We start from the raw sequence: 144,179 nt of genomic DNA on the forward strand, positions 1-144,179 counted from the left end.
CAGTTAAAGGAGGACAAGGCATAATGACAAATGAGGGAAGGCAGATAAGGAAAGAATGCATAAAAATTGACTACTTATTCCTTTCAATGCTGAGAAAGTTTGAAACTTCAACATTGTATTCTCATTATTGTTTAAACAGTGCTGTGAACTATACTAGGATGTGAATGCTTAATCCATTTAAATGACAATGTGTTACTCACTATATCTTCTGGGCTTATATATTTCCTTTGAAACAAATGAGTAGCTGATGGCACTAGAACTAATGTTGAGACTTGTGGAGAGGAGAGAAAGGATGAAATTGCACTGAAGAGAAAAAAGTGGAACGATTATTGATGAGGTTACAACTTCATCCATCATCTCTTTTTTCATCTGTTCCAATTATTCTTACAAATAATCCAATGCGAGTTTGCACAAAATATGCACAGTAAGATGATGAATTTTGTGCCTTCTATCTCTTAACTGTGCTACATTAATTAGATGGGAAACCAAAAGGGCTGTGAAACTTATCTTTAATACCAGCTGTCCGTAGAAACTGACTAATGTCAGTCTAAACAATAACCAAATTCATGTCTACTTACTCACAAGCATCTTTCTGCTTAGACAGAGGCTCATACATTTTAAAACTTCAATGCATTTTTTGGTTGAAATTCATCTGACAGTAAGACCATTCCCCAGGGTGATACTTGATAGTAAATCAATTTGACGCAGCTGCCATGTTCACATTTCTCTGTTTCTGGAAGAAAGGATCGGGAAAGGAAGTTGCCTCAGACACAACACAGAGGATATGTTCTTGTTTACCAACACTTTCAGTAATTCACTATATCCAAGATAGCAAGTTGCATTTTATTTAAAATGTATAATATTTGATCTCATTTAATTAAGAGCTGGGTAGCAAGCATTTTGTATAATGTTTTGGACCTCATCTCGAGGAAATGTGCTGAAAATGTGTTGCTGGAAAAGCGCAGCAGGTCAGGCAGCATCCAAGGAACAGGAGATATGCCCGAAATGTCGAATCTCCTGTCCCTTGGATGCTGCCTGACCTGCTGAGCTTTTCCAGCAACACATTTTCAGCTCTGATCTCCAGCATCTGCAGACTTCTCTTTCTCCTCTAGGAAATGTGGCAGAATTGTTTGAGAAGTTGGGTAAGACCTACCTTGACATCATGAGCAACTTGATACATCTTTTACGTAAGTTCTGGATGTTGAGGTGAGATTCTCACTAGAGAGTGAGTTGCCTATTAACAGGGATTATTGCTTGCTAACAAATGTATTAGCTGCACATTTCCCCTCATTATTATGTACCTTCCCATAATACCATCTGCCATGAGCAAACTCAATGGCAAGACATCTTGGCATGGAAGGCAGAGCAAATTCCTGGTGACTTCAGCTTATCACTGGCTGATCATCACCAAACAACATCTCAGAGCCCAAGCTATGGGCACCAGCTGTGTGCAACCACCACGAGCACTGGTATCTGATGTTTGCTAATCCCTCATAATCCTCATGGTACCTCCACTTGTGGGGCAGTTGGGTGGCAGGGAGCTACATTGAAGGGCTCACTGGCAACAAACATTGACAGGCTGTTGCAAAGACAGTTTGTATGCATGGGCAGACACTCAGCTCCTGGATTGAACACCTTTAGGCTGTTCACTTGCTCTTCGCACACACTCACTTAGCGTCTACCTTTATGCTCGCAGCTGTGCTGTGCCATACTTTAACATGTTGGTTTTTCAGCCTGAGCTTAAAGGCCATCAATACTGACAGACTGATAAACTGTGTGGCCTGCTGGATAAACAGTGACTTGGTAAAAGAACGCAGTTCTATGTCAGAGGGAGTGTTAACTATACTGTGCTGTGAGCTGTATGGCTTTGTGACAGCTGCTCCATTGCGTGGCTGGTGAGGAGGAATGCCAGTTTGCCAACAATTGGCCAGTTGCAGTGGCCATTTAAAGATACCAAGGTGGGGTGGTGGGGGGATGGTGTTCCATACAGGCAGGTTTAGAAGTTAATGAAGCAAGTTTGGTAAAATATGGTCAGAGATCTCACTCGTCCTTGTGTTGAGAAACTCAAGAAGCTCGACCAAACTGATAAAAAGCCAACACGTAAAAATTAACTGTATACGTGCATTACTTAAAGGGCAAACCTCTCATTACTTCCCACGGTAATGTGTTTTAATGGAAATGTGCAGGTATACATAGAACAATGTCAAACAGGAAAAGGCCAACTGGTGTGTTCAGTCCGTCTCATAAATTACTTATTTATACATCACAGCTGAGAAATCCTAATGCATTAAATTGAAACATAAGGAGGTTTAAACACTTAGCTGGCTAATTTACCCTTGCACATTCTGGATAAGAAACATATTACTAATCTATGATGTCAACATAATTCTTAATGTAATATTTTGCCAGCATCTATTAAAAGAAATATGAACAAATTCAAAGTTTGAATAAGTGATTAACCTTTTATTAAACAACTTCTTTATTCCAAATTTTAAAACATAACATTTAATAAAAAAATTAAATTTAGATATATTTATTCAGTATTGCAAATAATTAATAAAAATGTTAGTCATGCACTAAAAGTAACTCACAAGTCAGTTCTGCATAGAAATAAAATAAAAAAAACAGACTTCTAAATCACATGCAAACAAATTAAAGAGTTTTTTTGGTCTTTGTTAGAAGTCAAATCCACTCAACATTTAATTTTTGTATTTTTCAGCATTTAAAATTCATCCACGTTGCTCGTTAAAAGTACCACCCAAATCCATATTTATTTCACTTGCTGTGACTCACTTCAATAATAATACTGACATCACAGTGTGCTGGAGTTGCTTACTAACGTGTTTGTCTGAAATTCCTCGGTAACTTGCAAAGACATTAACCCCATTTTCATAAATAACCGATTGCCTCCATTAAAATAGCAGAGTTGAGTTTCAGCTGAATATGTTAAACATTCAAATTAAATTATCTGACAAAAATAATTTCAAAGCCCAAACCTTAGCCTCTCAATACACTGCCAGTGTAAATCACAGTGGTGGGAGAAACATTATAAAATAACCAAAGGCAGCAACATTCTTTAATATATTGGGAAGTGACACTAATCTAGGACATTATTGTCCATTGAGTTTGCTTTACAGACGTTGCATCTTAAGGAAACTACTTTGGTGTTAAAATCCTTAATCTAAGTGCTGAAGATACAGGACTATCCAAATTTTCTGGCATAGGGATGCTGAAGAAACTTTGGGTTGTCATTTTGTTGGATAAATATGCAGTTGATTATTAAGAAATTAGGCTATTATCATTGAAATGAGTGTATACCTTTGGCCAAGAAACCAGAAAATACTGGAAAGGTCGGGCAGCATCCATGGAAACAGAGTCATAACTTGGCAAAAGCTCCACAATTTGAAATTTTGAGCAGGATATTGGCCTGCATATGAGGGTGCATAGGGAAACAGGGTGGCCTAGGGGAAGCATGGAGTACACAAAGGTTCACAGCATCAGTCAGCTTTCTGGCCCCATCAGGCCCCGAGCCACGTTGTTTAAGGTGTTATTTTAGGTCAGCCTAATCAAAAGGTCACTAGGCCAGTTAACAGAGGCTCACTGAAACCCCTGAGGAGTTGCAGACTAGGTCATCTACCTGGACGTGGCCTCCTAGCTGATAAACTGAGAGGGTCCGTGCATTAGGCAGACTTTGAGGACCACTTTGTCGACAACTGCGTTTAAAGAACCTCCCAAAGCTAGAAGGGCTTTCTCCTCCTTGCTGAAGACTTAGGCTGCTGGACCCATTTTCTATTTGAAATATTTTAAAAGTTGCAGAGAGTATGTCTCTGGACAGTAGTGTCCTCTTTTTCTCATGTGAAAGGCAGGCTACTTTCCCTTCTGAGCTGGAGGACTTCATATTGGTCCTCCAGCCTGAAAAGACTTCCCAGCATTCTTGATGGGGCAGTGGGTCCACGAATTAGCCATTTCAGGGAGAATCACTGTTAGTGTCTGTTTGTCGCATAGAGCCAACATCCAGTTGACCTAGTTCCAGCGTCCTCACCCAAGAGTCAAAATCCTGCCCATTAGCTCAGTTTCTCATTCCACAAGTGTTGCCTGCTTTTTTTTATATTTGATTATCGAGTCAGCCAAAGAGATTTGGCTTGCTTCCCAGCTCCTATTGCCAGGCATGTCATTTCATCCACTTACAATGAAAGGATCAGTTGGAAGGTCTGACTTCACAGTGTTCACCATTTGACGTTTACTTAAAAGTTTTGGTAGCAGAGGACAGCAGCAACCTATTATCCACTGATTAAAAGATCTAACTGTCATGTAGGAGAAAAGTGTACTGGAACAAGAAGCTGTTAAAGTGCACTAATGTACTTGACTGTGGAATTGCAAAAATCTCCACCCAAAGTGATTTTAAGAGAACACTTTCCATTGTTTTAACCAAAAGCTGCCTGGAACAGAACATACAACATAGAACATTACAGTGCAGTACAGGCCCTTCGGCCCTTGATTTGCCTGTGAAAATAACCTGATGCTCACCATTCTATTATTATCCATATGGATGTCCAATGCTCATTTGAATGCCCTCAATGTCAGCAAGTCTACTATGTTGCAGGCAGGCCATTCCAAGCCCTGCTACTCTCTGAGTGAAGAAACTACCCTAATATCTGTCCTAAATCTATCACCCCTCAATTTGAAGCTATGTCCTCTTGTGTTAGCCCTCACCATCTGAGGAGAAAGGCTCTCACTGTCCTTCCTATCTAACCTTCTGATTATCTTTTCTGTCTCGATTAAGTCTCCTCTCAACTTCTTCTCTCCAATGAAAACAGTCTCAGTGCCCTCAGCCTTTCCTTGTAAAACTCCCTTCCATACCAGGCAACATCCTAGTAAATCTCCTCTGAACCTTTTCCAAAGTTTCCACATCCATCCTATAATGCGGTGACCAGAATTACACGCAATACTTTAGGTGCAGCCTTACCAGGGTCTTGTACAGCTGAAGCATGACCTTGTGGCTCCGAAACTCAATCACCCCACCAATAAATACCAACACACCGTATGCCTTCTTAACAATCCTAACAACCTGGGTGGCAACCTTTGGGGAATAATGCACCTGGACACCGAGATTTACACTGCCAAGAATTTTACCATTAGCCCAGTACTCTGCATTCCTGTTATTTCTTCCGAAGTGAACTACCTCATACCTTTCTGCATTAAACTCCATTGCCACTTCTCAGCCCAGCTTTGCATCTTATTGAAGTGTCTCTGTAACCCACAACATCCTTCAGCACTATCCACAAGTCTACCTACCTTAGTGTCATCTGCAGATTTACTAACCCATCTTTCTATGCCCACATCCAGATCATTTATAAAAATGACAAACAGCAGTGGCCCCAAAACAGATCCTTGAGGCACACACTGGTAACTGAGCTCCAGGATGAACATTTCCCATCAACCAACACCCTCTGTCATCTTTCAGCTAGCCAATTTCTGATCCAAACCGCTAAACCAACTTCAATCCCAAACCTCTGTGTTTTGTGCAATAGCCTACCATGTGGAACCTTATCAACTTACTGAAGTCCAAATACATCACATCAACCACAGAACTTGGAAAAAAGCTGATGTTTAATTCTACAATCAAGCCCACCTCATAAAGACCAACAAAAAGATTTCTATTGCTTTAAAAATATAACTTTACATATTTGAAAATTACATTTGTTTAAGCATTTTATTACCCATTAGTTAGCAACATTTAATAAAACTAATACATCTGCCCTTTATTTATTCAGGAAAGTAATAATGAGGAGCCCTTTCAACATATTGTTCATTTTAGGATATACCATCTAGCAGCAACTTGCATAGTAAAAGTCCATGTCATTTTCAAATGCTGTCTGTTTATATGACTTGGAATCCATTACTTGTTGACATATGGCCACTTTTCTGACAACTATGAATCATTTTTATTGAAGTCCTACTCAACCTCTGCCTGAAGTCTTTATGTTTTTAACATACTGCAATCAATGAGACCATTAAAGTCATTATTGGTGCATAAAGTGCAATTTAGGAAATGCAATTGAAATGGAATACTTGAAAGTTGTTTCTCCTTTCAAAATCGTATTGATAATTGAAAATATCTTAATGGGCACAAATGTGTGAGAAAAGGCTTCTCCCAATGAAGACAGTTCCTTTTTCTATTCAATGTGTTTATGGGTCAAATTGTTTTTGATGAAAAGCAAAACAGACTGCTAAATTAAACAAAATATTCTTTTTAGAAAATCCTAAAATCAACCATCAAATGATATGAAATAAATTTGAGTGGCAGTGATTCTCTCAAATGAAATGTAAAGTCTTCTAAGATTTGGCTTGATGTTCTAGTTTTCATGAAGTCTGACATGATGCAGCCTGGGAACAATGTAAACTTGTTGGCAGGGTAATTCTGATATACTTTTCTGCACATGAATATTTACTTCCAGTCCATATGCCAAAGATGTGACCTTATCTGCTGCACATACCGCTCTTTAAATTACTTCAGTTCTCACTGTTCAGTGGGATTTGGCTGGACTGTGAAAACAGCCTGAATTCTAAATTTAGCACTAATTCAACCAAACACAGTTCACTACACACAAACACAGACCAGGAAACAATGTAGGTTATAGATACTATTACAACATAACAACATTTCTGTTAAGTTGAACTTTGGATGTGCATAAGCAATATAGATATTTGTTGATTAATATTTTAGATAGGAATTACAAAAGGGGACAATAGCTTTTTTTTTACATTTTCAGCGATCTATAAATATAAATTTAAATTCACACTTCATGGATTACACGATTGTGAAATGCCTCACTCACAGACAGAATATTTTCTGTAAGGGATCACTATTACCTGAACATTTGTTGGATTTAACTAACCATTGACATTGTAAATCATATATCACACTTATGTACAACTTTAACATAATTTGATATGATACAGTTGTTCAGTTCAATACACATTAACGAGGACATACAAGATACATAATCAAAGACATTCAAAACTGATGTTCATAGCCCTGGCTGGGATGAAGAAACATTGGTGCTATGGTTAAAGTCACATTTTCTACACAAATGTAAACATGAAACATTTTATCAAATAAAACATACACTTCTCCAAAGTGTATTTTGTATCTACTAATGCAGAGAAAGAAATATATTGCATGAAAACACTTTGGTGCAATATGGTTCTTACATTAGCCTTTCTCTGTTACGTTACCTGTAATGTGATATTCCCTATTCAATATTTAGAGTGGCTTAGCAGATTAAGTAAGCCCACTGTAGATGCCATTGGAGTTACAGAACACATCCTTAGGTGATGGATGTCACTGACTCTTCCAGTTAATGCACGGGAAGAATGAACAAATTATAGGGTACTATCCCTAAATCTGAAGTGTCTTTTTTTTACAAAATATGTACATGATTTTTTTAAATATCTAAAGCTTCTAACAAATTAGTAAGAAAAAGAAATGATAAATACTTCAAAGTATTATAGCTACAAGTGCCTTTAGTAGATGTGTTTGCTTCTTTCAGTTTACTGTGCTATTATTGCACACAGTGCAGATGCTATTGCTGAAATCAATAAAACACCTTTAAGGTAAGTTATCAATCTAACAGTTCACCTTTAATTTCTGACTACTAACCGTGTCCCTTAGTAATTCTATCTGTGATTTCAGTACATTACAGCAAACCTTGAGGTCTACTGGCCAGCACAAATAGGGGGGCATTACCCTTGTAATGGCATGGAAGAACTTATGTGTCTATATGTAAATGATTTGGATGTGAATATAGGTGTTATGGTTCATACGTTTGCAGCTGACACTAAAATTGGTGGTGTAATGGACAGTGAAGAAAGTTATCTTAGAGTACAATGGAACAGTGATCAGATGAGCTAATGGGCTGAGGAATGTGAGTTGGATAAATATGAATTGTTGCATTTTGGTAAGGCAAATTAGGCCAGAACTTATGCAGTTCACAGGAGTGCTTTTTTAGATTGCCTACAGTGTGGAAACAGGCCCTTTGGACCAACCAGTCCACACCAACCCTCCGAAGAGTAACACACCCGGACTCATTTCCGTCTGACTAATGCAGCTAACACTATGGGCAATTTAGCATGGCCAATTCACCTGACCTGCACATCTTTGGACTGCGGGAGGAAACTGGAGCACCCGGAGGAAACCCACACAGACACGAGGAGAATGTGCAAACTCCACACAGATAGTTGTCCGAGACTGGAATCAAACCTGGAACTCTGGTGCTGTGAGGCAGCAGTACTAACCACTGTGCCACCATGCCACCCCGATTGTCAAACAAAGGTCTAGGTGTGTAGTTCCTTGATAATCGAATTGCAAGTAGACAGGGTGGTGAAGAAGGCTTTTGACATACTTGCTTTCGTTGGTCAGTGCACTGAGTATAGGAGTTGGGATGTCCTGTTGCAGCTGTACAGGACATTGGTTAGGCCCCTTTTAGAATATTGTGTTTAGTTCTGGTCTCCCTGCTTTAGGAAAGATGTTGTTAAACTTGATAGGGTTCAGAAAAGATTACAAAAATGTTGCCCAGATAGAGAGTTTCAACTACAGGGAGAGGCTGAATAAGTTGGGGCTATTTTCCCTACAGCTTCAGAGGTAACCTTATGGAGGTTTATAAAACCATGAGCGGCATGGATAGGGAAAATAGACAAGGTCTTTTTCCCAGGGTAGGGGAGGCCAAATTAGAGGGCAGAAATTTATGGTGAAAGGAGAAAGATTTATGAGGGACCCTCAGGGGCAACCTTTTCATGCAGAGGGTGGGACATGTAAGAAAGGAACTCCCAGAGGAAGTGGTGGAGGTGGGTACAACTAAAACATTTAAAAGACATCTGGATGGGTAATTGAACAGGAAGGTTTAGAGGCAAATGGGCCAAATGCTGGCAAATGATCTGTTTAAGATGTCTGGTCAGCATGGATGAGTTGGATCAAATGGTCTGTTTCTGTGTTGTGCAACTCTATGACTATTACCGTCACTGTGGTAATTTCCATTTTTCTGGGATCTTCTGAATAAGTAATCCGGATCACTAACTATGGAAGATAGTTAATCAAAGTACTGTATGTAAGTCAGGGGCCTTACAATGCCAATAGTAGATAATTAATCTTCATTTTAGGTGACTAGGAGGAACATCACAGGCTGAACAGCTTTGGGTGCTGCCAGTCGCCTCTAGTCCACTCTCTGAGGGAAATCAGTCCCATCCTCTTAAAAAACATGAAGTCTGAATGACTGCTCACAATATAACTTGTAAAGCAATCGCTTCTCTCAAGTTTACCTTGTTTGTGGTGGAGACTGACAAAGATGACTTTGGAACAAGTTATTCTAGCTGTGTAACATTGGTGCTTGAACATCACAGGGAGCCTCATTTCAGAGATTTTGAATTTACACTTTGGAATATTAATGTGTCTGTTTGAGCTTTCTCTCTGTTCTATTTTAGCAGGGGAATTCATTTCTTCAAAATAATGCATTAATGCTCCCACCAAAATAGCAGAGGAAGAAATCACATATGAATATGTATTATACAATCCATTTTCTGCTCATAACTCTAAAATTCTGAGTTTTTGACAGTTTGAAATGCACTTCCTTTAATACACATTATCCAATAGATGGTATCAAACAAACATTGAGCAGGTCAATTAATTGCCAAGGATGTAATAACTCACAACATTACGCAACAGCTAGGTCATTGAGATAAAAAGTGGGATAAACTAAAGTGAAATATTTGAGTTTCAGACATTTTCAATATTATCTCAAATTTTGCTTTTAGTGGAATATAAAATTATTAGCTTTTTAATTGTTACAATAAATCATTTTTCCTCTCAGTGCTAATTAATGTATTAAATTGGGGCTTTAAAAATCTAGCCCTTTGTTCTTTGACATTTTGCTAAAAGATAAATGTGCTCTAAAAATGTTGACTTGAAGGTAGGGGCATGGAAACTGTATTCTGACAAATTGAAAATGATTCCAAATCTCTAACATTGCCATTAATTTCCTCCTGAAATGTGATGACAGAGAGAAGGCTTTGTTTCAGATAAAAAAAGGGTCGCCTTACTTATTTTTGGAAAATGAAGCACAAAGTTTGATCAGGAAAAGGTCAATGTTCTTTCCTCTATCATATCAGGTACTAAGATAAATTGTTTCCTTTTAAGTGCATTGTTTGCCCTCATGTTTGGTTTTAGTAGATGCGATATAAAGTTGCCATAGTCTCCTAGACCACAGAACTGTTCTCTCTTATTAAACAGATGACTGGTTGGTGGTTTAACCATGCCCCAGACAATGGGAGAGTTTGAGCAGGAGAGTCCTTCATGGTAAGCTCAGCTAGTGTTGTAATGGAACCCATCTGTTGGCATCACTCTCTGTCAGAGACTGGCTGTGCAGCCAATGGAGCTAACCAATCCCCTTGCACAAATACCACTCTGACCAAAACTGTATTGTTTTTTCAATGTATGTTTGCAACTATTGTTTAGAGAAGTGGTTATTGGCAATTCTACTACACCAAATCATTAACAGTGCTCGATCTTCACACTTTAACCTAAACCATTAACATTAACTATCATGTGACCTGAGTTGTTTGCTACAGTGTAATGTGCTATTTTATTAGCCTTTGTATGCCTCCAAATGTTTTATGAAATATGAAGATTCTCAGGACTATAATAAATAGATGAAAATATTGATAATAGAATCGAAGTGTTTATATTTTGCTTTCAGATGTATCAAATAAACATTTGATGTCTTGTTGAGATAAAATAAAGTATTATTTTATAAATATATATAAATTTTCTGACAATTCTTAAACTTTTTGTTACCCTGCCATTTCTGTAATTTCTACCCATTTGAGTGACTTTGGATTATTTATGTTTGATTGTTTTTCTGGAAGAAAAAGGTTGCTATCTCACACTTAACCCAGGTCTCTTTATTATATCACACAACACCGCTGGCTGTCAACCATCTTCCAATGCAGATTATATTTTCTTATTAAGTGTATTAATTTTAATAATTAGAAGTATTCACTCTTCTTAGAAGTCGTTAGGACCCTGAAACCTTTAACAATTTGGCTTGGTTTCCTCATGTTCGCATAGCAAACACCATCAACAGCGGCAACAAAATCCAATGCGGGAATTATTGCCCTGTACCTCATAAACGTGTTTCACTTTCTTCCATAAATGAATAAAAGTTACTATAGTTAACTGTGCAAAAATATATCTGTGCAATTTTAATAAAACAACAAGCTAGTTTTCCTCGTAACATATTTTGCTAAAAAAGTAAAAGTGCTTTAAAATTGTTGACTTAAGGGTAAGGGGCATGGAAACTGCATTCTGACAAATTGAGAATGATTCCAAACCTCTAGCATTATCATTAATTTCCTTCTTAAATGTGATGACAGAGTGAAAGCTGGGTTTCAGGTAAAGCAAGTTGTCTTACTTATTATTGGAAAAGGAAGCACAAAAGCTTGATCGAGAAAGGTCAATGTTTTTCTCTATCAAGCCATGCGGACAATCTTATATTTGCGCCCCTTACCATTTTAGGAAGTTACATCTGTAATATTGCTGTCAAAAAAAACCATTGTACTAACGTTGAAATCTACTTGTTGATGGGACAGACATTTTCTTTACATTTGCTGACATATAGTTATGTGAGTAAATACAGGATAATTACAAAGCAGTACATTGATATTATTTAAAACTCAAATCTATACAAGTTTAATTGATTTGTGATAATTTCTACTACAACTGTCCATGATATCCGACAATAGAAATTAAATTTTTAAATGGTATTTGTGCAATGCTGAAATATTAACCATGTACTTTGTGTGTTTGTATGTAGTATCAAAATGAAATATTTTAAGTTGTGTAACGTAAATTAAAACGTGGAACTTCACTTCTTAACTAAAAAAAGTGACTTAAACTTTCTTGTTGACAAACAGCCATGGAATTGGAAGTGTTGTATTTGTTTGAGGTCCATTGAAACTTCAGATTCTGACATAAAATGAAAAATCAGCTGGTTTTATGACTGTTTTCTAAGGTGGAGATGTGAATACATATTCAGAACCCTTTCACTCACCAGTCTTTTTTTTTTGCCTCTTTACACCAATGCATTTGGATTCACCATCTGCCAAAATAGGAATTGCTCCAGTCTTCACATAGGCTCATGCCTATTCAATAGTATCGTGCGTACTGCACATTTAAATTGCCAGTAGTGCACTTCATGATATCCTTATGGATGCTGTTCATCAACACTGCAGACATTTCACAAAATAAATGTTATCACCGTGCATTTGAAAATCCATGCATCATCATGCATCTAATTTCTTGTAGTTCTGTAAAGGCTGGATGTTCCTTCAGGGATTCCCAAATCAATAAGATTACCATGCAATCGGGCTGCTGTCTATCAGTTTTTCAGAATTGTCCAGGTGTAGGCTGATTTGAAGCATTGCTCTTATTTCATCCCACTTCTCAGCACCTGATTTGCTGCTATGAGCATTACACTGATGATGAAAGCGATAGCGAACGCACAGATGAGACTCTTCCTGACACAGGTCTGTTTGATTTGCTGTGTTGAACATGCTGCAGATGGAATCAAAATATATTTATTCTCTGAATTCATTTGAAACCACCACCATGTCTTGTTGCATTGGACTGTAAACAGTGTCCGAGATAAGAAGGGATGAAAACTGCCCGGTGAGAACAAATAAGGACATGTGCAGTTGTTTTTTCTTTGATTAGGACTCAAGTGTGGTTTAAATATCTCTGGCAAACAAGAGATAACTATGCTTATTTGTTAACTCATATGTAGGGTATATATTGATTAGCAATACATAAAAAAAGTTTAAAAGTAGTAATTGAAAGGTAAAGCATCTTATTATAGGGTCAATATTTATCAGCAGAGGAACTATCACTTGTTCTGGAAACAATAAATATGTAATCCTTACAACAAATCCACAAGGAGATAAATAGTTGTGTAATTTAAAAATATCAAAATACTTTTGGATGTAGGTTTGTTTGCTGAGCTGGAAGGTTTATTTCCAAATGTTTCATTACCCTACTAGGTAATATCTTCAGTGGGCCTCAGGTGAAGCAATGCTGAAAATCCCTGATTTCTATTTATATGTTTGGGTTTCTTTGGGTTGATGTTGTCATTTCCTGTGGTGAAGTCACTTTCTGTTCCTTTTCTCGGGGGGTTGTTGATAGCATTCTGGTTAAAATGCCGCGCTTCTAGGAGTTCACAAGGCCCACTGAAGATGCTACCTAGTAATGTAACAAAACGTATGGAAATGAACCTTGCAGCTCAGCGAGCAAACCTACATCCAAAACCTGAACCTGAGCGACAAATCTTCTCAAAACTTCTCAAAACTCGTTAACATCAAAATACCCATGTAAACATGTATTACAGATAATGTCTTAGAAAGTGAGGTTTGATCTTACAGAATAACATTAAAGGCTTTGCAGATATCATTTTCAATTCTGATTTTGGTACTGTCCTAATTCTTCCCTCATTACAGTGAGCCAATTATTTTGATGAAAGGTATATTTAAGTATGATACTTAAGTTTGGAATCATTTCAGAAATATCCAAAATTAACAAGCCATGCAGTACTATTGGATTGAATATTTAAGTGACAGCAGAATGTAACCACAATCTTTCATTAAACCTTTACTTTTCTTTGTCCTGAAGGAAATGTTGAACATTCTGTTAATTTTATTCACATTGTTCTTGGGGATTCAAAAGAATTTTTTTACTGTCTGCTTAGCATAAATAGAAATGTAGAAAGGTTTTCTACCAACTTCCATTTTTGAGTAAGAATTTCCATAGTGATTTCTTCTAGTGTTGTTGTTAGGGTATAGTAACAATAGAATTTTCTTGAAATGACATTTGATCTTAAGACCATAAGACATAAGAGTGGAAGCAAGGCCATTCGACCCATTGAGTCCACTCCGTCATTTAATCATGGCTGATGGGTATTTCAATTCCACTTACCCGCACTCGCCCCATAGCCCTTAATTCCTTGCAAGATCAAGAACTTATCAATCTCTGCCTTGAAGATACCCAACGTCCCAGCCTCCATGTGCTCTGTGGCAATGATTTCCACAGGCCCACCACTCTCTGGCTGAAGAAATGTCTCCTCATTTCCATTCTAAATTGACCCCCTCTAATTCTAAGGCAATGCCCACAGGTCCTAGCCTCCCCGCCTAACGAAAACAACTTCCCAGAGTCCACCCATCTAAGTCATGCATTATCTTGTAAGTTTCTATTAGATCTCTTCTCAACTTTCTAAACTCTAATGAATATGATCCCAGGATCCTCAGCTGATCATCATATGTTAGGCTAACATAGATCTTAAAGCATACTGTTTCATTGTGGTAAAATTGCAATATTTCAATATTGTCAAAACTATGCTACAGACAGGTAAAGACTGGGTGTACCCATATAATTGTCACATAGTCTCAAATTCTATCTGAGGTTCAAGTGACTAATAGAATGAGGTTATCCATATTGAGGGGATGACAAATTAGATTGGGAACTATTTTCATTTACTCCTGCACGGTTCATAGCTCGGATACAGTGGGAGCAGAGGCCCAGGAAGTCGGTACTCTCCTTATGCCATATGGACTAAAAGAATCAAATTAACACAATTTAAAAATGGGCCAAGGGAAGTGTTTCTGTTTGGTACTGTCTATTATTTATAATGTACATAGTCTTAACGGTTTAGATGAGACTTGAAATCATATTGGAAAATATTCAAAAGGAAAATATTGCAGATCCTGGAAAGCTGAAATAAAAGCAGAAAATGCTGGCAATGTTCAGCATTACTGGTAGAATCTGGATAGAGAAACAGAGGTATTGGTTCAGGTTGCTGACCTTTTGTCAAACTAGAAACTTTCAGTCAGGCTGGCTTCTGGGCAGAGAACCTTTTGGCAGTCTCACAAATCAACTGGGAAGTTAGAATTCCACAGTGTGTGGGGAACAGCAACTTCTGGTTTCCCCATTTGTCTTGCAGAACCGTCACATCTGGCAGGTCAAGTGTTAAAATTCAGCCTGCTAACTCTGTTTCATTCTTTACAGATATTGCCAGACCTGATGAGCGTTTTCAGCATTTTGTCTTCTTACTGAAAAGTGTTCATCCATTTTTCAAGTCTTATCAAAGAATGTGACATTCATTCAGACATACTTGGTGGATTTATGATGGGTGTAGAGATTTACTGGAAGCCAGAGACAGATTGGACAGTATTATACAAGACTTACTGTCAATGTCAACAGGACATTCTTCTGGGTTTACAACATGGCCTGCTTCTTCTGTCATGATTATATTTTCGATGTCCTTCATTGACAAATGTTCACAGAATGCCTCATAAAGGAGTCTCTTCAACTCTTCTACTGTCATTCTTTGCATATCGCACTGCAGGACAAATCAAATCCATCAAATTTGACCACCTGAGATTATAACATTGGTCTATAATGATATTGATTATACTGATAGCAACAACAATTATAATTTCTCTCTTCCAGTGACACTCTGCGGTTAGCTGATATGTTACTTTACTGTAACTTGAATTGGAATCTTAGTTGAGTTTCTTGCCTTTGTCCACTCATCTAAACATTTTGACCACTGGATTGTATAAATGAATACATTCTGGCTGATAAACTGAATTCATATTATAATTTAATTTTTAGCAAGAGATTTATTAGAAAGAGGTTTACTATCATTTGAAACCAAGACATGTTTTATGGTTTTAATCTAAATAAAAACAGTAACAATGGTTGGATTAATGAACATGATATCACTGTGTTATTTCCATATAAAAGTACTATTAAAGCACTATAAACAATTATTGTGTTTAAATACAACAATAGAATGTGATTGTATTCTATGAATGGTTATACGATGGCCACCCGATCTCAGTTGAATGGGTAGATAAAGAATGATGATCAAAACCAAATAAGTTTTCCCATCCCAGGGTATAAAGTAAGGCTAAAGGGTAATTCTGCTATGTGCTTTCAGATACTTGTCAACAAATGGAATTACATTCTGTGCAGGAAGGACATTGGCCAACCTTCTTATCCTGACAATCATCTCTTTGAGTTCTAATCAGCAGTGAGAAAATCTCATGAATTTGTTCTATTCCCAGTCAACTTGAGCCTCACCTACAGATGTCCTGGTAACACAGAAGTAAGTGACCCTTCAGTCGTGTAACCATAGCCAGCTCACTACAGAGTATCTCTTTGGGGGTGCAGTCATCATGCACTCAACTCATGACCCTGCCACAGAAATGTTGCTGACTCAGTGGTGAACAATCTGGCAATCTCTGCATTCTACTATACCTCTATATTCTGTTTCGCCAGGAGATACCTAGTATTCATCTGAGACAGCTACCTTTCTTGGCTAAGGTCAACCATGCTTTACTGCTGTAAAGCAGGGTGCTAAATCTAGATTAGAGTGGTGCTGGAAAAGCACAGCAGGTTAGGCAGCATTCAAGGAACAGGAAAATTGGTGTTTCGGGCAAAAGCTCCTCATCAGGAAAAGAGGCAGGGTGCCTGCAGAGTGGAGAGATAAATGGGAGGGGGGGGGGGGGGGGAGGTGAAGTGGGGAGAAAGTAGCATAGAGTACAATAGGTGAGTGGGGGTGAGGATGGAGGTGATAGGTTCAGGACATGGTTGAAGAGCTTCAGGGCAGAGGAGCTGACTTGGGGTTGCAGTGTGAGAGAGAGAGACTCACTGAGATTCTTGTAGAGAGAGGAGGAAAACTTCTTCAAGGTAGGCATCAGTTTTCCTCCTCTCTCTAAAAGAATCTCAGTGAGTCTCTCTCTCTCACTGCAACCCCCAGGTCATCTCCTCTGCCCTGAAGCTCTTCAACCATGTCCTGAACCTATCACCTCCATCCCCATCCCCATTCACCTATTTGCTCTATGCTACTTTCTCCCCACCCCCACCCCCCTCTCATATATCTCTCCACTCTGCAGGCACCCTGCCTCTATTCCTGATGAAGGGCTTTTTCCTGAAACATCAATTTTCCTGCTCCTAGGATGCTGCCTGCCCTGCTGTGCTTTTCCAGCCCCACTCTAATTTAGTCTCTGGTTTCCAGCATCTGCAGTCCTTGTTTTTACCTTTTTGCTAAGAAAGTAAGCTTACATGGAGGTTTGTATTTTCAAGTAGTTTGCTGTTGGCCCTTATTCAACCTCTCAATGTTACTTGCAGCCCTGTAAATGAACGCAACTCTCCTAAAAACAAGCTGCCTGTTGACATCACCAGACTATCCAGGATATTAAGGCTCGGCCTGGGATTCAATTACAGGTTGGCCTCAGGCTCCTTGATTCAGATGTACACTGCTTATGCAATGCTATTGATGTTATTGTATTATCTTAAATGTATTACTCAAGAAATTTTAGTTCATTATTCATTGTGCAATTTCATTGATGATTGTCAAAAGAGGCTTATTCATTCATTCATTCATTCATTCATTCACTGATCCTTTGGCTGATTAAAGGGTGATTGGCTGTGTAAAAGTTAAAATAATGTAGACTGGATAATGGAAGATCATTCAGATATTTAATAATCTGCCAACTGTGAATGATGAAAGTAGCTCAGTGGTTAGCACTGCTGCCTCACAGCATCAGGGAACCGGGTTCAATTCCAGTCCAAACTTTGTGGAGTTTACACATTCTGCCTGTGTCTGTGTAGGTTTTCTCCGGGTGCTCCAGTTTCCTCCCACAGTCCAAAGGTGTGCAGGTTAGGTGGGTTGGCCATGAGGAAATGCAGTCTTGTGGGGTTGGGGTATGTCTGGATGGGATGCTTGTTTGGAGGCCAAATAGCCTCTATCTGCATTTAGCGATTCTATAACTCTCTGATAAGAAAGCAGGGTGAAGGGATTAATGACTTATCTGAATGTAGCAGCTTAGGTAATATCTCTTGTCAAGTTGATGGCTTTACAGATGACAAGATTCTTCCTCTTAAATTTATCACAGAATCTTTGGAGAGCTATGATCAACTATCCATAATCATAATGTTCTCATGATGTACTGTCAAATGTAGATGCACTCTCGCATCCAAAACAGACCTGTTTCCAAATGAATCCAAAATCTGCACTTGTTCTAACATAGTTCTTCTTTCCTCCAGTGGCTTCATTAATGTTTGTTTCACTTGTGTAAATTGTAAAGAATCCTGAAATCCTCTACCTCTTGATTCATTGAGAATATTCATTCTCAAGGGACACATTGACTAGAGATCTCTAGATTGAAATGTTGCTGCAATCTGACTGGCATTTTGCTATTTCTTGTCCTAGTTAAGTATTTCAATTTATCCCTATGTGCTTATTTCTTTCAATTGCTTTGCTGGTGGTTACTCAAACTTTCAGATTCAATTTAAGTTCTTGTAAAAGCCTCTTTCTAACATCATTGGCCCAATTACTCGGATGTGAGAAAGCTGGCAAAGGGTAGTTGGCGGTTGGATAGTGGAGGGAGGTGGAATGAGTTTGTGGTGGGAAAAGGAGGCTTTGTCTCCCCAATGAACACCCGGTGATCACTCCTATTAATACTGTCAGAGGTGAATTGGTGAGGTCAAGGTCAAATAAGTTGTTGCATCTTATTGATTCCCTCACCAGCGGTCTCAGACCCAGTCTAGCAGCTCTGTCCTGTATGACTCCGTCAATAGTGATGCAACTGAATTACTCTTGCTGATGGACTTTGAAGTCCCCCAACTAGAGGACATTCTGTGCTCTTGCCACTATCAGTGCTCTGCTTTTTCTGAGTGATGTTTAATATGGTGAAGTACTGATACATCATACAGGGTTGGTGGGGGAGGGGCAATCTAAGTGGTGATTAGTAGGGGCTTTTCTTGTCCACGTTTGGCCTAATGACAAGAGACCTCATTTGGTTTGGAGTCAACATTGAGGGCTCCCAAGGTAACTCTCTCCCAGCTATTCCACTGTGCCATCACCTCCGGTGGATCGTTTCTGCTGGTGGGACAGGAGTAGTGATGGTCATGTCTGGGACAGAATCAATTGTCAGTAAGGTATGATTCCACAACTGTGCCAAACTATTGATTGACCAGTCTCTTCAGAGCAGCTTTTCAATTTTGCCACAATGCCTCAAAGTTGGTAAGGAGGATTTTGCAGGGTCAACAGGGCTAGGTTTGCCATTGCTGCTTCTGGTGCCTTGGTCAATGCTGGGTGATCCATCTGATTTTACTCCTTGCTTTAGACTTTTGGACGTTTTTGATACGGCAGTTCAGAGTCAACCTATATGGCCCTGACTACATAGGCCCCAATTAGGGTAGGAACAGTAGATTTCCTCCCTAAAGTGATTTTGCAACAACCCACAATGGATACGTTAAACTGTCTTTTTAATTTCAGATTTTTATTTGTTGAGTATAAACTTTACCATCTGCTGTGGTGGGATTTGAATCCACATCACTAAACCATTAACTCGGCTTTGTCCGGAGGCTCACTGAAGATGTTACCTAGTATGGTGACGAAACATCTAAAAATGAATCTTCTAGCTCAGTGAGTGAACCTACATCCACATTAACTTGGATGCTAATCCAATAACAATACCGTTTCACTACCACCTCCCATCGATGCACATCCTGCCGAAATTAACCACAGGAATCTTTTCAATGTTTTCAGTAGGTTGATGGGTGGTAAAAGCAGCTGGGGAGTGGATGCTAAATAACAGCAGGGCAGGCGATGGTGGTGAAATTTGAGATTGAGGGATGGCTGAGATCATGGAGAATGGATTCTGAGATCCTGGTAGGGTACAGAAGTGAGTAGTTTTCTGATAGCAGAATTAGCAAAAAGACTGATATAATGGAGAGAGAACTTGCCCTAATTTTCTGGTCCACAAACGATGCCAGTATTATAGGAGAAACTAAGGACTGCAGATGCTGGAGATCAGAGCTGAAAATGTGTTGCTGGAAAAGCGCAGCAGGTCAGGCAGCATCCAAGGAGCAGGAAAATCGATGTTTCAGGCATGAGCCCTTCATTCCTGAAGAACGGCTCATGCTCAAAACAGTCGATTCTCCTGCTCCCTGGATGCTGCCTGACCTGCTGTGCTTTTCCAGCAACACAATGTCAGTATTATACCTATCTCATGGATAGGATGTATCTCAACTCCGTTTAATTTAATGAATTACCGAACCCTGGGAAACAAGACCCAACTGTGCTTGAAAATTGATATTTTGGCTAAATGTCATCTTGCAACCTCACTATAAACAAAATGGGCAGGATGGGGTTGAATACATTTATTCATTCATAAGAAGGACAGAAGAATCAGATCAAGTGTAGACAATTCAGTTTCTCAAACCTGGTGCACCATTTGAACAATTATGTCTGACCCCAGCTTGTCCTCAACTCCACCTGCCTACTTGCTCATTATAATGGTTAACCCATTACTGATTAAAACTCTGTCTATCTCCTCCTTAAGTCTATTCTGTGTCCTTGTGTCCATTGCACTCGGGGATAGTGAATTCCACAGATTCATGACTCTTTGAGATAAATAATTCCTCATTATCTCTGTTTTAAATTTGCAATCCCTTAGTCTTAAATTATGACTTTTCATTTTAGATTGCTCCACAAGGGAAAACACCTGCTCTGTGTCTATTTTCTCAATTCTCATTACTACCTTACATATGCTGCATGTCCTTTCATCTCATCCCATTAAACTCCAGCAATCATTGGCCTAAACTGCTCAGTCCCTCCTCGTAACTCAAGCCTGTCATCTCTGGAATTAATGTGATGAACCTTCTAGAAAACTGCCTGCAATTACATCCTGCCTCAATTAAGGGGTCCAAAACTGTACGCAGCACTCCAGATGCAGTCTCACCAATTCCTTGTACAATTGCAACAATATAACCCTGCTTTTATACTCAATTCTTTATGAATAAATGCCAAAATTCCATTTGCCCTCCTTATTACCTGCTGTATCTGCATACTAGCTTTTTGCGACTCATGTACAAGGGCACCCAGACCCTATGCTCTTAGTCATTTTGAAGTTTCTACATTTAGATAAATGATGCTTTTTAGTTTTCTGACCAAAGTTGATGATCTCACACTAATCCATTTTAAACTCCATTTGCCAAATTTTGTCCCGTTCACCTAATCTGTCCATAACCATTTGTAAATTTCTTAATTCATCATTGCAACTTACTTTCTCACCTATTTTAGCCTCATCTCCAAATTTGGCTATCGTACATTCTACTCCTGCATCCAAGACGTTAATGTAGATTGTAAGTAGTTGGGGCCCGAGGACTGAACTCTGTCGCAATCCATTAGTTGCCTCTTGTCCACCAGAAAAAGATGAGTTTATCCTGACTGCTCTCTGTTGATTATCCACTCTAATCCTGTATGATCTTACCATGTGTATTAACCTTTTGCGTGGCAAATGCCTTCGGGAATTCCAGATATATGACATCCATCTGCAGAACTTCCATTAGCTACTTTGCTTGTTACATCTTCAAATAACTTTAGCAAATTAGTCAAACACGATTTACCATTCATAAAACACGGGTGAATTCTGATTCCTTTTTTCTTGTTGGTTAATATTATTCTATAAGCCAAGAATCATTTTGACTCTGATCAGAATTTCCTCTAGAGGCCTACAGCTGCTTTTTATTGATAAAGTGTGAAAATTCAATTTATACTTGTCATGATTACAGACAAGAATCCCAAAGTACTTACAGAACATTAAACGTTCAATTCCAACATATATTTGTTCAAAGGGGACTTCTACAGGTAAAACATGACAGAGGAAGTAAATTCAGTGATTATCTGGCAGAGTGCTTTACAAATCCTGGGACTGCTACAGGAAAACCAAGGAGGAGATAATGGGAAGCTAACGATCCACCCCTTCAGCACCAAGCCATTTTCGGAAATGATGTATCTGTTTCACCCTTCCAGATTTGTAGGAAAATGAGAGGATAAGTCCCAACTGCACCCTTCCTCTGAATGTGTTAGTGGCCTGATGTACTCATGTGTTAATTAATGTCTTGTGAAAGACTACAACTTGAGAACACCGTTAAACACCACTTCTACATTGCAGGCACAAGAAGAAAACAGTCTCACTCCAAGCTGCCAGTCAACCACTGTTGAAAATAACCAGGACAAAAGAATTACAATTAACTTGCAAAGCCAAGAATTTTTAAAATTAACTGCTTGGGGGGATCCAAGATGGTGGCAATCTAAGAAGATCACATTGCAGAGTTCCGCACTGCAGCACAAGCGGGACAAAGTTTTAACCTGCCCTCTGCAGACCACCGTGATATCCTGGGACACTAAAGAGGTTGTGGAGACCCAGAAAACTGTTAAAAATCAACTTATCTGCATTTTCACCATCCAGAGATACCTAAGAAGGGAGGAGGAATGTCTGAGGCTGGGCCTGCGGCTGTTCAGACTCAATTTCTTACAGGCCCTTGTGAAGGAATTCGCAAAATCTAACGAGATGTTGGGTGAGCAGATAGAGAGAAGCTGGCCCCGATCTCTATCAGCTGCAGAAGCTGGGAGTCCAGAAGAAAAGGACGGATGAGGTAGAACACAGAGTAACAGTGGAAGCTGATACCGGTCCCTCCAAGGATAGGATCCAAGCTCTGGAGATAAAGGTCCGTAATTTGCTTGACCATGTTGATGATCACGAGAACAGGAGCAGGAGAAAAAGTATTCGGATCGTTGGTCTGCCGGAGGGTAACAAAGGTGAGCGGCCGGCAGAATGTATTGAGGACTGGTTGCCAAAATTCCTTAACTTGGAGTCTGGAATGAGATGCTTGAAGTTTGAGAGGGTTCACTGGGTCACGGCGCGGAGGTCAGGTCTGGATCAATGTCCTCGTCCTATCTTGGTGCGGTTTCATTATTATAGAGATAAGAAGAGAATCGTGGAAGCTTCCAAAATCCAGGGGAAGGATCCAATGGCCCTAGTTTACGAGGGCTCGAAGATCATGTTCTTCCAGGGCTTCTTAGCGGCAGGGATCCAGAAAAGCAAATCCTATGACGGTGTAAAGAGAAGACTGAGGGAGCTCGGGATCCTCTCTAGGTATCCGGCGGTGCTTCAGATCACCTTAGATGGATCTGTCCCTCTCTTTGGCACGTCAGAGAAGGCAAGAGACTTTGCGGACAAATTAACATAATCTGAACAATTTAGTATGTACAATTGGTAGTGTTAGATTAGATTAGATTCCCTACAGTGTGGAAACAGGTCCTTTGGCCCAACAAGTCCACACTGACCCTCCGAAGAGTAACACACCCAGACCCATTTCCCTCTGATTAATGCACCTAACACTATGGGCAATTTAGCACGGCCAATTCACCTGACTTGCACATCTTTGGACTGTGGGAGGAAACCCATGCAGACACAGGGAGAATGTACAAGGCTTTTAAAAAAAAGAGGAAGTCAGGTAGGAGTTTTCTTTTCCTATCTTTTTTATTAGCAATAATCTGGTCTAAACTTTGTTTGGCAGAGGTTGAGATGCATACTTTCAATTTCTAAGTTAAGTTATACCTAAGGATGGGTGGGGTACCTACCCTTTTTTTTCAAACTTTCTTTATTCATATTGCTATTCCATGGTGTATTTTCTTTCATTTCTGCTTGTGTTTGTGGTGTGACACTAGTTAGGAGGAAGGAAAATGGTTGTGATGGTCAGATGCCTACTTACAGGCAGTTTATGCCCGGTTTAGGTATTTAAATACCTGGGCTGTAGTACTGGCAGTAGTATGGGAAATTGGGTTTTGGGATGTGTAGATGCCCCCTTTGGGGAGGGGGTGAGTTCCCTATTCAGCACTGTTGGCGCTTTATATGTTGGTTTGTTTTTGTTGTATATTGGCTTTGTTGTACATTGTATAGTTTTGTAGGTTTGTTACTGTAGAGGTTTTAATGTTTGTAGTTGTTATGTTCGATGGATCTTGCAACACTAAGGCTGCGGTGATTTGTGGTTTGAGTTCCTCCTGTCTGGAATTTTAATGTTACTGCAGAAGGTTATGGCTAATGAATTGATTAAATGGTACACCTGAAACATCAAGGGGAGTCACTCAAAAGTTAAGAGGAATAAGGTACTTTTGAGTCTTAGAAAGGAAAAGGTGGATATTACTTTGTTACAGGAGATACACTTGGATGAAAGGGGACATTTGAGACTCCAGCGGAATGACTTTGATCTGGTTTATTTTTCATCTTTTAATACCAGAAGTAGGGGAGTGGCTATGTTGGTCAGGAGGAATCTCCCAAATAAATTAAAGACACACCTGGGAAGTTTGTAATTCTCAAAGCCCTGATAAACAGGGAAGAATAAATGTTTATTGACCTCCGGCCAATCCCTCAAATTTCTGGTAGATGTTTTCTCTGAAATGATCAGTCCTGAGTCCAGGCACATCATTATAGAGAAAGATTTTAATTGTCTTATGAATCCTATGGTAGACAGGTTACCCAAAGGCGACCCCCCCACCCCCCCGCCCAACCCCACCATGGATACCCTCTGTGTAAACTAAACAATTAGTGGATCTGTGTGTTGACTTAGGGTTGGTGGACGTCTGGAGGTGTCTCCACCCTACAGGCAGGGATTTTACATTTTTTCCAATCTACACAGATGTCACGTCAGGATTGATTTTTTTCTGACCCCTGCAGCAACCTTGGACTTGGTGATCAGTAATATTACGATTGGTAATATTACTATATCCAATCACGCTCCAGTGTACCTGTTGGTTAAGTTAAGGACGTTACAGTGGCCAAGGTACTGGCGAATACATTCCTTTCCCTCAAGGATAATAAGTTTGTGGAGTACTTCTCTAGGGAATTTTGGGTGTTTCTAGACATCAACTCAGGCTCGGCTAGTAGCCAGTCCGTCCTTTGGGAAACCGCCAAAACCTATGCCAGGGGGTTAGTTGTCTCCTATTCTGCCAGTCAGAAGCGGCAGAAGGCCGAGCAGCAACGTCTCTTTGAAGCACAGTTGAAGGCAGCCGAGATGGCTTACTTTGACAGGCCCTCGTTGGTCAAGCTACAGAGGATTACGGCACTAGTGTCTGCATTGAATTCCATGCTCACGCAGACAGCAAAGAAGGATTTTACTTTCACAAAGCAAAGGTTATATGAGCATGGTGACAAGCCAGGCAAGTACCTAGCATAGCTCACCAGGAAAAGGAGTGCCCCTCAAGCCATTACATCGATTACGGAAGGGCCTGGGAACCCTAGTATATGATTTCAAAAAGATTAAAGTGGCATTCCAGAGATTTTACTCTGAGTTATACCAATCTGAGGGTTGTGAGGAAGGGTCGGTCAAGATGGAGTCCTTTTCCAAGGATCTGGATCTCCCAGGCGTGGCCCCCAACAAGAGTCTTTTCTCAATGCCCCCTTATCAGAGCAAGAGGTACAGGAGGCTGTGAAGCAGCTTCAGAGTGGAAAGGTGCAAACCTGATGGACTTCCCAAGGAATTCTAAAAGAAATTTATAAACATGCTGTCAGGCCCGATGCTCAACATGTCCAATGGCTCATACAGTCATGATCGTCTCCCCCCCCATCTCTGAGAGAAGCTAATATTTTGCTTATTCTTAAAAAAAAGGAAGGTCCCAGAGGACTGTGCTTCATACAGGCCCATCTCACTCTTAAATGTGAGAGTCTCAAAGACTCTTGCGTTAAGGCTGGACACTGTGTTGTTACCTTGTATTGTTAAAGGTTTCAGACAGGCTTCATAAAGGGCCACTAATCCTTCAATAATGTTAGGAGGCTGCTTAATGTAATTCAACAGTCAATACAAGGATTGGTGATTTCTCTAAGTGGAAAGAAGGCATTTGACTGAGTTGAGTGGCCATACCTTTTTTTATACTCTGGGGGTGGTTTGGCTTGGATGAAGCCTTTAACAGGTGGGTAAAGGTTCTTTCCAGTGACTCTCTCACTGCAATTGTCACTAATGGGGTACAATCAAGCAATTTTAACATTTTCGGAGCAGTCGGCAGGGCTGTCCCCTTTTGCCACTGCTTTTTACATTGGTGATTGAACCATTGGTGGAGACCATTCATAGGGATTATAATATATCAGCTCCAGAAGTGGGGTCAAAATTACATAATATTTTGTTGGACATGGATGATGTCCTCATTTTTTTGTCAAATCCAGCCGTGTTGGTGCCACGCCTGATAGAATGCATCAGCACGTTTGGTAACTTTTCGGGGTACAAGATTAATTTTGCAAAATCAGAGGCTATGCCTATGGGTGGTCTTACGAAGGTGCTAGGTCTTGAGAGCAAATATTGATTCCCATTTAAAAGGAAAACTAGGGAGAAAATAGGACCCTCCAAAAATCAGCAAGGCGGCCTTTGTGTGGAGCCGCAGAGAAGGGGGGAGATACTAAACGGGTATTTTGCATCAATATTTACCGTGGAAAAGGATATGGAAGATATAGACTGTAGGGAAATAGATGGTGACACCTTGTAAAATGTTCAGATTACAGAGGAGGAAGTGTTGAATATCTTGAAATGCATAAAGACATGATCAGGTGTACCCTAGAAATCTGATGGAAGCTAGAGAAGTGATTGCTAGGTCTCCTACTGAGATATTTGTATCATCAATAGTCACAGGTGAGGTGCCGGAAGACTGGAGGTTGGATAACATGGTGCCACTGTTTAAGAAGGGTAGTAAGGACAAGCCAGGGAACTACAGACCGGTGAGCCTGACATCGATGGTGAGTAAGTTGCTGGAAGGATCCTGAGGGACAGGATGTACATGTATTTGGAAAGGCAAGGACTGATTAGGGATAGTCAGCATGGCTTTGTATGTGGGAAATCATGTCTCACAAACTTGATTGAGTCTTTTGAAGAAGTAAAAAAGAGGATTGATGAGGGCAGAGTGGTAGATGTGATCTATATGGACTTCAGTATGGCGTTTGACAAGGTTCCCCATGGGAGACTGATTAACAAGGTTAGATCTCACGGAATACAGGGAGAACTAGCCATTTGGATACAGAACTGGCTCAAAGGTAGAAGACAGAGGGTGGTGGTGGAGGGTTGTTTTTCAGACTGGAGGCCTGTGACCAGTTGAGTGCCACAAGGATCGGTGCTGTGTCCTCTAATTTTGTCATTTACATAAATGATTTGGATGCGAGCATAAGAGGTACAGTTAGTAAGTTTGCAGATGACACCAAAATTGGAAGTATAGTAGACAGCAAAGAGAGTTACCTCTGATTACAACAGGATCTTGACCAGGTGGGCCAAAGGGCAGAGAAGTGGCAAATGGAGTTTAATTCAGATAAATGTGAGGTGCTGCATTTTGGGAAAGAAAATCTTAACAGGATGTATATATTTAATGGTAAGGTCCTCAGGAGTGTTACCGACAAAAAGAGACCTTGGAGTGCAGGTTCATAGCTCTTTGAAAGTGAAGTTACAAGTAGATAGGATAGTGAAGAAGGTGTTTGGTATGCTTTCCTTTATTGGTCAGAGTATTGAGTACAGGAGTTGGGAGGTCATATTACAGCTGTACACGACATTGGTTAGGCCACTGTTGGAATATTGCATGCAATTCTGGTCTCCTTCCTATGGGAAAGATGTTGTGAAAGTTGAAAGGGTTCAGAAAAGATTTACAAGGATGTTACCAGGGTTGGGAGATCTGACCTACAGGGAGAGACTGAACAGGCTGGGCTGTTTTCCCTGGAGCATTGGAGGGAGAGGGGTGACCTTATAGAGGTTTACAAAATTATGAGGGGCATAGATAGGGTAAGTAGGCAAAGTCTTTTCCCTAGGGTCGGTGAGCCCAGAACTGAAGTGCACAGGTTTAAGGTGAGAGGGGAAAGATATAAAAGAGTCCCAAGGAGCAACTTTTTCACACAGAGGGTGGTACATGTATGGAATGAGCTGCCTGAGGATGTGGTGGAGGCTGCTACAATTGCAACAGTTAAAAGGCATTTTGGTGCGTATATGAATAGGAAGGGTTTGGATGGATATGGGCTGGGTGCTGGCAGGTGGGACTAGATTAGGTTGGGATATCTGGTTGGGTTGGACCGAAGGGTCTGTTTCCATGCTGTACATCTCTATGAATCTATGACTCTAAGTGGTCACTGGCGGTTTTTGTGTATTTGGGCGTATTCACTCCAATTTTTGATTGGTTGTTCAAAGCTAATTTCGTTCAATTATTCAACAAAATTAAACAAGAACTTCAAAGATGGGAGGCAATTTCAGTCTCATGATTAGGTCGGATAGCGCTTATTAAGATGACTATTCTCCCTCGTTTCATATACCCTATACGGATGTTCCTCCTGAGTTTTGATAAGCAAACGTTCAGGAGACTGAATGGCTGGTTCAGCACATTTATTTGGCATCATAAGTGGCCCCTTATTAAATTAGCTAAACAGCAATTGCCTCACAGATTGGGGAGAGTGGATCTCCTGGACATTTAAAACTATAAACTAAGCTCGCTTTTATCTTACGTGAGTGACTGGGCTTGTGGGGACCCTCTTTCAATATGGTTAGATATCGAAACCTCCCAGGCAAAGTGCCCCCTTACTAGCTTGTTATTTTTGGACAAAATGAGGACAGTTAGGGAATAGTTATCAATACTGTTAAAGCATGGAGGGCAATTTGACAGAGGGAAGGCAATATTGGCAAAGCATCTTCTCTTACACCTTTAATGGGTATGCTGCATTTTCAACTGGAGATGATAGGTTCAGGATTCAAATGTTGGGCAGCCAGGGGTGTGTCGTGCATGGGCGATTTATTTGAGGGAGACATAATGATGTCCTTTGATCAGTTAGCATGGAAATACGAGCAATGTAACAGGGAACTCTTTCGTTTTTTTCAAGTTAGGGATTTTACTCAAATAAAAACTACACTTTTGACTGATCCCTACACATCCAACATAGGAAGAATACTCAGTGCTAAGAATACATATTTTGTCAGCACATTATATCATTAATTGGGGGGGGGCGCTCCCTCAGATGAGTTTGATCGACTCTGCTGGGTGTTGAGAAAGTGAGCTCGGCTTTGAGGTCTCCTCAGAGGCATGGGAGGATATTTGGGAAAAAGCAAGAAAGATATCAACTTGCAGTAGGACCCATGCTTTACAGTTGAAGATTCTCCACATGGTCCACTTGGCTCTAGATTATTTATCAAAATTTGTCAAAGGGGTATCTTCAACATGTCCCAAGTGCAAGGTTGGTACGGGCACTCTTACCCATTGTCTCTGGTCCTGCGGTAGGCTTGAAACATACTAGAGCACCGTGGCGGGTGTAATGGAGGGGATTTTGGGTGTAAGGGTGGAGAAGGACCACATCTCTCTTCTTCTTGGCCTGCCCAGTGTGTTTCCTGTAGACGCTCATAAGAAAAAACTTTTCAACATCCTCACTTTCTGTACAAGAAAAAATATCTTGTTAGGTTGGGTATCCGAAAAACCCCCAGACCTGTTGGGTTGGCGGAAGATTGTGATGGAACATAGACCCTTGGATTTTCTCACAACTTTGGTACACCACAAAACCAAGAATTTCTATAAGACATGGCAGCCCATTTTGGAATACCTCCATACAGATTTGTCTGCCACACTAACAAGGGCTTTTATATAGCTGTAACAATTGTGCTTTACGAGTCCAATATCCAGAGAGGAGGAACTGCAAACATCTGCATATGTGAAAACTAATGTTCTTGATATTCGACAGTAAGTGTTTTGTTTGGCTGAGTTGTGTTATTATTATTTTAGTTCGTTGTTAGTTATTATTTATTTAGTTAAGTAGTTTGAATTTTTTTATGTACATATTTTTACGTTTGTACATGAGGGTGGTTTGGGTTTTTTACATTTTTTTGGTGTTCGTCCTTTGTATTGTTTTGAATTGTATTGTTTTGTATTTGTTGTAATATTAAAAACCTATTTTTCAATAAAAATATATTCTTTAAAAAATTAACTGCTCAACTATCACCATCAACACAACCAGAATCATTCAATGTAACAGTCAAAATTCTCTATTATCTGCTGTGTATGTGTGTTGTGTTATTATTTCTTCTGGTTTTAATAAGTAATAAACTCTTTTGCTAACTCATCATTTGGTTCAGGCAAAGGGCACTGACAGGAAAGTGGTCCTTTGTAAATTAACCTTGTTGCGATTAACTGGGAGAGCATGTGAATAAAGAAGGGAAGCTGATTCAACCCTACTTTCCCAGGAGCTTAATGATTAGAGGTATTCTATCTGCAACTATAACAAATTGGGAAAACTTGTCCAAGATCTCGCCATAACAGTACTAGAGAGGCACCCAGCCATTGGGCCAGATTGTTGACTATTTCCTTAACATAAAATTGTCCCATCTTCTTGGGATGATCTCCATAAATTCCATCTTCAATGGTCTTCTATTTAAGAAATGCAAGTACTTCACCAGTGCCTTCCTGCCTACACTGGAAGGCAATGTAACAGTTCAAACAACTTTTGACTATTCGTTGGGATAATGTGTTGGGACAATCTGAACGACCTTTTGTGTCCCCAAAGCTTTTCCAACTGCTTGCTGTATTATACACTGCCCTAATTTAACTGAGAACAGTTCTATGAATAACAAATAAAAAAGGTTTAAGAGCTTTAAAAGTGCTGCTGAATGTTTAATTACTTTCAGTTCAAAGAAATGACAACAAGCTTCCTGCACTTTTGACGCAAAGACAGAATTAATATTGATATAGTGGCCATAACATGTCATTGACTATTAAGAGGGTAATTGACCACAGGGGCATGATTGATGCTTCCATATAGAGGCTATCAACACTGATGAAAGTTAATGCAGAAGTGGTTTCCTGTTGAACTATTGTCTAACTATAGCTTGGTTCATATGATTCAGCTACTCATTGAATAAATGTGCACAAAAATGCTCTGTGGTAGAATAGTTTCATTGAGGTGCATATCATTTTAGTCATGATGAGGAGTTCAACAATTTTTGTGGTAACTTCAACCTAATCTGTCTCATGGCAATTAGGTGTAAAATTGGTACATTCCATTTCATTGAATTAAATATTGGGTGGAGTGCACAACCGGCATTCCATCTGACCCCAATACCTGATCCCCTCGCGAGTTCACAGAATCGGAATTGTTTCAGCGCAGATAGAGGCCACTCAGTCCATCACATCTTTGAGCATTTTGACTTAGTGTCAAACCATTGCTTCTTCCCAACAACTTTCTCCATTGTTCCTTTTAAATCGTCATTCATGAATTCACTCCTCCTGAGTGCACTGATGGATGTTGGCTGCACCCACAATGCTCGAAACGTCGAATTCCCTATTCCTGAGATGCTGCCTAACCTGCTGTGCTTTAACCAGCAACACATTTTCAGCTGCACCCACAATTCCAGGCAGTGCTTTCCGAAACCTAACTACTCACTGCATGAGAAAGATTTTTCTCTCAAACAACATCTGCTTGTTTTGCAAAACATTTTGAAACTCTGCCCTTTGGTTTTCAATCCTTTTATGAATTGGAACAATGTCTCCCCAGCTACATTACCCAACTCCTTGAAGGCTTTGAAAACCTCTCCTCAGCCTTCTCCTTTTCACAGAAACAAATTGCAATTTCTCCAATCTATCATCATAACTGCAGTGTCTCATTCCATTCTTGTGGCTACAATGTGACTCCCTACTGAGTTGCCTCATCCATATTCCCTGTATTAGTGGCTTGTTGAAGGTAAAAAGGAACTGCAGCCTGCAGATTACTTCCTGAGCATTGTAAATGCTTTGTCCCCTTGGGAGCTAACAATTGATAAAACATGAGGAAGTATTGCTTGGATTTGAATCTCTGAAATTCTGCAAGAGTGTGCTTCGTGAAGATTTTTCCCAATTGCATTTGTCCCTGAGCTGAATGTAATGTAGGAAAAGAGCAATCCTTGAAAAGCTATTGCTCTCAAAGGATATCTGTTTTCCTCAAAGGTTGCACTTTGGTATAAAAAAGAAAAGAACAAAACTTTTTTTTTGTTAATATAGATCACAGACTGGATTTTAATTGGTGCTTGATTGACTGCAGTCCTTACGTCCCATTGAAACTGAATGACAGGCCAATTCAGTTAATCTGAAGAGTCAGAAGGATAGATCTTCACCTCTTACATCTTTCTTGAACTCATAATGTTTGCCACGAAGCTCCTGGTTAGACATAGCATGGTTAGCCATTAAAGACATGATGTGCATATTTTGAGTCTTGCAGTCAACTAGGTGCTGCTCTGTACATTTTACTGACTCTAAGATCACCTTATCATGAGCTAACTGGCAATGTGTTTGAAAGTAGAGCTTAATACAATTGCTCTATTCATAATGTTATATACTAGTTTCATTCATGGGCATTGTCAACACTTGAAATGAGTAAACTTCCCATTTTCCTACATTCCAGTAAATATTCAAATTAGCCAAGCAAAGCCTGAGGATAAGGTTCAGGCCAGTTTTGCATCTCTTAGTCGGAGTGTGCGGGCTAATTGCAAATTGTCCTAATTACCCACCATATGTTCAGCATTAAATTGCTACTAACTGTGTTTTCATAAAGTGCACATAAATACTAGTTTTGGGTTAGTTGCGTAAATTCTTCAATGATTTTGCAAGAAGAGATTAAATCAAAAACTCACTGGGGCACTGGCCTTTGGAGAGTTTTTGATTGTTTAAAAATTGTATCATTTGGATCAGTTAACTTGTACAATGCAAGTAAATTTCAGCACCCGATAATCTACTAGATTTGGATAGTGGCTCTCCAGAATGTTCTTTAATGAAGTGTTAAAATGAATAGGTCAAAGTTTTCTTAGGTAATTTAACCTACATATGAATTATGAGCAGGTATAGGTCAATTGAACCCTTAAGCCTGTTTTGCCATTCAATAAGATCACAGCTGACTGGACTGTAACCTCACATCTATGTTGCAAACTACCCTGATCTTTTTTCAACTTCTTATGGAACAAGAATCTTTATTATATATAAAAAATATTCGAGGGCTGTGGTTTTCATGAAGCGAGTTCCAAAAAAATCATGACTCTGACTGGAAAAAAATTTGCCTTGTGGCAGTTGTAAATGAATAACTGGTGATTCTTAAACAATGATTATTTAATGATTCTGTCAGAGGAAATGTCATCTCCACATCCACCATGCCAATACCCTGCAAGATCTTATATATTTCAATCAATTCACCTCTTACTCTTCTTAATCCAGTCAAGCCCTCTCCTCATTAGACAACCTTCATAAGATATCCTGCCCATTCCAGTATTCATTGGGTGAACTTCCTCTAAAGTGCTTCCATTATATTTACACTCTTCCTTAAATAAGATGACCAAAACTATACGTAGCACTCCAGATGTGGTTGCATCAATGCCTTGAATGACTGAAACAGAATATTCCTACTTTTGTATTCAATTCCTCTTGTGGTAAATTATAACACTCCTTTAGTTTTCCTAATTGTTTGCATACTAATCTTTTGTGATTTGTAAGCCAGAAGTGCACAGATCTCTCGCATTTCAGAGCTTTGAAGCATATTATCATTCTGTTAAGATTTTTCTTTCTTATTCTTGCCAAAGTGGACAATTTCACAGCATCCTCTATTTGCCAGATCGTTACCCATTCAATTAGCCTGTTTGTATTCTTTTGTAGCCTATGTCCTCATCACAACTTACTTTCTGGGCCTAACTTTGGAACATAGGCAAATTTGGCAAACATGCCTTCCCTCCCTTCATCCAAGTGATTTTTATAAATTGTGACCAGTTGAGATTCCAGCATCAATCCCTGTGGGACACCACTTGTTGTATCTTGCCAGCCCGAGAAAAGACCTATGTTTTTCCTGGAACGATATGGAGCTTCCACATGCTCCAGCTGTGAAACATCAATTGCTCTGCCTTCCTTAATTTTTTTGACTTAACTAAAATATTTTATACAATTGTCTATTCATTGATGTCAAAAGAATAGAGTAAACCATGTTAATAGATACTTACTAAATAACTAGCTCCTTCTCCTGCAGTGAAATTTTCAGCCCAAGGCCAACCTGAGTTTGCCAGCTGTATTTATAGACAGAAGTGGATAGTGCAGATGCTGGAAATCAGGGTCTACATTAGAGTGGGACTGGAAAAGCACAGCAGGTCAGGCAACATCTGAGCAGGAAAATCGACGTTTCGTGCAGAAGCCCTTCATTCCTGACGAAGAGCTTTTTGCCCGAAATGTTGATTTTCCTGCTCCTCGGATGCTGTGACCTGCTGTGCTTTTCCAGCACCTAATCTATCTGTAGTTTAATGCTCCTAACACAAAAGGCCAAGCTGACTCACTCACAGAAGAACTGTCTTCTCACTTTAACAAGCATATTGTTCATTAAAAGCATCAACTATGACTCAGTAGGTAACACTCTCACAGGGCTGAATGGCCTACTCCTGCTCCCAAATTCTATGTCCCACATTCACGTGTTCCTCTGTCACTCAGTGTGACTTCATAGACGTGGCATTATTTCAAATAAAAAGTAGGGGAATTCTCCCCTGTATCCTGGTTTATAATTGTTGCTCAATCAACATCATTACAACAGATTATTTAATGGTAATCTCATTAAAGTTGGTGTGTTCAACTGGCTGCTGCATTTACAGAAATTATCCCTGCTTCCATTCGACAACCAGTCATTAGTACCTCATGGATGGCTTTCCCAGCATTATTATTGCAAGACTGAACAAAATTGCTAAGTTTAAATAAGTGCAAGGCTGCCAGGCTGAAAATTGTTGGAAATTGGTTGCAGCTTTATCTCCCCTGCACTCCTAAAGATATTTACTAAACAGACACTTGACAAATACGTTTCCACTAGACAAAAAAAATCAAAAGAACAGTAAATCTCAAACAAAAACAGAACTTGCTGGAAAGTCTCAGCAGGTCTGGCAGCATCTGTGGAGAGAAATCAGAGTGAATATTTCAAGTCTGGTGATCCTTCTTTACAGAAAGGTTCTGAAGAAAGGTCACTGGACCTGAAACATTAACCCTGATTTCTCTCCATAAACACTGTTCTACTGAATTTTGCAGTTCCAAACAAAAGGTCATTCAGCTATTTGTTGGTGCTGCAGCTGTTCAGTTGTAAGTAACACTACAGGATAAAGTCACAGGTATGTTTCTTTCTGCTTCTGTTCAGAAAACAAATATTATTTAGAAGCGAAGGATGACGTGAACCTTAAATGTCTAAACAAAGTCAAAACTGACCTACTCAGCTATTTTAACCTGAACTGGAGCAATTTAGGTTCAGGATTCATTTTGATATTCTTTGGGGATTTAATTCTTCGTATGTTGGAGCGCATGTTATTTTCTTAAGAGTTTCTCCATTGACTTTAATGGAAAGAGTAATAGTTTCTACCCCTGGTTCTGAGATCGAGGCCTTGTAGCAAAATGGTACTGTCCCACTCTGAGGCTTGATGGCCAAGGGAAGTTCATTCGTAACATGGCCAAATGGATTGAATGTGAACTTGTAATTCTTTCCAACGCAGCTCAATGGCACGGGTGAGAGGGGAATGATTCCTCCTGGTCAGCCATTTGATGGAAAGAAATTTGGAACCTCTGCCATCACTATCCAAATGACAACGTGCTTATAGCAATCTGTGTTGGCAAAGCAACTCAGACTATTTGGGGAGACAGTTGGATGGATGGCTGGTCTGGATCAGATTGGCGATAAGAGAACAGGACTCGATCATCATTCTGGTTGCAGTGTACTCAGCACCTGCTTCCTTCCCCCTACCCCCCTGGAGATTGTGGCATTATGTCTTGTACTCACCATCAGGCAGAGAACACAAGAAAAATAAGATCCAGATTACCGAGGGAATACATGTCTCTAACTTTTTCTGGTTATTGTTCGTTGAGCAGCAATAGGAGTAGAAAATGACTCATGATTTATTTAATTCTCACAGTACATTTACTTCATTTCTCACTGGAGTTGGACTAGCGAAGGCTGTAGGATAAGCGTGAATGGTGAGAGACCAAGATGTATTTATTATCTCTGACTGGAGCTGTTTTTCAGATAATGACAGCTGGGTAAGGAAGCAAATCTGTCGGTGCTGAACATTATGGAGGAGGAAAGAGAACAGAAATGGTTTAAGGACCTTTGAGAGGAGAAGAGATTTTTACAGAATTTACACATCTCAACCCAATGAAGAACAGCATGCAAAGTGTCTGTAATATGAGTGGTATGTGATCTCAGACCTTTCTTAGCAAGAGACTATTGCAAGCTTCTTAGCATGAGCAGGAGATATCACACTGAACAGTTAGTATATAATTCACTGCTATTTACTGAGCTGTCCTCCTCACCATTATCAGGAATTAGATGCAACAGTGATATGCAACTTCAATGTTACCAGACACAAGACACTCCCTTGGTACAATGTGGAACTGATCACAGCAATGTTACTATTCATACATATGCAGGCATTACCAGTTGTTCTAGCAATGTTCAACTGATCGGTTATTTTCTGAGAAGTTCTCATTACTCACATCTTGGATGAATCAATGCCCACATTGTGGACTGCTGAGGGAAGGTTGGATGTAGTTGGGAAAAGAGAGAATACAAAGTTGGGCCTTGGGAAAAAGAGCCCAGAGTTTTATGTTTCCTGTATGAGTGCGCTGGGAGGCAGGGGCATTATGCCCTCTGCCTGCCCACTGCTGGCACAATTGTACCAGTTGTGGGTGGCCTGCCATCCTTTGAACAACTGAGGCCCTTATGTAGTCAATTAATAATCAATTAAGTGCCTCTTTCTACTGTCATGTTACATCTGATAAAACCCACTGGCTTGACTGTGGGTTCTGACTGGGGTCCTCCTGTTTGGGGCTATCCAATAATAGTTGTCACCCATGTATGTTAATGCCTTATGGTCCATTCACTATGTGAAGCCTTTCCATGTGATCCAGATGCATTGCTGCTTTTCATGAGGGGACTGCCTGCAATCTCTGCAGTGACCATCACTGCAGGTGGTGCTGCTGGGACTGAAGAGATGTCTGCTGTCTGATTAGTCAACAGCTCTTGGGACTTCATCACATGCAGCCAGAAGACACAAACTGGCAAAGTTAATAGTTAGCTGACCAGGAAATCTGGCTTTTTGGGTTGATGTGAGCAAGCTTACTCTGACCTCTGGGCCACTGCCTCCACAAAGGACTGGAGCAATGGTCACTTAATCCAGACATGATCAGGCCACCTCTACAGATAGGTTGAAATACACCAAGAAAATTCATGGAAATGATGTACAGTGATAAAGCAGATACATAGCAGATCCTTAACTTACTAAACCAATGACTACAATTGAATTTTGAATTAGTAACCCACAGCATTTTTTCAGTCGAAGTATGGAAAAATAAACACATAGCTATGAGAGCAAATTAAGTCCTGGGGCATTTTTTTCAGTTGCATAATGTTGCTGGTACTTAAGTTGACATTGTTCCCCTGATGCCTTACCTTCCAAAAAACATTATCAAATTCGGTTCCATGGAACTTCTCTGGAATTGCAGCTGATGACAGTTTAGGTCCTAGCAACGTCACAAACTCTTCAAAGTCCACCTGTCCATCACCTGAAGTCATAATACAGAGTTAGTACGGGATATTCTAAATTTGTGACACCACCTAACAAAAACATAAATTGAATCACATTGTACTCTTGTGTTAGCATTGGATAGTGACCTGGAGCTACAACGAATACTGTGTTCATCTCCCAGGAATGAAAACAGGGATTGAAGTCTCAGGCTTCTCTGTCATTTGCATTCACTCATTGAACAAAATGATATGTATGCTTAGAGATTTCTTCATGCCTGGAAAAGGGTGCAGTGAGTGTGCTGCAGGAGCTGGGGTTATCTGCACATTCCATTTACAGGTACTTGGATATAGAGCTCATATACGATGCTGTTTAATGGCTGTGTGTCAAATTATAGGGGGTGGACTAATGGAGACAGATGGGAAATAGGGCCTCTCTAGCTTCCGCTAAAGGTAACCAGGGCATGCACTCATATACATTGAGTTTGTCACTTCCCTACTGCAGTAGAGGCAAATTGAGTGACCTTCTGCAGCCTTTTGTTCATTCATCCCTGGAATATGGGTATCACCAGCTGAGCTGGCATTTGTTACCCATACCTAATTGCCCTTGAATTGCATGTCTTTATACACCATTTCAGAGAGCAATTAAGAGTCAATGCCACTGCTGTGGGTCTGGAGTCTAGGTCAGGATGACAGATTTCCTTCTCCAAAGGACATTGGTGAACCATGGATTTTGACAGTCATTACATGGTCACCATTTGACAAGCTTTTAATTCCAAATTTTTATTGAATTCAAATTTCACCATCTGTTTTGGTGTGACTTGAACCCAAGTACCCAAAACTGTGACTCTGGATTACTAGGAGAATGTGAGCACTGGAGATCAGAGTTGAAGAACTCTAGTCCAATGACATTAACACACTACCACTTTCCTGGAATCACACTAAAACATAAAATTGAAGGTCTCTGTGACTTTGACAGCCACGGGGCAAATCTTGGTTTGAGACTCCGGTTATGGCCATAACATCTCACACAGCCAAGTACGTTCCTTCTTGGTGGATTGCAAGCATTCACATTTTGCTCTCTGATGTACAGGACAAAATAGACTCAGGTGCCAACTTCCCACAAGAAGACCAGCCAGCAAATAACTATCAAATGGATGACCCTTTTTAAAAGCTCTGCTGCAAGGTTCTTGCTGTTAACACGGGTGGGGGGACCGACAAGCTTCTGAAAAGGCTCCTAAAACAAGCAGATGTTCCTTGTTGCATTGAAGGTTTTTAGTACATCTAGCGTGTGCCCTAGATACCTATAGATTCGCCCAATTCAGTGGGTGCTGCATTTCCTGCGTAGCACAGTCAGATGGGTACACTCTCCTATTTATGTCAGTATACTTAGAACAGTTGCTATCAAATTTCTAGGCCGTTACTTTGAAGAGGAGAATTTATTGTCATATTAAACCCTGGAATACAGGAAGATAGAATGACTTTCATCAAACGCTGATTTATAACTAGTAATCATAAAGCTGTATTAAGAGTGGGGTTGCCAATGCCTATGGTAGTCTAGCTTACCTTTTGATTTGAAAGGACCTTTGAAATGAGAGAAAGCAAGCAAGAAAATTAAATGCAATGATGAGAGATCATCAATACCTCCAATATTTCTAATTCCAGAATGGTATCAATGATCATTAGAAATGTTTTCATTGTTTCTGAATATGTTACAATGATGGAAATAAATGACATTTACTGGCATATTAACATTTTATCAGTATTTGTTGTAACAATGATAATGCAATGGTAATTATGCATTCAACTTGCACTCTTATATAATTTAGCAAGTTACTATACTGGATCGCTGCAGCTTCTGAAAAATACATTGCCGTGAGTTACATGTTAGTACATATATTACGTGCAATTTGGGGAAGGTTTGAACTAATTTGACAGGAGGTGGAGGAAGGGAACAAGAACAAATATGGGACCGAAGATGAGTAAGAAGAATCTTTCATTGTACATGGAAGAATTTGGTCTCAACCACTGTGTCCCTAGTCTAAGTTGTACTGGATATGTAGCCAATGTGAACTTCATGGGGGATTTTGGCTGGCATGCACTCTTGTGGTGGCTAAAGTAAGTGTTAAGTCTATAAAGGCTTTATTTAGCCTTTCATTTTACCATACCATATCTTTGCCATAGGAATTGTGCAATCAAAGAAAAAAAAACTTCCTTTTCAGCAAGCACATGTCAAAAACAGACAGAAAATGCAAGGAGCAGAAATTTTGAGCCAACAATTTATCCAAAACTCAGTCATCTTCAGTATCCTGACCTATATGCAACAGAACCTAGCGGGCGTAGATTAGCATCATTTACATACCCACCAGAATCCTACCAATCAGCTCAGATGACGAACAAGATCATCCTTTGAGAAAAGGTGATCAAGGAATTTTCAATGCTTCTACAGGATTATGTCCCTGTCAATTTGATTCAGTTCAATCTTTATCATCTTAACAGCAGCAGTCTGACTCACATGCTAGCTCTCTAGCCTCAACAATAAATGTTTGTTGATTGAGTGCCAATAACATAGATCAAGCATTTGACCTTGGCCAACATTCCAGTGCATTATCCAGTGTTTGGTTGTTAGATGTGCTTTGAACATAGGATGTGCCAAATTGAAATAGAACATAGAACATAGAAAAATACAGCACAGTACAGAACCTTCGGCCCTCGATGTTGCGCCGACCGAAGCCTACCTAACCTACACTAGCCCAATAACCTCCATATGCTTATCCAATGTCAAATGATAGTCAAGGTGGATGCAAAATATACAACTGTTGCACTGGCCAACAATCTTTCCTCAATCAACATACTTGAATTTCATTTGCTGCTTTTTGTATCAAACTGCATACCCATTGGCTGTGCATTTATCTTCATAACACCAATACTATACTGCAAAGGTAGGTTGGCGGATGTTTGCAATGTCTGGAGAGATGCATCAGGCGCCACGTAAACGAATTCTAATTCTGGTCAACTCCCATCAATACAGTGCTGCTATGTTACTAAAAAAAGATACACAGCATTATAGAAATAACATACTGATAATTACATTACATACAGATAAATAATTAAAATACCTACGTTGGAGTATGGATACAAGAATTTTACTTCCTCCCCAACCATCCCAAAGAATGACAGAGCTTTGACAAAGACCCTGATTCTACTGGGTTTCCACCCTATTTAGGTTATACCCTATATTCCAGACAGCAGGAAAGTTTTTAAGGGGACTTCATCCCCCTTAAAAGCAGATTAAAAGGTAAAAGACATAGCATATTCCAGAACGCACACCTGAATATGCACTGATTGTGTAAATCTGAAAGAAGTAACCCTGCTTAGTTAGGTCACTAGCAACTATGATTTATCAACATGACAAATTTATATCAGAATTTGAGAAGAAATGTTAATGTTCCCTCCCACTAATTGGCATTTAGGCTGCTACTTATCACATGCCTGGAAAATCATCATAAAACCCCATCAGCGTATCTTAAAATTACCAACACATCTGCAGTTGAGAATCTCATGATGCTTATATCTAACGATCATCTTTGGAATTGATTGTGAACAGGAGTACAAATCTGAATTGCTAATGTAACATTGAACCTGCTCATGAATGTTATTTAAACTGACTTCTGTGCAGATAGCACTTGCCTCAAACTGACCATTATATAACATTGTTAACAATTTTACATGGAACTTGTAGGAAGCTTTCGTACAGCTCATGGGTATTTGTGCAGAACTGCAGCAACTAACTAGGATCAATTTAGAGAAGTGAGTGACAACACAAGCAGTTACTGGATACTATTATTAGTATCACAGAGCTTTTCATGCTTCAGGTTCAAGTCTATGGGGTTATTTTGTAGGTGGTGAAATCTACCAACGTGATTATGACTATTTTAACAAATCTTTGGAATACCTTGTGATAATTATTGAATATTTACTCACAATAAGAGGTCACAACTTTAAAATAACTGCAGGCATTAGGCAGGAATGTGAAGTCAAAAATGATAATGCAAAATAATCTAATTAGGCAAAATTCAGATTATTCAAAGAAGCCAATTTTGGTTCAAAGAGATTTCTCTTTTGCACATGAACACGCAGAACAAAATGATCCTTCATGATTCAGCACGGCAGATGTTTGACTTTTAACATGAGAAATCATACAGTTCGATGTCTAAGTTCTTGCCAGTCTAGTGGTAGATGTTTGTCAAAGTCTCTAGTAGTGTCCTGGACTCTTTATTATTTAGATTTCAAATTACCATTGGGAAGGATTCGAAATGTACCTGAAGCTGGATCCTCAGTGCGTAGCACAGTTAATGGGGAACAAAAACATTTGTGAATAGCAAAAATCATCTTTGCTATTATTAATTCACACTAAACACCACGATCCTTTTTTTTAGATTAGATTGCCTACAGTGTGGAAACAGGCCTTTCAGCCCAACCAGTCCTCACTGACCCACCAAAGAGTAACCCACCCAGACCCATTTCCCTCTGAGGAGAAAGTGAGGCTTGCAGATGCTGCAGATCAGAGCTGAAAATGTGTTGCTGGAAAAGCGCAGCAGGTCAGGCATCATCAAAGGAGCAGGAGAATCGATGATTCGGGCATGAGCCCTTCTTCAGGAATGAGGAAAGTGTGTCCAGCAGGCTAAGATAAAAGGTAGGGAGAAGGGACTTGGGGGACGGGCATTGGAAATGCAATAGGTGGAAGGAGGTCAAGGTGAGGGTGATAGGCCGGAGTGGGGATGAGGGCGGAGAGGTCAGGAAGAAGATTGCAGGTTAGGAAGGCAGTGCTGAGTTCGAGGGATTTGACTGAGACAAGGTGAGGGGAGGAGAAATGAGGTAACTGGAGAAATCTAGGTTCATCCCTTGTGGTTGGAGGGTTCCTAGGCGGAAGATGAGGCGCTCTTCCTCCAGCCGTCGTGTTGCTATGGTCTGGCAATGGCAGAGTGGGAGGGGGAGTTGAAGTGTTGAGCCACGGGGTGGTTGGGTTGGTTGGTCCGGGTGTCCCAGAGGTGTTCCCTGAAACGTTCTGCAAGTAGGCAGCCTGTCTCCCCAATATAGAGGAGGCCACATTGGGTGCAGCGGATGTAGTAAATGGTGTGTGTGGAGGTGCAGGTGAACTTGTGGCGGATATGGAAGGATCCCTTGGGGCCTTGGACGGAAGTAAGGGGGGAAGTGTGGGTGCAAGTTTTGCATTTCTTGAGGTTGCAGGGGAAGGTGCCGGGAGTGGAGGTTGGGTTGGTGGGGGGTGTGGACCTGACGAGGGAGTCACGGAGGGAGTGGTCTTTTCAGAATGCTGATAGGGGAGGGGAGGGAAATATATCTCTGGTAGTGGGGTCGATTTGGAGGTGGCGGAAATGACGACGGATGATACAATGTATGTGGAGGTTGGTGGGGTGGTAGGTGAGGACCAGTGGGGTTCTGTCCTGGTGGTGATTAGAGGGGCGGGGCTCAAGGGCGGAGGAGCGGAAAGTGGAGGAGATGCGATGGAGGGCACCGTCGATCACGTCTGGGGGGAAATTGCGGTCTTTGAAGAAGGAGGCCATTTGGGTTGTACGGTATTGGAACTGGTCCTCCTGGGAGCAGATACGGCGGAGACGAAGGAATTGGGAGTATGGGATGGCGTTTTTACAGGGGGCAGGGTGGGAGGAGGTGTAATCTAGGTAGCTGTGGGAGTCAGTCGGTTTGTAGTAAATGTCCGTGTTGATTCGGTCGCCCAAGATAGAAATGGAAAGGTCTAGGAAGGGGAGGGAGGAGTCTGCGACAGTTCAGGTAAATTTGAGGTCGGGGTGGAAGGTGTTAGTAAAGTGGATAAACTGTTCAACCTCCTCGTGGGAGCATGAGGCAGTGCCGATACAGTCATCGATGTAGTGGAGGAAAAGGTCGGGGGTGTTGCCAGTGTAGCTGCGGAAGATGGACTGTTCCACATATCCTACAAAGAGGCAGGCATAGCTGGGGCCCATGCGGGTGCCCATGGCTACTCCTTTGGTTTGGAGGAAGTGGAAGGATTGGAAAGAGAAGTTGCTCAGGCTGAGGACCAGTTCAGTCAGTCGAAGGAGGGTGTCAGTGGAAGGGTACTGGTTGGTGCGGTGGGAAAGGAAGAAGCGGAGGGCTTTGAGTCCTTCGTGATGGGGGATGGATGTGTACAGGGACTGGATGTCCATGGTAAAGATAAGGCATCAGGGACCGGGAAAGCAAAAATCATGGAGGAGGTGGAGGGCGTGGGTGATGTCTCGAACGTATGTGGGGAGTTCTTGGATTAAGGGGGACAGGATCGTGTCGAGGTATGCAGAGATGAGTTCTGTGGGGCAGGAGCAGGCTGAGACAATGGGTCGGCTGGGGCAGTCAGGTTTGTGGAATTTGGGCAGGAGGTAAAAACAGGCGGTGCGGGGTTGTGGGACTATGACGTTAGAGGCGGTGGATGGGAGATTCTCTGAGGTACTGAGGTTATGGATGGTCTGGGAGATGATGGTTTGGTGGTGGGAGATGGGGTCATGGTCAAGGGGGCAGTAGGAGGAGGTGTCTGCGAGCTGGCGTTTAGCCTCAGCGGAGTAGAGATTGGTGCGCCAAACTACTAGCACGCCTCCCTTTCCAATCCTCCCACTTCCTCCAAACCAAAGGAGTAGCCATGGGCACCCGCATGGGCCCAAGCTATGCCTGCCTCTTGGTAGGATATGTAGAACAGTCCATCTTCCACAGCTACACTGGCACCACCCCCCACCTTTTCCTCCACTACATCGATGACTGTATCGGTGCTGCCTCGTGCTCCCATGAGGAGGTTGAACAGTTCATCCACTTTATCAACTCCTTCCACCCCGACCTCAAATTTACCTGGACCGTCTCAGACTCCTCCCTCCCCTTCCTAGACCTTTCCATTTCTATCTTGGGCGACCGAATCAACACGGACATTTACTACAAACTGACCGACTCCCACAGCTACCTGGACTACACCTCCTCCCACCCCGCCCCCTGTAAAAATGCCATCCCATATTCCCAATTTCTTTGTCTCCATCGCATCTGCTCCCAGGAGGACCAGTTCCAATACCGTACAACCCAAATGGCCTCCTTCTTCAAAGACCGCAATTACCCCCCAGATGTGATCGACAATGCCCTCCACCGCATCTCCTCCACTTCCCGCTCCTCTGCCCTTGAGCCCCCCCCTCCAATCGCCACCAGGACAGAACCCCACTGGTCCTCACCTACCCCACCAACCTCCACATACATTACGTCATCCGTCGCCATTTCTGCCACCTCCAAGCGGACCCCACCACCAGGGATATATTTCCCTCCCCTCCCCTGTCAGCGTTCCGAAAAGACCACTCCCTCCGTGACTCCCTCGTCAGGTCCACACCCCCCACCAACCCAACCTCCACTCCTGGCACCTTCCCCTGCAACTGTAAGAAATGCAAAACTTGCGCCCACACCTCCCCCCTTTCTTCCCTCCAAGGCCCCAAGGGATCCTTCCATATCCGCCACAAATTTACCTGTACCTCCACACACATCATCTATTGCATCCACTGCACCCGATGTGGCCTCCTCTATATTGGGGAGACAGGCCGCCTACTTGCGGAATGCTTCAGGGAACACCTTTGGGACACCCGGACCAACCAACCCAACCACCCTGTGGCTCAACACTTCAACTCCCCCTCCCACTCCACCAAGGACATGCAGGTCCTTGGACTCCTCCATCCCCAGACCATAGCAACACGACGGCTGGAGGAAGAACACCTCATCTTCCACCTAGGAACCCTCCAACCACAAGGGATGAAACTAGATTTCTCCAGTTTCCTCATTTCCCCTCCCCCCAGCTTGTCTCAGTCAAATCCCTCGAACTCAGCACTGCCTTCCTAACCTGCAATCTTCTTCCTGACCTCTACGCCCTCATCCCCACTCCGGCCTATCACCCTCACCTTGACCTCCTTTTACTTATCGCATTTCCAACGCCCCTCCCCCAAGTCCCTTCTCCCTATCTTTTATCTTAGCCTGCTGGACACACTTTCCTCATTCCTGAAGAAGGGCTCATGCCCGAAACGTCGATTCTCCTGCTCTTTGGATGCTGCCTGACCTGCTGCGCTTTTCCAGCAACACATTTTCAGCCCATTTCCCTCTGAGTAATGCACCTATCCCTATGGGCAATTTAGCATGGCCAATTCACCTGACCTGCACATCTTTGGGCTGTGGGAGAAAACCGAAGCACCAGGAGGAACTGGGAACAGAAAATACTAGTGAACACTTTACCTTAACTTGCAGCCAGTAGATCTTTCTATTTAGTATATCCGTTCCATCTTTGGTGAATTTTAATGAAGGTAGATAAAGCAATTATTGCACTTCAGAGACAGTACATTAGACTCAAATAATGCCTGTTCATGGATAGAGAAACAAGAACTAGAAAATGTGTTGCTGGTTAAAGCACAGCAGGTCAGGCAGCATCCAAGGAACAGGAAATTCGACGTTTGGGGCCAGAGCCCTTCATCCTGATGAAGGGCTCTGGCCCGAAACGTCGAATTTCCTGTTCCTTGGATGCTGCCTGACCTGCTGTGCTTTAACCAGCAACACATTTTCAGCTCTGATCTCCAGCATCTGCAGACCTCACTTTTTAAACAAGAACTAGAGTAAAGATCTTCTAATTTATGTCAACAATTGTGGAAGAATGTCTCTGCTTAGTATATTCAATCACATTGCAAATGTGCTCTTTTGTGAAAATTTCCATTTTTCTCTACTTTTAATAAAATTGTTTCTGTATTTCTAAAGAAAGGGTTTATAATTTCACTCACCCAAATGAGCCCTGGGGTGAAATTTTCCCGTTTGCAATTAAAGTGATTTGTTGAATAAGATTCATAGCATCTGGTCAGCCAAGACTCACAGGTGACTGTTCTCATTCAATCTTCCACTTGTCACTTCATTAATTATTCAGCTGGGCTCTGAGGTGCGTTTCTTGTGGAATTGTGCTATAAGAGAGGCCGAAGTATTCACTGCTGGTTGCAGTGTTCACATCATTGCTGACATCTCTAAAGCCCAGTAGCACACCACTTCAGATTGTGCACATCAGGAACCACCTCTCACAAGGTGGTTTTCCATTGTTATTACTAAACCAAGAAAGCCCTAGAAAGGAAACCGTGCTTCATGTTTCGCGGGCAGGGAACTGGAGGTGATGGTGGAGATGATGGTTACTATTTAACCAGCTGCTGGAGGCCACACTAGCAATGTAGCCAGGCTGGACCCAGATAGAGAATTGGGTCCAAGCATTGCCCTGGGTGTTTTGGACTAGGCCAGACCACTCTAAACATCCTTAAGCAGGCAGCCCAGACCATTACTTTGCAATTTGTTTCGGTAAATGTGCAGTGAAAATTACCCAGGTTAAGTTAGCGAGGTTGATTCCTAGGTTTAAAACAGACAAAAAATTTATTCACAAAATTACATAATGAAACACGAAGAATAGAATAAAGAACCCCTACAGAACTCAGTCTATCTAGAGTTAAGTATACTGTTCCAAATATACACAACACTCCCAATCAGCAAATCCTCTTTAAAACATAGTACAAAAAAGGGTCAGATGCTTACAGGTTAGAAGGGCAAAAGAGAGAGTTTCCACACACCTCACTGTTGAACTCCCAACCAGTTCTGGATTGAACTAAACTGCTCAGCTAGAGAGCTGACCTCTCCCCTTTCATTCTACAGATCAATTCTAAAACATGACCACTTGGCCTGAAGACTCATCTGTTTACATACAAACAAAAGCCCTCTCAGAATCCTTTTCATCTCTGTATCAAACCAGTCTGATTGGAGCCCGGCCTGGTTTATTGACCCTCTGAAAGAATCAAGGGCAGAGTATCCTTGAGCCAAGGAACAGCTTTTAGAGAATAAAAAAGGACGAGCTTTGTGACACCGGGTTAAAGGTCAATATGATCTGTGATGATGATCAGTGCTCTGCTAGGGTAGATGCCACCATTTTGCACTCACTGGGAAATAGGAATTATAGGTTCTGCTTTAAGTGGCTTTGCCTGATTACAGTTGCTTTGCTGACAATGACAAGAAGATAATTATTACACACAATGGGTGCTCTTAATTGCTAGAGATCAAGATTTGAAATAATTCCTTGACTTTCAATAGGATTACCATTGCTGGAACACCCAATATCGACATCCTGAGCTTTATCATTGATCAGGAACTGAGCTGGAGTTGCCTTATAAATACTGAGGCTACAGGAGCAGGTCAGAATTTATGAATACTGCAGCAATAAACTCGGCTCCTGACTCCCAGAAACCTGTCCACCATCTACAAGGCACAAGTCAGGAGTATGATTGATTGCCCTCCGCTTGCCAGGATGAGTGAAGCTCTGAAAATACTCAAGAAGCTAGATACCTTCCAGGTCAATGCAGCCCACATCCACAAACATCACTCCATCTACCACTGTCATCCACAAGATACACTACAGAAATTCACCAAGCCTTCTTAGATGTATTTCTAAATCCATGACAGCGCCAAAAGACGGCAACATCATGGGAATACAACCACTTTCAAGTTCTCCTCTAACCTACTCACCACCCTGACTTGAAAATATAATGCTTTCAGGATCGCTGTGTTAAAAATCCTGCAACTCCCTTCCTATCAGCACTTCTGGCAAATGGACTGCATTAGTTCATGAAGGCAACTCACTACAACCTACAGTAGATGGGTAATAAATGTTTGCCCACCAGCAAAGCCCAGTTATTTTCTAATCAACCTATCCACAAATGTTATAACACACCTCAAGAGCTGATGGTACTAGAACCCAGGACTTCTGGCTCAGAAGTAGGGACACTACCACTGCACCATATGAAACTGCTTTCCACAACCTTTCTAGATATCTGTTAGATAATAATAATGGATTGCTATTCTAAATTTGAAATAAATTATTCGGTGGGATTTAAATAAGCTGAGTCATCACCATGATTGCCCACACCAAAAAAAAATGTATTTAGATAACATCTTTCATGATTGTACCCTCAGAATACTTCATGGCCAATAAAGTACACACTTTAATAGGATAGGAATCAGGACAGCCTATTTATACACAACAGGCTCTCACAAACAGCAATGTGACAATATTCAGATAAGCTGTTTGCATGATGCAGGTTGAGGAAGAAGGATTGGTCATCACAACAATAATATTCCCCTGTTCTTCTTAGAAGTTACAGCCATAAGATTCATCTTACCTGAGAGGGTTGATAAAATCTCATCTGAAAGACAGCACCACTAACGGTGCAGCATTTCGACACTGCACTACAGTGTCAGCTTGATATTTGTGCTCTAATTCTGGACTGGACTAAGTTCTAAATTGTCCAACACCTAGCAAAATTTATGGTGCTGTCTTCCATTATATTTGCTCATCCACATTCATTCTTGTTGATGTACAGTGGCTCCCCAATGCATTTCAGATTTTTGTGTCCAAATCCCTCTGTGGCCTTACTTTATTCAAATTTCTATCAGATTCAGCACCCTTCATTTATCTGGCATGACCTCCCTTGATCCCACCAGCACCCAGCCTTCAGCTCTATTGTTGAATGATTCCTTCTAAAAGCCTTCCATTTCTTCAGTTCTCTATCCAACTTAAAAAATGTTATTCAAGCTAGACCTTTTAATCAAACTACGGATTGAACTCCAAATTCCACTCTTCATAGTTTAACATTAATTTCCTGACCATCTCATTTGTGGAGTTCTATGTGATTTTCTTTAACTATGTATTGAAGATGCTTAATAAATGAAACAACAGATTGTTCTACTTTAACGCACATTTCGTTAATGTGAATGCACTGCAATGCGATTGATGAATTGTTGACCTGTTAAGGCACAAGAGAAAGATTTATAAAATGGGTGGCACAGTGGTTAGCACTGCTGCCTCACAGCGCCAGAGACCTGAGTTCAATTCCCGGCTCAGGTGACTGACTGTGTGGAGTTTGCATATTCTCCCCGTGTCTGCGTGGGTTTCCTCTGGGGGCTCTGGTTTCCTCCCACAGTCCAAAAATGTGCAGATTAGGTGAATTGGCCATGCTAAATTGCCCGTAGTGTTAGGTGTAGGGGAATGGGTCTGGGTCGGTGTGGACTTATTGAGCCGAAGGGCCTGTTTGCACACTGTAAGTAATCTAATCCAAAAAAAATTTGATCTGAAATTGAATTTTTGATGGAAACCTACCAAAAGAAAATAATAAAGACACAATATTCATAAATAGAAAGATTAAGAATTTTTTTTTTTCAAATGTACTTATGTTCTAGTTGTTACATGGTATTTATTGAGGCCAAAGACTGAAATAGTTACACGCTTGAAAGTCAAACTTCACGTGGCATTCAGAGGTTTGCAATATTTTTCCTCCATTCTGCATTAAGTTGGAAGATGGTGCTCGATTGCTATATTTTTCAATCTGAACTGTGACTGGAATTAGAATAATCTTAAATAGGTATATGGGATAAAAGATTAAAATTTAAACAACCAAGGAAACACTACAGCTTTCGATACATGTAGCATAAATTCGGAGGGAAACAGATATTTAGTGAACAGTTCGCAGCATACAATTTTACTACTTCCAGCAACTGTTCCACATATTGAGATCTCTTATTTGCAATTAACTGTAACCCAATTCTAATGAAAAGCATTGCAATACCTCTCCCTACGGTAGCTAATAATGAATCCAATTACATCATAATTAGATTACTTAGCCAATGAATTGTGGTGATTTTTAGAAATAATATGGTGCTGCAGCACATTGTCTGCTGTATTGTGCTGCGGTTTTCTACTTAACGTAGAAGAAGCTAGAATATTGAAAGGAGTATACAAGGTGAGAACGTGGTCACATGCCAACTAGTTTATTCTTCAGAAAAGAAAATGAGCAATAACAATATGACTAATTTGTGTCAATTGTAGCAAATTGCAGTTTATAATTAGTTTCAAACAATGCATGAAAAAAACTGTTTAGTGAGATGTAGGCATTGCTGGTTAAGCTAGCTTTTATTACCCACGAGAAAGAGATAAGCCAACTTGAGCCACTCCAGTCCTTATGGGAAAGTACACCCACAGTCTTATCAGAAGGGGAAATGCAGGACTTTGATCCAGCAACACTGAAGGAACAGCGATATAGTTCTTAGTCAGCATAGTGTGCAGCTTGTATTCATATAACCGCGGAATCACGTACGGGTCATTCTTCTATAACACACATTTCGTTTACGCAAATTCACTGTAACACATTTAACGAATTGGGGACACTGTTTCTAAACCACAAACTTTTACAACGTGTGTTAGCTGTAATGAAATTATATCACCAACACTTTAAGTGCTGTCTCTAATATGCAACCATTGTATTATAAAAGAACTACCTACTGTTGTTTTGCATGACCATAGTAAATAATAACTATAAAACATTCTAAATATCAATAGTTTTAAATATTTAGGCTTTGGAATTTTTATTATTCTGTTCATTGCAACTTAATGAAAATTGGCTAGACCAATGCTAAAGAACACAGAGCATCAAACTTTAAACTGAGTTTCGGCAATTTATTTCCTCTCGTGTAAAAGCATTACAATAGAAGCTGACTCCACGTACAAAACCAATGAGTAAATTAGATTAGATTCCCTACAGTGTGGAAACAGGCCCTTCGGCCCAACAAGTCCACACCGACCCACCGAAGCGTAACCCAGCCAGACCCATTCCCCTAAATTTACCTCTTCACCTAACACTACGGGCAATTTAGCATGGCCAATTCACCTAACCTGCACATTTTTTGGATTGTGGGAGGAGACCGAAGCACCTGGAGGAAACCCACGCAGACATGGGGAGAATGTGCAAACTCCACACAGTCAGTCGCCTGAGGCAGGAATTGAACCTGGGTCTCTGGCGCTGTGAGGCAACAGTGCTAACCACTGTGCCACCGTGCCGCCCACAAATTAATCAGCATTGTGACTTTTCACTAATTGCGCCCATTTGCAGGCCTTTTAAAGGGTGGGGTGAAGATGGTTCATAAACTGAATTTTGCCCTTTTAGGTGCAAAGATGCAAATATATTGTAATAACTTCACAGAAGCCAGTATCCTGTCACAAAGTCATCCTTTATTTACATGTGCATAGTACTTGACACTGGTCTGGCATCCTCAGGGCTAGTTCTCAGAATGAATAGAACCTCTGACTCTCCTGTTTATATCTGTCAGCCCGGGCTCCCTGATTGGACCAGGTTAACAGCCCCAATCAGAGAACTCATATTCTATGAAATCTACCTGGCTGACCTTGTTACAATCAGTGCATATTTAGTTATGAAAACTGTGTAATTGTTTTCAATTTAAAAGAAACTGACTACCGTACAGAGGCCTTAAAATCATGCTCAATTTAAAATTGAGTTACATGGTCAGGCTAGATTCTGATTTAAAATGCTTTTGTTGGTGAGAAACCATTTATCATATATACTATTAAAACTCCAGCAAATTACCACTCATGAAAGGCATCAAATTCTTAATGCAAATATAGGAGAAAGTGAGGACGGCAGATGCTGGAGATCAGAGTCAAGAAAAGCACAGCAGGTCAGGTAGCATCCCAGGAGCAGAAGAATCGACGTTTTGGGCATAAGCCCTTCCAAAATATCAATTCTCCTGTTCCTCAGATGCTGCCTGACCTGCTGTGCTTGCCCAGCACCGTATTTAATGCAAAATACATATTTTTAAAAAACATTTATAAAACACTGAGCAGATTTAGGCAGTTTTTGCATTTGGTGGTTTGCAAATAAATTTAAGCAGAATGTTGAGAGAGAAATATACTTCTCAAAATTAGTGCAATTTCAGATAATACTTGGATTGTGCCTAAAGCAAAAATTTCAAATGCTGAAGGTCCACTGCATTTTGGACAGTAGAACAAAATTAAGCATTTCAACTGTTGCCTGACTGTAGCAATTAAAGAAAAGTAGCCAATTAATGGAACAAGGTATTACAAAGAATTGATTGATCTCCCAAAGTGTTTTGCTGTCACATCCAGTATTCCATGATAATTTTTAATAGCGAAGTGGATACATTTGGAAAGGGAATTTAAAAGAGCGTAAGCAATTTGTAGTGAAGCAGGAGTAAAGTGGATAACTCTTCTAGAAAGGACATGTACTGACACGATGAACTTAATGGTGTCTTGCGCAGTGAACTACAATGAATTCATTCTATAAACTGGAAATACATTATAGTAACCTGTTTAGGATTGTATTGTAATTTTGAATCAAAATAGTTTAGCACTGAAGGAGATATTTCAAATGATCAAGGTCCATTCAAAGAACAGCTGCAAATGTGTTGCTGGTCAAAGCACAGCAGGCCAGGCAGCATCTCATTCTATTTGTTTCCTCTCCTAGACCTGTCCTCAGGGTCCTCCAGTTCCGTCTCCTTCAAGAATTTACTTCCTTCCCTTTTGAAAGCTACCGTTCAACATATTAGTAAGGCGGCACGGTGGCACAGTGGTTAGCACTGCTGCCTCACAGCGCCTGTAGACCCGAGTTCAATTCCCGACTCAGGCGACTGACTGTGTGGAGTTTGCACGTTCTCCCCGTGTCTGCGTGGGTTTCCTCTGGGTGCTCCGGTTTCCTCCCACAGTCCAAAGATGTGCGGGTCAGGTGAATTGGCCATGCTAAATTGCCCGTAGTGTTAGGTAAGGGGTAAATGTAGGGGTATGGGTGGGTTGCGCTTCAGCGGGTCGGTGTGGACTTGTTGGGCCGAAGGGCCTGTTTCCACACTGTAAGTCTAATCTAATCTAAGGCATTCCAAATCCTAACCACACACTGCACAAATTCTTTTCCTTATGCTATCTTATTTTTTGCCAATCACCTTAAATTGGCATCTTCTGTTGTCTCTTCTGCCATTGGAAACAATTCCATTTTATTTACTTTAGCTAAGTTTTAAACACTTCTATCAACTCTGATCTTAACCTTCATCTGTCTATTCTGATAAAAATATTCCTCATTACAGGAATTATTCTAGTTAAACCATTCCATATCCTATCCCAAGCTTTCACATCTTTCTTCATAAGACACAGTCAGCAGTTGGGTCTTCATCAGTATTTTATTCATATTTAGCATAACTTCCAGAATTTTGTACTCTATGCCTCTATTTACAAGGATCCCATATGCGTCATTATATGCTTTGTTAACCTATCTTTCCAACTTCAAGAAACCACACACAAGAAACCATGTGTCTGTGGGGTGGCATGGTGGCTTAGTGATTAGCACTGCTGCCTCACAGTGCCAGAGACCCCAGTTCAATTCCAACCTCGGGAGACCGTCTGTGTGGCATTTGCACATTCTCCCTGTGTTTACATGGATTTCCTCTGGGTCTTCCAGTTTCCTCCTACAGTCTAAAGGTATGCAGGTTTGGGTGGATTGGCCATGCTAAATTGCCCATAGAGTTCAGAGATGTGTAGGTTAGGTAAATTAGTCAGGGGAAAGTAGGATACTAGGGAAGCAGAATGCGTCTGGGTGTGATACTCTTCAGAGGGTTGGTGTGGACTTGTTGGGCTAAATGGCCTGTTTCCACACTGTAGGAATTCTATGAAATTAGCAGCCCTTAAAAATTGTACCATTCTGTTTGTATTGCCATTCCTCATTCTTCCTACCAAAATGGACCACCTTCCAATGTTAATGTTTTGTGTTTTATCTGACATGTGTTTGCACATTCCACCAGCCAGCCTATGTCCTCATGAGCTCCATTGCTAACTTTCTCGCAGCTTACAACACTTCTGTCTTTAACATCATCTGCACCTTTTGAATTTGTGCCCTGAACCCCCAAGTTCAAGTCATCGACATATATCAAAGATAGCAGTGGTCTTGTAGGTTAGGTTCAGTCGTCACGGAAAATGTAGTCAGTGGTCTTGTACTGAATTCATAGGAAAAGAACTGAATCCCTCTTTTCACTGCACCATAAGATCACTTCCAAATATTGCTTTGACAATATATGATGAAATACATTGTTGCGAGGTATTGCTGACGCTGACTGTGGTTTCAAAGCTTGTTTCTTCGGAGAAGACTAACTGGAACTGTATTGAAAAAGTGAGCTCACTCGAAGAGAAATTAAACCTTCAGATTTCTAAGAAAACTAAAGTGGAAACAGACCTGACACCGGTTGAAATCTGATTAAGTCGAAAGTGATTAAAGGAGTGAGGCAGGAAGGGGAAGAGGTGCTCAATGGCCTATATGCTTTCCAATTTATTCAGTCTCTCTATGAAATGCGATTGGATGGAGAGGTGTTGGGGGAGCACTGTGTGGGTGAGTGAAGAATTGTTGAATGTGGACTAGGCTATCACCAAGGGAATGGTCCTTGTGGAATGCTGACAAGCTATGGGAGGAGAAGGTGCATTTGGTGGAGCATCTTGCTGGATGTGGTGGGAATGGTGGAGGATGATCCGTTGAATGTGGAAGTTGCTGGAGGGCAAGGGAAACCCTATCGTTATTCTGGGAGGGGTGGAGGGGATAGTGGAGGTGAAGGCTGGGTCCCTCCAGCAGGATGCTGCCTCTTGAATGTTTTCCCCTCTCACCTTTGTTAGCATTCCAAGGTATCATTGTCTCTGACTTTGGTCCATTCCTATGTTGCACCAAATACTTCCTTACCTCTCCTCACGGCAACTTGCCATTCAATTGCAGAAGGCGTGACGCTTGCCCTTTTACATCCTCCCTTCCAAGGCCCCAAACACACCATCTAGATGAAGCAATGACTTACTTGTACTTCTTTCAATCTAGTCTACTGTATTCATTGCTCACAATGCAATCTCCTATACATTGATGAGAGCAAACACAGATGGGGTGACCACTTTGAGGGACAGCTCCACCCTGTTCGTCTGATATATTAATGATTTAGACTTAAATGTGGGAGGCATTGGGAAACATATGGAATGATTACAATGTGGCATGGTGGTTCAGTGTTTATCACTGCTGCCTCGTAGTGACACAGACCTGGGTTCAGTCCTGTGAGTTTCCTCCAGATGCTCAGGATTCCTCCCACAGTCCAAAAGTGTGAGGTTAGGTGGATTGGCCAAGCTAAATGTGTGGTTACAGAATAGGGTGGGATGATGGTCTTGGATGGGATGCTGTTCAGAGAGTCAGTACAGACTCTATGGGCCAAATGGCCGTTTTCTGGATGGTAGGTATTCTATGAACTCAAAAATCTGCAGGGTAGTTAATAGTGAAGAGGATAGCTATTTGCTGCAGAACGATGTTAATGGTTTGAATGAGTGGACAGGAATGTGGCAAATGGAATTCAGATCAGAGAAGTGTGAGATTATGTATCTGGAGACAAATAAAGCAAAACAATAAACAGATGTGTATTGAGAGGGTTAGAAGAAGAAGTGAGAGACCTTGAAGTGCATGTCCATAGGTCCCTGAAGCTGGCAGACAGGTAGATAAGGTGGTAAAAAAGGTATAAAGAACAAAGAACAAAGAAAATTACAACACAGGAACAGACCCTTCAGCCCTCTAAGCCTGCGCTGATCCAGATTCTCTATCTAAAACTGCTGCCTATTTTGTAAAGATCTGTATCCCTTTGCTCCCTGCCCATTCATATCTGGTCAGCATGGATATGTTGGACCGAAGGGTCTGTTTCCATGCTATACATCTCTGTGACTCTATGACTCTATATATCTTAAATAACGGTATCATTCCCAACTCTACCACCTCCGCTGGCAATGGCCTCTGTGTAAAGAACTTTCCATGCGTATCTCCCCTACGTCTTTCCCCTCTCACTTTGAACTCGTGACCCCTAGTAATTGAGTTCTGGGAAAAAAAGCTTCTTGCTATCCACCCTGTCTATACCTCTCATGATTTTGTAGACCTCAATCAGGTCCCCCCCCCTCAAATTCCGTCTTTCTAATGAAAATACTCCTAATCTATTTAACCTCTCTTCATAAGGGATGCTTTCCTGTAATGGATGAGATATTGAATACAAAAGATGGGTTTAATGCTGTAACCATACAAGACTCTGGTGAGGCCATAGCTGGAGTTATGTCTGTGCAGTTCTGGTGACTAAATTACATAATTACTCTGGTGAGAGTATGGAGGATTTAGATTAGATTAGATTCCATACGGCGTGGAAACAGGCCCTTCGGCCCAACAAGGCCACACTGACCCTCCAAAGGGAGAGTTGCAGTAATATTGCTCAGGCTTGAAAATTGCAACTGCGGGTCAAAATTGGATGGGCTTGTTTTGCTTTGAATAGAGGAGGGGTGGCTTACTTGAGGTATACAAAATTAGAGGCTTGGAAATAATGGAGACTTGTTTCCAGCTGCAACAAGATTAATGACTTTAGGCACAGATTTAAGGTAGTTTCTATAACTCTATGGTTATATGGTATTGGAAGGGGCCATGAGGAAACTTTATTTCACCCGGTGAGTGTTTTTGGAATTCACTGCCCTATTTGGTCATTAAGGTGCAACTCCTTGATCCATTTAAAAGGATTGTGGATCTGTAACCTGCAAAACTACAGAGCGAATGTTGGTAATTGGGATTAAAATGGGTCGCTAGTATATTCAGCTGCTGCAGATATGATGGGTTGACTGACCTCTTTCTGCAGTGTAACATTTCCGTGGTTCTACAGTTGTGATTGAGAATTGACCCTATAGAAAGTGAATCTGGAGGATTAAAAGAGGAAACTAAAGAGATGGTATTTGCATTAAACAGGCATTCTGCAACAGTCTTTGCTTCAAGAATATAGGCAACATCCCAGACTGGGCAGGAAATGGAAGTGTGTGAGAAACTCCCAGAAAATTATAATCAGCCGAGAAGTGGTGCTGAGCAATTTGTTGGAACTGAGAGCTGACAAGTACCTGGGTCCTGATGGACTTCACTCAAGGAGTTTTAAAGTGGCTAGTGAGGTAGTTAATGCTTGGTTTACCTGGGTCCTGATGGACTTCACTCAAGGAGTTTTAAAGTGGCTAGTGAGGTAGTTAATGCTTGGTTTTAATTTTCCAAACCTCCCTTGATTTGAGGAGAGTCTCATCAGATTGTAAGAAAGTAAATGCAACTCCTTTATTCAAAAATGAAGGAAGACAGAATGCATGAAACTACAGGCCAGTTAGATTAACATCTGTCACAGGGAAAATGTTGGAAGCTACTATTAAAGAAATCATAGCAGAGCGCTTTAATAAGTTCAAATAATTAATCAGAGTCAACATGGTTTTATGAAAGGGAAATCACGACTAATGAGGAAGCAACATGTGCTGTGCATAAAGGGGAACTTTGGATGGACTGTGCTCCAATGCTCATTCAATAAAGTGCCACATCAAAGATTATCGCAGAAATCAAAAGCCCATGGTGGAAGGGTAGCATATTAGCAATAGATTAGCTGGCTAACAGGATATAGACGGTGGGCATTAATGGTCTTTTGTCAGTTTGGCAGGATGTAGCAATCAGTGAGTCATGGCTCTAGTGCTAGGACCCCAAATGTTTACAAATTTTTATAAATTGTTAAGATGAAGGGGCAGAAGGTAATGATAGCCAAATTTGCTCATGTCACAAAGATGAGTGGGATGTTAAATGGTGAAGAAGATATAAGGAAGCTACAGAGGGGCATAGATTGGTTAAGGGAGTAAGCAAAAATATGAGAATTGTGAAATCATCCATTTATGACAGGTAAAATACTAAAAGACATATTTTATCTAAACAGTGAGAGATTGCAGATGTAGGAGATGTAGGAGGATCTGATTATCCTGGTGCATGACTTGTAAAAGACAAGTATGCAGGTACAGCAAGTAATTATAAAAGCTAATATATGTATTTAATTTGCCTTGCAATAAATTATAACAAGAGAGCTTATGCTTCTGTTATATAAGGCACTTGTGAGACAACATTTTGAGTACTGTACATAGTGTTGGTCACCATATTTAAAGAAGAATGTATATGCATTGGAAGCAATTCACTGAAGGTTTAGCAAGCTAATATCTGTAATTACAAGGTGGTCTTGCGAAATAAGGTTGGACAGGTTAGGCTTGTATCTGCTGGCATTTAGAAAAGTAAGGGGTAACTTGATTGAAATATTTAAGATTCTCAGGATGAATGCAGAGAGGACGTTTTCTCTTATGGGAGGATCTATGGGTCACTCTTCAAAAATAAAGGGTCACTTATTTAAAATAAAAGATATGGGGGGAAATTATTTCTCACAGAGGGCTGTGGTCTTTGGAACCACCTTCCTGAAAAGGAAGTAGAAGTAGATTATGAATGATGAAACAAACTGAAAGAACTGATTGGCCTATTCCAGAAGCTGGGAGTTGATAAATAGACTGTTGCGGCAGCTGTTCCTCTTACTTGAAGATAACATTGATGGATCTGCACCAGCAGATTGTGAGAATTGAGGAGGTTCTGCATTCTGGTGGAGGTCATGTCTATGAAATCCAGGTTAGTTGGATGCTGTTGTCAGCTGGGCATCAGGCTAAGTCCTCAACAAAAAGGATTTGGAATTCTCTTGGAGAAGGCTGAGCTTTATAGGACTTTGTGGCTGAAATTAGTACCATACATTCTGAGTAGACCGACTAGTTTATCCGGAGAACTTGCCTTTGTTCCAACAACTATTGAAATTGTAACTTATGGTTTCTATCAAATGCAATTTAGTTGTAGTTAAGAATGTGGTGCTGGAAAAGCACAGCAGGTCAGGCAGCATCCAAGGAGCATGAGAATCGACGTTTCGGGCCAGAGCCTGCTTCTCGGATGCTGCCTAACCTGCTGTGCTTTTCCAGCAACACACTCTCGACTCTGATCTCCAGCATCTAGCAGACCTCACTTTCTCCAATTTAGTTGTCGGTCTATTCTCAATCTCAGTCAATTTTTGTTTGATTGGAAAATGCTTTAATTCCATATTATTTTACTCCATTGAACTACTGCAGATAATTTCCAGCTACCAGGTACTCTTACCAAATACAGATGATGAAACAATTAGAGTTAAATAGATCTTTCAAAATGACTTCACAATCTGTAATCTTATCCAGTAATGCATGAACAATTAGCAAATGTGAAAAAAAGAATGATGTACTAGAAATGGCCTAGAATTTGCTGGGACAGGGCATCTCATTGCAAACATTGTTAGTAATATTTTATCCTTCACTCTTCAGTTCATGCTGCAAATAGTTTCAAATGTGTGTTGATATTGGTGCATTGAGGACAATGGGGAAACTGGGACCTATGCGAACAACAGGATTAACAGTCTATTTCCGAATGAGACTTAAATGGAGAGGAGGTTGGATTGGAAAGAGAAATGACATAATTCCATCATTCTTTTTCTCTCTCAAAGAGAATTAGAAACAGAAAGAAAAAAAACATTATGAATTTTAAAATTCTCTGAAAATAATTTGCTACCTTTGGGAATAAGTTGGTAGAGTTAGTAACATTGCAGGAATATATATCTTGTTCTAAATGCCTTCACATGATTGAATCTCCAGCCCTAACATTTAATGGTTAGTTTAATTGATAATAAATGTACAATCTAATTGAAAAGTTGAGGCAAACTGCTGTTTTTGTGAATTTAAAGTAGAAATGTATAAATTGTCTCACAATTTGTGGTGATTCGTAACTCATGGGCTATCTGTTCCTCACTAATAATGGCATGAAGATTACATTTGTTAACTGCATGGCAAATTCTGACAGGATTTCTTTGTAAAGTGTTTAATGAATGTATTAGCAGAATTTGTTTCGTCCACCCCTCAATCCGTCACTTTTGACTATTCTGAGATACAAATCAATTTGTTTGACTGAGGCACATGAGGCATACCAGCGAGGCGATCTTTGTTCTCAGATGGATTATAAACTAAAACTTAAATGTGATAATGAGATTTCCCACCTTGAGGGAAATGAGGGGAAAAAAGCGTGCACCATTCAGCTGTGCTACTTAAACAGTGCCTCCTGGCAGCTCATCATGAAGGGAGCATTGATTTGTGGAGAATTCCTTGTCTGTAAAGGATACATATTATAGTAAATGGTCTAACCCATCTAATAGCTGAAAATTGAAAATGACCATGCATAGGATAAAATAAAGTGTGATAGAATTTAAACATGAGCACATTGATTCATGGGGAAATGCAGATCCCATATTTATTATGATCAATTTATTAGCAAACAGTAAATATAACTTGAAATATCTGTTAGATTTTCATTTGCTATTGTTCAGGATTATAGACATTTTAAAAATCCTTATCTGGAGCTATTATATTAATTATTGTAACAAGAATTTGTAAACATCTCCAGTTACAGGGATTGAGTTACAAGAGCTCAATATAGCAAGACAAAGGCTGAGATGTTTGTGCTTATGTCATTGGAAATTTGAAGAGACAGAATTCACTTTAGTAATCATATGGTAGGACACAAGTGGTGAACAGGAGCAGTTTTAGCACAGAGTCAGGAGAAGCACTCCAATTCCTCCTGGCCCCACATCGTTAAGACTGTCTTTAAAACATGATATTTGGAAAGTTCTGGCTATGTTCAGGATGATCCAATCTGGGTCCTGAAACAAAAAAAAATCATTTGTGTATGCACATAGCCTAATAACTATATCAAGTACAGGCCCCAGCGGGGTTTAAACATAAAATCTACACCAAGGTGGTGGACAGATACATTCCAACTCATCATAGTGCAAGCTCAGGCAGCTATTTAGCTTCCCGAAAATGAGAACAACATTATCAATTTCTTGACTGAAGACTAAATATATAATAAAGCAATTGTACTTTATTCACAATTCAACAGATAATTACATTACAACTATATAGTACAGATAAACTATTTTGTTTGGTGTATTGTACTTGCAGACTATTAAATATACAATAAACTGGTTAACTTTTAAAATAAAAAGAGAACTCTGCAGAAAAATTAGCTCACCCAAAACCTCTGTAACTGACAACACAATTTTAAATACTTGGCAAGTCAGATTTCTGACCTGCATCATGCTTCGGAATTTTTCATTCAAGCTGCTTAGAATTTTACACCAACATGTGGGTTCTCTTTGCACTAAACTGCAATGCACATTTTCTTATTTAGGGTTACCTCCAATAACAACTTTTAATTAGCTAGTGGTCCTTAACATGGTAAAAACATCTCAAGGCATACCTCATTTACTCATGTTCAGCAAAGTTCCATATATATTGGCAGAACCAAAGATTACAGATATCTAGTTCTGAGCAATGGTAGAACTAGTGTTTAGTTGACTGAAACAGCATCACCTGTTGCCTACCTCCCTAAATTTTAGGAGATTGGTGTTTGGGGTTAATTGGAGTCTAATGACAATAGACCTGTGCCTGTCTAAGTTCCAACAGAAAGCCAAAAGGGCTGATCATGGCTGTGAAAGTATTGGATTATTATGTTTATGCAAGTGAGAGAAACAGGTATAAACTTCCATTGGTAGGCATGTATTCCTGGACCAATTTTGACACCAAAGCAACTGTTATTCATCTCACATCGGATGACTGACAAGTACAGATTTTCCTTTTTGCTGGATAGAAAGTAGGAATTTTCACAGGAAGTGTGCAAGCAGCACAATTCAGCATTTGGATGCATAATTATCAACCTTTCAAAAGCAAATTGCATACCTAGCACATCTATTGAAAATTCTTCTCTGTTATCTGGAGGTGCAGAATTCCCAGAAGCATTTGCTTGACTCTACAGATAAATCATGGTATGTATTGAGCCCTCAGTACATGAATGTATTCTCCCACCCAATCTCCAGATAATGTGTTTCAGCAGTTGTTGTCTCAAGTCTCTGAGTTTCCTTACTTATTTAAAGTGCTGGTTGGATGTCCATAAGTCCCAAAAAGATGGCATTTAGCAATGGAGTATTACATTTACTTGTAATCGGACTCTTCATGATGGACCTTTAGTATGAAGGCACTCTTGCCTTGAGACCAATTCCCTTTCAATTGGAGGCCAGAGTCCTTTATGCTTCAAATCTACCTCACATCAAGTCCCTGGATCTGATGCATAAGACCCAGAAAGCCATTTGCTTTCACACTTGAGTTCTGCGACATGAAGGACAACTATTTATCCAAATGCATAAACAAAGCAATGGAATTAACAGTTGATCCAAAGAAGAAAATGTCTGGAATACCACATCAAATGAAAGAATGTTTATTTCTTAAAGTCAAATAACATTGCATTTTTAGTTGCGTTTTTTGGGATTTAATTCTTAACTGTGCAATTAAAATATAATTAATTTGCTGGATGTACCAGCACTAGCAAAATGTTGATTTTTGGCTCACCAGATACATAATATATTTTTAAAGAGATAGCATCAACAAAAATACAATGCACGGAGACAAAACACCAACATTCAATAACTGAGCTGAAAGGATGATGATTCATTCATTTCAAGTTGGAGAAAATAATGTAAACCATTGATTGTTTCTCACAACTAAAACTAAAGTTAGGAGAAGATCAATTAAAATAGAAAGAAACCTAATACTTATTTCATTAAAACTCTATACCTATTTTAAAAATAAAAAGCACTCTGACCATGCTGATTATTTCAATTAGTAACCTCAACTCATTTACATAGAAAATCTTTGCAAACCAATTCATCATTAAGTTGCATTGAAGAGCAAACTGTAGAATCCATGGAAATAATTTTCCACATTTAAAAGTTTGTTGTTTACATTTCTAGAAAAATTCAAGATAATAAAAGATTTTTACCTGACATTTTGCACTACATAAAAATCAAATGTAAACCTTAACAGTTATGTAGAAGTGAATGTTCCCAACATTAATTTCTTGAACACATTTTCTGTAAGGGATGAACATTCATGGTATTGGTAAAAATAGAGAAGTTTATTACTGCTTTCCATTGATCCTGCTCATCTTTTTTAGATATTTTTAATAGAAAAATAGATTGAACCAGATGAAAACATGGCTTAAACTGATCTAAATAAATTGAATCATTGTGAACTTGGTTAATTTGGGATGGAACTGTAAAATCTTAGCAAGCTATAAGTAAATCATCATTAACCTCTGAAGTATTTTTTCATCAAGATATAAATATCAAATATTTTGTCATTCATGTTTTGACTTACAATTTGTTTTAAATGCTTTCAAACATAGTATTATGATATTAAAGCAATTGATCAGATATTCTTACAGTAAAATGAACAGATGAACCTTTAGGACCCTTCACCTTTTTGTAAATTGTTTTCAGTATTCTAGCAACTTGAAAATTAATGTAAAGGATTAATTTGGATAAAGTGAAACAGATGCCAGATTTTAAAAAGATGCATGTGGATAACACTAGAGCATAAGACAAAGTGTTAAATATTTGATGAATTGTTAGAATTAGAAGCACAAGACACACCTCAAACCACTTCAAACACTTGAACAGAGACCGTGAATGGAATTTAGACTTCACAACTCATCAACATCAAGTGTCATTCTGTCTGTGCTTCTGATCCATAACTGTGATAATTGATAGAACTGATATTCTCGAAATCTGAGATCAAATGGGTTGTTTTTTTTCATTTGAAGTAATCTTGCAAACTGGAACAGATGATGCTATGAGATTAGATTGATCTTTCAAAGTACTCAATTTTGTTCTAAAAATATATTTGTGAAGATTTTGAACATCTTGGCTTAACTTTCCTATAATTGATGACTGTATTAACTGAAAACTGGGTATAAAGTGATGTCTAATAGGAAGAAGCATTTAAATATTTAAATTTCCATGGTGGGAATTTATGTTTATATCCCTTTTATATCCCAGTCTTAAACATTTTCTGAGACTCTTTGTTCTATTACATCTTGTAAAGAAAGAGTGTACTTGGGATGCAATATTGTACAAGGGAAAGCAATAGGTTAGTGATAAGCGTATTGCAAGGTATAGGAAATGTGCAACAGGAGCAGAACTTGGCCACAAAGAAAATTGCATTGACAGTTCAAGCCCTGTGAATTCTAGTTTGGAGCTTTAAAAGAGGGTTGGAGGGTTTCACTTACAGGGAAAGGCTGAATAGGATGGGGCTATTTTCCCTGAAACATCGAAGGCTGACAGGTGACCTTATAAAGGTTTATTAAATCATGAGGGGCATGGATAGAGTGAATAAACAAGGTATGTTCCCTGGGCTAGAGGAATCCAAAATTGGGGGTCATTAAGGTGAGAGGGGAAAGATTTAAAAGGGACCTAAGGGGCAACTAAGGGTGGTGAGTGTATGGAATGAGCTACCGGAGGAAGTGGTGGAGCTGCTACAATTAAAAATTTAAAAGGTATCTGCTTGGGTATATGAATAGGAAAGGTTTAGAGGGATATGGGCCAAATGCTGGCAAATGGGACTAGATTAATTTAGGATATCTGGTTAGCATGGACCAAAGGGTCTGTTTTGATGCTGTACAGCTCTATGATTCTATGATCATTTGTTTTGGAATGGGAATGGTTGGCTTCCATTTATGAAATTGAGATGAGCAAGATGTTACCAGCCTAAATTACAACATGACGGTAATGCATAGGGCAGCTCTGTATGTGCTGCAAGGTTGAAATTGTTAAGGGTATGCAAAAATTGCCTTGTAGCAGTGAGAAATATTTACAAAATCAGAAGGCACAATATGGAATAGTTGGAATCCAGTGAGCCATTGTTGATCTCTTTGGCTGAAAAGCCTTGAAGGCACAATCTGTGAATACTGGAAGGTAGCACAGGTCATGGTTCGTAATTATTCAGCTACTGAAATATTAGTCTTTATCTCACCAGCCCCTCCCAATAAATAATAGTGCTGAAACACATGGTAGAGTATATGTGCTTACATACCCATAACACATCATTTGTAGTCATTACCAAATGAAATTGGCAAAATAGTTTACAACACAGAATATCAATAGTCATCACTTAAAACAGTTCCAGCACAGCTTTCAGAAATAGCTCTGAAGGAGCATTGTGTGAGCTACGAACTATTTGTAAAGAATAGTAATTATTAAATGAGGCATTTATTCCAGGGCAGAGATCTAGTAAGGCAAATGACCCTTCTGAATTACATGGATAGACCTTTATAAATAGATTGGAAATAAATTCTGTCATAGAATGTTATGAGAACATATGAAAAAGTAACATTGTCCTTTGTACATAACGGTATTTTGGGCTGCATGGAATTAAAGATGCTGAGAGGCCCTACCAGTTCCCACTTCTGGAAGCAATTTTATCAGCATTCAGTCTGCCTGTAGGCACCTTCGTGGAGAACCACTATGGTGATGTTCTGCTGCTGTTGTATACATCACAACTGTGTTCCTAAACCTCACACCTTATCAGAAAAATCTGCCATTACCCTGTCTGTTGTTTACAGAAACAGCACCATGTCTTGAGGTTACACGATGGCATTGAACTGCTGCTGTATAACTTCACATGCGTTACAGCTGGAAGCTCACTATCTACACATAGAACGACACCTTCAGCAAAAAAAGATCAACAGTAATGATATGGATCATCAAGATTAGTTACAAAGGGAGAAGAGTAGCAAGTTGGATTGAAATCTGGTTTAAAGGGAGAAAACTGTTGAAAGGGGATATTGATAATTTGGTAGAAATGGGCAAAATGGCAGATAAAAGTTTAAAAACAGCAAGTACATTTTTGTTTAAAAAACATAATCATGATATTTAATAATGCTAAAGCTGGGTGGCATGGAAGTGACAGAGATTTGGTTCAACTTTGCTAAACACTGTAGGCTCCCTGCTAGTGGATGAGGCTGTAAAATAGTGAATAGAATATTGGCTTTATGGAAAGACCGATATAATGTAAATGTCAAGATGTAATGTTCTTAAGATGACAACTAGTGTCCTCACTCTAAGAAGGACGTTGTTGGAATAAAAAGGAAAAGCACAGAGTAACTGGAATGCTGTCAGAACATAAGAACAGGAATATGAGTACATCAATGACCCCTTGAACTTGCTTCTCTAAGATCATAACTGAACTTCTACATCAAGTCCATTTTCTGGCCCTATTCCAATATCCCTTGCTCCCTAAAATTGATTAATATCAGTATTTAATACACTCATCATCAGAGCATCTGCAGCGCTTGGGTCTCAAAACTTGAAAAATCTCACAATCCCTCTGTATGAAGAGCCTCATTTCAGTCCTAAATGGCCAACAACTCCTTATGATATCATGATCCCTAAGGTTGATTTTATCTCCCCATCATTGGTAGGGAGCTCATTAAATCAAATAGGAGGCCAGTTTGCCATTTACCCTCTCCCCCCTCTCCCCACCTGCAATTACACAGCAGCATCTATCCTACCAAGGCCTCTCATTTCATCTGAACTTCTACTCTTCCAAATGCCAGAGAATAAAGATCCATTTTACACAGGCTGTTCTCACAGGACAAAAAAAAATCCTCTCTTTTCAGGAATTAATTTAGTTGCACATACTCAAAGGCAAGTTTTTCTTTCTTTTTTAAGAAGACAAATATGAGTACTATACTGCAGATATGGTCTCAAAGCCCATTGTGACTGCAGCAAGTCTTCCTTACGCTTATATTCCATTTCCTTTGTAAATATGACTACTGTTCTATTTACCTTCTTAGCTGCATTTTGTATATCTAAAGTAGTAGGAACTGGGCATCCCTCTGTACTTCAATGTGTATCACTCTCTTACTTTTAAAGCAATCTGTTTTTCCATTTTTCCTATGGAAATGAATAATTTTGCAATTCTCAATCATCCATCTGTCATCTTCTTGGTCTGTCGCTTCACCAGTCTATATCCCTGTGCAGTCTCTCTGTGCACTCCACACAGCTTACGTTTCCGCTTAGCTTTGTATCATTAACAAACTTCAAAATATTAAGTTAAAAATCACACAACACCAGGTTATTGTCCAACAGGTTTAATTGGAAGCACTAGCTTTCGGAGCACCGTTTCGGAGAACCTGTTGGACTATAACCTGGTGTTGTGTGATTTTTAACTTTGTACACCCCAGTCCAACACTGACATCTCCAAATCATGACTTCAAAATATTACAGTTAGTTCCTTCACAAAACCTTTGGGATATGGGTTGTAAATACCTTAGTTTAAGTTTTTTTGCAGTACTTAACTGGTTAAATGTTATCATTCTGAAAATGACCCGTTTATTCCTAAAAAATCTCGAAGAACTACGGATGTTGGAAATCAGAAAGAGAAACAGAAACTGCTGGAAAAAAACTCGGCAGGCTGGCAATATCCATGGAGAGAAAGCAGAATTAACATTTTGGGTCCATTTCTAAAGAAGGATCAGTGGACCTGAAATGCTAACTCTGCTTTCTCTCCACAGATGCTGCCAGACCAGCTGAGATTTTCCAATAATTTCTGTGTTAATTTCTGTTTATTCCTACCCTGGTTATATATCCTGATATATTACTCTCAATCCCAGAAGCCTTCATCTTGTCTAACATCCTCCAATGTGGGACCTTCTCAATTGATTTCTGAAAGTTTAAATATAATACATTCACTGTTTACCCCTTGTTTATCCTGCTCGTTATGCCTTTAAAATCTCAAACATGTTGGTCAAGCAGTTCCCTTTCATTAAAAATGTTGATTCTGCCAAGTGAGATTATGATTTCTGAAATTTCCCTGCCCAGCTGCAATTAAATATTATAGCATTTTCCCTAGTGTTGACCATAGTTTGCCAACTGACCTTTAGCTCCCCATTTTTCCTCCTCCTCATTTAATGGGTCTAATATGGGAAAATGAAAATCATAGAATCGTACAGTACAGAAGAGAAATTCAGCTTTTTATAGATTAGATTCCCTACAGTGTGGTAACAAGCCCTTCGGCCCAACAAGTCCACACCAGCCCTTCAAAGAGTAACCCACACAGACTAATTTCCCTCTGACTAATTCACCTAGTGCTATGAGTAATTCACCAAGGCCAATTCACCTGACCTGCACATCTTTGGACTGTAGGAGGAAACTGGAGCACCCGTAGGAAACCCACACAGACGCTAGGAGAATGCGCAAACTCCACACAGACAGTCACCCGAGGCTGGGATCAAATGTGGGTCCCTGGTGCTGTGAGGCTACAGTGCTAACCACTGAGCCACCATTAGCCAGCTCTTTCCCTTTTTCCTGCATTACTTTCTTCAAGTTTTTATCCAATTCCTTTTGCAAGCTGTTATTGAATCTTTATCCATTACCCTGGCAGGCAAGGCATTTTAAATCTGAATCACTTGTGACATAAATCTGATTTTCATGTCACTTCTTGTTTTTTTTTGCTGCACCCCTTAAATGTGTGTCCTTTGCTTATCAATCCTTCAATCATTTGAAAAAAAAGCTTTTCTTTATTTACTGTCTCTAAACCCTTCCTGATTTTAAACATCTTCAAAGAAGAACAGCCAAACCTTCCCAGTCTGTCTCTTGGTAATCTTTCATCCGTGGAACCATTCTAACAATCTTATTTTCCTTCCTAAAGTGTGGTGACCAGAACTGGACAAAATATACCAACTGGAAGAACAGGATGAAGAAAGACATGAAAAGAACTTAATTGTATCAGGAGAACAGAGCAGATGATGGGGTATTTTGTTAGAATTGTTTCAAAGTATGTAGAAATTGGATAAATTAAATACACCCAGATTGTTCTAATTAATTTTGTGTTATAAGCTTAAATGTGAGAAATTTAAGAAGAGAAAAGGAGAAGCTTTGGTCTTAACACATTGGGTGGGGGTGGTATCTGACACTGCAAAATGCATAATTGGTGTTGACTTAAGCAGAGATCATGCCAACTTTTAGGATTAGGTTAGACAAGTGGTTGGAGAAAAAAAGAATGAAATATGGAAACAAAATGGACTCCTGAGATTAGGGCTGTGCTCAGATGAATGATAAACACCAGATGGACCAATTAGGTTGAATGGCCCATTTCGATATCTCTGTGTATATCCCAGAAAGACATAATACTAAATCAGCCTGTGCTTTTCACTTTGTATAAGAATAAAAATTCCAGTTGTCCTAAATTTCTTAGCAGTCTTCCATGTGGGGCTCCCTGTAACATCATAGTTGAGGGCTTCCCCTTTCACCACCACTGGTACTCTATTCCAGATGGGTTGACTATCTTTTCAGGTAATTGTGCACATTTCTGAATCCCAAATACCCTGAAGAATCTGAGAGTCTATTCTGAACCTCTGGAGCCTTGTGCTACAGTGGTAATGTCCCTACCTCTGAGCCAGACAATCCAGGTTCAAGTCTCACCTAAGTAAAAAATGAGGTCTGCAGATGCTGGAGATCACAGCTGCAAATGTGTTGCTGGTCAAAGCACAGCAGGCCAGGCAGCATCTCAGGAATAGAGAATTCGACGTTTTGAGCATAAGCCCTTCATCTTGATGAAGGGCTTATGCTCGAAACGTCGAATTCTCTATTCCTGAGATGCTGCCTGGCCTGCTGTGCTTTGACCAGCAACACATTTGCAGCTCAAGTCTCACCTACCCCAGTAGTGTGTCACAACATACCTGAACAGGTTGGTTCCACTCAATGATTCAGCATTAGCATCCATAATTGCCTTGCTTATTATCTGCTGCAATCACTGCTTCATTTATTGACAATTTTGGGGCCAATTTTAATCTAAATTGCCTGGCTGAAAATAAACAGACTTGGGTAGCTGTCAGCTTTACAAACGACCTAATTTTACAGTCAATGAGTATAAATCAAATGAAGTGCAACACAGGCAGCCAAACTAATCCTGACTGTTCTAGAACCTTGAGGACAAAAGTCCAGGCTGACTAACAAATGGATTGGCCTTGCTAAATTGCCCATAGTTTCCAGGGATTGTGCGAGTTTGGTGGATTAGCCAGAGGAAATGGATGGATACAAGGATAGGGTAGGAGGATGGATCTGGGTGGGATACTCTTCAGATGGTTATGTGGACTCAATGGGCTGAATGGCCCGCTTCCATACTGTAGGGATTCTATGAAATGCTATAGTATCAGAAATGTGACTTTTACATGAGATTTTAAATCAAGGCCCTGTACATCCTCTAAGATGAATGTAAAAGATCCTACTGAACTATGTTGCAGAAGAGCAGCGGAGTCATCTGTGAGTTTGGGGCAATATGTATCTTTCTGTCAACATCAGAAAATAAAACACAGGATCTGGGCATTATCACCTTGCTGTCTGTGGGAGCTTGCCGTGTGCAAATTGGTTATTAGGTAACACAGATTACATCACTAACTATATTTCATAAATCCTTCATTAGCCATGAAGAACTTTGGAATGTCCTGAGATTGTGAAGAGTACAGGATAAAAGGCCTTTCTTTCCCACCAAGTAGATGAGGCTAAAATTGCTCCCAATGTAACTCAGCTGTCTTTTTGTTCCCTGCAGTACATCCATCAATGACTATTCACTGAAAAAAAAACCTCTTGTGGAATATTTATTTCTGTCACAAACTTGACAATATTTCAAAATATTCATAATTGTCAAGCTTAAAATATTAGGTCAGACTGGTTAAAATGTTTATTTCATTTCATTTGGAATTCAGAATGCTATATAAGCTCCTCATAAATGACTTTTGGGAAATCTATGCTTAGCAAAACTTTAAATAATACTCTTGAGTGTTTGTAGTTCAATTTTGAAACATCATGAATGCTCAAAACCACAATGAACACACACTAATGTCCTCTTGGCAATTTTGATCTGCATTCACGTCTATACTTTTGCTGACGCTGGAAGGGTCTAGAATGCTATCCCTTAAGTGACTTATCTGGACCACAGACAACCATAAGGAAACAATAGAGTGGAATAGACAGATTGTAAAGAAGACAATTTGTATTTCAATATAGTTTGCCCACAAGTTAATTAATTATGCATAGATGCCAGCATGGCAAGAAAAACATGACGTTGTAAAACATTGTATACGTGTAGGGATGGAAATACACTCTGATACTGACTTCCTTCATCAATTCAAACAAGGCATGATTTTCTAAAGGTCAACCAGTTGGTGGATCTCTGGCATTATATTCAAATCATGCTTAAATTATCGTCCCGAGGGACCTAATTACTCATTTTTTATTTTTCACTATAGGCCGAGAACTGCACAAAAAAAAGCATAATGAGTAAAAGTTGGTATTTTTTACGCTGACTTATCAACACAAATAGCAGTCCAGATGTTAAGAATATTTTGAGCAGCATTAAGGTCATTGAATAAATTCCAGTTTAGATGTGCCACAGCAGCAGGTCTTTCAGCTACTGATGAGGAACAGGTCTTGCGGATGCAATTAATTTTAAACATTTAATGGATTATGCGGAATCACTGTTAGTGTGGTCAGGCTGAAACTTTTACTACTGCATCTGGCCCATCATTGGCCAATTAAGAAATCAGGCGGGACTGCATCGGGTACGTGACGGGAAAGGGACCAATAACGAAGGAAGTACAAGTCCCTAAAGGTGAACAATTACTTTGATGTTTCCATACCATTTTAAAATAAAGTTGAGAGAGAGAGACTGGACACGCGTGGAGTTATGTCGAGCAACTGCCTAAATGTTCCTGATTTCACTGGTCGCTCTCTACATGAAGTAGATTATTGTTCAGTCATTCAGAGAAATGAGCCTCAAAACTTTCTAAAGCTGAAACTCTTCATTTAATTGATTCATGATGAATGTGCATTAAGAAGTTTGTATGATAAGTATGAATAAGTAGCATTTTAATTTCGTGTCATCGAGTATCTAGAATGTTGTTAAAATAATTTGGGATTGTGTAATTCAGTGGATTACTGTAGAACCATACACGAACCAGCTTTTGTACAGCAATATAGAGTCTAAATATTAACACGGGCGAAGAAAGCAGAGGTTTGGCTCTGTGGCAGTAGCCTAAGTGATGAAGCGGGAACGTGCCACACTGAGGGAGTGCTGCAGTGGCAGCTGAGCTGGATTTTGGGATTGCCTTGCTTGTTGGAGAACTCCGTCTACCTCTTCAGCGCAAGTGAAAAATGCCGTGACATTGCTGAGAATCTCCCAGGATGCGAGCCAGCCTTCACGCCTGACTGAGTACCAGCCAGCTACTCATTTCTCTCTTTTGCCATTGCTGAGACATAAGGTGCACAAATTCGTCGGAAGTGTTACCTGTAACAGCGACTATACCTCAATGTATCCATGTTGCCCATGTATCATTTTAGGACATTCTATATCTTTCGCATCCTCATTTCCGCTCTTTCCCACATCTCCTTCTAGTTCCATCCTTTGACAATTCAAATCTGAACAAATGATCAACCTTCTTCATTTTTGAAAGACGTTTCCATTCGGGAAGTTTATGGCGTTTGGTGATGGGTTGGCTGTACCAGGTCACACTCACCTGGTTTGTAACCACGTGACTCTTCCGGTTTGGAAATGTGGTCTTCACCAGCGCTGTGGAACCTTAGACCTTTCTGATTGTACTCTTTTCATCTTCATCAACATTTGAGTCTCTCTCCCTCTCTCCCACTCTCACACACACTCTCTCTCTCTCTGTTCTCTTCAGTTCATGCTGTCTGTACCTCATCTTACTGTTGCGGCTGATCCGTCACCAATTCTGGTGCCAGTTTATATATTTTAAGTTATTTCCCCTTTTTAAGTCATAACCTGTTGTGGTGTAAGTTCAACTTTCAAGATCCCGACGGTCTTGTGTGAGATTTTCCTGTCAAGTTGTCCTGATTGTAAGCTGCTTTGGATAATGACGGATTATCCCATCAGTAAATGTAAGATATTATCGCCAGTGGGAATATATTACCCCCTCGCACACCTCCAGATTAACCACGACTCGTAACCATTGTACTTTGCCTTCCGATCACTCAATAGTTGGGTATGTTATCCTGATATAGCAGATTTATCCCACAGTGTGGGTATAATATATATTAACAAGTGAAAAAAAAACTACAACACAACAATGTTCTGAACGAATGGCACACACAAATGGACTGCCCTTCTGATAAAGTGGGGATGACACATCCTACTTGCTGATCTGAATTTCCTCACAGGCTCCGAGAGCGTTTCAAACTGTAACTGCAATGACTTTCAGTCAGTTTCCAAAAGTGAAAGACCCGCAGTTTCCTAATCTTCTGACAGCGGGATGCCAACCAAGCTTCAGGGAGACTCTTCCCCACCCCCCACCTGGCCATTGATAAACCCAGGTCACAGCCAGGCCGAGAACGCGCTTCTACCCCCAAACCAGTCAACACCTCCTGGATCTCACTGATGATGTAAATGGTGTGCAGTCTGCTCCCTGAAATGGAGAGCGTTCTGATAGCACCAGCTATCACTGTGGGCGCAGTGGCTTTAAATTTGTACACAGCCACCATTGTACAAACAGCAAAACAAGCGATCCCGTTGGAACACAGTATCATATAGGCCGCCATTGCTGGTTAACACTAAAGTGAAAGGACAGTACATCATTCTCCACTTGTTGAGGTGGGGGCTACCTCTGCATTGCTAAACATTGGTGTCTACTGCAGCACGTCCACTCACAGGTTTCAACTAGTTTTATAGCTAGTTATTATTTTGATGTAAAATCTGTCGCTTTCTCAGGCCTTTGTACATAGAACGGTGGTCATGACAATTCCTGGAAAAACCACTTGGTTCTATGTTATGGAACCCCCTGGTGAAATGGCATCCCTTTCTCCCCCCCCCCCCCCACAAGAAATATAAATGAATGGGCAGATTCAGGGGATGCCGTTTCCCGAAGCAGTGAGTCTATGGGGAACTGTTGTGTGGGCTGTGTTCCATTCAGACCCTTCGCCCTGACTGCTGTCCGTCTATTCTGGCCCACTTGGAGCGTGTGCTTGGAAATACAGTACCAACAAGTTGTAGCTGCGTCCTACCGTCCATATCCAGGCGCTGGATGATGACCTCTAACTCCACCTCGTTGGGCATGTAGCCCAGTGAGCGCATCGCCATCCCCAGCTCCTGCTTCGAGATAAACCCATTCCCATCGCGGTCGAAGACTTTAAAAGCCTCGCGGATCTCTGCCGGGAGATTTCAATATGCACAGCACACAAAGGTTAATGTCTCGCCGGCTGTTGGGTTGCTAACATTCTACACAAGTTACAGCAAAAAAAGACCCTGACCAGCGCAGGCAAGACATTCGCCAGTTCCTGCTCTTTCTGGTTAATCTGTTGTTGACTTGGGGCACTTTCATGATCAAAATCGGCTTGCTCCCTGGAGCATTGCGCCGGTGCGCGGGAACCAGGAAGACTAGCCTGACAGTGTTTCCCCAAGAAACAAGTGGTTCCCTCAGCATTCGCTCTCCATATTTCACAGCAGGTCTGTTAAAAGGGCACACTGCAGGGTGACATGGAACCCGCTTTCTTACACAGCTCAATTGCTGCTTAAAGTTATCCCCCGTGTGGAAAAGGGCGGTTCACACACTCAGGCTTTGTCACTGGGGATGACTAGAGAGAGAGAGAGAGATCAATGTCTCAGGCTGGAGACGTCGAGTGTAAAGTGTCCAGCTCAATCCCTGAGCTAAGACAATGCCCAGTCCCCAACAATGAAAGCGGTTACACTGACATAGACAGGGGAAACTGCTCCATCCTCCCTCCCAATGGCAAGTGAAAAACTGCACTGGGAGACGCGCGCTGAATGCCAATACTCTGCATTCCACGCAAACAGCCGGACTCTCTTCCCCCGTTACCTTTCATCTCCCCGTCATTATCCCATCTGTGTTTGTGGCAACATTAATGCTTTATGGGAGGGGGAGGGATTCCTTCTGATTCTATCCCTTTCGAATGCACTCGCTCCGTTTCTTCAACCGCCTCTACCACCCACCCTGCAATGATACCTCTCCCCCAGTCAGAATCCTCTGTAGTTTTACCTACAGCAAAGGGAAATGGGTTCCCACTCAGCAACAGTTTTTTTTGTATGGTAGGATGTGACAACACCGTGAAACGAGGGCTGGAGCATTAAACAAACATCCTCACAGGTAACACGATTAGGATCAGCAAAGAGAGATGGAGAGACTCACCTTCCAGTTCATCCTCAGGGATATCTATGGGGTCCTGGTTGCTGAGAATGTCAGGGATGGTATAGATGCCCCTGTACATTAAGGTCGCAGTCACTGGGTGCATAGGCATTTTGAGTCTCCAGCTCACACAGCCACTTTCACCGGATCTTCGTGCAGCGAGTTTGATAGAAGCTTCTCCCCTTTTTTTCTCTCTCTCTCTGTCTCGCTGTCAGTCCCAGTGAATCCGGGAGGCAGTCATGTCTGCGAGTCTCCCTTCATTTCTTCGCGATGCGAGCTGTGGGCACCCCACTCTGTCCTGTCCTTCCCCCACCTCCCCCCTCCCCCCCCACTACCCCCCCACCCCTCCCAACACTACCCCTCCTCCCTGCCTCTCCCCCACAGTGTCAGACACGTGGCTCGACTCAGGCAAATTCTCTCTGACACTGGGAAATCAATCAGGTCCCAGTCTGCGGCTCGGCTCCCAGCGTTGAGACTTTAACTTGAGCTGTTAGTTAGGATGGTGAGGTTTCACATCGCCAGGAAGACCCCAGACACCTCCACCCTCCGCCTTGCAAATCATGAATGGTCCAATATCCAACCAGGGGGGAATTGTTACCATCTCCAGAACATTGATAAACCCACCAATTCATTCGCCTGGCAAGCACAGAGCTCTGTCAATGTACGCACAAATCTTATTCCCGTTCACTAAAGGCTGAGGAAGCTGCCCGAGCAAGGGACCAGTAAGCCGCAGGAGCCATTCATTCAGCGGGATATCTGCAAGGAGTGATATTTAACATCCATCTGGAATTCAGCCGCTTAAAACTAGAAGGGGCGACGGTTCTAAATGGACGCAAATGTTTCGAACTGCCCGAGGATCAAACTGCTCGGAATCGATGGAGAAGGCACTTTCCAACTGGGATTGTCAGTGTGGGAAGCCAGGGACCAAACGAAATCGAAGTCGGCTGTAACTTTCCGCTGATTTTCCGTTTAAATTCACACACGTTACTGTTAGCGTACATTGAACACACCGTTCTGCACTCGATACACCAGCACAGGGAGAGGCTTCGGGGTTGCAATCCTTAAAGCTCCGCGTCTTGTTACCATCCCCCGGAGACGACAATTTTAAAATGGAAATTCGAGCTCCCGGTGACAAATTTAAAGGAATTGCACAGCTATATTTCACTTGTACGGTAACCAATAAACTAAAGGCAACATTAACTAAACATGATTTTGTTTCAACTTGCATAGGACAAATGACAGAAAAATTCCCCCTTAATGCTCTAACATGATTGAAGATCTCTCCCAAGCTCATGCTTTGTCCTCAGGTAAACACTGCTATTCTTCCAGGACCCCCAGTCCAAAGTGATTCTTTGACAAAAATAGAAATTGCTGGAAAAGCTCAACAGGACTGGCAGCATCTGTGGAGAGAAATCAGAATTAATGTTTCAGGTTAAGTGACCCATCTTCAGAGGTGATTCTTTGCCCAGGAGGACTTGTTTTCTTGGTGAGGAGATTTCACACACCCTCCCCACCACCCCTCTTAGCCAAAGCTAGGTAAATCTTCAAGTCACATTTAAATCCTCAAATCCTCACAAGCTGTATCTCTTAATCTGAGCATGAGCAAACATCCTCATTCTTGTGTGGTCAAACATTGAGACTTGCAGTTACTATCTCTCTCTCTCTCTCCGTCTTTCTCTCTCTTATTATTCTAGACTGACCCTGTCTATGAGAACCATGTTTTATTTAGGAAGACTTGTAATCTAATCCTACAACGATTCATTTGGATTCTTCTCTTGTGGAAGTCATATGTGAATCACATAGGCCTTACATCCAGGTATAAATGTTAATTAGTTATCCACTAAACTCCCAACTCCACTCTATCTTGAAATTAAATAGTTTAAAATATAACTGCAACATCAGAGCTTCCTCACACCTCCATGGGACTTGGAGATGAACTGTCTACTCACAGTCAGCACTGCTGCCTAATTGCTGAGAGGTATGGATACATTGTACCTTCCCAATAAAATGATTTGGGCTTTCTAAACAACCAATCACTCAGGCCTGCTGTCAGTAGAATTCAGACAAGCTATGTGATCCCATAATTCCTCTATTTTGATCTAAATTTAAGTTGCAGTCCAAAACATAATGGTCTTCTAAGACCTCAGATTTATAACAAGTTTCAGAGTTTTGAAAGAAAGCACCTACCCCCCTTCCCAAGTTGATTGTCACTATTCTGTCTGGTGCATTCTTAGAGATGGCCTACCTTTATACTTGGGCCATCTAATGAAAAGGAAATTAGTACCTTGTCTGGTAGAATACTCAGTTTCAATTTCATGGCATTTGGAAGTTACACAGTGTACTATGCACACCTTTAAATTTGCAACCATTGGCTTTCCAAAGTGGAATAAAATGAACTAGGTGGCTCAGAAATAGTTAATACCTAACTCAAAACATGTGGTGCATCCCAATGTTTTTCCACCAATTTCTAAATTCTTTCTGCATTATTTGCAGCCAGATTAGGAAGAAATTACAAACAAAAATAAGAATTGCTGGAAAAGCTCAGCAGTCCTGGCAGCATCTTTGAGACAAATCAGAGTTTAAGTTTCAGGTCCATTGACCCTTCCTCAGTTCTGCCAGATCTGCTGAACTTTTCCAGCAATTTCTATTTTTGTTAATGATTTATAGCATCCACAGTTCTTTCAGTTTTACTTAAGAAGAGATTACAGTCAGGATCAACTCAATTTTGCCAAAAAAAGCTTCATGATAAAGTAAATCTCGAATTCTTTGTACATTATGTAGTAATTAGGCTTGGTTTGGTTTAAAATTGAATTGACTATTATAAAAAAAATCAGATGGTAAGGTGAAATAAATTGAAGGTTCAGACGGACAAGGAATTGATATAAATTTAAATAAGATTTCAGTTAGGACTGACCTATATAATACTTAATGTCGTGGGCCAGTCAAAATGACCCATTCAGATGATCATATCTGAAATATGAACTAGTTATTTAATACAGTTAGTCATGCTTGATTCACACAATTTTAGTTGGAGTGGATATTTCCAGAATTCATCCATGTTTTCTTATGAATACTTTAGAGATTGATCTGTATATGTGTACTAATGATATGCTTTTTAAAAGTGGTATATTTTAGAAGGATAATTGTTAGCAATTTGTTTTATTTTCAAACCTTAATGTTAGAAAGGAAGAAACACAAGAAGAAATGAGTAATGTGATTTTTTTTAATGCTGTTATGATATTAAATATGCTAGGCATACATCTCAAAGACGGGGGATCATATGGAACAACATTTCCCTTTAGCTGTTTGGAATAAGCAAGATATTAACATACTCAACCAACCTGAATTAAAAAGAAACTCAAAACCCAGTATCTGATATTAGACATTCTGATGAGTCACTGGAATCAAAACTCTGTTTTTCTCTCCACGTTTGCTGCCAGACCTGCTGAATTTCTCCAGAACTTTTTTCGTCCACTGTTGATATGATTCTACAATTGGACAATGTTTGTTGAATAATCTTCAGTGTGTGAAGAAATACGCTGATAACAAATTTGGGATTGGGTTAAAGTATAATACATTTGTGCATACTGGAAGTTACATAGATATATCTTTAAAAACTCATGCATGGAATTTTGGCATTGCTAGCTGGGACAACATTTATTAATGCACAGAACCCTGTTCCTTGCAGACAGAATGTGTACATGCATTACACCTACATCAACTTAACAAAGTAGGTGACAGCCATTGTCTTGTTCATTTCTCAGGACATTATCTTGACTAATCAGGATGTGGAGGTGCTGGTGTTGGACTGGGGTGGACAAAGTTAAAAATTACACAACACCACGGTACAACCCAACAGGTTTATTTAGAAGTGCTCGCTTTCAGAGCACTGCTCCTTCATCAGATAACTAGAGGGGCAGGGCCTAGGTTTGTTCAATATATAATTTTAATTGCATGACACTGTGATCTTTTGCTAAAACTTTTGTGTCTTATGATCCTGCCTCACTAGTTACCTGATGAAGGAGCAGCACTCTGAAAGCTAGTACTTCCAAATAAACCTGTTGGACTATAACCTGATGTTGTGTGATTTTTAACTTTGACTAATCAGAGCCAGCCTGCCTGGATTAAAATTAATCAAAGCTTAGCAGTTAATTGTCAATCGTAATCTGTCTCATGCTATCTCATACAACCAGAGTACATTTGAGAACCAATCTGTACTCTCCTCTTATATGATATAAATATTATTTTATCTTTGCTATTCTAGCAAATTGTCCTGATAGGTACAAGATCAATATATATATTTTTTGATAACTATTTGTAAGTAATAACTGTTAAAGCCATCACTGATGCCACAATGTCCATTTGTTTAAGAATTAGAATGGCAAAACTTAATGTTAAAAGAAATAAAGAGACTTAGAGATTTAAATACAAAACCTATCACAGGTCATGTGACATAGAGTCATAGAGTCATAAGATGTACAGCATGGAAACAGACCCTTCGAGATACCCCAACACAATCTAGTCCCACCTGCCAGCATCCGACCCATATCCCTCCAAACCCTTCCTATTCATATACCCATCCAAATGCCCCTTAAATGTTGCAATTGTACCAGCCTCCATCACTTCCTTTGGCAGCTCATTCCATACACGTACCACCCTCATTATGAAAACGTTGCCCCTTGGGTCTCTTTTATACCTTTCCCCTCTCACCCTAAACCTGTGCCCTTTAGTTCTGGACTCCCCGACCCCAGGGAAAAGACTTTGTCTATTTATCCTATCCATGCCCCTCATAATTTAGGAAACCTTTCTGAAAAGGGTCTCCAAAGTCCACAATGAACTTTCAATGATATCTTTTGATGAAACTGCTCCAGGTATGTAATTCTTAGAGTATCAAGGCAGTGGGAGTATACTTAAGAGGGAAATCAGGAGGGCAAAAAGGGGACATGAGATAGCTTTGGCAAATAGTTAAGAAGAATCCAAAGGGATTTTATAAATATACTAAGGACAAAAGAGTAACCAGGGAGAGAATAGGCCTGTCAAAATCAGCAGGTGAGGCAGCATCCGAGGAGCAGGAGAGTCGATATTTTGAGCATGAGTTCTTCATTAGGAATGAACTCTTCTTCATTCCCGAAGAACAGCTTATGCTCGAAACATTGACTCTCCTGCTCCTTGGATGCTGCCTGACCTGCTGTACTTTTCCAGCACCAAATGTTTTGACTCTGATCTCCAACATCTGCAGTCATCATTTTCTCCCCATCAAAGATCGCCAAGGCAGCCTATTTATGGAACCGCAGGAGATAGGGGAGATACTAAATGAGTATTTTGCATCAGTGTGAACTGTGGAGAAGGACATGGAAGATATAGATGGTGACATAGGGAAATAGATGGTGACATCTTGAAAAATGTCCATATTACAGAGGAGGAGGTGCTGGATGTCTTGGAATGCTTAAAAAGTGAGTAAGTCCCCAGGACCTGATCAGCTGTACCCTGTGGGTAGCTAGGGAAGTGATTGCTGGGCTACTTACTAAGATATTTGTATCATTGATAGTCTCAAGTCAGATACCAGAAGACTGGAGGTTGGCTAACATGGTGCCACTATTTCAGAATGGTGGTAAGGAAAAGTCAAGGAGCTAAAGACCGGTGAGCCTGACCTCAGTGGTGGGCAAGTTGTTGGAGGGAACCCTGAGGGACAGGATTTACATGTATTTGGAGAGGCAAGGACTGATTAGGGATAGTCAGCATGGCTTTGGGAAATCATGTCTCATGAACTTGACTGAGTTTTTTGAAGAAGTAACAAAGAGGATTAATGAGAACAGAGCAGTAGATGTGACCTATATGGACTTTAGTAAGGTGTTCGACAAGGTTCCTCATGAGAGACTGGTTAGCAAGATTAGATCTCATGGAGTACAGGGAGAACTGGCCATTTGAATACAGAACTGGCTTGAAAGTAGAAGACAGAGGGTGGTGGTGGAGGGTTGCTTTTCAGACTGGAAGCCTGTGACCAATGATGTGCCACAAGGATCAATGCTGGGTCCAGTGCTTTTCATCATTTACAAAAATGATTTGGATGTGAACAAAGGAGATATAGATAGTAAGTTTGCAGATGACGCCAAAATTGGAGGTATAGTGAAGAAGGTTACCTCAGATTACAACAGGATCTTGATTACATGGGCCAATGGACTGAGGAGTGGCAAATGAAGTTTAATTTTGATAAATATGAGATCTGTAATTTTGGAAAAACAAATCAGAGCAGGACTTATACACTTAATGGTAAGGTCCTGGGGAGTGTTGCTGAACAAAGAGACCTTGGAGTGCAGGCTCATAGCTCCTTGAAAGTAGAGTCAGGGGTAGATAGGATAGTAAAGGCAGCATTTGGTATGCTTTCCTTTACTGGTCAGAGTATTGAGTACAGAAGTTGGGAGGTCATGTTGCGGCTGTACAGGTCATTGGTTAGGTCAATTTTGGAATGTGTGTGCAATTATGATTTTCTTCCTATTGGAAGGATGTTGTGAAACTTGAAAGAGTTCAGAAAACATTTACAAGGATGTTGCTAGGATTGAAGGACTTGAGCTGTAGGGAGAAATTGAATAAGCTGGGGCTGTTTTCCCTGGAGTGTCAGAGGCTAAGGGGTGACCTTATAGAGGTTTATAAAATCATGAGGGGCATGGATAGGATAGATAGATAAAGTCTTTTCCCTGGGGTGGGGGAGTCCAAAACTAGAGGGCATAGATTTAGGGTGAGAGGGGAAAGATATAAAAGGGACGTAATGGACAACTTTTTCACACAGACAGTGCATGTAAGGAATGAGCTGCCAGAGGGAGTGGTGGAGGCTGTTATAATTACAGCATTTAAAGGGCAGCTGGATGGGTATATGAATAGAAAGGGTTTAAAGGGATATGAGCCACGCGCTGGCAAATGGCATTAGATTAATCTAGGATATCTGGTTGGCATGGACGAGTTGGACTGAAGGGTCTGTTTCCGTACTGTAAATCTCTCTGATTCTAATACGCATTGAGCTTGGGGCTTGTTGGGATTGAAAAATAAATTGGCAGGTTTTATGTTGGATTGTCACTAAATAAGTCCATGGCCTGTATATATCTGCATAAAAACATTCTTAGCCAACTGGGGTAGAGAATCCCAAAGATTTACAATCTTCTGAGCAAAAAGAATTTTTCTCATCTGGGTCATAAGTGCACTGACCCTTATTTTGAAATTGTTTTCCTACGGTTCTCGACTCCCCAACCAGGGGAAACATCTTACCCATGTTTAGTCTGTCTATCCGTTTATGTGTTTTGTAAGATTCAATTAGATCACTCCTGATTCTTTGAAACTTCAGAAAACAACAGATATGGTTTCCCCAATTTTTTTAATAGGACAGTCCAACCATCCCAGGAAGAAGTCCAGTAAACCTTTGTTGCATATCATCTGTGACGAATAATATCCTTTCTAAGACAAGAGAGTTAAAACTGCACACAGTGCTCCAAGTGGGGTCTAACCAAAGTACTATATAATTGAGATAAGGCTTCACTACTTTTGTAGTCAAATCATCTTGCTAAGATATTATTGGTCCTTCTAATTGCTTGTTGTACTTACATGTTAGTCTGCAACTTGAAGAGTGGTACTGGAAGAAAGTAATCGACCAGTTTTATCTTTGCAGATATTACTCCTGTGGAAAAATACTTGAGAAAATTCAATTTGATAATTGTAGTAAATTCTTTGTCTATTAGTTGCATGTTTTATACAGACTGGAGAAATGTTATTTCTATGTTTATGATTAGAAGTTAGATAAGGTAAATGAACCTTAAGTAGAGCATCTTCAAGTTTGTTTTTGTGCCACTCATTAGTTCACATGGCAGTCAAGGCAACTTTAGTGAGGTCAGATATCCCACCACCCAAGGGAATGTTGAGATTGCAAAATAAATTGATAGGGTTTATGTTGGATTGTCACTGAATAATCCCATGCACTGTATGCTCCAGTGGGCAATGGATATAGTTATATTTGGATTCATACAGCAAGCAGAATTTTAGTTGATCCCGACCTTTCCAAAGATGATGAGCAAAGTTTTTGCCATCTGAAATTCTGGGAGTGTGTTTTGAATTATTAAAAGGTCAAACAGGAGTCACAGCTACTGTCCTGTTCTTGGTATTAGTGTGGATCAGATGTGAATAACTTGTACGATGCAGCTGTAATGACAAAAATTTAGAGTTTTTGTCCAAATTTATAAGTATGATCTCAGACAGCATATATATCATTCTTTCTGTTCCATTTACCTAAATGTTTTTAGATCACAAAAGTATATGATCGTTTTTCAGTATGGCCCCACAAATATGTGATATCATTCCATTACTATATTATTTATCACTGAATGAGTAATCAATTTATGAATAATATGAGTTGATTTGTGGTAGAATCCAAAATGGGTTATGTCTATGGGATAGGACTTCTTACCAATAGAAAGAAAGTTAAAATCATGAATAAACTAATATGTATTGCAACTCTTGAGCATTTAGTCTCAATACATCCAGTGCACAAACTTTAGAGTTGCATTAATCAGGGATTTCATCCCAATATTGAATGGGGTTGTGATTGTATTAGGGCAGAGTTGTGCAGGAATTTTTGTCAAATGACCAGGAGATCTTTTTTGATGTTTCCTGCCCATGAGGAAGGAAGCATTACTGCATGACATGAAATGAGTCGAGTGGAGAATGTCACTGTGGGGTAACATCTCAGGAATAATGCTCATAGAATCCTAAGGTTTGGACAAGTAATAATCTGGAATAGCCTTAATTCCCTGGAGATGGAACAACTTCAGGAAAGTGAGGAGGGGTCTGGTCTGAGTAATTGGTGTCAACTTCCAAGGTGGAGAAATACAGCACAACATGAGCATCCTTTAAAGAGGAGATGGTTCAGGGACAGTCTTGATGCATTCACACAATGCAAAATCAAACAAAACACAGTTTACTCAATGCTGAAGGAGTTAAGAGTAAGATGAAGCTGAGAAAAGGGCTTGTATGGCAGAAGGTAGCTTGAAAGAACAATGGAAAATCAGGCTGAATCTAAAAATAGGAAAGTGAAAAAGAAATGAGAGGAAAACAGACAGTAGAAAAATGTGTTGGCTGTGCACCGTGGGTGGCACGGTGGCACAGTGGTTAGCACTGCTGCCTCACAGCGCCTGAGACCCGGGTTCAATTCCTGACTCAGGCGACTGACTGTGTGGAGTTTGCATGTTCTCCCCGTGTCCCCTGGTTTCCTCCGGGTGCTCCGGTTTCCTCCCACAATCCAAAGATGTGTGGGTTAGGTGAATTGGCCATGCTAAATTGCCTGTAGTGTTAGGTAAGGGGTAAATGTATGGGTGGGTTGCGCTTCGGCGGGTCGATGTGGACTTGTTAGGCCGAAGGGCCTGTTTCCACACTGTAAGTAATGTAATCATAATCCAAAGGAACATTTTGGAAGATGACATTGTCAAAATAGAAGATTATATATAAAAAAGAGGAGGCACTAAGGGCTGGCAATAGTTAAAATGGACAAGTGACTTGTTCTAGATGTGATGCATCAAGATTGCTGAGTAAAGCAAATTGGATAGTTGCTAGCTACACTCTTCCAGTCAGCCTTAGCTACAGGAGTTGCACCAGAGGATTGGGGGATTGCAAATGTTACATCACTGTTCAAAAAAGAAAAAAAAGATACATTTTGAGATTACAGGCAATCAGTTTCACTTCAGAGGCAACAATCTGAGAGCAAATTTACCGTTGTTTGGACAAGCATAGACAATGAAAGGAAAGTCAGCACAGATTTGTTAAGGGCAAATCTTGTTTGACTAACCTGATTAAGGTTTTTCATGACAAAGAAATATAGAATATTTGAGCAGGAGTAGACCATTCAGCCCTGCCCTTTGAGCCTGTTCCACTATTCAATGTAATCATGGCTGCTCATCCAACTCTGTAGCCTGGTTGCACCTTCTCGCCATGCATTAATGCGAAGAAATATATCTAACTTCTTGAGAGCATTCAATGTTTTTGCCTCAACTGCTTTCTGTGCAAGAGAATTCCACAGGCTCACCACTCTCTGGGTTAAGAAATTTCTCCTCATCTTAGTCCCACATCCTTAAACTGTGACCTCTACTTCTGGATCTCACGGCCATTAGGATCATCCTTCCTGTTAGAATTTGATATTTGTTTATGAGAACACTCTTCATTCTACTAAACTCTGTCTAATGATATGCTGGAAATGATGGGTTGGAACAGTGCACTTCATTTGTATGTGGAGTTTCAACAGCATTGGATAAATGACCATTTGTTAGGCTTCAATTTCACCAACAAACCAATGGAAGAAAGAAGAGGTAGCAGAATGGGTACAAAAAATTGGCTCAGGGATTGAACACAGGGACATGAGTTTTATGGACTGGAATAAGGTACAGAGTGGCATTCAACTGTTTTCTGAGCATTGCTACTTTTAATAAGAGTCAATGACTTAGATATGGTGTAGAGGGCACGATTTTGACATTTGATGTGAAACTTGCACTTAACAACATGAGCTAAGTAAGGGCTACAATTTTAAACAGGGTTCAACAATCGGGGGTATTTATGCACAAATCTTTCAAGGTGATAGGAAATATTTTCAGAACGGCAATAAATTATATGAGATCGTGGTCTTTATAAAGAGGGTGACAGAGTGCAAAAGACAAGAACTTATGCTAAACCTATGCAGGGCACTAATTTGGCTGCAGTTGGAACTGCTGGGACCAATTCTGCACAATGTAGCCAATTATGTATTCACATTCCAATTGCTAGAAGTGTGAAAAACTTTCATGAAGATACAGAAGAGATTTAATAGAATAAAAAAAACAAAATAATTGTGGATGCTGGAAATCTGAAACAGGAAAAAATGAAAACAGAAATTGCCAGAAGAACTTAGCAGGTCTAGCTATATTTGTGGAGAGAAATCAGAGTTAATGCTTCTGGTCCAGGGACCCTTGTTCAGAACTGATGGTAACTAGGAAAGGATTGGTTTTTATGCAGAAAATAGGATTGGAGAAAGGGTTAAGGAGTGAACAATAGGTGGAGATAGAGCCCAAACAGAGAGCAGAAGTGTTGGGCAGATGAAGGAGTGGCCAGCCTCGGAGAACGAAGATCTGCTCATGGGGACTGTTTGTTTATGTTCCCTACCATATGGAAACAGGCCCTTTGGCCCAACAAGTCCACACCAACCCTCTGAAGAGTAACCTACCCAGACCCATTCCCTTATATTTACCTCTGTTAGATGCACCTAACACTAGGGGCAATTCACCTGGCCTGCACATCTTTGGATTGTGGGAGGAAACCAGAGCACCCAGAAGAAACCCACATGGACACAGGGAGAACGTGCAAACTCCATGCAACCAGTTGCCTGAGCCAGGAATCAAACCCAGGTCCCAGGTGCTGTGAGGCGGCAGTGCTCACCACTAAGCCACCGGGGGAGGGCTAACATGCCACCCATGGGCTAATGGTCCCCATTAACAGTTATTCATTCTCCTAGGCTGATCACTATCCACCCCTTTGTCTGTCCAACTGCTCTTCTCCCTCTTTGGTCTCTATCTCCACCCATCATTTACTCTTTCCACCCATCCCTCAATCTTCTGCACAAAAAACATTTTTTTCCAAGCCATCATCAGTTCTGAAGAAGGGTCACTAGATCTGAAACACTAACTCTGATTTCTTTCCACAGATGCTGCCAGACCTGCTGATTCTTTCCAGCAATTTCAGATTTAAAAGAATGTTTAAAGTGATGAGGGATTACAGCTACATGGAGAGATTGAGAAAAGCTGTGGTCTTCTCCTGAGAGAACAGAAAGCTAAGAGGAGGTTTCATAGATTGAAGGGTTTAGATTGAATTATTAAGGGACAGAAAGTGAAAAAGTAAAACATTTCACAGGTGCATAAATAAGATCAGCAGAGTCGGGATAAGAATAAAGCCGTTATGATACAGACAGGATAAAACCATGGGTAACATGAATAAAAGGACAACGATATTACATAATTGCTTTGCTTTGTTATTAGCATGGAGATGTATAGGTGGACAAGATTTCAGAAAGTGGGATTAAAAATGGTAAAACTGCATTTAAAATAAGCAAAACAGAAGAAATATTAAACAAGCTAATCAAACTCAAAGATTCGGTATGGACAGGTTGTGTCACATATTTGAAATGAATGTAGAAGAGAGGTAGCAGAAACAATCTTACACATAGTTAATAATTCATTAAATAAATAATGTTGTGCCAGAGAGCCGACAAAAAGCTAATATTATACGCATGTTTGAAAAAAGCAGATAGAACATACCTAGGAAAGTCTAGGCCAGTCAACTTAACACCAGCAATAGGAAAAGTAATAAAATTCTATTAAAGAAACACCTAGAAGCTGAAATTACGACCTGAAACCAGCCTCACTATTCATGGACAAAGACATCATCCCTAGTACCTCATGCCACCCATTCTCCAGTCTCTCAGCATCATTGCACAGCTTTGTTTGCCATTTAATAAAAGGGCTATAGGAGAGGTTTACAAGGATGATAACAAAAATATGAGTTCATATCTATCAAGGAAGAACAGGCTTGATTTTATTTCTCTGGAAAACAGAAAACACTTGTTGGGAAACCTAATAAAGGTCTTTTAAAATTATGCAAAGTTTTGACAGTTTAACACAAGCAGATTGGTTCCGCTTGTGGGGAAGATGAAAATTAGAGGCATTAGCCTGCAGTTTTTGTATGCTTGCATAAGAAAGGATATAGTTTCATGAGAAGTATTTCTGAGAAGGTTCACTCCAAATATTCTTGGGATGGATGAGCTATTTTATGAGGAAAGGTTGAATAAGTTGGGCCTGTATCTGAAGAAGTTTATAGGAATGAGAAATGATCATATTAGATTAGATTAGATTACTTACAGTGTGGAAACAGGCCCTTCGGCCCAACAAGTCCACACCGACCCGCCGAAGCGCAACCCACCCATACCCCTACATTTACCCCTTACCTAACACTACGGGCAATTTAGTATGGCCAATTCACCTGACCTGCACATCTTTGGACTGTGGGAGGAAACCGGAGCACCCGGAGGAAACCCACGCAGACACGGGGAGAACGTGCTAGATATATGCTAGATATATGCTAGATCCTGAGGTGAGTTGACAGGGTGGAAGCTGGGAGTATGCTTTCCTTTAGGGTATGGATTAGAATTTAGAGACTTAATTTAAAAAGAAGGAGTCTCTCATATAATACAGATATAAGGGAAATGTTTTTATGGAATTCTCTACCTGAGAAAGCATTGTAGATTGGATCATTGAATATTTTTAAGACTGTGTTAGTTAGATTTTTGACTGACAAAGGAAAATTAATTATGAGATTAACAGGAAAGGAGATTTTTGGCCACAATTGAATTAGTCATGTTTGTATTAAATGGCACAGCAGGTTTGAAGGCCTGACTAACTTCTATATTCATGTCCACCAGTATAAGATAGTCAGCAATAAATCAAACCAGGAAATCAGAAGAATGGGCTTGACCTGAGAGACTGGTAAGAATATGGAATTTGTTATTACGTGGAGTTTTGAGGCAAGTAAATGGATCTAGGGAGAAGCTCACGATGTGATTGCTATTTGACAGAACCAGCACAGAAATGATAGGCTGAACGGTCTACATCTCCACCATACTTTAGAAACAAAGAGCAATCATCATTAACAATTAAATCACACATTAGTTTTTTTGTGAATGGCAAGAGTTTCTACTCCATTGTTGGTATGTGCAACACTGCCAGGCAGATGCCATGCTGCTTGTCCAGTCTCTCCTATCTACTCCCATCTTGAAGTGGTGTTACTGGCTGCTTGCTCCCAGGATTCAAGTATTACTCACTTTAAACTTGGCTGGTGACTCTTGCGAGGATTGCAACCTGTGAGGGCAGGAGCATGACAATGAAAGCCATATGTAAGTCTGCTGTGTCATTGAGCAAGCCATCAATATGTGACGTCCAATGTCTGGAGGAATGCTTAACAATGTCACAAGAAAGTTAATGACATTTTGAGCTCTGTCTGGCTGAGTGTCACCATCTTCTCTCTGCTACCTCACTCTCACTCAACTCTGCTACTGCACCCACATGCCACCAATTCTCACAGTCTCTCACTCTTACTACTGTATGCAACACTTCCCTTCAATTATTCTCATCCACCTATTCCACCAAACTACTCACCCTGCATTCCCTCTGAACTGCCTCATCACTCACTCAGGTCACCTCACCAACTTCTCCCCTACCAGTACCAAATGCAGTAATAGCTGCACCACTCACTTTCAACTCATTTAATCTCTCCCTTTGTCTCATTCCAGGAGAAAATAGCCGACAATGTGGGGGGGAGGGGTGCTGGATAGAGGGTCATATGGGTGGAAGGTACCCAACATTTCTCTCTTCACTCCTTAGGAATGGATAATCCTTGAACTCATAGGAGAGAATGTCAAGTAGCTGTAAAGTTCATTGTTAACTGTTGTGCTGTGCTCCCACTGGTGAATGACTTACTTGCATCTTTGAGATTCTCTCCCTATTTTGCAGCTCATTCTCTCTCTGTCTCTCATCTTCTGGTGACACCAGCAGAATCGGCAGAGTCTCCATCTCTGAAGAAGAAGACACACACCCCTCAGAGATGGACATTCAGGCAGCCTCCTGCACCCTCTTCCAGCTCAGATTCTGACATTTTGGTGCATACATTACTTAGAATACTACTGGGGGCACATTCTGGTGAGCACTTCACTATCACCTCTCTGCTTAAGGTTGTGGGAGAAATGCCCAAAGTCTCTGGAACTATGAGGACAGCTGGTATCCAGGTAGTGGTCAGCCTCAGGCAGGAGAAGACCCCCAAGGTGCGAGTCATTAATAACTTCATGAAAATGCATTTAGAGACACAGAAACACCAGAGAAACTAAGCAAACTGGATCAAAGGTTGGAGGAGCCAACACAATCTGTATCATGTTGGCTCCATGCTCATGTGCCAGCTGCCTCCATGGATAGGTTGGCGGTTGCCATGGAGATCCAGTTCCAGTATGCTAAGTGTTTGTCAGGTAGGTGCACCGACATATATTCCATTGCTGTTGCAATTGATACTCAGCATCAACATTGAGCTGAGATGGGGATGAGAGACCTTGACCTCACTCCAGGTGCCCATGCCACACAGTGCCAGTAGGCATCCTGCTGGTGGAGATACCACATGCTACCTCAGAAACCTTCTCTCAGGACACTCCAGAGGTGCCTGGCTCCTCCACCCTGCAGGCTGTAGGACCTTGGAATGTCAATTGTGAAGCTTAGGTGAAATTTTACAGCTTGCCTGCCATTATTTTTGCTTCACCTCCATTACTAACATTAACTTGTTGAGTTCAATGACACAACAAAGACTGGTGGTAGGATTTTTGTGAAAACTTGAAAGAGTTCAGAAAAAAATTACAAGGATGTTGCCAGGGTTGGAGGATTTGAACTATTGGGAAAGGCTGGACAGGCTGGGGCTGTTTTCCCTGGAGTGTCGGAGGCTGAGGGGTGACCTTATAGAGGTTTACAAAATTATGAGGGGCATGGATAGGATAAATTGACAAAGTCTTTTCCCTTGGATTGGGGAGTCCGGAACTAGACAGCACAGGTTTAGGGTGAGAGGAGAAAGATATAAAAGAGATCTAAGGGGCAACGTTTTCACGCAGAGGGTGGTACGTGTATGGAATGAGCTGCCAGAGGATGTGGTGAAGGCTGGTACAATTACAACATTTAAGAGGCATTTGGATGAGTATATGAATAGGAAGGGTTTGTAGGGATTTGGGCCGGGTGCTGACAGGTGGGACTAAATTGGTTTGGGATATCTGGTCAGCGTGGACAGTTTGGACCGAAGGATCTGTTTCCATGCTGTACATCTCTATGACTCTAGTCACTGCATAGCATTCACCTTCAGAATTTTGTGAGAATGGATGCCTTTAATCTGTACTGTGTGAGTGTCAGATCATGTAGTTACACCCTGAAGGCCTCAAGTCACTCACAAATAGACACCACTCCCTTAGAATTAGAAAATAATATGTTTACTCTGCCCACTCTGGGTTTGCTTGCAGCCACTTCTCATTTGTATTGCACATTTGTGATTCAGAAATTTGTGATACAAGGCATCAGAGGTCTTGTTTAACAGAATTAGTTGCAGATAGATCTAGGTGGTCACCCCCCACTCCACCCCCTCCAGACCTTCATGGTCCTTTCAGTCTTGCCCTCTCTTTCAAGCCCATTAGCTTTGACCCTTCTCACATTTCAAGTTTTCCATTTAACTCTTTACCTCCACACTGCAATCCCTCACCTCAGGCTTTTGGATTAATTATGTCAAACCTTGATTTGCACAAGCTGCCCTCCCAGTGAAGCAAGAATAGTAGTGTCTGTCGGTGACCCCCAGCTCCTGCAGTGCCTGTGCCCACCCATGCTCTAATGTCAATCACTCTTCTACATTAAGTTACACGCTTCACAGTTACTGTCATCTCTGTATCCCAGCATGCTGTCTCCTATCTCAACAATTGACTTTGCCAATTTCCTCATCACAGCAATGGCCCCCGATAACTCCCATTGACTTTCAGTGAATAGACCCTCAGGACTGACCGTGACCCACTCCCTGACCTACTTCAAATGACAGCATGGGCTAATGACTAATCAGCCTCCTTTCAGCTCCCAACTGACTTACTTTGAATCCCTGGACTAGTTTCACTGCATCTGCATGATGAACTGCGGCCACTCCCTGGACTGTAAGGATACAGAATCTCTGACACTGAGAGCCCTACACAACCAACTGACTGTGTCCAAGCCCCTGAAATGATATCAGAATGTGCCAGTACCACCTGACTGATGTCAGTGCCCCTTAATGTGACAGACAACTATGTGGTGCGACACGGCCATTTGGTTGAAACACATTCAGTGTGTTTACCGTGTTAATCGCTAGAAAGTGCTGCAGGTGCAACATTGATGGAGCACAGTGTGTACAACAACATGTCCACTCCATTCACTGATCATTGCCAGCAAACATCACAAGTTGCCTGGCTTTCTGCCAGCACCAAAAGGCAAGATAAGGCAGATGTACTGTGAGCCTGTAATGAGGTGGTAATGCATAAGAAATAAGGCAAAACAAAACTGGCGACTGAGAGTAGCACGGACATTGCAGCTATTCCTGAGATTGCAGGCTTACGTCTAACCTTATTATAGTTATTACATTTCAGTAGGTTAAGATTTTATTTTGATTCTTTGTGGATCTTTATATTTGAATAAGAAAGATTTGGAGGGATATGGGCGAGACTCGTTTATTTTGGAATTATGTTCAGTTGGACCGAAGGGTCTGTTTCTGTGCTGTATGATTTTATGACTCTATAAAGTCGGAGGTGCTATGAGCATAGAAATAGACATAAAGTGAGTGAGTGCTAAGACAGCAAGTGAAGACCCCTGAGATAATCCCTGACCTTCTGCATAAGATGGTGCCTGTCCCTATGTACCACGGTGGTATGGTAGCAGCATTGCAATGAAGGGTGTCATGTTCTCTGAAGTGCATTACTGAAGTGAACAGCATTAGGGTGAGTTGGGGATTTGCCATGAGGATGTGATTGTCTGATGCTTCCAAGAGCTACAGTGATCACTGGTACTGCAGACGCTGGAGATCAGAGATTAGAGTGGTGGTGGAAAAACACAGCAGGTCAGGCCTCATTCCTGATTAAGGGTTTTTGCCCAAAATGTTGATTTTCCTGCTCTTTGGATGCTGCCTGACCTGCTGTGCTTTTCCAGCACTACTCTAATCTTTACAGAGATCACTGCCTATGAAGAATGCCTTGAGATGTTGGGGAGTACTGGTCAAGATGGAGACCAGGAGCAGATGCCAGCAGGTTGCAGCTTTTAAGAACTTGCTCAGGCTTTCATGTTGGAAATTGTTGCAATTTAATTTCTCTCTGCTGCCTGGGAAAATAACAAATTGCATACACATGAAGTGAAATTAGGTAATAATGAATTGTTAATATGCACAAATAGGTACCTTGCTGCGGACAAGTGAGATTCTCACCTGGCCATTAAAACTTTATGTGCAAAATCTGGCCAGTTTTTGTCAACAACAAGAATCAAATGTTTCCATTCTCGCAAAGTGTTCTCAATCGACTTGCCATTGCCCACTGGCTGGGAAAAGCATGTCCATAGTCTTTCGTATTATTATTGGAAATATTTGTGTGATACATTAACTTTGAATGTAATTGCATTTTGGGAACTAAAACTTACAAATATCAATTGCTTTTACTGTTGAAACCAATTAAGAGGAATGTGTTTACAATTTGCATTTATATAGAAAGGACATTATTCTCAGAGACCAACTTATTCCCAATGTATTTGAAAAGTAGTTAATAGATTTCACTTCGCAAATTTCAACAGAACCCACGGGTGAAAGATGATTCACTGTAAAACCTTCAAGGTAGTATATGAGAGATAAACCTGGAGATAGTAGATTGAAGAATAAAAGTTGAATGTGAAATGAACAAACAACAGCTAAATTCATATATCAGAATGCACATACTTTTATCATGAGGTCTACCAAAGAAGTTACAAAATGTATCTAGAGATTTCCTATTAAAATCAGATACAAATTAATTACTTTTTAATTGATTGCAAACTCAGTGTTTAGGGATAGGTTGAAAAAATCTTGCAGGAAGAATATGAACAAGTTTTAGGTCAAAGATTTTTTTCATGATCATATCAACCCTATAATACTTGGATTCTGTATCAATACATTTGAGGTCTAGATTTCAGCTTTAGTTTGTCATTGTCCTGAATTACTTTGAGACTCACGGTACCCAACACTGTTATTAATTAGCAAATCTAATTGGATGACACAAGAGCAGGGGCAATTTCTAATTATAACCTGAACTCTGATTACACCCTTGAGATATCTTTTTTTAAGCGGTTACACATTAAACATTAAGTAATGGTCTAGCAGTTGCTGGGTGCCTCATTGTTTTCCCAGGAAGATGAACTGTGGGAGAATTTAATCCTCAAAGCAGAGCTAAAAATGTCAGAGTGTTACTAAAACAAAATTTCATCATTTGACCATAGCAAAGCTGTAGCTCTGTGCAATACCCAACCGCCTGTAGAAATAAAGAAAGACAGCATGTAGGAAGAAAAATTGAACCAAATCAACTTACATTTGTAGAATACATTTGATGACCTCAACATGAGCCAAAGTGCTTTTGAGCCAATGAAATGATGTCATTATTGTGATGGGGGAAATGGATAAACACATAACACATACAGAGCTCAACCATATGATTTTTTTTTGTTGAGAGTGTGTTGCTGGAAAAGCACAGCAGGCCAGGCAGCATCCGAGGAGCAGGAAAATCGACGTTTTATCAGACACCTCACTGACTCCATATGATTTTTTTTGGCAAAGTCCAAGTGATGTTAAGTTGGATGGAGTGTTTCATGTTGTGAAAATGTATGGGTTTTCTGGCAAAATCTTACCAGACCCATCACATTAATTGCCGTTTCCTGCCCTTTAGGGAGTAGCATGTCCAATTTCATCTGCATCTTACCAGGCCCCTTTCCCAACAACCTGCCACTCACTGGATACCTCGGAATTGACCAGGACCCCTGGTGCAGATGCTATCTCCAAAAGGGAATAGTGTGCCCAGTCAAGTTCTGTCAGTTAGAGTTGCCTGCACAGTTGATGACATTTACCCTGAGCACGGCAGACAGGGGAAATCCTTGCCCAGTTTGCAGGCCAGATCCTGGAGAGCCTGTTGGACAGAAAGTCGTTCTTCCCTCAAGACCAAGTGGAGTAATTAAGTATGGTTTCTGCCCTCCCCACACTAAAATTGTACACTTCCATTTTCCCCTTTAAAACACCCAAGAATAGCAATCTGGACAGAGAGCAGTGCTAAAAGTGGAAGGGGAGGAATAGACTAATGAAAAAGAAATACTATTTTCACAGTTGCAACAAGTGGCTAGAAGCAGTTGCATTGTGTTAGCTTCAGAGGGTGATTTAATGGTAATTGGGAAATGGTAGATGGCACTACTGTTGGATATTCACAATAACCCGTTCAGAGATCGGATGTGCTGGTTGTCATGTCTCTTGCTACTCCCACTCCAATTATCTTGTTCCATTTTCTCAGCTTCTCACTGTACACTTAGTGGTAAGGGCTGTGCCTTTATGCTGGTGAGGTAGTGCAGGAAGCAGCAGGTCATATTGAATCGTGAGATAATCACAAGTAGTGGAGCTGTTTGTAAAGCATTCCAATGATCTGTTAGATGATGTTTTGTATGGTAACATGGTCTTGTTGTACCAATGAGTGTGTACATTGTGTGACCGAGACATGAGCCAAGTGTTGGTACATCAGAGTGTCATTAGATAGAATGATGGTATTGTGTTGCTGCCAGGACATCTGACACTGATCTGCATGATATGCTGAGCATGGTCATATACCAGTTGGGTTTTGAGGGAATGGAGCCATTTGCAGTTGGAGGGTAAATCTGCATTTACATGTTGGAATTAGAATTAGAATTAGAATTTGCTTTATTGTCACATGTACTTAAGTACAGAAGTACTAGAGTACAGTGAAAAGTTTACAATGTCACCCCACATGGTGCAACTTTACGTAGAAAGTATCCAGGTACAAATCTTAAATACAAAATAGAAAACTAAAGGAAACAAGTTACATTACCTTACAGTTATTCATAGTACAAGTTAGAAAAATAAGAAATAAAGTTAAAAATAAGCATTACAGTTATTCTATAAAGGGCCTGCAGTAGATCGGTGCAAGGAGCTTCCACACATTGTCTGACTGGGCTCGCAAACCACTGACCATCCGCACCAATCCCCAGTCCAACAATTACACTCACTCCTCTCTGAGTGCGTGGGCAGTTCCTACTCCTCTCTGGGTACACTGGCAGTTCCCACTCCTCTCTGGGTACACTGGCAGTTCCCACTCCACTCTGGGTACACTGGCAGTTCCTACACCACTCTGGGTACACTGGCAGTTCCCACTCCACTCTGGGTACACTGGCAGTCCCCGCTCCTCTCTGGGTGCACTGGCAGTTCCCACTCCATTCTGGGTACACCGGCATTCGCTGCCCCACCCTGGGTACACTGGCAGTTCCCACTCCACTCTGGGTGCGCTGGCAGTCCCTGCTCCGCTCTGGGTACACTGGCAGTCCCGACTCCGCTCTGGGTGCACTGGCAGTTCCCGCTCTGCTCTGGGTATACTGGCAGTGCCCACTCTGCTTTGGGTATGCTGGCAGTCCTTGCTCCACTCTGGGTGCACTGGCAGTCTCTACTGTGCTCTGGGTACGCTGGCAGTCGCCTCTCTGCTCTGGGTACACTGGCAGGTCCCACTTCGCTCTGGGTACACTGGCAGTTCCTACTCTACTCTGGGTACACTGGTAGACCCCTCTCTGCTCTGAGTGCACTGGCAGTCCCTACTCCATTCTGGGTACACTGGCAGACCCTGGTCTGCTCGGGCACCCCAGACCACTCTGCTTTGTTGCTCCAAGTTAGATTTTTATTCAAAACGATTAAAAACACCTTAAAATAAAAGACAGTTGAAGAACAAGAAAAAATGGACAGAATGGATGACCCCGGGACTGAAGAAACTTGCCGCTGCCTGCTCCCGCACCACTATCTTGTGGCACTCAATGGCACCATGGGGATTATCACAGCTTTAGCCAAGTACTCTGCCTGCTTCCCTCTGGAAAGAAGGGGCACAATGTATTTTTCTCTTGTAGGAATCCAATTGGAGTGGCTCTCTTCCACAGCAGTGGATGATAAACAGCAAATTGATGGAGCCTGGAGGAAGTCCAATATGAAGATGTTTGTCTCCATAGTCAACTTTACAGCCACAGGCAATGCAGTCTCACTTTTCTCTGAGGCTGCTGGTCTGTCTGAAACATGTGCCAGATTTCAGTGAAAGCAGCACCCATCATCACACACCATTCCCCACTGAGGTCGATATGGGAGAATTGCTGTGATTCATAGCCTCCTGCTGAGAGCCATTCTTTTCTCCCTACTCCATCTTTGAGCAGCTTATCCTCCGCTGTGTCATCTCTCTGCATCCTTCCATTCATGCTGCAAGGAACTACAGTGCCCATGGATTGGAGCAAATTGAAGTGAGAACCAATGCCTTTACCTTGTGTTATACCATGAACCTGAAAACCTTACCAACCTGATTCAGTGCCACAAAGCGCCAAACACTTTCAGTTGCATAATAATAGTAATTTGAGATCAATCAGCATTTAACCTCAAAGCAATTATTGATCTCTTTAAATATCACGGCTGGATGGTTAATGGATGAAAAGAAAATATCATATATAGGTGATTTTGAAATGTGAAGGACCACTCTGTTGTGTGTAAAAGCGCTTCTGGCTAAAGAAAACAGCATTCAAAATTACCATCATGGTTTTCCTTCTCTGTATACCTACAGTGTCTGCTCCCAGCTCCTGCACTAACAGCCCGCACATTCCACACTGGAAGTGGACATGTGTGACTCGGATGCTATTCTGGACCTGAATTGGCATCATTGACACTGAAATTGCAGACACCACGCAATTGAAATTTGTGACCAATGGATGGAAACTAGATAGTGTCCACATGCTAGTTTCCCTTTGATGTTGTGCTACACTAAACTTTATCCAACTCGTAATGTTAAGGTTATTACATCTTCTAATGGAGGATGATACATTTTTTCGAGGATAAAAAGCAACGCTTCTGTATTCATGAGCATATCCATCAGCAAGGAGAACAGAAACCCAAACAACATAGATTTCACACTAATATCACGCCCATTATGTTCTTAAAGGACTCCCAAGTATCATCTTCAAACAATCTGAGCTTCAGGGCATTTTCCAAAGCAATACATTAAGGCAGTATATTTTCCACATTCTCTAAATGTAACGATGATGCTTGTCTGTTTTGTTTGTGATAATTGAATTGTTATAGAACCTGGGGCTGATTTATATCTACTTTGCTTTCATTCTAGATAAAAACATGGAATTAGTTGCCCACTACAGCACATCCCACTGTTCCTTCTGATGTAAATCATTCTTCACTAGAAATAACTATTCTCCCCGTTGTTTGGAGAATAAATGCCACAAAAGTCAAGGCTTGCAAATTCATGTTTGAATGTTAGCCAGAAGTATTTCCGTTGGAATCGCACAATATTTTATACCTGACTAATTTTCACCCAAAAGCTAACAATTTTGTTTTAAAATTGAATTGTTAGTGTTTTTGAGTTGAACTTGGTTCACAATTGATTAGGGTTCAATCTGAAACAATTTTCTATGTTGCTGTCCATTCTAGATAGAATGTCATAAAATATGCAGCACAGTTTGGCATAACTTACTGATTCTGATGTGCTTATTCCATATGCACATGCTACTCCAACCCTTCATATAACCTATTCAGCACATCCTTGTATTCCTCATTATCACCTAGCTCCTTCTTGAAAGCATCTATGCTATTCATCTCAATTACTCCATATTGTTGCAAATCATGATGGCAAAGGAAATGGTTGCTTCTTTATAATCGGCATTTGAAAGCATTGATTCATCATCACACAACAATTTGGGGAGTCTGGGACTAGAGGGCATAGGTTTAGAGTGAGAGGGGAGAGATATAAAAGAGACTTATGGGGCAACTTTTTCACACAGAGGGTAGTACGTGTATGGAATGAGCTGCCAGAGGAAGCGGCGGAGGATGAAATTGCAAGATTTAAGAGGCATTTGGATGGGTGTATGAATAGGAATGTTTGGAGGGATATGGGTCGGGTGCTGGCAGGTGGGACTAGATTGGGTTGGGATATCTAGTTGGCATGGATGGGTTGGACTGAAGAGTCTGTTTCCATGCTGAACATCTCCGTGACTCTAAGCAAAAATGAAATGAGAAACACATGTTTCACACACTAAGTAGTTCAAGTCTGGAATGCACTGGGTGATATAAGGTGTGCAATTTTTTAAATATTTAATTTAGAGTTTGGTATTTGAACTAGTGGTATATGAGTTTCGGTTTATGTATCTGACAGGGTTTAGTAATTAACTGATCAGGATTTCCACAGCCATGATTTTAAACCTGAAGAGAGCAGATGATTGGGGTCCCTTCTGAAGTTATGTTGTAAGTTTCTTTGTATTATGAGAGTCTTACAATCAGACAAAAATAAATATTGAAAGGCATTAGCTTGATTCTGGCATAGAATAATCAAGAATTTTTTTTTCTTAAGATAAACTCATAGATTGGAAAGCTTTTGGACAGTTTGCAGAAGACTCATTTGGGGACAGATGTAAGAATGGTTACTCTTGGAGAAAGGAATTAGTTCAGAAAATTTAGGACATAGCATGGGGACTTTGATTTTGAAAACTCCAGATCAGAATTGTATGCAATATTTAAAACATAATTTAGTCAAACTTCTATACAACTTCTATGGTTTTCAATTCTATTTCTTCAGAAATTAACCACAGTTTTGATTTGCATCTTTTATGGCCTTGTTAAACTATATTGCTATTTATTATGATTTTGCATTTACATCCTGGACCCCTCAGCTCCTTTATCTTATTTAGCTTTTAATTTATCAAGAAGTACATGGTCTCTTTACAGAGGAACCTTGATTATTCGAAGGACACAGGCAGTTAATTGAATTCTGGATAATCAAATGCTGGATATCATAGTTTAGCCAAGCATCAGGACCTTGCAATCTTGCTGGATAATCTGATATTCGGATCATCGAATGTCAGATAATCGAGGTTCCTCTGTGTACCTTTTACTAAAATATGGGATTCAGCATTTTTATTATTAACTATCTCTTTATAATAGACACACTTGCAATGCTCTGTCAAAAATGTACCCCAGATAATCAAAAACCAGAAAATAATCACTCTCTGGCAACATGGAATGACTTAGAACTAAATTACATTTTCTGCACACTAGATTATATAGAAAACACTGAATGTCAGAGGCTCCCATGCTGATTTGGAACCTTGTTAAGTATGAGGGTGGTTCAGCAAGTTAAGGCTGTATTGTTAGAAGCAGCAGTATAACCTCAGAGTGTTATTGCCAGTGTCTCACACTGAAAGGCTGTTACCACACATAGAACAATGTCTTAAGAACCAACAACATCTTTACATCCAAATATTAATGAAATATCAATGAACTTGGCAAACATTGATTTAATACACATATGGATAGACTATAGGCTCCCTTTGGGAAAAATAAACTGTCCAATATCCTTTTGTTGTAAGTTTGATCATCAGTTGAGACAATAATGGAACTTTTTTTCTCTAAGATTTGAACATGGTGTTGGTTTCATTTATTCCTTTGTGATAGGTAAAGAGTTAAAAAAAAACCTTCCACCTGGAATAATTCTAATGCAGTTTCAATGCAACTTTTTGAATCAATTGTTTGATTTGCTTGAGTACATTTGAAGACGAGCCACACCATTTGATTCCAGTTCAAGCAATTTTTGCAATTTGCTCATATATTAGTTTGATTGACAGGTTTTCATAAAATAAGTAGACTATTCCTTAAATATACTTTAAATCTGTAATATCTGAAGCCTGTATTTACCAAATTAGAGATTCAATTTGAAACCTTTGAAGAGTGATAGCCAGCTTGAAATGTCCACATAATGAGAAAGGGAAGGGAAACATTGCATCAACATTAATATAATAGTGACCAGGCTTAACAACTATTTTAAGGCCACTTTGTTTATTGCTATTATTTATTTTACAGCAAAAGAAAACTAGAGGGCATAGGTTTAAGGTGAGAGGGGAAAGATTTAAAAGGGATCTAAGGGACAACTTTCACACAGAGGGTGGTGCGTGTGTGGATTGAGCTGCCAGAGGAAGTGGTGGGTGATAGTACAATTACAACATTTAAAAGGCATCTGGATGGATGTATGAATAGGAAGGATTTGGAGGAATATGGACCAAATGCAGGCAAATGGGACTAGATTAATTTAGGATATCTAGTCAGCATGGACAGGTTGAACTGAAGGGTCTGTTTCTGTGCTGTATATCTCTATCACTGAAACTTGTTTCAAAATATCTCTATTTGTTTCTCCCTCCCCACATTCCACATCTTTGCACCTCTCCAATTTTGGCCTCTTGCATTTCTGATTTTCATCATTCCACAATAGGCATTTAGGCATCCAGCTACCTGCAGCCAAATATTTGACCATGTGTCCAATTATTTTCTTATGATATTTTGTGACATTAAAGGGTTAATGTAGATGTAAGTTGTCCTTATATCTCCCCTCTACATTGGTGCTGAAAAAACACCTGATAGGGCTGATATGAGCATTCAAAGGACATACCAGGCTGATGTAGATAGTTATTTTAAGATATAGAGAGGTAATATTTAGAAGGACAGGCTGGGCATCAAATCAGAGATTTTGCTAGAACCTTTGACTTGTACCATCTTTCTAACATCCAAAATCAGAGCACTGAAGAATAGGTAAAGTCCCCATCATTTACCAGACCATAGGGCTACTCTCTTGTTAGAGATGGATGACTGGTGGTGATTTAACCTGAGGGTCACCACTCCTCAGGCAAGAGGAGCAGTTGATAAGGAAAATCCATGTCATTAAAAACATTTCTGAAGTCTTGACCAGTTTCTGATAGTACATTTGACCAGTTATGTGAAGCATGTTTTTGTGTGAAGAACTTGAAAAATGAGAGATGCCACTTCTCCAATTAGTAATTATTCAATAATCTGCAGATATGCATGTCCTTAAGGGCTCTCACCAACCTTTATAGATGCACCATAGAAAGCATTCTATCCGGATATGTCACGGCTTGGTACGGCAACTGCTCTGCCCAGTTCTATAAGAACCTACAGAGAGTTGTGAACGTAGACCAGTCCATCACACAAGCCAACCTTCCATCCAGTGACTCCATCTCCTCTTCCCGCTGCCTTGGGAAGGCAGCCAAAATCATCAAAGACCCCTCCTGCCCCAGTTATAATCTCTTCTAACCCCTTCTGTCAGGCAGAAGATATAAAATCTTAAATACACATACTAATAAGGTCCAGATCAGCTTCTTCCCCATTGTTATTAGATTGCTGAATGGATCTCTCAAAGTTTAAATCTAAAGTTGACCTTGCTTTGCACCTTCTTTGCAGTGGTAACTTTGTATTCCTCATTCTGTTTAATCACCCTGTGATCTTTGTAGGGTGTGATCTGCCTGTACTGCATGCAAAACAACATTTTTCACTGTACCTCGGTACACGTGACAATAATGAATCAAATCAAATCAAATCAAAATCAAATGATATCACCAGAACTGTAAAAGAAAGCAAATGTTACAGTAGAGCAATTGAAACTCAATTCAATATAAGTGGAACAAAAGTCAGACTGTGTCTGATCCACTGTCGTTCCAATATCACCATTTGCAGAAGGTTAAAAGCAATCCTTCACTATCTTTAATTCATATAGAAGTCAATGTAAGCTTCACCTCAATAGGTTTCTGAACTTTTTTCCTTTGGCTTTTGCTCAGTTAAGAGAAAAACATTTGAGATATTTGACGTACTGTCAGAAAGAACAGTTGAGTTGGCTATACACCATGACAACGGACATTAGAAATTTTAGCCCATGAGAAAAACAAAGCAAACATTTCACTGAAGGATGATTTGAATGGTTTTAGATTTAGGAAATAACCATGGAGAATATTCCATACTGTAGTGTAGCAAAAAGAAAGAAGATTTTGTAGTACTGTAGTGTATGTGGACAAAGAGTTTTTATTAAAATGGCAATGCACACACATTTGAAATGATCATTCTGCATAGGTGACAAAAATAAAATGCCAAACAGAAGAGCAGTTTACTTGTAGGTGAGAACCCAGCAAAAAGCCAGATTTGTTGGACGGGCAGGCTGAAGTGATAAGCCTTAAGTGCCTCTTTCTGAGTGATAACCTCTTTTACAGAATTCTTGATGGCTGTTATTGCTGCTCCATGTAATATCATTTTTCAGGAAAAATGTACTTGAAAAATTTAAAAGGTATGAGAATTTTGAGTTACACTTTCGCCACTCAATATCGCAGTGAGTTTTGTTCCATTTAGTGAAACTCGTTAGGCTCATTCATCAAATGTAAACCTTAAAAGTATTATTTCACCCTCTTCTATTATTCTTTTCAGTGCAATGCAATATGTAACGGCAGATAACATTCAAATATCACTGAAGCCAATAATCTCTATGACAGCTCCCTACTTTGTGCAATTTAGATACACAAGGAATGAATTCACCGTATTCATGAGTTCAATTCCACAAAAAAGGGCTGAAATATTAAACAGTCTGTTAGAGTGGATTAAATTAAGTGATACTCTGTCAGTTCTGTGTCTGTAGGATGAACTGGCTTGATGGTAGTGGAGTCTATTGCTTGGCTGCACAAAAGTCACCTCGTCTTTTCAAAAGTATCATCTCAGTGAAATTATTGAAGGACTTCTTGAGATAGTCATCATAATGTTTAGCTAAGGCTATTCGGAACATGTTTAGGTGTATTGAAGAGGTAACACATTTTTAATGGTTTTCATCTTTTTCCATGACATTGCTCGAGTGCCTGTTCCAGAAGCTCCACTAATCCTCTGGTACCTCACTGCAACAAGTATCTGTGAGCTTTGATGGTGAATGGTGGCAAACTGTTTGACTGTAGACTGCAACCCAGTTATTCTCTGACCTATTGTCATCTCTTGTCACCCCTGTGCACTTTCTAATAGGTGTTGCTGGATGTCTCCCACTCCTTAGCCTGGGGCACTGAATGCAATTGTAGGACCTGCACTATTGTACCTGCTAAGACCAACTTGTCCCAGTTTGAAGCAGGAACTGAACATGGATGGTGTGTTGTAGTTCTTAAACGGCAACATGAAGTCCTGACAGCTTTAAAGTAAAACAAGCTCTATTACAGTTGATTGGGAGACAATGTTACCTGAACATTTTCTTACAAAGGTTTACTTTTCGTAATGGAGTTACACTATAGCTCCACTCATAACAATGCTAAGTGTCTAACCCTCTAATTGGCTGTTCCCAGCTGTGATGCCCTGATTGGCCAGAAGATACCAGGCCAGCCCCATTTTCAGGATTTTGACCATACGTTACCCTACTCATGCATCTTGGATCCTCCCTGAGTGTCTGTTGACTAGTGCCAATGGATTTCAAGTTACCTTTTGAAACTATGTGTAGACCCCATGTTATCTTCTTGAAATTGTATGTACCTTATTATGTTTTTGCCTTACTGATATGTGCATTGGCTGTTTAATCAATACTCTTATTCCCAGCCAAGATCTTTAATTTTTACATTAATGCGAGTGTCTCCTGAAGGTATTTGTGGATAAAGGAGATGAGGGACCTCTCTCTCCAACCTGTCTGCAGCATCACTGTTGTCCTCCCTGGTGCAGAGGAGCTGAGTTGTTACAATCCATATGTACAACCCCCATGTCCCAGCAGCAGGTATCCTGACTTTCCTGGGAAAATTGTACAGCTTGGAGGAGGCAGCATCGATGTGATGGATCCATTTGGGATCTGTACCAGCAAATGGCAGGTCATAGTGACCCTGAAGGTGGATGTCGGCAGGAACATTCCCCCACCTGCTCTCCAGCTTCACGACTACCCAATGTACACGGGTCAGCCTAGGGTGTGCTGAACCTGTAGGAGGTCATGGCACATGGCAGTGGACTGCAAGGTGACCCACTGCAGGAACTGCCAACAGGAGGCTACCTGACTGAAGACTGTAAAGAGTCCAAGAGCTGCATTCTGTTTGGGGAAGCAAGCCTTCTTTACAAGGCCTGCCCAAGATGGGTTGCCACATACACTCAGATGATCCAGCTGAAATGGCTCAGTTGGAAGAGCATTAGACTGAAGATCTAAATGTCCCTGACTCAATCCCAGGTTTCGGCAAAATAAGTGCTTCCTGACTGTGTCAGCCTTTGCTTATAATGGCGGCACGGTGGCTCAGTGATTAACACTGCTGTCTCACAGTTCGATTCATGTCTTGGGCGACTGTCTGTGTGGAGTTTGCACATTCTCCCCGTGTCTGTGTGGGTTTCCTCCAGGTGCTCTGGTTTCCTCCCATAGTCCAAAGATGTGCAGGTTAGGTGGATTAGCCATGTTAAATTGTCCATAGTGTTCAGGGATGTGTAGGTAAAGTACATTAGTCCAGGGTAAATGGAGAGTAATAGGGTAGAGGAATGGGTTTAGGAGAGTTACTCTTCAGAGAGTTACTGCGGACTTGTTGGGACAAATGGCCTGTTTCCGAACTGTAGGGATTTTATGAAGTGACAATGCGAGTCGTGAACCCCCAAAGGTCAGCAAAGTGTTACCCTCCAGCAACAGCAACAAATGAGGTACAGCCAGAAGGAGGGATAGGCTCATGAGGAGAGAAAGGAGGCCAATGCAGTGGAAGAACAACCAAACCAATGACCAACTGAATATATGGAATAAATAGGGGAGGAGGAGGCAATGAAGGAGCCAGGGAACTGGTCAGAGGTGAGGAATAACCAGAAAAGGAAACCATGTGGCCCCACAAGCCAACAGCAAAATGGAAAAAGGTAGCTGTAAGAAAATATGAGGAGGGATGACCACAGACAAAAGCAGATGCACAGCACCATGGGGGAGAAGGAAAAGTGCACCCCCAAGGCCAGAAATGTGAGGCCTGGTGAAACCCCACCTCCAGTCGTCAGGGGTACCCACCTTCATAGCTCTGGGCCACTCATTGGGCGAGGGGGATATAACACACATACTATGAAGACACTCCCTCAGAAAGACTCAAGGACTTAGAGTGGAAGACCATGTGACAACTCAAGTTCTAAGAGAAGATCCACCCTGACGTGCAATACCTACCTTGGTGGAAAAGAGCCAGCCCTATGTCGCAGAGAGGAAGGAGATTCTGAAGACCCAGATCAAATAGGTGGATTGTTGCGAATAATATCCTTCTAGGGCAGATGGAATTAGATAGAGAGTAAATATTGTAGGAATTTGGGAAATGCTCATCTGGCATTTTTAACAATGAATATTTGGTTAATAAAATCAAGTTGAACAACAAACCGAATTCTGTGTCCTTTTGTCCACGTCACTGACAAGACACTGACCTCCCTGGTAAGTGCTTTTGATACATAAACCAGTCAAAGAGTCCAAAGTACGGACAGCATCTATAGTAACCCCTATTTTGATGGCTGCTTGTATGGTTGAATCTGTATGCTATTTATTGTGGTCCCCAAATAAAATAGGTACTGCTTTCAAATGCATAGGTTTTTTATTCAGTGTTCTACTGTGGAATTGTCACCATAAATTGATTACTATGGAAGTAATTTATCTCTTATCTTAAAGTTCATTGATGTTCAAGTTCTCAAACAACAAGGGTTTATAATGATCCGATGCTGATGAATCCCTGGTTTTCAAGAAATATCAGTAAAAAGATGGACCTTCTTTTTTTTAACTTGATAATGCCACATGTGATCCACAGTGAAATGATCATCGAAGTAAAGTACTTCTAATCTTCTTCAGCAATTTACAAGCAAAGCAATTCAAAGTATAAGATGCAGCACATTTAAGCATGTTTGTCCTTTCTTGAACACATAGCACTGCTTTTATTCGATTAGTTCATGACACATAAAATGTTAAGTGTTCTTTTTATATGTTTTTTATACCCTGAAAAGCTCAAATTTGTCTCTGTTCATTGAATATCAAATTTAGCTTTCTTGATAATTGATAAGAATATTGTGGTGTCACAAAAACTGAATATAAACACATCTACAGATTGATAGAAATAATTAACTTCCATTTAGTGAGATTTAAACAATCTTTGGATAAGCACATAGATGATAATGGGATAGTGTAGGGATATGGGTTTAGATTAGTTCACAGGTTGGCGCAACATCAAGGGCTGAAGGGCCTGTTCTGTGCTGTATTGTTCCATGTTCTATTTATTTGGCAATTTTCATAACCTCATGACATTTCATTTCTTTAAAGCAGCAAAGTACATTTAAAATACTGCCACTATTGTAATGTTGGGAAGCATAGGAGCTAATTTGCTCACACATAAGTTCCCAAAACAACAATATCACATAGGATCAGGTATATTGTTTTACTGAAACGACTTCCAGATAAATACTGAACAAGAAACCAAAGAGAACTTCCATGACATTTCTTGGAATAGTGCCAGTGGATGTAGAGTGGTTACCTGAAAGTGCAGAGGTTTTGAGATTTAATGTCTCATCTGAAAATGGCACTACTGACAATGCAACGTTGCCTCAGAACTGCAACAAGGTGCTTGTGTAGGAATTAATTCTAAAAATGATTTTTCTTTGAGATATTCAATGCAATATTGTTCTTATTCATCATTAGGTGAATAAATGAAGTGCAATTCATTGTGTGTTGTGAGCACACACCAATTAGCCCTTCAGATAGTCCACAGGTTACCAGCAGACCTTGTTCCTGTGTACATTTGTAAATTGATTTGTACGCAAGTCAGTGCAGGTCAGCACTGACGCCATAAATGCTGTTGGATGGGAATCTCATCAGATCGAGTGGATCGGTCGGAGAGACAGATAGAAGCGATGAGGAATTTGCAACAGCAACAGAATGTGATGGATGGCAGTTATAGGAAGGGGGGATAGTCTCAGATACAGTCAAATAGGTGGGTTAACTCCAGGAAGGGTAAGAAAGGTAGGCACCTAGGGCAGGAGTCTTTTGTGGATATACCAATTTCAAACAGGTATGCTGTTCTGGAAAATGTAGAGGGTGATGGATTCTCAGGGGAACGTAACACGAACAGCCAGGTTTCTGGTATAGAGACTGGCTCTAACGCAATGAGGGGTACTTCGGCTTCTAAGAGATCAATTATGTTAGGGGATTCTGTAGTCTGAGGTACAGATGGATGTTTCTGTGGCCAGCAGAGAAAAAGCAGAATGGTGTGTTGTTTCCCTGGTGCCAGGATCAAGGATGTCTCAGAGAAGGTGCAGAATGTTCTCATGGGGGAGAAGGACCAGCAGGAGGTCATTGTCCACATTGGAACCAACAATATAGGAAGGGAAAAGTTTGAGATTCTGAAGGGAGATTACAGAGAGTTAGGCAGAAATTTAAAAAGGAGGTCCTCAAGGGTAGTAATATCTGGATTACTCCCAGTGCTATGAGCTAGTGAGGGCAGGAATAGGAGGATTGAGCAGGTGAATGCGTGGCTGAGGAGCTGGTGTATGGGAGAAGGATTCACATTTTTGGATCATTGGAATCTCTTTTGGGGTAGGTGACCTGTACAAGAAGGATGGATTGCACCTAAATTGGAAGGGGACTAATATACTGGCAGGAAAATTTGCTAGAACTGCTTGGGAGGATTTAAACTAGTAAGATGGCAAGGGCGGGGGTGGGGGGGGTGGGGGGGGAGGGAGGGGGGAACCCAGGGAGATAGTGAGGTAAGAGATCAATCTGAGATGGGTACAGTTGACAACAGAAGTGAGTCAAACAGTCAGGGCTGGCAGGGACAAGGTAGGACTAATAAATTAAATTGCATTTATTTCAATGCAAGAGGCCTAACAGGGAAGGCAGATGAACTCAGGGCATGGTTAGGAACATGGGACTGGGATATCATAGCAATTACAGAAACATGGCTCAGGGATAGACAGGACTGGCAACTTAATGTTCCAGGATACAAATGCTACAGGAAGGATGGAAAGAGAGGCAAGAGAGGAGGGGGCGTGGCATTTTTGATAAGGGATAGCATTACAGCTGTGCTGAGGGAGGATATTCCGAGAAATACATCCAGGGAAGTTATTTGAGTGGAACTGAGAAATAAGAAAGGGATGATCACCTTATTGGGATTGAGTTATAGATCCCCTAATAGTCAAGGGAAATTGAGAAACAAACTTGTAAGGAGGTCTCAGCTATCCGTAAGAATAATAGGGTAGTTATGGTAGGGGATTTTAACCTTCCAAACATAGACTGGGACTGCCATAGTGTTAAAGATTTAGATGGAGAGGAAATTCTTAAGTGCATACAAGACAATTTTCTGATTCAGTATGTGGATGTACCTACTAGAGAAGGTGCAAAACTTGACCTACTCTTGGGAAATAAGGCAGGTCAGGTGACTGAGGTGTCAGTGGGGGAGCACTTTGGGGCCAGCGACCATGATTCTATTCGTTTTAAAATGGTGATGGAAAAGGATAGACCAGATCTAAAAGTTGAAGTTCTAATTTGGAGAAAGACCAATTTTGACGGGATTAGGCAAGAACTTTCGAAAGCTGATTGGAGGCAGATGTTCGCAGGTAAAGGGACGGCTGGAAAATGGGAAGCCTTCAGAAATGAGATAACAAGAATCCAAAGAAAGTATATTCCTGTCAGTGTGAAAGGGAAGGCTGGTAAGTATAGGGAATGCTGGATTCCTAAAGAAATTGAGGGATTGGTTAAGAAAAAGAAGGCAGAGACAGGTATAGACAGGATAGATCAAGTGAATCTTGAGAAGAGTATAAAGGAAGTAGGAGTATACTTAAGAGGGAAATCAGGAGGGCAAAAAGGGAACATGAAATAGCTTTGACAAATAGAATTAAGGAGAATCCAAAGGGTTTTTACAAATATATGAAGGACAAAAGGGTAACTAGGGAGAGAATAGGGCCCCTCAAAGATCAGCAAGGCGGCCTTTGTGTGGAGCCACAGAAAATGGGGGAGATACTAAATGAATATTTTGCATCAGTATTTACTGTGGAAAAGGATATGGAAGATATAGACTGTAGGGAAATAGCTGGTGACATCTTGCAAAATGTCCAGAGTACAGAGGAGGAAATGTTGGATGTCTTGAAACGGTTAAAAGTGGATAAATCCCCAGGACCTGATCAGGTGTACCTGAGAACTCTGTAGGAAGCTAGAGAAGTGATTGCTGAGCCTTTTGCTAAGATATTTGTATCATTGCTAGTCATAGGTGAGGTGCCGGAAGACTGGAGATTCGGTGCCATTGTTTAAGAAGGGCGGTAAAGACAAGCCAGGGAACCAAACACCGGTGAGCCTGAACTCGGTGGTGGGCAAGTTGTTGGAGGAAATCCTGAGGGACAGGATGTACATGTGTTTGGAAAGGCAAGGACTGATTCGGGATAGTCAACATGGCTTTGTGCATGGGAAATCATGTCTCACAAACTTGATTGAGTTTTTTGAAGAAGTAACAAAGAAGATTGATGAGAGCAGAGCAGTAGATGTGATCTATATGGACTACAGTAAGGTGTTTGACAAGGTTCCCCATGGGAGACTGATTAGCAAGGTTAGATCTCATGGAATAAAGGGATAACTAGCCATTTGGATACAGAACTGGCTCAAAGGTGGTGGTAGAGGGTTGTTTTTCAGACTGGAGGCCTGTGACCAATGGAGTGCCACAAGGATCGGTGCTGGGTCCTTACTTTTTGTCATTTACATAAATGATTTGGATGCAAGCATAAAAGATACAGTTAGTAAAGTTTGCAGATGACACCAAAATTGGAGGTGTAGTGGACAGCGAAGAGGGTTACCTCAGATTACAACAGGATCTTGACCAGTTGGGCCAATGGGCTGAGAAGTGGCAGATGGAGTTTAATTCAGATAAATGTGAGGTGCTGCATTTTGGGAAAGCAAATCTTAGCAGGACTTGTACACTTAATGGTAAGGTCCTAGGGAGTGTTGCTGAACAAAGTGACCTTGGAGTGCAGGTTCATACCTCCTTGAAAGTGGAGTCGCAGGTAGATAGGATATTGAAGAAGGCATTTGGTATGCTTTCCTTTATTGGTCAGAGCATGGAATACAGGAGTTGGGAGGTCATGTTGCGGCTATACAGGACATTGGTTAGGCCACTGTTGGAATATTGCGTGCAACTCTGGTCTCCTTCCTATCGGAAAGATGTTGTGAAACTTGAAAGGGTTCAGAAAAGATTTACAATAATGTTGCCAGGGTTGGAGGATTTGAGCTATAGGGAGAGGCAGAACAGACTGGGACTGTTTTCCCTGGAGCATTGGAGGCTGAGGGGTGACCTTATAGAGGTTTATGAAGGGCATTGATAGGATAAATAGACAAAGTCTTTTCCCTGGGATCGGGGAGTCCAGAACTAGAGGGCATAGGTTTAGGGTGAGAGGGGAAAGATATAAAAGAGACCTAAGGGGCAACATTTTCACACAGAGGGTGGTACGTGTATGGAATGAGCTGCCAGAGGAAGTAGTGGAAGCTGGTACAATTACAACATTTTAGAGGATTTGGATGGGTATATGAACAGGAAGGGTTTGGAGGGATGTGGGCTGGGTGCTGGCAGGTGGGACTAGATTGGGTTGGGATATTTGGTCGGCGTGGACAGTTTGGACTGAAGGGTCTGTTTCCATGCTGTACGTCTCTATGACTCTATGACTCTATAGTACAGCACAAATAACGCAGCCATTTGTAAGTATGAGTCAATGTTCACATGTCAAATTCTTGAAATTAATATTAATATGGCATCTTGTGTGTAAGTGTGTGCATTTGTAAATTGGATGTAAGTAAATTGGGGAATGCCTGTACGTGTTTCATTTCATTGTCTTTTGGTTGCTCTATTTTTGCTTACTATTTTAATTGCTGTTGTACAATGTCCACTATGATTCCAAGATTCTGGAATTCAATCTTGCAAACCTTAGGATCAATGGTAGAGATCAAATTATCTGTTTTCTCTACTCACACCATTAATATCAACTGGGTTTTATTTGATTACTAGCCAGAAGATCCACATTCAAACCAATTGTTGTGGCTGTACAGGACCTTGGTTAGGCCACTTTTGGAATGTTGTGTGCAATTCTGGTCTCCTTCCTATCGGAAGGATATTGTGAAACTTGAAAGGGTTCGGAAAAGAGTTACAAGGATGTTGCTAGGATTGGAGGATTTGAGCTATCGGGAGAGGTTGAATAGGCCTCAATTCAAGAGGCCTATTTTCCCTGGAGCGTTGGAGGCTGAGGGGTGACCTTATAGAGGTTTATAAAATCATGAGGGGTATGGATAGAATAAATAGACAAAATCTTTTCCCTGGGTGGAGGGAACTAGAGCGCATAGGTTTAGGGTGAGATGGGAAAGATACAAAAGAGGTCTAAGGGGCAACATTTTCATGCAGAGGGTGAAGCGTGTATGGAATGAGCTGCCAGAGGAAGTGGTGGAGGCTGGTACAATTGCAACATTTAAAAGGCATTCGGATGGGTATATGAATAGGAAGAGTTTGGAGGGACATGGGCCGGGTGCTGGCTGGTGGGACGAGATTGGGTTAGGATTTCTGGTCGGCATGGACAGGTTGGACTGAAGGGTCTGTTTCTGTGCTGTACATCTCTATAACTCTATAAATTCATGACTGCTTCTGAAAAGGTGGAAAATATAGCACTGTCTTAGAGATTGTAACATTCAGAAGCACTTGCTGTCCAGCACTTTTTAAAAATTTTTCCCAGTCCCTATTGTAACTGTCCCTTTCAACACTCTTATCACAAAATTCCTATTCTATTCTGGCTTCTTTTCCCACATATTCCGACATTGCTCCCTTGTTAACTCTTTCTGGTTCCTCATGATTGGACCTATTTTACACTGCTATCCCATTGGCCTCAGTCTTAACTCAAAAATGATTGCTTTGTGTTTGAGTCAGAGATCAAAGGCAGAAAATTCTGAAACAGGGTCTCGACTTGCTTCAGGCCTGCCAACTTCTAGTGCAGTCAAGTTGGTACAAGAAAAGATGGCCACTTTGTTTTCAGGAAGCAGATTGGTTACTGAACAATGACAAATTTTATTTACATAGCTATTACAGTACAATATAGTGTCCCAAGGTACTTCATGTGAACAGTACAAGACACTATGCCACCAAAGGAGATACAAAATCACTTGAGCAAAAGCTTGGATAATGAAGAAAGTAAGGAAGAAAGTGAGGCAAAAAGGAAAAGATTCAGGAAGATATTCCTGAGCTTGAGGCCTAGACAACTGAAGACACGATCACCAGTGGTGAAGTGATTAAAATCAAGCAACTCCCAAGAGACCATTCAATGAGATAACGGCTGATCTAATAACCTTCATCTTCACTCTCCCGTCTTTTCCCATAGCCCTTGACTCCCTTACTGATCAAAAATCTGTCCATTTCAGCTGTGAATATATCTAAAGATCCAACCTCTGTAATCTTCTGCGGTAAAGCATTTCACAGATTGACTACCCTCTGAGAGTAGAAATTCCTCCTCCTCTCTGCCCTAACTGGGTGACCCCTTGCAATGAGATTTGGCTGTCTGGCGCCAGACTCTCCCACAAGGGAAAACAACTTCTCAGAATCTCCCATGTCAAGTCCCTATATGTTTCAATAAGGTCGTTGCTCATCCTACTAAACTCCAATAAGTACAAACCCTACCTACTTAATTTCTCCTCATAAGAAAATTCCTGGAATCCTTTCTCTGGACTGTTTCCAATGCTTGTACATCTTTCTTTGGATAAGAGGATCAAAACTGTTCACAGTATTCCAGGTGTGAGCTGACTAGTGCCTTTTATAGGTTGAGCAAGACTTCCCTATTTCTGCTCCATTCCTTTTGAAATAAAGGCCAACATTCCACTTACCTTCCTTATTTCCTGCTAGACCTACATGCTAGCTTCATGCGATTGATGCAGGTGGACTCCCAAGTCCTTCTATGCTGCAGCTTTCTGGCAGGCTTTCATCATTTCAATAATATTACATAGAAACTTGGAAAATAGGAAAAGGGTAGGCCATTCAACCCTTCAAGCCTGCCTTGCCATTCAATGTGATCATGGCTGATCATTCAACATCGTACCTTGTTCCCCTTTCTCTTCATGTTCTTTAATCCTTTTAGCCCTAAGAACTACATCTAAATTCTTCTTGAAAATATTCAACACACTCCAGTGAATATAGTCTTAACTGATCCAATCCCTCTTCATGTGTCAGTTCTGCCATCCTAAGAATCATAGAGTTGTAGAGACATACAACATGGAAACAGGCCCTTCGGTCCAACCAGTCCATGCCGGCCATAATCCCAAACTAAACTAGTCCCACATGCTGCACTTGGTCCATATTCCTGCAAAACATTTCCTGTTCATGTACTTATCCAAATGTCTTTTAAACATTATAACTGTACCCGCATTCACCGCTTCCTCTGGAAGTTCATTCCATACATGAAGCACTCTTTATGTAAAACATTCCCCTTATATCTTTTAAAAATCTTTTGCTTCTCACCTTAAGAATATGCCCCTGGATCTTGAAATCCCCCATCCTAGGGAAAAGACACCTGCCATTCACTTTATCTATAGCCCCCATGATTTTATAAATCTCTGTAAGATCAGCCTTCAACCTCCTATGACTCAAACCCTCCATTCCAGGCAACATCCTGTAAAATCTTTCTTGAACCCTCTCCACCTTAATAATACCTTTTCTATAACAGGGCGACCAGACCTGGACACAGCACTCAGAAGAGGCTTCACCAACATCCTCAATATGACGTCCCAGCTCCTATGTGGGAAGGTGTCAGCAATGAAGGCTAGTGTAAATGCCTTTTTAGCCACCCTGTCTACATGTGATGCAAACTTCAAAGAATTATGTACCTGAATCTTAGGTGTCTCTGTTCTACGCCACAACCCAAGGCCCTACATTTAAATTGTATAAATCTTGCCCTTGCTTGTTTTACCAAAATGCAATATCTCACATATTCCAAATTCAACTCCATCTGCCACTGTTCAGCCCACTGATCCAATTCATCAAGATCTCTTTGCAATATTAGATAACCTTCTTTGCTGTCCACTATACCATCAATTTTGGTGTCATCTGCAAACTTATTAACAATGCTTACGATATTCTCATCTAAATCAATTACATAAATGACAAACAAAGGTGGACCCAGCACTGATTCCTTTGCAACATTGCTGTTAACAGGCCTCCAGTCCGAGAAACAACCCTCCACTATCACTCGCTGTCTCCTGTTGCTAAACCAATTTTGTATCCAATTTGCAAGCTCACCCTGAATCCCATGTGATCTAATTTTACTAAACAGTCTATCATGTGGAACTTATCAAAGGCTTTACTAAAGTCCAAGTAAACAATGTCCACCACTCTGCCCTCATCCACCAGCTTGGTTACTTCCTCAAAATTCTCAATCAAGTTTGTGAGACCTGATTTCCCTCACACAAAATCATGCTGACTATACCTAATTATCCCTTGCATCTCGAAATGTATATAAATCCTATCTTTCATAATCACTTGCAACAACTTACCCACCTGAAGTCAAACCCACATTTCTATAATCCCAGGCTTCTCTGGGCACAATATTAGTCACTCTCGAGACATCCAGCACTTCATCTCTAGTTATAGATACAAATATTTCTGCAAGGGGCCCTGCAAGTTCTTTCCTTACATCCTACAAAGTCCTGGATACACTAGCTAAGGTCCCAGAGATTTATCCACCTTTACATTTTATAATACCTCCAGCACTTCCTCTTCTGTATTATGTACTACTTTCAAAACATCAATATTTATTTCCCCGAGTTCTCTAAAGCCCATTTCTTACTCCATAGTAAAAGCTGACGTGAAATATTCATTTAATACATTTAATATTCATTTAATTTTAAAATCCATTTAATCGTTTAATATTCCATTAATCCATTCCACATTATTTGCTGAGTTTGAATGCTGACTTTACCTTTTATTGATGGTATAAATGCACTAGAATGTGACCTGTTGTGAGAAGGAAATGTGCTCCAATTCAAGATGGCCCAAGAAAAACGTACATTTAAAAAAAATTCATTCACAGAATGTATTTGGACAATTTCACTGCCTTGATTCCTGAAAGATGGAAAAAAAATAGGTATGTATTATTGCAATTATAATTTCAAAAGAAAAAAAATATAGTGATAAGCACACATTTTGCATTTGAAGTCCTTTAATGTAATAAAAGCAGGACTTCAGTCCTGTTAAAATAATTGGTACTTGACCAGTCTTGGACCAGAACACCAACCTCAGTTTTAAAACATGCTGCCAAGAAATTTGCAGTTCGGGTTTATAGTTGGCAGCTCTGAGAAATCTGAACTTGTCTGACTTGTTAGCTGCAGTGAGAATTTTAACTTGTCATATGATATTCAATGTTAAAAATCACACAACACCAGCTTATAGTCGAACAGGTTTATTTCGAATACTAGCTTTCAGAGTGCTGCTCCTTCAATCAGGCAACTAGTGGGGCAGGATCATAAGACACAGAATTTTTACCAACAGATCGCAGTGTCATTCGAGTCTGTCTGTATCCCTATCTTGAGTCAGACTGGTTCTATTTCCAAAGTAGGAATTTATAAAATGTTATATGGATTGACTGCCTGCAGGTTGTGTGCTTTTTGAGCAAAAATAAAGTGTTTCTGCAAATATAATTCTGCAAATGCAAATTCACCACATCGACTTATATGTGTGTGTGTGCGTGTGTATGTGTGCATGTGCGTTTGTGTGTATGTGCATGCGCACACGTGCGCATGTGATGGAGAGAGAGAGTGAGTGTGTGCATGTGAGTGTCAGTGCACGTGAGGGAGTGAGTGTTTGCATTGTGCGAGCTTGGTAGAGTGTGTGCGTGGGGTTACAGAGTATAAACCTGTGAGAGGGTATGCCCATCACACTCACATATGCACTTTACCAAGCATGCACACACACCAACTCACACTCACATGCACACACTCAACTCTCTCACGCAAACTCACACTCACATGTACATACTCACATGCACACACTCATTCTCTCTCATTCTTCCTCACATGCGCACGCGCACGTGCATGCACATACATACACGCACATGCACACGTCTATGAGGTGAATATTTGCATGTGCAGAATTTTATTTGCAGATACATTCTATTTTTGCTCAAAAAGCACACAACCTGCAGGCAGTAATGCCGGCAGTCAATCCATATAACATTTTATAAACTTTTACAGTGGTTAGCACTGCTGCCTCACAGCGCCAGAGACCCGGGTTCAGTTCCCACTTCAGGCGACTCTCTGTGTGGAGTTTGCACATTCTCCCCGTGTCTGTGTGGGTTTCCTCCGGGTGCTCCGGTTTCCTCCCACAATCCAAAAAAGGTACAGGTCAGGTTAATTGGCCATGCTAAATTGCCCGTAGTGTTAGGTGAAGGGGTAAATGTAGAAGAATGGATCTGGGTGGGTTACGCTTCGGCAGGTGGGTGTGGACCTGTTGAGCTGAAGGGCCTGTTTCCACACTGTAAGTAATTTAATCTACTTTGGAAATAGAACCAGTCTGACTCAAGATAGGAATACAGACAGACTCTAACCTCATACCTTTAATATATTGTCAGAGCTGAGATGTCACCTTATTTTATAAAACCTTAAGTTATCTCATGAATGTGACTTAAAAGAAGTTCTGGGATTTACATATTAATAAACCAAAGCCTGTAACCCATTCCAAAAGATAATAGACTTAACAGCAATCTAGATTTGATCAATATATCATTATAAAAACATGACACTGTGATCTTTGGCAATAACTTCTGCGTCTTATGATCCTGCCCCACAAGTTACCTAATGAAGGAGCAGCGCTCTGAAAGCTAATATTTCCAAATAAACCTGATGGACTATGCATTGGTGTTGTGTGATTTTTAACTTTGTTCACCCCACCATATCACGGTATTCAGTGTTACTGTGCTGATGAACTTTTAAACTTTTTAATGTGATTATTTTATGCTTGCATTCACTAGTTTGGAAAGTATAAATTTCATTCCCTTGCTTTCATCACTGATCAAACTGGCAACACTATTGTTTAGACTTTACCCCTTATAGCACCAGAATAGCCCAATTCCAGCCACTGCTGGTGGTGCTGAATTGATGAAAGAAGTTCCCCATCAGAAAAATAATCAGCTCATCGTTGGAAAACCGTGGCTGAATATAGGAGTTATTTCATATAAAAAAATGAACATTTGGAGAATGGGGGATGGAGTTCGAATAGGTAATTTCCCCCAGCTCTTACGACTTTACAGAAACCAGTTGGTGTACTGAATGGAAGCAGCTCTCCAGGATCCTGGAAATACATGTCAACAGCAACGTCCCATGCACCAAACCTCAGTCCTGTATCTCAACCAGTTCTGAAGAAATCATATTAGATTTCATTCAATAATCTGTTTCTCTCCCCATAGATGCTGCCTGACCTACTGCTTTTCTCTAGCACTTCTGTATCTGTATTTCAACCAACTGGTATGAAACACGCAGACGAGTTTTCTTAAAGTGTAAAATGTCCTTGTGTAACTGTTTGTTGCACTCCCTCCATGGGCAGAATGATGTGGAGGAGCTGGTGTTGGACTGGGATAGACAAGTTAAAAAATCACACAACACCAGGTTATTGTCCAACAAGTCTATTTGGAAGCATTGGCTTTCAAAGCGCTGCTTCTTCATCATGTAGCTCTGCTGATCATCAGTTACCGGTGAAGGAGCAGCGCTCTGAAAGTTAGCGCTTCCAAATAAACCTGTTAGACTATAACATCATAGCCAGAATATTCTTCTTGAGGCCAAAATGTTATTCTCACGTGGCAGATCCAAAAGTGAATCTGATGAAGAGCAGAAAGACCATCTCACACACTGCTTTACCATTATCGCATCCTGTCTTCAATTCCTTATTCTTGCAATACAATACTTTTCAGAGTATCTCGGTACATGTGACAATAATAAATAAAATAAAATTCATCAACATGGTACTGTTCAGCTCCTCTATTCTTCATCCCAAAGAATGTCTAAAGGGAGTAGTCCTCAGGCAGGCCAAGGGAGACAGCCTTCATTCATGGCCCACCCGCACAGTAAGTCCAGTGGCAGTCCAGACATGAGGATATGGTCAGTTGGCCACTTGCAGCCTCCAGGGTCAGGAGGTTGACAGGGAGGGCAAGGAATAAAGAAACATGAAGATTTGGGGGAATAACTGAGAATGAGCAACCTCCACACAGACAGTCACCCGAGGCTGGAATCAGACCTGGGTCTTTGACACTGTGAGGCAGCAGTGCTAACCACTGAGCTGCCATGTCACCCACAGTGGAATTGTGTACAAGCTCTCCAACTGTATGCCAGGATGCATGGTAAAAAGTATTATAATGCACTGAGGCACATCAGATTTGAACATGCTCTGTGGAGAATTAAAGAATTCAATAGCACATGTAATATTCAATTTGTAATATTTTTAAATGCATCTTTCCAAATTTTACAGATAAAGCTCATTTTTGAGGAAGAACTCTTAGCCCTGGACAATAAATAGCAGCTTGCTAGTGGTTCCCAGATAGTACAGTAATCACCTTTAATAATGGTTTCCAAATACAGTATATGGCCCTGGAATTGCAAATGCCAATTGGTAATACTTTTCTTAACCAATTGTGTATGATTTTGTAAGGAGTGAAGTTACTGGAAACAATTTTTTGTGAACTTGTGATGTATCACAAACAACTTGAGTTGCGTGGAAGAAGAAGAGACAGAAGGTGAAATGATGGTGAGTTGACCCACAGCATATGCAGGCTCTGAAGCGGCTATGGTAAAGCATCTCAAAATATCTGAATGAATCAAATTTCATTATTAATGCATGAGATTTAGGGCTTTTGCTAGTTTCTTGCTATTGCATGCCATGATTCTGTCCATTTTCATTAGCTTACAGTCACTAAATAATTCAAATTTGTTTCAACTGCATGGGGAATTAAAGTTTTGAATGGTGCTTTGTGATTTTGGAGACTCAATTTATTTTTCATGGAATGCTAGTGATTTTGGAATAATTTATACTCATCTGTTTCATATTGTAAGTGGAACGATGAATATACTTTCGTTATTTAGCCTTCTTTGATTTGCATAATCTAAAAAAATGAGAACATCCACTCCTATATAAAACCCATGTTTATCATAGTCCTAAAAACATCTATTTTCAATCATCGTTTTTGGCTTAATGCTTTTATTCAATAATTTATTTGCACGCTTTACTGCTGTGAGAATTATGATCTTAGTATTCATGGAATTTTAACAAAGTAGCAACAGCAATTGCAGCAACTGATAACTTAAACACAGGTTTAAATGTTATCAAAAATCAATTTGGGGATTTTTATGGAGCGTTTCTCTCCATACGCTCTTGTGAATTATCTTACAATTCTCTGCAGCTCGCCTCATCTATCCACCATGCCTCTATGGCACCCTAGTCATTGCTATTTCCTGGGAATCCTGGTGCCAAAGTCATTTTTAAAAGAAAGTTGTGCATGAGCTCAAGTGCTTTGAGCTGGGAGCTGGTCTTCACTTTTCCTCTGTATGCCTCAGAAATGGGTGAGAAAGGGACAATTGAACTGCGACTTGGGATCCTGGTGCATGGGGTGGAGTGGAGGAGGGGCAATCCCTTTCCTCAGGACCTCTGGAGGAGACTGCAGCACCAGACCTTGCTGACACCCTCCTTTATCATTTTCTTTCTCTTTGCATAGACCTCTGAGGTGCACATGTAATACTGATCTCCAAAACAGAACATCAATGTTTTGGCACGCTGATCGGCTGAATCTTGGAGCAGCTGGGGAGCCTAGAGGGAACGTTGGACCTTGGCAGCCTGGTGAGAAGTTGGCACTCTGACCAGTGCAGGTCTGCAGAAATGCCCAGCAGCACAGGAAGAAGGTTCAAGACCCTACTGAACTCAGCAAGGGTAAGTGCTACCATCTTCTCTCAGCCACTTCTCATTCACTCTAACTGCGGCAGCATCAACCTCCCTCCAAAGCACCTGCTCCACCACCTCACTATCACATGTAACATCTTCCCTTACTTATCCCAAACACTCAGGCCATGACCCCCGCGTACTCTCTGTGCCACCTACACATTCACTCACTGGAAAAGCCTCAGCACCTATCTTCCACCTACACCAACACTCACTCCATGTGGCCAATTTTCATCTCACTCAGTACCGTCCACCCTCCTCCTGTCAGTCCAGGGGAAAACAGCCCAAATAGGGTGGAGAGCCAATATTGTTGTTTGGGTGCTTGACATTTCATCTCTTCATCCCCTCCGAGGAGAGGGTCATTGCCCTCTCCTCAGAGGGGATGCTGGCACTTGGAGGACTGCCAGAGACCAGGCACTTGCTCAGTCTCAGGCAGAAGAGGACCATGTGGTGATCAACTGTTCCTAACCTTATACAAATCCACAGGAGCAGCAGGCAGGTTTGTCAGAGGCACTGGGCACACAGGCTCAAAGGATGGAGGAACTCCCAATGCCGTATTGGACCATACTGCCTCAGGCCTATGAATGTTTGACTGTCTCCATAGACACGTTGGCTACTGCCATTGAAAGCAAGGTGTCCCACACTGTGTCTGCTGGATGTATGGGCACAGTACTGCACTCTATCGGTGCTAAGCCCAAATGGCAAGGTAACAAGATGAGAGATCTCAATAGCACTCCGCGTGACCCCTATTCACAAGGTCACAGGCTGATGCCAGTAGGTACCCAGCCACAGGAAGAATCACATACAAAGCCCCTCCCAGAGGTCTCCTCATAGGACTCTGGTGCCAGGCCCCACCACTCTATCTGTCACCTTTACTCCTGTGGGTGTTCAAACTGAGGAAAGTGAATGCATATCTGAGCAGGAGACACATAACATGTCTGAGCTTTCCATCCACAAACACCTCCCTGCGGTGATCTGCTGAAAACTACAATGTCAACAAGCTCCACCACGGGACAGTCTCCCTTCACCCAAGATGTGGAGCATCCTCAGACATATTGAGAGGGAAAGGAAGATGAAGAAGAGGGCAAACATGTGCCATAAATGTTTCTCTGCGATAAATATGTTATCACATTGGTAAATATGTGATTACATTTCATCATCAGTTCTGTGAGTAAATATTGTTTTAGCTGCAGCTGCAAGAATGAAGGTGCGGAGGCTTGACATTGTCAGCACCATATGATGCTGTAATATTGTCTGAGAGATGGCTATCCTTTCCATAGTGTCTGTACTGGCATGGAACTTCATCATGATTGAGAGAGAGCTTTGAATATTGTGAAAGCTTTCATCTGTTCATAATGCCAACTTTTCTAAAACAGAATGAACTGAAAGGAAAGATCAAAGCATTAAGCTGCACTTACAGTTAGGATTATACAGGGGATGCTGATCTCAGCAGTGTCGAAATGTTTGTACTCAGTGAAAGGAGACTACAAAACTCTGTTCGCACTAAGAGGTCCTTCCTGTGTCTCTGTGGCTGAGTCTCCTGCTGTGAAGAAAGCTGAAGGTGTTGTTCTGTCTGAAGCACATCCTCATGTTCTTACTCAGCATAATGCTGCAGTTCTCAGGGAACACATTATCCATCTTATACACTCAGTACATCCTGCAATGTTGGAGCAGAGATTCTGAAGGTGAAGAAGTGTCCCTTCCCTGGATGATACTGGTTCAAAACCCCACACATGTGCCACCTGTTGTGGAGAGGCCATCCCATGGCCCTGGATGGTCTCAGTGGATGGAGATATTTCATTGCAGAAACGCTGGGCAAAAATGACAAATAGTTTTGACCTCCACCTCCACTCCTCTCTCTCATCTGCACGGCATTGCATGAGTAGTTTTCCTGAACCTTTGCTATATCATGATGTATGTGTGGTTGGAAGTTCTGCATTAGGGGTTGGTTCTTCATCAGCTTTTGATGTTAATCCTGGGCATGTGTTCCTTATCCATTCATGTAGCAGTCCTTAGTGGAGTGGACAGAAGGACAACCACAGAATCTGAGCCTGGATTTTTAGGGGGTAGCTCCAATAAGCCGATGTTGGCAATTTCAGAAACAAAGCAGCTCCTTATTACTGGGATCATTCAGCAGTCACAGCAAACATAAATAACATTGGACCATTGGTCTCCCAAACATTAGGACATGGAGGTACCTGCCAACGGGAGGACTCGATATGGACATTGTATATTGTCGGTCTGGTTCAGGTCTTTGTTACTTAAGCCTTTTGGTACACATACAGTAGATGATTATACTTGTGGCAGCAATAATGAGAACTGCTATCCCATGCCCAAGAAAGGCAGATTTTCAAGATGCACCAGAAAAATAGTGAGACGGCACCTGCCAAACCTATAACCACTTCCCTCTCGAAAGACAAGGGCAGCAGGTAAATAGGAACACCATCACTTCCAATTCCCCTCTAAGCCACCTTACTTGGAACTATAATGCCATTCCTTCTGTCAGTCGTTCAAAATCCTGGAATTCCTTCCCTAACAGCATTGTGGGTCTACCCACAACATATGGATTGCAGTGGTTCAAGAAGGCAGCTCACCACCACTTTCTCAACAGCAACTAAAGATGGGCAATAAAATGCTGGGCCAACCAATAACATTCATATCCCAAGAATGAATAAAAAAGGTTGAGGATATGACATGGACATTTTGTTATCTGAGGTGTGAAGCATGCAGCTCCTGCAGCTTGTGCAGGTTATAGAACCTTGGAAGTTGATTGCTGCTTTGACAACCAAGGTGAATATTTCTCGCCCTTAAGATATTACTTGTACTTCACAGCCATTAATGAGATTGCTTTGTCATGTTGAATGATGTGGTCAAGAGTGTTTATGGCCAGGATTTATAACTAGAGCAGTAGATCAATGAGTAAGATCTACATACAGCATTTTGTGATAACAGATGTCCTTCATCTGTACTGTGTGGGTTTCTAATGAACGTGACTGTCCTTTGAAGAGCCTCACAAGACCTGGAAGTGAAGACCCCCCCCCCTCTGTAAAATATATTCTGCCCAGTGTGGTGTGGTGCAGCTATTTACATTTCCAATACATGTTTGTGATTTGGATGAGGATGGAGGCAATAGCAGTCACATTCACAGAATATGAGCTCTCAGCCTCAGTTATTCCCCCAAATCTTCATGTTTCTTTATTCCTTGCCCTCCCTGTCAACCTCCTGACCCTGGAGGCTGCAAGTGGCCAACTGACCATATCCTCGTGCCTGGACTGCCACTAGACTTACTGTGCGGGTGGGCCATGAATGAAGGCTATCTCCCTTGGCCTGCCTGAGGACTACTCCCATTAGACATTCAGAATTGGCTGTTCGGTTAAAGCACACAATGTGTTTGCCAATTACATCGCTGGCATATGATGCTAGTGTAACATTGGTATAGCACAGTGCTTCATAGCGATGTGCATCCTCTTGACTGATCACTGCTCTCCATCAGAACAAGTTGCCTGGCTTTCTGTCTGTGCTAAACTGCAAGGTGAAATGGAAGGACTGTGACCCTGTAAGTTCTGAATGAGGTGGCAAAGTGGAAAATGGCAAGCCAGAGATACTGTGAGCAGCTAAGTAGGCTCAAAGTGAATGAATACACAAGGGCAGGGTAGGAAATGTCTCCTGTTCCAATCCATGAGTTGGGTGCCTGTCCCTGACAGCAGCGTTATATTGAAAAATGTTAATGTGCTCCAAATTGCAACAATGAAAAGGGGACCTATCTTTGAAGGGGCTTAGAGGTTCTGTGGTGAGGCTGGTGCATGTCTAATGACAACCTCATTGGGTAGGGGATGGGTTGCAGGTGGTCACTGTCCACAGAATGTGCCCTGAGATGTTAGGAACTGCTGTTCATGATGGAGATCCAGGGGAGCAAGTGGTGAGCTGGTCGCCAAGTGACCACTCTGACTTGAATGTTGAAAACTAGTTTCTATCCTGCAGGTGGGAGAATGGGAATCTGCAATGATTTGAGGTTAGGTAATAATGAGATGTAAATGCATTCAAATAGGCCTGTAGCTGATCACTAATGAGATTCTCATCAATCAGGTTGCAGAATCTGTCTTTCTTTTCTTGACATCGAGAATCTCATTTTTTCAAAAATTGCTATTTTTTTCCCAACTGACTCACCATTGCCCACATTGGTCAGGGGCTAGGCTCAGGGCCTGGAAAAATTCCGCTCATAGTCTTGGACTTACATCTCGTGATAGTGAGCAATTGCACTATAAGTGCAATGGGATGTGAACAGGCCATATTGTAATCTGTAATTAATATATACCAAACGTTTAATTGATTTAGTGTACAGGTAAAATTCTTAAGTGCTTTGAAATATAGTTTGCAGCAGTGTCGCATTTTGAAATCACTGATTGGCCATGGGAATGTTAAAGATGCAAATACAATTTTAGAGACCTCTTAAATCATGTTGTGTGAGGAAATATGTTCCTCTGTTTGATACATGTTTCAATGTATGGAGAAAAACTGAAATTGCTGGAAAAGCTCAACAGGTCTAGGCAGCACCTTTGGAGAGAAATCAGAGTTAACTTTTCGGGTCAAGTTACCTTTTCTCAGAACTGTTCTGAGGAAGGGTTACTCAATCCAAAAACATTAACTCTAATTTCTCTCCACCGATGCTGTCAGACCTGCTGAGCTTTTCCAGCAATTTCTGTTTTTGTCCCTGATTTACAGCATTTGTAATTCTTTCGATTTTTTTCAATGTTTGGATACTGTCAATATTTCCGCTTTTTAGGTTAAACAGTTACCTAGAAAGCATTGGAAACATTTTTCAAATGAAAATAAAAAAATAGCTGTTTATGCTTTGATTGAATTTTAACAGGTAAAATTAGAATAAATGGGATAATACCCTAGAAAAGTATCGAAGCATGTTTACATAAATGGGGTGACACAGTGGCTCAGTGGTTAGCACTGCTGCCTCACAGCGCCAGGGACCTGAGTTCAATTTGACTCTCAGATGACTGTCTGTGTGGGGTTTGCACATTTTCCCCGGGTCTGTGTAGATTTTCTCTGGGTGCTCCAGTTTCCTACCACTGCCTAAAAATGTGCAGGTCAGATGGATTGACCATACTAAATTGTCCAATAGTGTCCAGGGATGTGTTGCTAGGTGGATTAGCCTTGGGAAATGCAGGGCTGCAGGGGTAGGGTAGGTGGATGGGTCTGGTTGGGATGTTCTTCAAAGGGTCAGTGTGAACTCAATGGGCTGAATGGCCTGCTTCCACACTGTAGGGATTCTATGATAAATGCATTGACCTTCACTCACTCTCAACGCCTGTCCTATTTTGCTTGTTTGAACTTGTTGAAATTTTTGATTGTAGGTCTTATACATTGCAATCATTGTAATAGAAGTAAAATACACTAAGACATTGTTTTCAGGATCAGATACAGCTTGTTCTACTGATAGCTGAACTTGACTGAGTGGCAATTTCCTCTATATATTACTGACAGAATAAGGAGTTGGATCCATGGACCCACAATGGAGCAAGTAAGATGGTGCTTTAGCTCAGAGAATTGCATGGAACCTCAGCAGTGGGTATGTGACCCTCAGTTACATTGGCAGAGGAAGGCAAACTGTGGGATGAGCTGTAATCAGCAGGACCCTTATAAACATTCAAAATGGACTAGTGCAGTGTGTTGTATGTGTAATTCGCTGGGAGTCAATGCAGCCTCTCAGGTAAAATAAAAATGACAATAAGAAGCTGTCTCCTGTGTCTTCAATAACCTTCCTGTTGAATGCATACAATTTAACTGTGTGACTTTACTTGACCTACTGTGTGATAGCTTTTTGGATTTGCAGGAGGATGAGTCACAGGGAGCTGCAATCCTTAGAGATTGTTCTTCTCTGTTGTCACACTTGACATTCAGAGATGGAGTTGGAGGAAGCTGGAGCCAAAAATATTGTGTCCAAATTTTAAAGGGGCTGTGCAAGGCCTAAAGACAGAGTGGTCGATTGACCTTGCATGATGTAACTGAGTTCCTAAGGGAATGGTCTTCAAAAGCTGCTTTGGAAGAAAGTGGAAGAGTGTGCTGAATGGGAGTCATTCATCTTGTGCTCCTTCATCCTTGAGCGCTTGGCAGGGTCACTGTGGCTCAGGAACCAGAGCAGACAGCCCACCAGCAGGAATAGGAGAAAGCTTTTCCAGCCAGGAGGCCAGGCAATATTATGTGTGTTTGGGTAGAAATATACATTGCACACTAGATTCCAGACTTCCTCCTGGCTTGCTCGCAAACTCACCAACAGAAGATCAAAACGTAGTCAGAAATTGAATTTATTTTATTATAGCCATGAACTAGACCAACAAATGTATGTTATGATCTGGCTAGGAAGCAGTAGATTCTAATTTTTAAGTCACCAAAGTGTGAGACCCAGGGAACTTACTAAGAAGTAAAGATAGAAGATTCTACAGTTTTACACGAACCATAAACCTGACTATACAGAACTAGAACAGTAATACAATCTCTAATACATGTACAATTTATTTGCAGACCCCAAGAATGAACAAGTGGTAAAAATGAGCAATAGACTATATTCGAGCACATTACATCAGATAGAAAACGCTATCAAGACAAATATCATGGATTTCTCAGCAACTCTTACCCCAATGTTAACAAAATAGTGAGTCTACAAATGTAATCAAACGGTTGAGAGGATTATAATTCTTCACTTTTATCTGTCTGGCATTGAAACTCCTTCTCAAGAACCTTTACTATGTGGACTGCCTGAATGATTGCTCCCATTCTGGTAGATTGCCATCTATTCCTGAGTTTCCTGACTCTCTGAAATCTGCACTCCAGTACTTACTCATAGTCAAAACTCTAGCTTTTCACTGGCAGCTAGCTTTACCAAGCTAGAACCAACTTGCTTTTCTCCCTTGAGCTGTAATCTTGCTCAGTTACATTTTTAAAAACTGGTTGTTTACTTTTAAACTCTAATTCTCAGCTATACTGAACAATTCATTACAGACAGGCTTTACTACATCCTCCAGCTTGCAGGGCTTCCCTGAGTCCGGTCACCAAGGAGTTATCCAACTTCTCATTGGACTTCTGACTGAGTTCTATACACTGCCTTCCCAGCATGGAATTTATTCTTGTCCATTACTCACTCACTGACTTTCCAAATTGCTGATAACATTTGATCTCTCTCTCAGTCACTATAGAACTATCCTGATGGACCTATTGAAAATCTTAGACTTGCCCTGAGCCTATTTCACAGTAGAATTGCGTGTAATCAACACTTTGGAGGAGGCAAATGTGACCCTTTGGAACTGAGGACACCCTGATTGTTATATTCTCATAAAATGCTGCCTTCTGCATCACAAAATGAAAAGTTACAAAGAGAGGGATACATTACAATCTCATTTATAGGTTATGAAATTTTGAAGCAAGTTTTTGCCTCCAGTTGCTATCTTAAATATCAGTTACAGATTTACATTATGGAAAGATGCCATTCAGCCCATCATGTCTCTATTTGCTTAAAATGGACCAAATCTGAATGAATATCTCCAGACCTTTCCTCTAGCCCATATCTTCTATTTCAAATATGTATCCAATTTTTGCTGAAAGCTCGAAATGGTCTCTAACATTAGTCACTTTCTGCATTTTGTACTCTGCATCTTTCTGCATGAAGGGATTCTTCTTAAACTGTCTTCCTACACTTCGGCCTGGTTTTTGTGAGGGCATTGGGGTTCTGACCCACTATTGAAGGACTGACAAATGACCACTGCCAGTTCCATGAGTGAGGAAAATAGAATCGGATCTCTTTCCTTCCCCTGTGATTGAGGACTCCAACAGCAGCAGGCCTACTCATCACAAGTTGCTGGCCAATCAGAGACCAGCAGCTAGCTAATGGTTGCCACCAGAAGGATGTGATTGCATTGAGGGGTGCACAAGAGATTCACTAGGCTATTTCCTGGGACAGAACAGTTTAGCAATGAAGAGAAGCTGGATAAGCTTGGAATGTTTTCTTTAGAGCAGAAAAGGCTGAGGTGGGACTTGATTGAGGTGTATAAAACTTTGAGAGGTGTGGACAGGGTGAGTAGAAAACAGCTAATCCCATTAATTGAAGGGTCAATAACAAGTGGTTTTGATTTTAAACCTAAAAGCAGGTGAACTAGATGGTATTTGAGGCTGGTGGAAATCTGGAATCGACTGCCTGGGAGAGTAGTTGAGGCAGGAAACCTCACAACCTTTAAAAAGCACATGGATTAGCCATTTGAAATGTTATAACTTTCAAAGCTGTGGGCTTTGTGCTGGAGAGTGGAACTAGTGCAGATTGGATGGGCTGAAGTGCCTCTTCTGTATTGTATCATTCTAAATAATACATTCAAGAGACAATGAAATCAAACTTTTTATTTTAATGTAAAATATTACAACTGTCCTGTAGATTGTGAGTTGAATTTAAACTGAACTCGTGTGTGTGAGTGTGAGTCTGTACATGAGATGGGCTAGTGGAGGATTTAGATCATCTATACAATGTATTCATGTAGGCGACGCTTTGTAACTAACTGGTGCCTTTGATTTGTGTGATCGATTCCAGTGAGTGTCTTCTTTACGTATCTTTGTTTCTTAAGAAGTTTCCTCCTTTGTGACCTTCAATAGTTTGCAGTGGCGTTGTAAGATATGTGATTTATCCTGCCCTTGTTGTAGATCAATCCCTTTATTATTTCACAACTGAAGATTTAAGCATGAACATTGCTGAGGATTACTGCATACATGATCAGAAAGCTATGGCTATAATGGATTGAGAAGAATTTCAGTATCCTGACCACATTAACCCACGATAAACTGGTGAAGTTTAAATAAATTAGCAGCTCAAAGGAGAAGAAGGCTTATATTTATGCAGTATGTATCTCAGCTATCAGGGGCATCTCAAATCACTGCATTTGTAATGAATTATGTTATAAAGGTAGTCACACAGGCATTCTACACATAAGCAGATGCTTCAATCAACAATGACAATGATAATCAATGAGTTCCTTTACAATGGGGATTGCTGAGGGAAAGAGAAGCAGATGAGGATTTTTTTCTGTATCTGGTACCATGCAATCTTTATTGCTTGATTAAAAATATAGGAGCTTCAGTTTCACAGCTCATTCAAGTTTTCACATTGGGGAATGTAGCTCTCTTTTAGTATGGTATCCAATCTGTACATATGCTCATTCAATCATTCAACTCCCTGAAGTGGATAGAGTTATTTGGGAATTTACCTCCAGTGCCACAATCTTACAGACTGTATCCCTTTACTTTGCACTGTGAGTTAATCCAAAGGAAGAAATGTACACGTATAAAGGGCTTGAAGACATACTGTTCACTTGAATAAAAACAAAGGATAAAATCTCAGATTTTATAGGACAGTGGTCTTTTTGGAGATCTGGTCTCAGCTGGTGGACTTAACGTTTGAACATATCAGAGAGAAAACCAGAAAATGGAAATGCTAATTGCAGTACACTATTTGCTTCACTCACTGAGCTACACTTAGCAAATCTGCCTAGAAGATCCTATACATACGAATGAAATCTGAAAGTTAGAAGTTCTTCTTTGATAAGGAGCATTAAAAAAAAATCAATGCACTCACCTTAATTTCTGTCATCATTTCACCAGAATCAAAAGATGGATGTAATGCCCTATCTGAGGCAGTTTTGTGCCCACATTCCTGCCTATTGGGGCCCTTATGTGGGCAATAAATGATCACCTTCGGGATTCATCCTGATGGTGCTGGTGTTCACGCTGCAGTGGGCAGGACATGTGCTATGTGGGAAGCCCGCAAAAGCAGACTCTGTCAGGATTCTTTGCAGGGGTTTTGGGGTTGGGATCTATTGTTCTCAAGCAGTCAAGAGCCAAATCCAGGAACCTGGGTACTCACTGAACAGCACCACCATACCACCCCTTACACCCTCTCTCTGAGAGACTGCCACTTGGTCCCTCACAAATCCTGGATCTTGAGTGGTTGCATTACTAATAGTTGAAAGCCTCAGTTGTAGGATTGCCATCCTGAAGATCTTCGATCCTGGGGATGACGCACCACTGCCCAATTAAGTGCCCAATTGGCATTTTCCAAAAACCTTCCCAAAAGTAGGTGATGTGGAGCCATTAATTTCAGCCCAAAGCTTTTGATAAGTTTTCGTAATCCAATGATTGATTTTGATCATATTAATAGCTGTTGGATGATGGTTCACTGCTGCGTGAACAACAGCACCATCAGGATGAATTCCTAAGGTGATCATTTACTGCCCACATAAGGGCCTCAATAGGCAGGAATGTGGGAAGTCCCATGCAATAATCTGCCCACCCAAGACTGAGACAAGGTGGATTTGGGAAGAGAGTGGGGTCTCCACCCATCGCTCACCTATCTGGTTAAATATTCCCTTACTCACAAAACTGCCTCAGGTAGGGCATTATATCCATCTTTTGATTCTGGTGAATGACAGAAATTAAGGTAAACGTAGTTTTGGTTTTCACTTTTCTTTCCCGCTGTGTTCATCTTGTGAACTTTGCTTCATTTTACACAGGGCTGAAAAGACAGCTTGCAGGTCAAGCCATGTAGAAACCTTTCAGAATTAAATCTGCAATGTGTATATGCCAGCAGCATAACAATTCTTTTGACTGAGCTTTGCTAACAGGAGTATCAGGTAAGATTCATATAGAAATTACATTGATGGAATGTACAAAATATGTCTGTCAATAATATATGATCAGACTTTCTAAAACATGCTAAACCAGATAAATTTTCTTATCAATTAGTATCTGAATGCTGTAATCTTGATTCGAGCTATTCAATGAAAAATGACAAATATAGAATTTTAATTTTACAAATGATAATTCCCTACCTACTTGATATGATTTTGTTAATTAGATATATTAAAATTGCAAACAAAAACAGAAATTGCCGGAAAACCTCAGCTGGTTTGGCAACATCTGTGGGGAGAAATCAGAGTTAACGTTTTGGGTACAGTGACCCTTCCTCAGAACTGATGGTAGCTGGAAAAATGTTGGATTTCTTATGCAGAAGAGAGGGGAGGAGAAGGAGTAAATGATAGGTGGAGTTAGAGCCCAAAGAGAGAGAAGAACAGTCAGACAGACAAAGGAGTGGATAACGATCAGATTAAGATAATGAAAGCTGCTAATGGGGACTGTTTGTAATAGCAGACCATGTGATAACAAGGCCTGGTGTGTGAGATTGGGATGAAGAACAGGAGAAAAAGTGCCTGAAACCCTGAAATTGCTGAACTCGATATTGAGTCCAGAAGGCTGTATAGATCCCAAGAGGAAAATGAGGTGCTGTTCTCCCAGCTTGCGTTGAACTTCACTGGAACACTGCAGAAAGCCTGAGACAGAGATGTTGGCCAGGGAACAGAGTGGTGTGTTGAAGTGGCAGTCAATTGGAAGCTTAAGGTCTTTTTTTGCAGACAGACATAGTTGTTCTGTGAAGTGGTCACCCAGTCTACACTTTGTTTCCCCAGTGTAGTGGAGACCACATTGTAAGCAGCAAATGCAGTATCAAGATCGCATATCAGTTTAGATTTACACAGGTCTCACCTTGAGTAATTACAGCAATGAAATATAATTTTACTCAAACCTCATCATGCATATATATGGAATTCAGTATGAAAACTACAATTAAATAACATTGAAATGAGTTTGCATAGTGCTGTCATAAATCATTCTTGACACAGAGACTCTGTGATGGTTTGAATGTGAATTTGGTGTTCAGGTTGGTGCAGGAGGAATCTAAATTTTCATCCAAGACACACCTTGTAACCAACATTTTACAGAAATTCTTTCTTTTCAGAAAGACAAATGAAAAAGGGAAGAAGTATGCAACTCCCATTGGAAGAGAGGAGAAAATCCAAATAGATATTTTTTAAGATCATCCTTTGATGTGATAATTAATTAAGAAGATATATGCTACAACAGGAATAGCACAACTTGAATTCCACAAAAGCTTGGCTAGTTGTTATTGTAAATCATTCACTCCTCACTTCATTGGTGAGTGCCCACACCACTTTGGAGGCTTTAAGGTGCAAGGGTGCTTTCATCTCGATAGCAATTCCCTCCATATATGGTATCAGCCTCGTGAATCTGGTAAGGAGGGAATTGTTAGGGTAGTTGTGTAAATTAGGAGAGGTTAAGTAGATTGGGCTTATCCTTGTTGAAATATGGAAGATGAGAGGCAACCTTATTCAAATATTCAAGGTTCTTGGTGACTTTTATAGGGTAGATGGGGAAGATTGTTTCCCCTTGTGGGAGAGTCTAGAACCAGAGCACATAGCATGGTTTTGCACATTCAAGACAGAGATGAAAAGGAGTGTCTTCAATCAGAGGGTAGGGAATCTGTGAAATTCTTTACCAGAGAGGACTGTTGATGTGGGTGTTTAAGAATATTCAAGGCAATGAGTTAGGACATGGAGAGTTATGGGAAAGAGCAGGAAAGTGCAGTTATCAGATCTCATTGAATAACACAGTGGATTTGATGGGCCTACTTATGCTCTTGTGGTCTTATAGTCTTAACTGTAAATGAATTGATGAATCCACACAGACTTTCTTGTCAGCCTTGCACATTATAGATAGCCAAAGTAGGGGGCAGATGTTTGGAACTGTTCCACAAATGGCAGTGGATTCTGGATCAGTTGTTAATTGTAAATCTTAGATAGAAAAACTTTTGTTAAGCAATGTATTAGGAGATATGGAGTTAGGCCACATCACTGCGTGGTAGAGCAGGCTTGAGGGGCTGAATAGCATAGAGGGGATGCTGGAAAATCTCAGCAGGTCTGGTAGCATCTGTAAGGAGATAAAAGAGCTGACGTTTCAAGTCTAACTGACCCTTTGTCAAAGCTTTGACAAAGGGTCAGTTAGACTCAAAACGTCAGCTCTTTTCTCTCCTTACAGATGCTACCAGACCTGCTGAGATTTTCCAGCATTTTCTCTTTTGGTTTCAGATTCCAGCATCTGCAGTAATTTGCTTTTATATAGGCTGAATAGCCTGCATCTGTTCTGATGTAGATATTGGCGGAAGGTGTATTTCTGCCGGGAGATCTAGATGTTCAGCTTCCCCAGATGGAAAAATGTGCGTAACTTTGCTTCAGCAAACATGAAGTTTTGTTAGGCAGGGAACGTTCTATAGGAAGCCACAACCTCAAACAAGGAACCTGCTTATGCTAGTAGGAATGTGGAGAAATGGTGGAGCTGCTCAATCCCTATTCTAGGGTTGTGCGGTGGAGGGCAGTTGTGGGTTTGGTGGGTTGATAGCAGCTGAGTGGACTGTGGGAAGACAATGGAAAGCATTTTCCACCTTCTTGAAAATTGCCTCCTAAATCCTGTCAGGTAACCCAAAGCCTGCGAATCATGGCTGACCGGGGCTAAACCTAGTTAACAATGGAAAAGAAAGGTCTGTACTCTTAAGATAATGTGGAAATGATTGCCGTTGACATCAAGCAAGCATTTGACCAAGAAATCTCTCCACAGTTTGGCAATATGTCTAACACAAAGGAAGATCATTGTGGTTGTTGGAGACCAAAACTCTGATCATAATAATAACTCTGCAGAAGTTGCTCAGGGTAGTGTCCTGGGCCTATCCATCTTAAGGTGCTTCATCTGTTACCTTCCTTCCATCATAAGGTCAAAAGTGAAATTGCTTACTGATGATTGCACAACATTCAGAACCATTTGTCACTCTTCAGGCATTGAAACTGTCTGCATCTGCATTTAGCGAGACCGAGAAAACATTTAGTCTTGGGATCCTAAATGGCAAGTTACCATGCACTAGCCATATTCAACAAACATAAATCACCTGAATATCACCTGCTATTTCCTCCCCAACTCATTCCTGATTTGGAATTACACAGCCATTCCTTCAGTGTCGCTGGAATCAAATCTTACAATTACGTCCCTAAGAGCATTGTGGTTGGAGCTGTATCATGTGGACCATAAATGTTTTTAAGATATTAGGTAGAATGAAGTTGACTCTTGATTTCTAAAGTTTTAAAATCTTGCCTGACATCAATTCACCCACTTTTGGTCACTAAACTTTAGCTCCAGAGTCTAAATCTGGAAGTATAAAGTGGGAAATACAAAATAGATTTAAAACATGTACAAAATATAAAGGCAAGGGAATGTAAATGGAATTAAAGAACACTGATAAAAGACAGACTGGTTTTTATTTTTTTAAAACATCTTCATTATCTACCTACACTCACTTGCTGACACTGAACTTGAATTGGGTAATTTTTAAAAAAAATACAAGCCTTGAAGATATTGCTTACAGAGAACAGCTTTGTACAGAGGAATATGTGCTCTTTGTAGCGAGCATTAATGGACCATTTCAACAGCTCACGTAAATAACTGAAATGGACTGGTAATCTAAAATAAAAAATAGAAAATGCAGGAGAAGCTCAGCAAGTCTGGCAGGTTCAGTGGAGAGAGAAACAGAGAGAATGTTTCAAGTCTGATATTACATCTTCAGAACTCAGCACTGAGTTTCTCCAGCTTTTTCTGTTTTTATTTCTATCAGCCTCACTATTACTCTTGAACCAAAATTCAGCCTGTTTTAATTGAGTCTCCAAACATTCAATTTTTACTTATCAGAGAAGCAATCATTCAAAAGTCCCAATGTTATCAGCCAGATTTGATGCATGAATATATAAGAATGAAATCTTGATAAACGTATGATCTATACAACGACAATACATAACACACTGATCTATGTAACAAGATAATCAGGTAGATATCATATCTGAATTTACTCAAAGGAAAAGAAAGTGAAAATTTGAGGTGTTTGCTTTGATAAGAAGTCTATTAACTGCTACTGTTTAAAATTCAATAAAATCAGTTTTTATTGGAACCCATTTGGGTTACAGAAGTCATTCCAGAAGACCCATTTTAATTTGGTAAATATTACTAACAGTTTTGTTTAATTGCTGGGAAAACCTACCTCAGGTACTTAATGATTTTTAGTAAATACATAAAAGGTAAGCCCCCTCATTGTATTTCTTGTCTACATGGTCTGCTATTAGACATACAATATGTGGAAATCTATGAGAATACATAACCCTTTTGCATTTAGGAACAATGATATTTGCTGCAATCCCAGACCAGACTGTTAGATTTATGTTAAAATTGGGTGAGGAGTAAATAACTTTTAGTTTTAAAGTAGACAAAATGTGTGTCATCCAGTGAATCCAGAGAATAAAACCTCAAAAGTCCATTGTTTTGAACAAACAATAAACTTTAGTGTGTAACTTAGAACAGTAATACAATCTACAATATATATGCTGCTCATTTCTAACACTCAAGGTGGAACATATAATAAATATGTGTATTAGACAGTGATCAGACACCCCACTGAGCACAATAGCAAACACATTCAAGACAGACCCCATGGATGGCTCCGTTAGGAAGAACTTGTTTATATAGCGAGTGGTCTTGACTTGGAACTTGCTAGCTATGACGGTGGTGGAAGAAGACTTCAATGATTTCAAAAGGAAATTATAATGAACTCAGAGTGCACTAGAGTGAAATTGGTGTGCATTCAAATGTATATCCGGCAGAACTAGAATTTAAGCATATTCACTAGTATCAGTTATAAGCCCAATAGATACAAAATTGGTTTTGCATCATGTGGATCATTAAATACTGTTGCTCCTTGGGATGCAAGATGGATTAAAACCAATGTCACTTCCCACTTTTATAAGATCTCAAATTAGTATAAAGTCCAAGACTATGAGTTGTTGCAACAGCTTGATTCTAAAAAATTTTTTAAACGCATATTGACTGTTTTCTTGCTAAATGTTGAAATACTTTGATTTGAAGCTATTGTGTAAAATTGCTGTTGTTATGCATTTATACAAAAGTGTTAGCTGAGAAAGAGAATAAAGTATTTATACCTTAGTTTGATGCATGGAGAGATAACCCCCCCCACCCCCACCCCCCCCAAATCTATTCCAATCAGATACATAATTCTCTTATTTCAGCCTCTTACAATAATGTGCATTCTTTCCAAATAAGTTTTGTCCAAAGTCTATAATTTCATAAAGGGAATTAGATACCTGCTTGAAAGAGAAGAACATCAAAAGCTTTGGGCAAGGGGCAGAAAAGCAAGATGGCTAATCTTGGCTAATTAATGAGTCGTATGGTCTGATCCTGTATTTCTGGGGTCCATTGCCTGCGAGGTCGATGACAATCAGACATATGATTTAAAAAAAACTTGAACTTGTTGTGAAGCTTTTTCACTTGAGCACTTTTCTAAATACACAGTATCAATCAAACCTAAAATTTTGAATGGGTATGTACATATATTCTGTATTTTCCAACTTATTTTAAAAAAAAATCTTGCTATCAATTGTCGGAGTTAAATGGAAAGATGACAATTACAAACCTTCCCATTCTGATCACTTGGATGGTTTGCATGGAAGAAAATGAGATATGGGAAATTTCACATCCATAACAGAGTCAGCAGGTTTTTACATTAATTCAAATTAGTATTTTTAAACAGGAGATTGTTACAGGAGGGGCTGTAATCACATCGTTCTCTGTATATGTGACATAGGTGATTAAATTCCCCCCAAAACAAGTGAGACAAAGCAGCCTCAATACTTTTCTGACCAATTTCAATTAAAGGCAAGTTTTTGTTTGGAATATTGTACTTTTAAGATTGACTGTTTATGCTATGACACTGGTGGTGTTAATTTTTAATCAAAAAACTTAGTTACAATTCTACAGCTGAAAGAAAAATACAGATGTTTTCTCTCATAAAGTTACTTTGAATTTGTTCCTCTGTTTATTATAACCCAAATTGAATAACTACAAATAACCTGAATAAGGTTTACAACTATATATTATAGGAATGCATTCAGCAGACTCTCAGCACCTGCAGGTGCCTGAACTCAAACTGCTCATTTTCCAATGTTCTCTAATTGTTAATGTCTCTAAATTACACATTCAAACTAATATGCCATATTAAGATTTATTGAAGTAACACACATCTACAAATTCTCATCAGATATAATAAAACTCCTTCTTGTTCTGTACGTTATTTTTTCCTTCTTTATTAACTTTCCTGGTGTGAATGTGTAATGGGTGAATTTCCCCAGACATCTCTGCCAATTCCAGTCGTAGAACAGCCATTAGACACAATACATAAGCTGACACCTCTTTCAGGAGCATGTCCCACTGAATATGTTCTTATTCAACCAGATTATTCCTGTGCAAACATTTAGCTACGATATTTTGCACCTGAAGTCTGTGTTTACCAGTCAGTGAATAGAAAAACAAGAGGAAAATAGCTCAGACTGCAAAAGATGCACATAAAACATACCCATATAACTATTATGACAATAAATCTCTTGGGTTAAAGTACATTGTAAAAGATGAAAGTGAGATTAGAAAAGCAGCTGCCAACAAAGAAAGCAATAGATTATAATGTTCCTCAGGAACCACAGAAAATAGACTAAATTGTATACCAAGATTTTTTTTTACTGTTCTTAAAGCATTAATTCAAGCTGGCATATAGCCAAATGCTGGCTGCCTTACATTACTTTGCCCAAGTGACCTCTCTTCATGTGCAAGCCTGGACAGTAAATAATTTCTACCTACCTCACTGAGCAGGGAGCTCATAGATTTGGGTGGAATACTTATATTGACTTCAGTGGAGAGTAGTGTTGTGATAGTAAAAGCAGCACTGTATCCAATCTTGTCACTTTTTGGTGGATGGCTTAAGTTGAAAGTGATCCAGAGGGACATTATTTTCACATAGAAGTGTGAGGAACGTATATAGAGAATTAACATCAACACTTGCAAAAGCATGGGTGATCAGAACAATGTAAAAGGAAGAGATTTTCATTAAAGATTTGATACATATTAGAAAGCCTCATGTCGTACTTCTCAAAAGATACTTTTTCCCACTCGGAGAAAGTATCATACTTGCTTGGTGCTTTCAGGTAAAACTTTACTGAAGAATCAGTGAGGCCTAAAGTGTTTTTATTTTATTTATTTTAAAATTCAGCTCGTGACTTCTACAGAGAGATTAAAGAAAGTCATAATCATAACAGAAGCTGATAGGCTGACTAATGACTGGCTGAGATACAAACAGCTCAACTATCAACAAAGTAGAAAATTGTCCAAGTTTGGTCTGTCCATAAAAAGCAGGATAAATCCAATCCAGCAATTACCATCCTATCAGTCTATTTTCAATCATCTGTAAAGTGATCAATGGTAAAGTCGATAATGCAATAGTGCGGAACTTACTCGTCAATAACCTGTTCACTGATGTTTAGTTTGGATTCATTCAGCTCTAGACCTCATTACAACCACAATTCCAACAGGCAAAACAAAAACTAGATTCCAGAGGTTAGGTAAGAATAACTATCCCTCACATCAAGGTAGCATTTGAAAGAGTCTGATACCAAGAATCTTGAGCAAAACTAGTAATGGCAATAAAAACCAAAGGTGGGAAAGAAATCTTCATTCTTGCTGGAAGTATACCTAGCACAAAGGAATATTGATTTATTTGTTGGAGGACGATTATCTTGGCTCCAGAACAATGCAGCAAGACTTCAACATTGTAAATTAAATGCCAACGATAGAATTTCAATAAAAGCTTTAGAGACAGTGAATGGCTGTTTATATTTCAAGAGTCATTCTTTGGTCTAAGTAATAATAATCTAATGGGTATGTACAGTGTAAAACTGCTGACACACTGAGGAAGGATTTCCATCAGCATTGAAAGCTGACCACAGATATATTCAACTGAAATATGTCAATTATTCACATTTCATCAAGAATCTTTCATGTCAACTAAAAGTTTTGAGACTTACATTGTATCTCCCCCTCATGAAAAGGCTCAATCCCTAAAATGGAGTCACTGCATCTCTTTGTGAAGGAATACTTTATTCAGCAGTGGATTAAGAATTGAGAAAACTGCTTCCCAAAAGTGATACAGAATCTAAAGATGTTAACTTCTGTGAGGGAGCCAGATGTCTAATTATTTCATTCGAACATCTTTCCTTTCTCTGAATCTTTGACATTTTAAAGAAGTAATAAAATAACATTCACATGAGTTACACAGCTGAAATTTATAATTTTAAATAATGTAAGCGATAACTGGAACTAGTCTTGTTAGATCTTGTTCTTGATTTAAACGTGGAAAATCTTTTCTGTTTGATGGAAAACTTTATAAGTGGTTAATTTTTTTTATTCTGTATGCTTGATTGTCAGTTAGCTTTGGGTTCACTCAGTCTGGCCACATTACCAGTGACATTTTCTTTCTAAAACCCATTCCATCAGTTGATGTAATTTCTTATGATGTGTGCAAATGTTCATTGAATACTCAATAAACACAGATAAAAATGATTGGAAATTTCTGAACTTGAAGATGTAAATGCAACTTTTGTATTTCAGATTAATTATTGAACACAGCTTTTGTTCTACATTTGGTATATGTATTTATAAACTATTTCAAAAATGGTATTTGCTAGTAATTGAGGTTTTTCTTCCCAAATAAAATGAAAATAACACTCGCTTCCTGGTCAGGTCAAATTTTCCTTCTAAACACCACTCAAACAGATCTTCCCCATTCTCTGCAATTAGCGTGTAACGCCACTTGTGTAGTTTAAAATTTAATTTCCTTCCATTCAGGCCTTGACCATTCAACATTAATTCCTAAACTGCACCTTTGATGACACCATCAACCTATATCTTCTCAAAAGCTCTTTCCTCATTAGATCTACTCTTAGTAATTGTATTCTGTCTAACTGCTATGGTTTATCTCTCTTCCCTATTCTTTCCAAATTCTTGAAATGTATCATTGCTTAACAAGCCTGTTCCAGCTTCTTTCACCACTGTATGCCTAACATCAACCTATTATTTGAATCAAAATTGCCTCCACCTTCATGTTGGAAGACCTGAAGCCATTCTCTTCAGATACAGCACACACCCATTGACCTTTAAGGCTGCTATTTCACAGTCCGCCAGGGGTTGCTGTAGCATGAACTAATTTCAGAACCTGATTAGTTACCAAAAAAAGCCACAGAGAAGAATCATAGCATTTTATAGTACAGAGGAAATCCTTAATGTCATTGTCTTACCATGCCCACATGAGAGGTTTCGGCATAACCAAAACATTGAAGCAGTTGCTGAAGCTGCCAATGTTACATTATGTGATTCATTGAAAGTAATGGAATATGATCTAATGCTATGTGACATCCCAATGATGCCTTGGATAAATTGTAGCTCTTTGTCCATTGCAACTTAAAGCAGTGATGTCCATGAATTATTGAAGTTATTTTAACTTCTACTAAAATGATGAAACACAAATACATTTCTTATGAACCATAGATGCAAATTATTGAAGGATTGTTGTCCAAATGGGACATAATTTAAATGGTTCCATAACAAAAGTATAAATGCTGTTTGTCCATAAGTAAGGGATTTCAGTGCCCTGGTGGAGTCAAAAATCAGAAAAATAATGAAGAATCTGAAATCGCTCATGTGAACTAAGAGATATCCAATGATTCTTCCCCTTCAGAGTAAGCTCAGTTGTCTCCATGTCTGCTGAACAATGTCAGTCCCCTCCCTGCAGCTAAGTAACAACTGAGCCTAGGAAATGTAGCCTTTATCTAACTAATGAGAGCTTTAAATTTGAGTCACTGAAGCAGCACTGGAATGATACATAGCTGAATGAAAGAAGCATGAAAATTACACAGGAATTGATCAAATGATCTACGCAGTAGGCAAGTAGACCCATTCTGCTGCCTCTTACTGGCTCTACCCTCTCTAAAGTGCAACGCCTACAGCTAGGCATTCTTTCTATATCAGTGGCTATAATTTACATTATAAAATACTTGGTATGCTTTTTTTCTCAAAGTTTGACCTATTTATCCTCCCTTTTAAAAAATTTGTGAATCTTACCTCTTACATCTCTGCTTCTTTACTTTATTCCACTTTTGTTGTATTGGCTGCATTTGGTTCCATTTCTAGTGACGCAGCATTGTTGAGATTCTCAGTCCACTCATCATCTCAACAACTTACAACTCACTCAGAAATCTGAAATGCATGCCCTCAGTCTGGCAATGTCCTCCAAAGAAGAAGAGTTGGCATTTTTCACTCGCTTTTAAGTCCTACCACGCACCTCTGCACCCCATCTCAACTTTGTAGATTCCTCCAGATCCCGCAAGTTATTTTAAGGATTTCCATTGCAAATTTTTCAACTCAAAAAATTAAATGAGGAGCAAACAAAACTATTTCCAGCCACAGTGTTGACACTATGATGTTCAGCAATTGGTCATCTAGAGACAACTTGGAGAAATGTTAATAAGACTTTGTCTTCAAGCTTCAAACTAGTGTTTTGGCAGTGTGGAGACATGTCTGAACTTTTCATCTTTGACAACTGTCACTCATGGAATTTCATGTGTCTCTGAACCTGAGAAATGAGAGATGTTTCTTCAATTGCGAAACTGCTTCAATGAAGTCTTTACAGATTGATATCATTTTACCAAGTTTTATTCTTCAACTCTCCAATTTAGACCCATACAGTCATAGAGATATACAGCATGGAAACAGACCCCTTAGTCCAACTTGTCCATGCCGACTAGATATCCCAACCCAATCTAGTCCCATTTGCCAGCACCTGGCCCATATCCCTCTGCGTGAACATGTTGCCCCCAGGTCTCTTTTGTATCTTTCCCCTCACACCCTAAACCTATGCCCTCTAGTTTCTGGACTCCCCCACCCCAGCGAAGAGACTTTGTCTGTTTATCCTAACCATGCACCTCATGATTTTATAAACCTCTATAAGGTCACCCCTCAGCCTCTGATGCTCCAGGGAAAACAGTCCCAGCCTATTCAACCTCTCACTATAGCTCAGATCCTCCAAACCTGGCAACATCCTTGTAAATATTTTCTGAACCCTTTCAAATTTCCCAACATCCTTCCAATAGGAAGGAGACCAGAATTGCATGCAATATTCCAACAGTGGCCTAACCAATGTCCTGTTCAGCCACAACATGACCTCCCAACTCCTGTACTCAACACTCTGGCCAGTAAAAGAAAGCAAACCAAACACCTTCTTCACTATCTTATTTACCTGCACTCCAATGTCTCTTTGTTCAGCAACACTCACCAAGACCTTACATTAAGTGTATAAGTCCTGTTAAGATTTGCTTTCCCAAAATACAGCACATCACATTTATCTAAATTAAACTCCATCTGCTACTTTTCAGCCCATTGGCCCATCTGATCAAAATCCCATTGTAATCTGAGCAACTTCTTTGCTGTCCACTGCACCCCCAATTTTTGAAGCAGTAACAAAGAGGATTGATGAGGGCAGAGTGGTATATGTGATCGATATGGACTTCAGTAAGGCGTTTCGACAAGGTTTCCCATGGGCGACTGGTTAGCAAGATTCGATTTCATGGAATACAGGGAGAACCATTTGGATATAGAATTGGCTCAAAAGTAGGAGACAGAGGGTTGTGGAGGAGGATTGTTTTTCAGACTCGAAGCTTGTGACCAGTGGAGTATCACAAGGATCGATGCTGGGTCCATTACTTTTCAACATTTATATAAATGATTTGGATGTGAGCATAAGAGGTATAGTTAGTAAGTTTGCAGATGACACCAAAATTGGAGTTGTAGTGGACAATGAAGAAGGTGAGACTAGATTGGGTTGGGATATCTGGTTGGCATGGACGATTTGGACCGAAGGGTCTGTTTCTGTGCTGTACATCTCTACAACTCTATGACTCTAAGTTTGTGACTTAGATAGCCATGTTGACTATCCCTAATCGGTCCTTGCCTTTCCAAATTCATGTGCATCCTGTCCCTCAGGATTTCCTCCAACAACTTGCCCACCACTGATGTTAGGCTTACTGTTCTGTAGTTCCCTGGCTTGTCCTTACTACCCTTCTTAAACAGTGGCACCACATTAGCCAACCTCCAGTCTTCCAGCACCTCACCTGTGACTATTGATGATACAAATATCTCAGTAAGAGGCCCAGCAATCACTTCCCTGGCTTCCCACAGAGTTATAGCGTACACCTGATCAGGTCCTGGGGATTTATCCACTTTTATGTGTTTCAAGACATCCAGCACTTCCTCCTCTGTAACATGGACACTTTTCAAGATGTCACCACATTCTATATCTTCCATGTTCTTTTCCATACTAAACACTGATGCAAAATACTCA

The 144,179-nt window shown here is 40.6% G+C and overlaps 1 protein-coding gene and 1 non-coding gene across 2 annotated transcripts; one reads left to right on the top strand and one right to left on the bottom strand.

Annotated features, from left to right (window-relative positions):
- Positions 1-12,479: 12,479 nt before the first annotated feature.
- LOC132827357 (calcium-binding protein 7) lies at positions 12,480-75,438 on the bottom strand. The gene is made up of 5 exons (XM_060844012.1): positions 75,330-75,438; positions 74,188-74,331; positions 37,369-37,481; positions 15,284-15,437; positions 12,480-12,607 (listed from the first exon to the last, which is right to left on the bottom strand). The coding sequence occupies exons 1-5, from the start codon at positions 75,436-75,438 to the stop codon at positions 12,480-12,482; spliced, it is 648 nt and encodes a 215-aa protein (XP_060699995.1).
- Positions 75,439-105,161: 29,723 nt separating this feature from the next.
- Positions 105,162-105,234, top strand: trnaf-gaa (transfer RNA phenylalanine (anticodon GAA)). The gene has a single exon. It is a non-coding gene; the product is annotated as a tRNA-Phe (tRNA).
- The last annotated feature ends 38,945 nt before the right edge of the window (positions 105,235-144,179 follow it).

Source organism: Hemiscyllium ocellatum, chromosome 24, assembly GCF_020745735.1.
Source record: "Hemiscyllium ocellatum isolate sHemOce1 chromosome 24, sHemOce1.pat.X.cur, whole genome shotgun sequence".
In the NCBI taxonomy this organism is placed as follows: domain Eukaryota; kingdom Metazoa; phylum Chordata; class Chondrichthyes; order Orectolobiformes; family Hemiscylliidae; genus Hemiscyllium; species Hemiscyllium ocellatum.

Bases quoted from the DNA above. Each gene is read 5' to 3' on its own strand.
- LOC132827357 (XM_060844012.1), bottom strand. From the start codon at position 75,438: ATGCCTATGCACCCAGTGACTGCGACCTTAATGTACAGGGGCATCTAT. The intron at 37,482-74,187 runs GTAGGACGCAGC...TTATGACTTCAG, and splicing joins CCAGCGCCTGGATATGGACG to GTGATGGACAGGTGGACTTT. The intron at 15,438-37,368 runs GTAAGGCATCAG...TTTGTCCTGCAG, and splicing joins TTGATAATGTTTTTTGGAAG to TGCGATATGCAAAGAATGAC.